Genomic DNA, 107,082 nt, shown 5'->3' on the forward strand with positions numbered 1-107,082 from the left:
TTTGTAGCAAAGCAGGCGACGTCATGTAATTTGTGAGACATTCATTAGGGTTAAAAGTTGGTATTCTTTCAGAAAAGGACAATAATTGCAGGATCTGTGCAAACCTTGCTCCAGGAGGAAGTTCGGAGGGTTCACACAAAGGAGCAGCTCGGCAGAAATGACTCCGCACTTCACAGAAAATGACCAGGCAGTGGTTCCTTTTCCTCAATCAACTTCACATAAATTGGTTATTGACTGCCCAACACATCCTATGAACTATCCGGGAGCATGGCGTTATGGGTTTAAGATAGACTGTGAAAGGGCAATTTGACAACGCTCTATTCCTCCTCTCTCCCTGCCTCACACCGTCTCTCCTTTCTCCCATGCTGCCGTTACAATGAGTCTCCCTCAGGATACAGCCCAGTAATGTGGCCCACATTTCACTACATTATGGTTCAGTTAAAGGACCCAGCTGCCTCGACGTTTGTCTAAGCATTTTAAGACACGCCGTAACAAGAGCGTGACACCAAACCTTCCTTTTTGGATGGATTATTTGATGTTTAAATAAAAACAAATAGGTAGTCAGAGATTGATAGGCTACATCTGTGGATAATACAATCTGCACATTACAGCAATACTCCTCTGGCATTGACCTGTATGTCTGCTGCCAATCAGACAGTTGCTGCTCAGCAGAACATCTTCAGGAGACGACTCTGCTTTTATTTACTTATCACATGAATTTATTAATCACGCAATCGTTAGTCAACAATGATGGTATGTCCATAAAGGGTCTCTGTCTCCCCCTAGTGTAAAGCCCACTCTGTCATCAAATTACATGCAATCAAAGTCAAGGTGTGATTCCTGCTTCTGTCAAACATGACACACAAGTCTCACACCACCAAGTGCGTGCAGAGCCTTGCAAAAGCATCGAAACACCTGCAACATTTCTTACTGTTTGTCCCGTCTCCCAAACTTTTTTGTGTTTTATTTGGATGGGCAAAAAATGAGCAGAATGGAAGTGGAAAGAACATTCTACGTGGATTTATACATACAATCTGAAAGGTGGGCTGTCGGCATGCATTAAATCTCATCTACGCTGATGCTCCTTGATAAAGCCCAGCACAACCGTCAGAAGACAATCTGTAAACAGTTAACTTCACAGAGTGCTGATCGTCCATCGTCAAAGTGGAAAGTCATTTCTGTCCATCCAACCTGGGATGGAGGCAATGAGAGCATTACTCAGAGAAGCAGTGAAGACCTCCATAGTAGCACTGGAGGAGCTGCAGAGATCCACAACCCAGGTGGGAGGGCCTGTCAAGAAACAATAAGATCTGCTCCCCCTACTGATCTTCAGACGATACAACAGCACAAACGCAAGTAAATTACAAATAAAATATCATACATGCAGCAGAGAAAACCTCTGTTGGAGCAACATTTAGTGTATTGTCCATTTACTCCACAAACAAACTGGGCTTTATAAAAGCAGCAAGTAATTTTATTTATTTATTTAATTCATTTTTACCTGATAATTGAAAGTTAGTCTTAAGATGTTCTTTCCAAACTTTTCATAAGCCAGCTATTTTACTAGAGCTTAAAATTAATATTCCTGGAGTGCATGCAAAACAATGTTAGTTGTGAAAAAAAAGTATAAAGAAAAACATGTGAATCTATTTTCATTTTCCTGTGATTTGTTAGTCTATTTCATGAGATCCCCATAAAATACGTAGAACTTGTAAAATTATTGCAACGTGACAAATTCTGAAAGGGTTTCAAAGTTACGAATGCTTTAACAAAGCTGTGTAATTACCTTGACAGTAGCTGCATTTCCAACATAAAATTGTGTAAATTGAAAGTACAAAAATAAATTGATCAGTTTCAAACAACTCACGTTTTTTGATAATTTTTTGCTCTGTGATGAAAATATATATTTTGTGAAAACGTCAAAGAAGATAGCAGGAAGTAGCGGGAGGAGAATCGTTTGTTGCAGATTTTTATTTTTTTGGACAAAGTGCAGCTGGATCCACCTGAGCTCTAAAAGCATCACACAGTTCACAAAAAGCTGTGTGTCATTCGAACACGTCAAATCCATAACTCTTCTATAAAATCGCCATCTATAATTTCCACAAAATCCTCCACACATAGCCACTAGTTTTATTTATTTATTTTTTTTAAATGGAAACACCACATATGTGAAATTGTGTTTTCTTGACATTAGCAGAATATCGATAAATATTCGTTCATATTTGTAATGAAAACAGAGCTACAGTTGAGCTTTAAGTGTAAGTTACTGATTGCAGCACTTTGTTCCTTTTGGTAGCAGTGGACCTTCGCTCCATAAATATTTTAAGACAGTATGTTTTGATAACAGATGCTTTGCGGCAGACTGAGGAAGATTAAGCATGCTCTATAATGATGTGAATCACAGCCAAATGGAAACCCAGCCTATCGATTAGTGATCAATAGCTGCTTTGCAGGATGTGAGGTTGGTCTGTTGGGCAATAAATTGTTTTGAAAGATGGGCTGATAATGAGCCAGTAAAGAGACAGATTTTCCTGCTCGGCTTTTCAGCTTCTTAACTGTGTTTCTTGTTTTCTCGCTTCTACTTCACGAAGTTCCTCTGTGCAGCACAGTATGAAGGGATTTTCAAAGCTTTGCACCACAGAGGGACGGAGCACAGCTAGAGGAGGGTGTTTCCATTGTAATTCTGCTGCCCAGCAGTTTCATTTTAATGGCTCAATACACAAATGTGAACATTTGAAAATGAGCGCAGAGAATCGGAATAATTTCCTAAGAGGAGCGTTTTCATTTTCCTACCCTGAGACAACCGACGACGCCCACTCATAATTATAAATCTTCACACATTTGATGCTTCTACAGGGAAGAGTTGTTGACTAGCCCCGCACAAGAATGCCCAGTCCACTTCTACAATGTGCAAGCTTCAACCAACTTGGTGATACACTTCAAGCCAAGGACAAATATTTTTAGATTGTGACGGGTCTTTCTTTTAGTTTACAAAAGCAGCAAACTGAATCCCTTGCGTGACTAAAGGCAGGCATTTCTATTCCGAATCAAGCTGTGCTGATAATATATCACCAATAATTAGACTCACCTTTAGAGAAAACAAATGATGTGAAGCAGAGAAAAGTAAATTGGGAAGTCAAACCAATTTTGAGGTAGAACGGATCATTGCACACTTCTTTTGTTAATTGATTAAGTTTAAATGCACCTGCAGATGTAAAACATTTAATGGAATAACGGTTTGCAGCATTCACTTCTGGCGTAAATCTGTACTTTGAAAACTTCAGTAAAAAAACAAAACAAAACACTAATTAAATACATCTGTTCAACTGCTTGTTAACAGAAATAGATAATCCGCCAATTATTTGGCAGCTTCTCAGCATATTTAAGAATCTAATTGTGATGGAGGTGACTTGCTACAAAAAGGAGTGAACATCCATCTCTGAACACACCTTGAAACAGATTACAATTTTAAAACAGTGCAGAAAATCATCATCAATGTTTACACAAATCTCCTTCTGTTCGCCGATTGACCCAGTAGAAAAAGTTACCTCAGGAATCCAAGTGAATGGGAGAAATCCTTGGACTGGCATAGGAAGGCGATGGCCAGGTTAATCTGTAATGGAAGTTCAGTTGAAAGCTGAAGCCTTTTCTTCCAAACAAAACATCCAAAGGATGTAGGAGGAGGCATCAGGAGTCGATTAACTACATTTTTGAACTCCAAGTTTTGGCACAGAGGCACTTTCAATCTTCAAAAGAACACCACATCCACACTATGGTGGCACCAGCCACATGGCCTTGAGTTGCTTTTGGAATTGAATTTAACATTCAAGCAAAAAAGATAACTTTACTGGAGTGATTTTTTTATTTTTTTTATTTTGCAAAATATTTGTGGGGTCAGCTGAAGAAGCCAGTGGATAATTTCAGATGACACGCTGAAAGACTCCTGCCAAAGACGACTACCAGCTGCCACTCAATAACTGTGCAGAATGTGTCACTTTGTAGGCGGAAAAAGTTTTAAAATTGTATTGTTTTGTGCTATGTGACTCTTCACATCTGAGTGTTACTCAAGTGCTTAACTTAACTCAGTTTTTGAATTTAAATTAGATACTTCGTTCAGAAGCTGCACTTTGCTTATTTGTTGGCGTCATGAACGTTGCCTCACTTTTAGATTAGAGACTTACCTTCAACTCCAGGCCCACATCATCTTCAAAGTCATTGGGTATTATGAAATCATAATTCAGACAGATTAACACATCATTCAGGCACTTATACAATCTTGATCAGCGGCTAAATTATACCTGGACAACTTTGAAATACCTAATTTCCACTTAGGTTTACCGTAATTAAACTTTAGGGAACTTATGTATGCCATACCAATGAATCCTGAGCCTTTATTGTATATGCTTATCAACCTTGCCTTTATAGAGATATTATTGTACCCTTGAGGAGTTCATTAGCATAAGGAGCAGGAAATACGTTAAAGTGTCTGACAAATGAAGAACTGCTTCAGACAGCTGAATGAGATGCTGATCTTCTCAGGAATATTAATCTACAGACATAAAAGCCTTCAAAACCTTTTTATTTTTTTATTTTTTTTGCGGTCGTGCATTGGCCGATGCTGGAAAACAACTGGGGTGGTAGGGGTGGTGGGGATCCACAGTCGTTTAAAGCTGAATCCATGTTTTAAACAGGCCTCTTTTCACTGTATACCTTCACAAGCCCTCCTCCCGATCCATCTCTGTTATCCGCTTTCCCGTCCCTCATTTCATTCAACTGCATTTCAAACAAGAGGCATCTTTGATTAGCAAGACAAAGAGCGCGCCTTAAATAAAAAGACCATTTACAAGTCAGACTCCAAAAACGACACGATGAGTAAGGGCCCCTGCTCTTTAATTCGCGATGAGAGGATGTGGCTGGCCTGAGCACAATGACGCAGCAGGGCCTATTGTTAGTAAAATGAACACCTGGCTGCCGGATAAGTGCTACATCACTGCCGTGCGTTCAGCCACACCTCGGGCTCGTCATAAAAAAACTGGCACAAAGCAGAACATTACATTGCAGGCTGCGTGGATTCAAATGTAGCGATACTCAAAAAAACAAACAACAACAACAACAAAAAACTCTAATCCATCAACTACATGTCAGTTCAAAATAACTTGTGTCTGTTGTGTTTTCCTCTATTAAAAGCTAAAACGTTATTTCCTCAGAGCAGAACTGCTGTCAATGAAACGTTATTAAATGCGGTTATACCAAACCTGAGCAGAGGGAGTTATGGCTGCGCATTTCCAGCAGCTTGCGTTGATGCTATTCTCTCAAAAGTTGATCAGGGAAAAGGGGATAGTCTTTGTCAAGGATAACTAGATCAATGAAAAGCCATCTGCTTTATTACCTTTTTGCTGCGGCTGACAGATACCCCACTGACGATCCAGCTCAGAGAAAGCCCCATCACGTTTGATAGATGATGTTTCAGCACGGAGACTCTTAAGCCAGTCGTCGGTGATAACAGACACGATTCGTCAAAAGCCGATCATTGGAAATATCGGGTCGTTCATCCAAGCAAGATAATATTCTCGGTGATGGAGCGAATAAAACCTATTTAATTAAACTCTCCAGTTCTCTTTCAGCCCAATGGACTTAAACTGTGGAGGATGAGGTTACGGAGGGGCTCTAGCAGAGATGAAAGCTGCTGTCCTCCGCAATCTGCTGTACAAAATAATTGCTGGACGGTGAACCCACCCAGTCGTGAGCCTTTACAAACTCTAACAGGCTTCCCTCCGTGAATCGAGCTCCATCCGTCTTCCTTCAGCTCTGCGCAGCTTTCGAGTCCCTGCCGAAGGAAAGCACCACGTGGTTCATTAACACAGTTTGACTGGTAGGATAACACAATGGAAGAGGCAGAGAAATACAACTAAAAGCAGATAAAATGACCTCGTCTGCTTGAAACGTTACACTCTCTAAAGCCATAAATTGCCATCTTGGGCAAAGAACCAAAAAAAAAAAAATGCAAAAGATGAGTTGTTAAAAAACTGATCCTTGCCTTGAAGTGAGAGCACCCATAATTGGAGCTAAGCTGAGATTATGTGAAGACCCTGAAGAAAGTGAACAGAGAACAATGGCTGCTGGCTAATCATGTCTTGTTCTGCTTAATGGCACGGTGGATGTAGTGAGGACCTCACCCCGAGCTCCGCCGCGCTCCAGCTCCACGTTTGCAGCCAGGCCTTTGTCGTGTTTTTGGTATTTGTTGGGTAATTAATTTACTAGAAAGACTAACTCACTGATCATATTTAGTAGAAGGAAAAAGAAACGGTTCCCGGGCTGTACAACTGAAAACAGAAAAACTTCATCCTGAGGACGTGAGGCAAAATATTTTGGTTGATGTTTGTGACTGTGTTCTGTGGTTTATACGCCATCAAACACATCATGTCAACCTGATGCGAAAGAGCTTGAAAGTCATCTCATCTGACCGCATCACTTCCTCCCGAGCCTTCTCTGAATTATTTAGATTTTAAGTCAGGCCTCTTGTCGGATACCTGCCAGTGAAGTAACGAGTACACCGATGGTTTAATTGGGTATTTCTTCACTCACAATCATAAGTAAAGGAAACTCAAATCATTGATGGAAAAGAGGGAAAATGGTAAAAGTAACCACAAATACTAAAATTTAACCTGAATACCCTTGATATCACTGTAGCACAAGGTTTCAGTAGAATAAGCAAAACTTTGGTTTTCTTCAGGCTTAACCACAACTTTTGGCTCAGCAGGAAGGAGAGGAAACGGGACGCCAAACCCCAGGTAACGTCACAGAAAAAAAAAAGTATAAAACATATAACAGGAATTTGATCCTGCAGTGGAATTATGTGAACTCCATATAAATGCTGAGGTGAAATAGAAAATTAAATTGACTTGATAAGGAAAGGATGTATTAATGTTTCTCGCTGCAGATACTTGCTGTTTTCTCGAAGCCGACAGCAAGATCAAATTTTCTCACTCCCAGTAAATCTGACCCTTGTTGTGCCTTAAAAATTGCTCAACTAAGTGGATGTGATACAGGCTAGATTGGCATCGTTTTATGCTGCTGTGGAAGCATACAGAGAAAAGGGGCATGATTGAATACAGCTCAATCAGGATATGACTGAAAAAAAAAGCATTCCTGATAAGGAAAGGGTAAACAAATTGAGTTTAGGCAACTACTCTGTAGTAATTAACCTTTAGACATTAAAATGCAAATATGCATTTTGCAGTTTCTCTGCAGAAAGAACATTATGTGAGTAAATTAAATACCTTTCACAAACAGCTTCAGTTTCAGGCTTTTTTTATTTTAAATTTTTTACTATTTATTTTTCTTGACAATCTAACAACTAGAAATGAAAGGAAAAAATGACATAGCTGGAAGAAAATTACAGAAAATGTTGAAGTGATGTGGGGCGCCTTCTGGAACCCTCATCCATTTAAAAATAAATTGTCTACAATACAGATGGTTGCTTTAGCCAGAACTTAAGAAGTTTTAAAACCTCTTATAAGTTTGTTACAGTTTCCTCAAAGGACATTATTCTGCTAAGTCTTTCATATTACTAGGTTTCACAATAAGACCTTTGTAGTGTGTAACCCTGAGTTAAATTCCTAAATAAATTAATGTCATGGAGTTTAGTGTGAAGCTTTCTGACAAACCTCAGTTCTAAGAAATCTATCGGAATAAAGACAGCTCTGCTAGGTAGGCAGTGGGACAGATGGTTTGAAGAAGAGGGCTCGGATGTTGGGAATTTGAAAATACTGCATTATTTTCATATGTTCTTAAAAATGAGAAATGATCATACTTTATATGAACCGACACTGTTAGGTAAATTGTATTATTATCAAATGTTAATTGTTTTATATACCTTTATAATGTTCTTGTCTCATATGCTTTCATTTGTTTAGTTACATCTTTCTTTAAATGTTCCTGTATTGTTAAATTACTCTGATTCCTTTCTCAGAAGGCCTCTCTGAAGAAGAGCAGTGACAACAGCTTTCTGCAGTAATCGTTCAGCAGAACGCGCTGCCTTTTGACCCGTTAGATAGCTGTAAAACCATCGCCGTGAAGACGTACGACTTGCTCTGTTTGACCCTGGGTCAGGAACTGGATAGTCTAGTGTGAGATAGATTGTGTTGTTAGTTAGTGATAATCATTGGCGCTGCAACTATGTGATGTGTTTTTTTTCCCCCCTTCCCTTTAGAGTTAGAGCGCTCTCTGTGATCAGGGATCCTAAAGACAATAAAAAGAGAGGGGCAGGCAAATGTGCTTTCAGAGCGGTAGGAGATTGTAACTGAAAGCACATCTCTGTCTGTTCTCCTCGCGAGTAAGAAAACGAATCTAACTCTCTTGTCTTTCCTGTGTTGTTTAATCTGTGTTAATAGGTGTCAACTCTGGCAGACGCCTAACAAAATAGATAAAATGAGGCACAAAATAATGCATCTAAGTTGGAAATTTAGTGAGCAAAAAATCTTATTGTTGTGCCTTTTATGCAAAGTAGCTGTTAATGGGAGGAGGGGCATTATCAGGCCATCACTTTTGAATTCAAACTTATAAAAAAAAGTGAAATAAAGAGACTGTGTACTTGTATTGAACGCACCATGCGTGTTTGTAGTGAAGGCATGTTTTAATGACAAATCACACATACAGACCCACTGAATTATCAGAATGTTACTTAAAAATCCATTTATTTCAAGAACTTTATTAGTAAGTGAGACACATTAGATAGGTTAATTACACACAGATGGAGGTTCGAAAGCCTGTATTTCTATGGAGATTGTCTGCTTACAGTTCATGAAAACATTATACTGAAAATTAGAACATTAAAACAGACCAATTTTCAGTTCAGAAACATATGCTTAATAAAGTTTGTTCTTGAGGTTATTGGCAAAAGGTGCTTTTAATCTGGCAACGAGCCTCATAGATAGATAGATAGATAGATAGATAGATAGAGATAGATAGATAGATAGATCTATGAGTATCAACCTTGTGTTTTTTAATGTGAAGTAACAGTTTGATCATAAAGACAAAACAAAAATGAAAACTATCATGTCATTTTGCTTGCTTTGTGGTAAAATGCTGCAAATAACTGTCTGTTGAGCAAACGGCTAGGAATGTCCAAAACTATAACTTATCAGTGGATATTGAAATCATTTACATCAAATTATTTGTAACCACAACTGAGCATATCCCTGTCCATCATCTCTAAGCTCCATGCTTTGTTTTACAGGCACAAGAGATTAATTAGTTGGCCAGTTTCAGTTGGAGCTTCATCCTCAGGCATAATTCAGTGGAATAAAACATCACACCTCTTAAGGTGCGGGCAGAGAATACGCTTCATAAAAAACTTTACCCATAAAAACTTACCCATAAAAAAAAAGTTCATTTCTTGGGAGTTAAATTATTGATCTACTGAATGTGTGAAAAGAATTCCATAGAAATATTTGCAGCAAAATTTAGAGTCCAAAAAAAAAACAAAACAACCATGGTAATAAAAAACACATGACCACATTATTTACTATGCACAATGTTAGAACCTTTATTGATCTAAATTAAAATCATGTGTGCTTTCAGACTAAACTTTAATCATATGGGTTAATAATGTATGTTCTTCAGATATAATTTATTATTAAACAAAACATATAAAGAGTGGAAATTTCAACATATAAAAATGTTTTAAAGCCTACACGCTCAGAGAGAGTTGATGTTACCCCTGTGCTAAGAACCGAAAGCTCACAACGATCAAACAGACAAAAGTAATACTAAGTAAAAATGTACTAAAAATGAACCCATGAAAGTTAGACAAGGGTAAAGACATGACTTTAGATTTCTCAGTATGACTGACTGTCTTGCAATATCGTCTGTTATTTTATAACCCTCTTTTACAAAGTTTAGATTAGTTTTTTTTCTCCCCTTCAACGTAATAAAGTGAAATGCAGAGAACTAATGCACATCATCCAGTACCACACCTCTGACCGCTGCGCTGTCCAGTTGGTTGCAGCTAAGTAAAAGGATTTAATAAGGCACACTGCCTTGCTTGAGTGGCTGAGTTAAATATGAGTCTTATGAGGCTGCTGTGTCTTCAGAGTAAATTGCATTATTTAATGTCTGCGTCTGAAAGATGGAAGCTGAAAAAGCAATTATGTCTCTGAATTTTATTCAAAAAAATATCAGTGTATTTATGAAAATACATCACAAAGGCGCCAGTGGTTCCTTAAAACAAAAGCACTTCCTGATTGATTGGAGCGTGGTCATTTCTTCCAGTTTGTTTAGAAGCTACATTTAATGATTTGAAAACAGATAAATATGTCAAATGTTCATGTGGGAATTCAGCAAAAAAAATTTAGTTATGTGAATGTATGTTTTAGGCAGACTAGATAGCATGCGTCTGATATGAAATGTTTAAATTTAGTCATGAATGTGTGCCTCAAAAATTCATTTGCCTGAGGACTTAAAAAAAACTTCAAATCAATCAAACATGTAGCATAAACAGATATTTAATAAATTAAGCCAACAATGTATCCCTAGAAAAGATTGCAGTTATCCACATTACTGGATATTCGTGGTTGATGTTATTTGCACATTTAAACACAGATTGTTTAATCTCTAACATATTTATTTTTGATGGTTTATTTGCTTTGATTCTTACAATAGACGAAAATAGAAGTAACAATGACTGTATATGTACTATTACAATTCATGAGAGCAGAAAATACCAACTGGACAGTTGTTCAAACCAGGAGCACTGAATCATTTTCCTCACAGTATTCTTCCTATCTGAAACAGTAAAGCCCCGTGCTATTATTTCAGGATCAAAAGGGCTACCTCAACACCAGACGCATAAAGTATATCAATAAAGAGGCAAAAAAGAAAAAAAAAAAAACTCCCAGAAAGGGATCTTAAAATGCAAACTTCCCTTATGTTGCCCTTGAAATCAATCTGCACATGTAACATCTCTGCCCACTTCTTTGGCTTTATTATAAGACGTTAATTAACCGTGATGGCTGTGAATACCCGGCCGAGTGCCGATAGCACATTACGTAGTGAGGACTTCTGTAAGCCACCACTCCACCAAATTTAGAGCAGTCTCAAGCAGGAGTACACTGACACGACCTGTTAGGATCTGGGGAAGGCTGGTTGGGGGGTCTCTAGTTTCTCCACCAGGGGGCATCCTGGGACCTTCTGGAGGGCGTGAACCTGGAGCTGCACACCTGCTGCCACTTACCATCGTTTGGAGGGGTTTATCAGGACGGAGCCGCCGACACTCCAGTGCCAGAGTGTTAGCCTGTGATGGTAATATCATTGTAGCTCACCTCCGACCATCTGTTCTCCGAGTAACCTCCTTTGTGCTGCCTTCTCCTAGGTTGTCGTTCTGTGAAGCCTTGAGTGTCTTCGAACCCCTACGAACCTGGTCAGATTACCTAAGATCCTCGAGACCCCGCGGAGTTTACCCGTTGGTGGCCACGTCCCCGAGACCAGCCCTCAGGTCTGTCGGCGGCAGATCCCTGGTCAAGCGGATCTCTTCCGGCACCTGTCTGAGATCTTCCTCCACTCACCTGTTCCGCCCTCTAGAGATACTCACGCCCTCGTTCCAGCCTGCCGTTCCGGATCCTAGCGGTTCGCCTCTCCGTGCTCAGACGAGCTCACCGGCAAGTAGGTCTCTGGCTGGACTGCAATCCCACCATCACTGCACCCCTCTTACCTGTCTTATCTCCACCCAGAGATCCAGTACCACGCAGACGAGCACCAGTTCCGGACCACCTGTTAGCACTGTATTAAATAAATCACCTTTACCATTACCTGTCTCCAGAGTGTGTTCTGCGCATGTGGGTTCGACAAATTGCTCTCAACATGACAGAACACTCTGGCCAACAACAAACCCCAGCAGACGCACTCCGAAGAAGCTTAGCGGAACAACATTCTCTAATTCAGAGCCACGATACTGCCTTACGAGAACTAAATAAACGCCAGATCGAGGCAAATAATCGTCTTGATGAAATCGCAAGCTTTTTACAGTCATCCCGTCAGCAGGCTCCAGAACCTGTACCAGTTCCCCCACCCAGTCCCAGTACCGCAGCAGCCGTAGTCCATTCCACGTCTTCAGAGTGTCGGCCACCCAACCCAGAAAGATTCTCAGGTGACGGGAGTAAGTTCAGAGGATTTCTTTTCCAGTGCACAATATTATTTAATCACTCCCCGCACTGTTTCTCCCATGACGGAGCCAAGATCTCATTCATTATTTCCCACTTAACAGGCCAGGCGTTAGACTGGGCAGAGTCGAGGTTTTCATCATCCACAACATATGATTGCACCTTTGAGGAATTCTTGACAGAATTTAAACAAGCGTTTAACCAAGACTCAGACAAGACTTTAAGTTCCCGAGATCTGCTAGAAATTAAACAGGGTCATCGAACCGTAGCTGAGTTCGCCATTGACTTCCGCATTAAAGCGGCGGCGTCTGGGTGGAACCCTCCGGCACTTAAAAGTGCTTTTTACAACGCCCTCCAAGATTACATAAAGGACTTACTAGCAACTTTAGACGAGCCCAAGACCCTGGAGGAGTTGATTAGTTTGGCTATCCGTTTGGATAACAGAACCCGCGCTCGGGCTAGAGGTAAAAGAAATCCATCTGTGAGAGTGGCTGTGGAGGGCTTGTCACCTAGCCTTTCTGCTGCAGTCGTTCCGCCGGCGGCAGAAGCGGAGCCCATGCAGATAGGACACACTCGCCTCTCCCCCGAAGAAAGGCAGAGACGAATTAATGCCAAACTCTGTTTGTATTGCGGCGCAGCGGGCCATTTCATCGCTTCCTGTCCAACAAGGGTAAAAGCCAGGGTCCGCTGGTAGATGCGAGGAGACTGGCGGACCATCAAATTAAAGAAAAATCTCCTCGTTTACTACTACCCGTCACTCTTTCTGTTCACGATCAATCCATAACGCTTTCAGCTCTAGTTGATTCCGGTTGTGAGCGCAATTTAATGGATTCCAGCCTCGCACAACAATTGTCCATTGAAACTGTTCCTTTAAAGGTCCCCTTGAAGGTTTCAGCTCTGGACGGCAGAGCACTCTACCAGATAACCCACCAAACTGTTCCGCTGAATCTTCTGATCTCTGGTAATCACCATGAAAAGATTTCATTTTTTATTTTTCCCGCAGCCAGTTCCGCTATCATCCTGGGCTTCGACTGGTTAGAATGTCATAATCCCCACATCGACTGGTCTGAACGACACATAATTTCCTGGTCCATTAACTGTCACTCGTCTTGTCTCCGCTCAGCCTTGCCGCCAGGTCCGTCACCGGAGGGCCAGCAGGAGGCAGACCCACCTGATCTCTCAGCTATTCCGGTGGAGTATAACGATTTAGCCGCGGTTTTCAGCAAGGTAAAAGCACTGTCACTCCCTCCGCACCGGCCGTACGATTGTGTGATAGACCTGTTACCCGGAGCTCCCCTGCCTAACAGTCGTTTGTACAATATTTCCCGGACAGAGAGAGAAACCATGGAAAAATATATCAAGGAGTCCCTAGATGCAGGAATTATCCGCACCTCGTCTTCCCCGTTAGGGGCGGGGTTTTTCTTTGTTGAAAAGAAAGATGGGTCTCTCAGACCATGCATTGATTACCGAGCTCTCAATCAAATCACAGTTAAAAATAAATATCCATTACCCCTCCTTTCCTCTGCGTTCGAGCCTGTTCAAGGAGCCACCATCTTTACTAAGCTGGATTTAAGAAATGCTTATCACCTCCTACGCATACGGGATGGGGATGAGTGGAAAACTGCATTTAAGACCCCATTAGGCCATTTCGAGTATTTGGTCATGCCTTTTGGTTTATCAAATGCCCCAGCCTGTTTTCAAGCCCTGATAAACGATGTTCTGAGGGATTTTCTGAACATTTTCGTTTTTGTCTACCTTGATGACATTCTAATTTATTCTAAAAGTCTTCCAGAACACCAGAAACATGTCCGCCTTGTTCTCCAGCGGCTACTGGAGAACCGGCTGTTTGTAAAAGCTGAGAAATGTGAGTTTCATCAACCATCTGTTACATTTCTTGGTTATGTCTTAGAGGGCGGACAGGTCAGACCATCGGAGGACAAGATCAGAGCAGTTCTGGAGTGGCCGGTTCCTGAAACCAGGAAACAGCTCCAAAGGTTCCTCGGGTTTGCAAATTTCTATAGGCGGTTTATCAGAAATTACAGTCAAACCGCCCTGCCGCTAACTGCTCTAACTTCACTCAAGACCACCTTCTCCTGGACTCCCGAAGCAGACGCCGCCTTTTCGAAGCTGAAATCGTTATTTGCTAATGCTCCCATACTCGTCCAACCTGACCCTACCAAACAGTTTGTTCTTGAGGTGGACGCCTCAGATTCTGGTGTAGGAGCCGTCCTTTCACAGTTTTCGGACTCTGACCATAAGACTCATCCCTGTGCCTTTTACTCCCGCAGATTGTCTCCAGCTGAAAGAAACTATGATGTGGGAGACCGTGAGCTGCTCGCCATCAAACTGGCTCTTGAAGAGTGGAGACATTGGCTGGAGGGCACAACGCACCCTGTACTGGTTTGGACCGATCACAAAAATCTTGCCTATTTGAAAACTGCTAGGCGTCTTAACCCCCGACAGTCACGATGGTCGTTATTTTTCTCCCGGTTTAACCTGTCCATTTCTTATCGCCCAGGCTCCAGAAATACTAAACCAGATGCGCTTTCCCGGTTGTACTCCCCTGACGACTCTGACAGGTCTCCGGCTCCCATTCTGCCCCCCAATTGCTCCATCGCTTCAGTCACTTGGGAGGTTGAAGATCTAATAAAACAGGCCCAATTATCTGAACCCGATCCTGGTACCGGTCCTCCCAATAAGGTTTATGTGCCCACTTCTGTCAGACCCAGACTCATCAACTGGATGCACTCCACCAAGTTCTCTGCCCACCCAGGGATCAGTAGAACTATTTCGCTCATATCCCGTCGATTCTGGTGGCCGTCGAGCTACAAGGACATTAAGGAGTATGTGTTAGCCTGCCCTGTCTGTGCTCGTAATAAACCATCCCATCAACTTCCGGCTGGTCAGCTCCAACCGCTTCCTACCCCTAAACGACCCTGGTCTCACATTGCTCTGGATTTCGTTACAGGACTACCCGTCTCGGGGGGTATGACCACCATCCTCACAGTTATTGACCGGTTCTCCAAGGCTTGCCATCTAATCTCTTTAAAGAAACTTCCTTCTGCCTTTCAGACGGCTCAGCTCCTGGTCAAGCACGTTTTTCGACTACACGGCATCCCGCAGGAGATACTGTCTGACCGGGGACCTCAGTTCGTAGCGCGGGTATGGAAACATTTTTGTGCAGCCTTGGGGGCTAAAGTTTCCTTGTCCTCTGGTTATCATCCACAGAGTAATGGCCAAACTGAACGCATGAACCAGGAGCTGGAGGCTATGCTCAGATGCCTCACATCGACCAACCCCACCGACTGGAACAAGTACCTTTCGTGGGTCGAGTATGCTCATAATTCTCACATCTCCTCCGCTACTGGTCTCTCCCCTTTTGAAATCTCATTAGGGTACCAACCTCCGTTGTTCCCTTCAGAAGAGAAGGTCATTGCTGTCACCTCGGTGCAACACCACATCCGCCGCTGCAGGGCTGTCTGGAAGACTGCAGTGTCCGCCCTTAATCGCACCCTGGAACTGAACCGCCGATTTGCTGACCGCAGACGTAAACCTGCACCTGTCTATACTCCCGGTCAACAGGTTTGGCTCTCAACCAAGGATATACTGCTAAAATCCATGTCTAAGAAGCTGTCACCCCGTTTTATTGGGCCGTACAAAGTCGAATCAGTTATCAGTCCATCAGCGGTCCGTCTGCAGCTACCCTCTTCACTCAGAGTTCATCCCACCTTTCACGTTTCCCAAATCAAGCCTGTTGTTTCCAGTTCCTTGCACTCGCCATCAGAACCCCCTCCGCCCGCCCGAGAGTTTGAAGGGGGCCCCGTTTACTCTGTCCGCCAGATTGTCGATTCCCGCAGGCGGGGTAGGGGTTGGCAATACTTAGTGGATTGGGAGGGTTACGGCCCTGAGCACCGTCAATGGGTTCCCGCCTCTTATATTGTTGACCCGTCTCTTATTTCGGACTACCGCTCCTCTCTCCCTTCTGGGTCTGCTGGACCGCCAGGTGGCGGTCATTGAGGGGGGGGTACTGTTAGGATCTGGGGAAGGCTGGTTGGGGGGTCTCTAGTTTCTCCACCAGGGGGCATCCTGGGACCTTCTGGAGGGCGTGAACCTGGAGCTGCACACCTGCTGCCACTTACCATCGTTTGGAGGGGTTTATCAGGACGGAGCCGCCGACACTCCAGTGCCAGAGTGTTAGCCTGTGATGGTAATATCATTGTAGCTCACCTCCGACCATCTGTTCTCCGAGTAACCTCCTTTGTGCTGCCTTCTCCTAGGTTGTCGTTCTGTGAAGCCTTGAGTGTCTTCGAACCCCTACGAACCTGGTCAGATTACCTAAGATCCTCGAGACCCCGCGGAGTTTACCCGTTGGTGGCCACGTCCCCGAGACCAGCCCTCAGGTCTGTCGGCGGCAGATCCCTGGTCAAGCGGATCTCTTCCGGCACCTGTCTGAGATCTTCCTCCACTCACCTGTTCCGCCCTCTAGAGATACTCACGCCCTCGTTCCAGCCTGCCGTTCCGGATCCTAGCGGTTCGCCTCTCCGTGCTCAGACGAGCTCACCGGCAAGTAGGTCTCTGGCTGGACTGCAATCCCACCATCACTGCACCCCTCTTACCTGTCTTATCTCCACCCAGAGATCCAGTACCACGCAGACGAGCACCAGTTCCGGACCACCTGTTAGCACTGTATTAAATAAATCACCTTTACCATTACCTGTCTCCAGAGTGTGTTCTGCGCATGTGGGTTCGACAAATTGCTCTCAACATGACACGACCGTGCCCAAACAGCTCTATCACAGAGGGTCAGCTTGAGCAAGCAATGCCACAGACACTTTGGATGTCGGGAGGTTTAATGCTAACAGTACCAACTCCTCCAGGCAATTCCTGCTTTACTGTTACACAACAGTAAATGTCTGAATTAAAAACAAATGTTTGTCTATTTCGGTCTTTATTGTAGCTTTTGAGGCAGCGATATTCTCATGGTCTTTTTATTGGGTGTTATTTCTTAACTATTCACGGCCTCCCTCCAGCCTCACTTGGCCCCCTGCCCATCCCATTGTCTCGTCTCCTGCTCCCTCTTCCCCTCCCAACTCCTTCAGTCCAATTTCTGCATCCTTTTCCCATCGTCTCCCATCTTAAAGCATTCATATGGCAGCAGACAGAGCTATGGCAACTGGGTCTGATAAAAAAACCAAAAAAAAAACCAACCCCCAATAAATTTTAATACCCAAGCTGCAGCCACATGCAAAAGTAGAAAAGGAATTGTCAGTGAAACTAAATTATGAGGAAAACAGCTCATTTTGAGTCTCCACTGAGAGATAGTCTAACGTAACTGTGGGGTTTTGTACAATGTAAAAACAAAAAGAGGAAAGAAGAGAGTCCTTACCAAGAAAATTATATTGGTGCAGACCAATATAATTATGACAGAGTGAGTATGCCATGATGGATAGAGACAAGAAGAAGAGATTCAAACAAAGAAAAGGAATGAGACAGCGTGACGGTTTTGAAGCTGACACGCTCCGTGGTTGAATGTAGGCCATTCACAGGTTGCCTCGGGACTCGGGTTTGGAGTCTAAGAAGCCAACCCTGGGGGATGTCAGCTCTCCCAGGGCAAGGAGACAGTCCTTCCTGGTTCACACTCCTTATGTAAATACAAATCACGGCGTCTGAGCGTTTTGAGATTAACTTAATCTAAAATGGAGATGTGATGCCTGCCTGACATTCAGTACATTCAAATGAGAATGGGAAAATGAGATGATAGCAATAGCTGTATAAATAATTTAAAAAATTCAGAAGTCTCAAATATGATTTTTAACAGTCCGGTTTAATAGACCTAAGCATTCTAGATTTTGAGTTGTGTTGAACAAATGCAACCCAGGCTCGTTAAAACATGTGAAATAGCACTTTGGTTTAGTTGCAGCCGGGATTTTTAAAGCAAATTAATCATTGTTAGTGACTAAAAGTTAGCTTGTTATGGTATTCTCTTGGAGTAAACAAATTGCTTCTGTGTTTTCTTTTTTTTTTTTTATTGAAATCCAAAACCTTTCCACCCAAGGGGTTTACAATGGTAGAGGATACATGGATGAAAATACTCATTTGGGTAGATGCACATCATTTGTCATATTCTTGCTATTGCCTAAAAAAAAAATCTCCACAGGTCAACATAGTAAACATCCAGGCTTCCAGCTAAAACTAACAACATTTAAAGCTTTTTACTGCCGTCTTTCAGTTGTATGTAGGCTGTGTTATTTCTTGCACCTCCGCCTGCAGCATGCACATCTGCGCATTTTTATCCATTTGCAAACTCAACCTACACAACTACTAAAAAAAAAAAAAAAAAGTAATGGATAACTTGGCAAACAAATGAGCAATTCCAGAAAGAGCGAGAAGGTCAAACATACTATAGCGTGTGCATGTAAAGCATTATGAAAATGTGTGAGAAGTTTTCATTTGAGGGACCGCGCTTCATTTGGACTCTGGGATCTTGCTGGAATAAGTTGGGTCTTTTGCTGCACAAATACTCTGGGTATGTTTGCCTTCTCCACCTTTCCTGTGTTTACCGATACATCCACAGAAGTTTATGTTCCCAAGAACAATAAACTTCTCTTCATTAGCAGAGTCAGCAGTAATGGGTGACCAGTAACAATGATCAATGTTGAATTATTCTTGTTTTTGGTCACACTTTCTAGCTTTGAAAACCGCAAAAATAAATTTAAATGTTTCCACTACAAGCACTCTCTACGCAGCGCTCAGCATGACCTTCACTACCAAATGAAACAGCCACGGCTGTAGCTGCGGATCTATTGAAACTAATTAGAGAAGAGCTCTGTAGTGGCCCAATCATAAAGGTCAAAGGCCTTTTATGGTAAATCTCTTGATAGTCAAGTTCTATAAGAATGCATGTGCTCTGGGATTGTTTTGTGCCTTAGCTACAAATGACAGAAATAGTTTAATGCAACAGAACCCTACATTTAGCACTGGAACTACTAAACAGGAATACCAATGTGTCGGGCCACAGATGGGAGCTGAGCAATTCTGAAGAATTAAAGCAGTTTGAAGCTCATCATTTTAATCATCGCTGCTGGGAGTTCAAACTGAAGTGGGTCATAATGTGTGAACTGTAATAAAAGACTCAACACATTTTTCTCCAGCATAATTCTCTCTTAGATTATGCAAATGAGGCCGTCTGGAAAACTGTCCATCCGCCGGTTGTTTGCTGTGGGCTGGTGAAGAGCCCCAATAAAGACTGGAGGTAAACAGTTTGATGGAAATAAAGTCTTAAAAGAAACAGATACACAATGCACAATGCAATACATTATCACAGGAGAAAATGAAACAGGTGTCAACGAAAAAGTGACTGCAGGACCTCACAAGATTCATCCATTTATTTACACCTAATTGATCCTCACAGTAGTAGGATCCAGACTAAAACCCAAACTGTTCTTCAAGTCGAGAAGTTGTCAAGTGCAATTTATTGTGCTCCTTTAATCAAGGATTGGGATTTCACTTGATTTTTAATCAAAGATTAAATGCAAACACAATGTCACGCTAATGTCCTATTTTTGCTCCTATTGTTTCTTTTGAGAAAAACATGAGCTATCATTAACTGCTTAGCAGAAGAAAAGATTGCAATGTGTTAGAGGGCGACGGGCGTTAAGGAAGACTGACAAAGGAATGAAATGTTTTGTGATTAATCAACATCTGCCGGGCAACAAGCCAATACAAAAACCTGAAAGGAAAACAATTTCTCTCTACAGTTAATACAAGGTTAAGGAGTGCAATAAATGCCACTGTACGTCTATAATTCACTTTTTTTTTTGTTAAATTGATCAAAGCAGAATTTATGACAAGACAGTATTTTTAAGGCTGAAGATGCAGCTTCTCATCCAAAACCTAAAATTTTTCAAATAAATTTCCACACTGTGGCCAACAACCAGCAGGAATCCCAGCCCTCGGTGTGAAAAACCCGAATAATAAAAAGGTCTTATGACAAGGCCTCATCCTGAAAGGCTGAAAAAGAACCAAAACTGTCAAAAGACGGAAGAGTTGCGAAAAAAATATCAGAAGTCGTTTTTTTATTTTCACATTTCCATAAAGTTCTGCTCATGAGACGCAGCCGTTGTGTTGCACTTTGAGAGAAAACTAGAAACCTCTAAAGGGAACAGATTGTTTTTTATACAAACAAAGAAACCCATTAGCAAGTCTGAAGATACACTCGATTCTTGTCTGAAAACAAGAAAAATGTACAAAGTAATTAAAAATGTCAAGAAGTTCACAAACAAAAAATAGACTTTAAGTAGCAGATTTGATATTTTCTTTTCTTTTTTTTTAAAACATAAAGATACATGTAGAGGTCATACTTATTTATTTTATAAATAAGTATGATTTATAAAATAAATCATACTTATTTTATAAGTATGATTTATATACTTATAAATCTAATACTTATAATTAGATTTATAATTATAAATTATAATTTATAATACTTCTCTAATACTTCTCATGAAGGCATTTATTGTTTTAATACAATGTGAAGGAACCACATTGTGTATCTTGAGAATTGCTTTAACAATCAACAGGTTTGGTTTCGTTTCCTGTAATGTACTTTTATTATCTTGCCGAAATCTTGATAAAAGTCAACATATTGTGTCACACTGAGTAAATTATGACATTATGACCTTTTTTTTTTTTTTTTTTTACATTTTGTGGAATCGCTGTGGCTCTTTTGGTTTCTATTCTGTAGGTCATTACATGTGGATCATGATGCTCCCTCTTCTTTCCTCTGGTATTAATTTACATTTAACACATTAAATTAGAAACTATAAATTAAAGTTTAGATTTCCCATAAAACTTTCTTTAAAAACAACTCTCTGAATTTTTAACATTTTTCTTAATCATAATCTTTCTTTGCCAAATTAAAAGGTACAATGAAAAGTATATTTCTTTAAGAATTACAATGAGGGCACTTCCACTGAAAATTATTGTAAAACAACCGAATGCTGCCTATAATGTTGTCTTTACTTCTGTTTTAGCTGGAACAGGCACATATCTTGACATGGGTGATGTTAAGATATTTTATAAAATGATGTTCTTATGTCTTCTTACTGTCTGTGAGCAGTAAGAGGAGGTGAAACAGCCATTGTGACTTTGAATTATTTAATGTAACATGACATGTATCCATGTCTACCACTGAGTCAAACCGGAGTTCATTAAGAATTATCAAAGCCAGCGGAGGAATACGTGTTCCAGTCTGCCGCCCAATATAGCATATGTGAGTCACATGCCAGAGCTTTGCTGTCATTAGTATCAGTATGGCAGACAAAAATGAGCTGGGTTTTTTTTTCTTTGCAGCTTTTTCAGCAATGTTTGCTGTATCTCCTGTAGATTTACCATCTACACCCAGGATTTTACAAAGAACTTTTGAGATCCACTTGTTCTTACCCTTGAATTTACAGCAGAAACTGCAAGCAGTGAAGGGATTCAAAAATAGGTAACAAACTCTCCCCCAAAAAACAAAAAAAAAAAAAACAGGAATTGGATTCAATCATCCCACAATCTGCTACTTTTCTACTCAGTCCCTGGCTTGTGCATGATCACTCCAAACTTACCAAGGGAGAAGCCCCTTTTCAATTTGGGATGCGACTGCAATCGTCTGCAAGCAGATGGAAAAAGGATACATGAAAGCATGTCAGGGAGACGGTCACGTCTCCGTTCAGTCATGGATGGCCAGCGGGATAACAAGCATGTATTTGAATGCAAAGAGAAACCCTGTTTGCTCCGTAGTACTGTCTGCGTGTGCTGTTTAGCTTGGCAGATCCAGCGGCGTGTGTGACCTTGAGCTCAAATTATAAGGCAGCTTTCTCTCCTCTGTGTTCTGCCTTACCTTTGACAGCTTGTTCTCCCCGTACCACACGATTCCCATTCTTCTTTTATGAGAAAAAAAAACAAAAAAAAACGCTGTGCATCGTAAAGGAAAAACCAGGCCTGATAATATTTAAGAATTTTCTGCCATAAATTATTTGCCACACAGCTTCTTCTCCATCTGTTTGTCTTCCCAGTGTAATTTCCACACCTGCTGTGCAGTGGTCTTTAAAAAAAAAAGCAATGAAACAAGGCAGACAGACAGACGGTTGTGGCTGCATTCAGATTTAATGTACAAGTTGCACGTCACACACACAAAACACCAGAATGAATCAAACACAGTTTATGCATGCATTTGAAATATGTTTGAAAGTTGATCCTGTCCACATAGGAAATCCATTTTGCTCTAAATTACCATAAAATCTAACAACCACAGTTTGACTTCAAGGCTTTTTCTGTTTCGTCTCCCCTCACTTCTTCTCTTCCAGCTTTATTCTATGAGACATAATGTTGCTGTCACATGATTTCTTCTGTTTTCTTGTTGTAATTCCACGCTGAGAAATGTCTGACTGAAATTGGTTGCCGTGAGGTGATTCAGCTGCATCACAAAATTAATGTTGCGAGGACTGAGAAAGCAGAACCAAGCAATCTTTTCGAGCTCCTCACGTTCTTATTAATGAAGAACACGCCTCGTCTCCGCAGCACTTTACAAAACTGGGTCACATTTTTCCATGGCAGAAACCACAATCCGAAATTTCTTCTATAGGGATTTTATATGAAAGACCGGCATGTGTCGGTGTGTAGAAGTGGATGAGGTGAATAAATGGCTTCCAAGCCTGTTCTGTCATGAGTTTTCAAACATTTCAACCAAAACCAAAAGGAGTCATAAAAATGAAAAATGTAGGAATAATTTCATCAGATTTTTTTCTTTTCAGTTCAATTCAGTTTAAAAAAAATACTCAAGTAACCTCAAAGACAAATTAAATAATATTTACATTTGTCATGCTGCCCAATTAATTAGCCTGGAATATCTAATGTAGCTAACAATAACAAAACATAAAACGGGTCTTTCACTTTGGGCCGTTTATAAAAATGACAATTCTGTACATTTTGGTGTCAAATGTTTTTGACACTTTAGTTGTAGTTCTTTTTGATCTACTCACAACAATAAGGAAAAGGATCTGGGTAACTCCATGTATTTTCTTCATCCAGTCATCTTCAAGCGTGGGAGACGAGTTCCTTCTTCAACTCCTGATTCAAATCGACTAATCTCTGCAGCTGATCTCAACATTTCTTTGGAACCTGCTCATTTAAATCAGGTGTGCTAAAACGGAGAAACATCAACATTATGATAATCTACTTATCTAATTAAGCAGTTAAATTTTCCAATGCTCAAGCTATGATGGAAGGTGGATAAATATAATAATTTTAAATTTGTGGTTTTTGAAACAAAAAAAAAGTAAGGACTATGGGTGATCGAGCATTTGCTGTGGCTGCTCCTCATCTTTGGAACTCTCTCCCGGACTATTTGAGAGCCCCGCAATCATTGTCCGATTTTAAAACTGGCTTGAAAACTTTCCTCTTTAGACAAGCCTTCTCCACTTTTATTTGACAGTCTTTTTTTAATTGTTTTTGATTGTTGATTTTATGTTTTTAGATGAACCATGTAGCACTTTGAGATTTTTATTAATGGAAAGTGCATTATAAATTAAATTTATTATTATTATTGTTATTATTATTATTATTATTATTATTATTATTATTATTATTATTATTATTATTATTATTATTATTATTAATAATAATAATAATAATAAATCAGACTGACGAATCTTGAGTTTGTGTTGTGTTTTCTTATGGTTTGGTTCCTATCTTGTCTATGATTAAGTTGATAACTTGAATTGACTTTCCTGTTGTTTTTATGTTGCGTTAGCTAATCCTAACACAGTGTTGGTGCTGCTGCATCTATGGCAACCATTGTTCCTGTTTTTGGTTCATTTCCACTGTAATAATTTTCATTTAAAGTCAGTACGCAAAGAGGCTTGAAGCATCATTTTAGCTATCTCTGCGCTTTGACATGGTGGGTGAACTCTGCTCTTAATTTTTAGTATTGCTAAAGGGAAACCAAATGCCTCTAATGTTACACGAACTGTAGCAATAGGGAATCACTAAATATTTATGCCTTAACAAATTGTAGTAGAGATGTCTTTGACAAAATGTATTATTCTGTCCAATAATCACTGCAATGTTAAAAATCCACACAAAATACATACAGAATGTTGCCCTGCAGTTGGGTTTAATCTTACGCTAAATACGAAACCAGAAAGTAACTTGAGTTGTGATGTTTTTCTTTCTTATTATTTACCATAGATGAACCAAAGCGCTTCACTGTGGTCTCACTCATCCATTCATGCGCACACTCACAAACTGTAATGCTACAGTAACCATGCAAAGTGCTGGCCTGCCTGCAGCTCCAGCATTTTATCCAAAGACAGCTTTGGCATGTGGAGGATTTGGAGGAATAAATCACAGAGCAGCACCTGAGCCGCGGTTTGCCACGACGCGTGGATGTGCTCCAGTTATGCGTTTGAAAAAGTGCAGCGGGTGACGTAGAGGATGATGGATGATGATGGAATTTCCCACAAAGAGAAATTTATGAAAATTAAAAAAAAAAAAAAAAAGGTCCTCTCTTGGATGAGAAAAGTGACGTAAGCCACAGCTGAACGTTCTTTCCCGTAGTTTTCCCTGGGAGTCTCACTCAAAAGTCCTTCTTGATTGTCACGGCTGTCCTCTTAAAACAGACGCTCATGCCAACACTCTCCTTGTCCTCACCTCTTCTTCTCCCCCGACTGCGCATCAGCTTACAGTACAAGCTCAAGCCAGGGAACACGCCAAAATTTCAAACTCAAGATGTCACAGAGCCATACTTGGTGCTAACCATTCGTGGTATTATAAATTCTTTATGTGATAAGGCCGGCTTTAGAGCGCTGACTGCTGGTGCGTAAAATGCGATTCACTTCCAGGACCACTGTCTGGAGTGTGTGTCTGCTTGTGTAAAAGAAGGAACTGTGAATTTTTTTTTTTGCAGTGAGGTCTGCTTTCATGTCAAGCCAGAAACCTCAAGACAGCCTCAGAGTGCAGGCAGCTCTACCTCTCTATGCATCGCTCTAGCTTGCACCTACAATCCCAGGTCGAACAGAGAACATCGAGATCGCATACAGATATGTGGATCATTTCTTGAATAAATAAGTACATTGGAGTGCAATGTTTTTTTGTTTTTTTTAGAGTCTGGAATTGGTTGTGCAGAACAGGACAAATTAAGTAGTAATACATTTTCTGTGACTTATTGGCAGCAACATAAAAACAATTACATTCTGTGACATTTAGCGGATGTATATGTTTGTGGCTCCCACGACTAGTTGTGCAGTTGCAGATATGCATTTCAGGATATGTTTGTGTACATCAGTCGTACGCAGGCACTGAGCTCTGGTCCTCTGTCTGAATTTCCCCCTACAGGAGCACTGAAGTGAGAAAAGCTGGTCCTCGTGAGACCTGCCTCCAGCAGAGGCAATTATCAGAGCTCCGCTTGTGTCTCTAATCTGATGTTTCATCAGGAGAAAAACGATCATTATGGTCCATCCGTCTCTTCGGTCTTCATTCTGTGGTTAATTTTTCCTTATGTTACACACGTGTCCTGTAATTTACAACTCGTCAGTTCTTTCTTACTGAAGACATTTCACAAACGGATCCTGATTCCCACCATTTTTCCAACAAGAATATTTGCTAATGCGACTGTGTTTGTTGGCGTGACACTCTGTGTTCAGTGGCATTAGCAAATATTGGCATACTTGGAAAAGACAAACAATGAGTCAGTGGCATAATCTTGTCACATTTATTTTGAAAAACAAAAACTACTTTTCATTTGAGAGCATTCATTTAGTGTGTATCAGGGAGACGGGGTCTGAACAATGCATGTTTACTTCCAGACGTCAGTAAAACTATACGTAGCGAGTTCTGGCCTTATAAGTTGGTAGTTGGGTAATAATCCAGAATATATGAACAAATCATCACAGAAACGCACAAAATCAACATTTTTTCATGCCCATGCAGGTGTGGATGCTATGGAAATGCTGTGGGGTGGACTAAATTACACACGAGACAAAGGTTGTGCAAAGAAGAATGGTCAAAGACTCCTCTCGCTGCATGCTCCAGCTTTCAAAGGTTATAGGAGAACACTAAGAGCTGTCCTGGTGGCACAATGGGGTCACACAGAGTAATCACAGCAAGGGCTTCAATTAATGTGGCTCTAACTGATATAAATATGTAAAAAAGGCACCCAAGATTAAGGCAAAATCTTTCTCAAATTTTTTAGATTATACTTCTGCAATAAAATATCAGTGTATTTAATTGTTTTTCAAACATCTATACAAGCAGAGCCAAAAACTGTGGAGCTTCACCCAGCAAATGGAAAGCAGGACCTTGGATGGGATGAAACCTGCCTGGGGCATAAAAAAGGAACATCAACACGTAGCAAAGCTGGTGTCTGTATCAAATTTGTCCTCAAATGCATGTATGATGTGATTATGAAAAACAAGTTTGTGTTGTTTTATTGGCTGGACTCGGACGACACAGCTGGTTTTCTCACGCTGCAGTCTGTCATTTACATTCGCAGTAACAAAGATTAACAGCCGAGTAACTGCGATGACCTTCCTCAAGCATTCACACCCCTCGAAAAGGCCGAACATATTGACGGTACGACAAACTTCATTAAGTTAATGAAGAACAGTAATACATGAAGACCATCATGAAGAATGAGGAATGTAATTAACAGGACAAAGCAGTCAGTGTTGGGTTACGAACCAATATCCAAGCTCTGAACATTTCACCGAGTGACATTTAATATCATTTTGTAAAAAGTACGGTACACTTGCAAACGTACGAAGACGTGACCGTCCACCTAAGCTGACACAAAGGCAAGGCGAGGAAAGGAACCATTAGCGACCACTGGTAACTTTGGAGGAGCTACAGAAAGCTAAGGTAGAGGAGCCTTTCAACAGGGTTTGGGAGAGTGACAAGAAGAATGTCATTGTTGAAAGAAAGACACAACAGGTTTGCCTTAAGTCGCAGTAAACGTGAAAGGAAGATGGTGAAAGCAAAAAACAACAAAAAAACAACAAAAAAACATGTTAGGGGTTGCAAATTATTTGTACCTTCAGACAAACTGTAAGAGCGACTGTGGAATCATTAAAATCAGATTCATGCACAATAACGGAGAAGTCAAAATCCAGACCTAATGTTATGAGTCTGTGAAAAGCTTTGAATCTAATCAAACATATATTTCAGTTTTGAAAATGTTTATTTTAGTGATTTGACAGTCTTCTTATATTAAATGCTGTTTTCATTTGATGTACATGGAAAATCCTCACAACAGGAATTTAGATTTGAAAATATGTAATTAATCTGTGCAGCTGAACTGCTGAAATAAATTAACTTTTCAAAAAAATATTTGAATATACTGGCCGAATATCCTTTTCTTGAGGACTTAGAAGTTGAGATACTGGCTGATCTGTCTTAATTGTGACCCTGATGAGGAGCTGCTCTCACACCGTCAGCACAAGTGTATTAAGAATCTATAAAAAAAAAAGAAAAAAAAAGAAAATGCTTTAAATACATGCTTGAATTTCCCATCTATGAGGAGTAAAAGCGGCGCACACTCCAGCTTGGAGAGTCTGAAACAAACATTAGGAACAGAGTCTCCCACGACGGTGACATTCACAGAAGCATGATTCCCCGCGGTGGATTAAACAGATGTAACCCCGCCTTGATTTTTTTTCCCACACTTCTTCACAGTCCCCGCGTCTCCCGCCTCCATCAGTACCGAAGGTAACTCCGCTGCGTGCGTAAAGCTCCTGGACACTCACGCATCGCGCTCACAGTTTCAACGTCTGCTCTACTTCTTCCGAGATTAAAGAAAAACAATCTTCGGTTGACATTAGACTTACGTAACAAAAAAAAAAGAAAAAAAAGAAAAAAAAAAGAGAGACCAATTTTCCAGCAATTTGAAAACATTGTCGGCAGAGCATTTTTTTTTTTTTTTTGGCACATTTTTGGATCAGCTTGAACTAAATGTATCGCACTCAAACTGACGCACTACCGATCCGGGTCGTTCAAGTTGAGAGTAAAAATGTGCAAAGCAAATAGAAGATACAGAGGGAGCTAACTGGACTTCTTTGGATTTATTTCTCGGTGCCTTTATAAAGGATTCGATCAAACTTATGGCGTGAAGGTAAGATAGTTTTCTTGTTTTTTCTTGTGCTCCAAACGTTGTTGTCGCTACAAAACTTAAAAAAACAAACATACATTTAACAAAGGCTGCTTTGATGAACCTTTCATCTTGCTCTTGCAAAATTCCGTTTTCTGTGAATGAGTGAGCGCACTGACGGTTCAGGTGGGAATTTGGATGAAAGTGCTGCTTCAAAGACAGACTCTTGCTGGATGCGATACCGAGAGGAAACATTTAGGTAATTTTCTGTGCTGATCCAGGACTTCGAGGGTTCTTCTTCTTCTTCTTCTTCTTCTTCTCCTAAGCCTGCCTCCCCACCCTTTGCTTGTTCCCAGCTGGCAATCAGAGCTGGACTCTTACTACAGGGGTAGCGGGTCCTTAGCACCGCAGAGACAGAGAGACTCTGCGGCGGGCAGGTGAGAGCTGCTCCGACTGCGCAACCTCCCCCCTGGTGCCCACTCTGAGCCGAGGGCAGGTTTTAACAGGCTGGAGGCAGAAGGCTACATAAATGAGAAGGAAATAAATTGATAGTTTAATTTTGCAGCTCCCTCAGAACAACTTGTGATTACTGTCAAGATTATATATATATATATATATATATATATATATATATATATATATATATATATATATATATATATATATATATTTTTTTTTTTTTTTTTTTTTTTTTAATTGATTTCATTTGAGTATGTTTAATTGCATGGAAACCTACATCCAGGTTCTTCTCTTAACAGTAAAATAGCTCTTATGTTAGATATTTTTCCATAATTATGCCATCCTCTTAAAGGCTCTAATCATACCCACATCACCTCCCCCTTCGCTCCTTAAAACTGGAATGTGCTTTTGAGCAGAATTTGTCCATTGCCAGTATTCTGGTCTGCACAGTTTAGGTTGCAGTAGAACCAGTTTGGGAAACTAGTGCAGATGCTGTAAGACTTTTCTTCCCCCAATAAATGACAAAACCCTAATTTCAATGCTTTCTGAACACAGGGAATTCATCTTCTAATCTCAGCGAAAGCATTTTCAGGTAAGTACCAGGGGATAAGCTGAGACTGGCTCCTTGCGCCCTGTGTGTGTGTGTGTGTGCGTGTATATGCGTGTGTGTGTGCGTGTGCGTGCGTGTGTTCGGTGTTTATCCGGTGACAGCGCCCAGACAAATATTGAATTCTACCCACTCCTGTCTCTTATCTGTTACTCTCCTTTGCGAACAAAACAGCTTCAACTGAGCAGCCTGATGCAGTTCTTGTCAAGACATGAATGCTTTCAAGAATTGCCCTCTTAGGAAGAAGAATTAAAGAGAGGGTAAAAATTCAGTTTCTGTTTGAGTTGTTAATTACTGCCCTTATAGAGGATTTACGTTTTCGACCCAGTGCTGATTACAAAAGTACTTTTAAACCATGTAAAATAACATTATAAAAGGTGCCCTGCTACACATTTATTCTGTTTTTGAACACAATTTAGTGTCTGAGGAGGGTAATAGGAAGCTAATGGAAAGTACAATTTTTAAATGATGATTAATTTCTTAAGTGAAACCAGCTCTCCGCACCGACTTGCCCTTCTGCAGAAAAAATAATTGCCTCCCTTGACAAATCATGAGGTAACTGCGATTAACCACATTGTTTGGCTTAATTTTAGGTCAGGCTTGATTACCTGTTAACAGGTGAAATCTCTAAGCCACTTAAACACAAAGTGTCAGATAGCGTGAAGTTCCCTTAAAATATTTTTAAAAAGCATCACATCACACCCTGTTTGAAAGAAATCGCAGAACAAATGAAAAACAAACGCATTGTCCTCTGAGATTCTGGAATGGGTTAGAAGGGCATTTCTAAAGCTTTGGGACTCCAGCAAACCACAGTGACAAGCTATTGTTCCTAAAAGTGGCCAGCTCATTGAAAAGAAAAAACAAAACACACACACACAAAAAAAAACTAGGTGTTTGCTCAAAGGGCTTTTGGTTTTTAACACAGCTTTAATATTTAAATTGACACATGAACAGCTTCATGTACATCACAAATGGACTTGGCAAACAGTTGTGTATGATAGAAATTGGGTCAGGTTTGTGCTGGTACAAGTAAAGCTTTTAAAGTTGAGACGTATAAGCCTTCGAGAATAAAATAGTCCAGAAAGCTTGCCTGGCATCACTAGACAATTCAAAATGAGCTTGGACGTCCTCTGTCTTAATTTTCAATTTCCAGCGGATGGTATCTGCTGCCGACTAAAACTCCTTTGGACAAAAATGAAAAGACCTGCAGCCAATCAGAGTAACAACGTGTGCGATGAAGCGCAGGATTATTCGCTTCAGCACTCCCTCAATGTACAGTGCTATCTTTTCAAGCCCCCCTCAAGTATTAGATAAACCGCCGTGATTGCTTGCCCAGCACAAAGCGGAAATCCGTTTGAACCGAGTGAGGGCCAGCTGCAGTCTGCCGGAGCAAATAAAATATGTACTCGGATTTGCCTGTTTTTCAAGCTAACAGAAAGCTGCCTAAGCCCGTTCTGTCACCAGTGACGCGACGTCACACTGTTTTGTTCAAACGTCTTTAGCTAAAAGATGTCTCACTGCAAAAACGCTTTACTAGTTAATGTTTCTTTGCAAGGCATGCCACTAAAGGTGGATATCTTTTGGTTTGCAGTTTTTTCATTCTCTTCTAACTATTGGATGATGGACTTCCTCGAAGTCTGCACAGTGGTGCAGCTGCTAGCACTACTGCATGTCTTTCAGAAGGTCCTTGGTTCAGATCCTGACCTGGTGTCTTCCTTCCTGAAGTTTGTATTGTGTGTTTGCTCCTGGGATTCTTTGCACAACACTTTGACAATGAATGGCTAGATTAAAAAGCCAGTGAACTTTCTATTATGAGCTTGTTGTGCTGCACATAACAGTTGTGTGGTGAGGAAAGTCGACTTTTATATTTTTATTACAAGTATCTTATGTTGCTCTTTTTAGTGTACAAAAACACCTTTGCCACCTCAGGAGTGTTCAGGATTGATTTTATGCTACTGTTAAGGTGCTTTTTGCTCTTATTCTTACATTTCTGCACTTTTTGTGGAGCATATGTTGCTAGATATAATTTATCACAACAGTTCCTCAGTGTGACACACATGTGTGAAACAGACTAACCATTAAAACAGATAAAAATAGCTTTTACCGCAACAGTGCGCTACCGAAGTGAAAAAACAACAACATAAACAGCCCATTTAAAATTCAGTTAAAACTGTAGGTGCTTATAATAACAATAGACCTGCCTACTCTCTATTGTAACAGTCCTCTGCTAAGGTGAACACTGGTATCCACCCAATTTTCTCATGAGAAGTGTGAAAATGTTTGACAGTCAAGTGTCTCTGTTGGTACACATCACAGCTTTTACTGCGATCATATTTGCACATGTGTGTTAAATGCAGAAACACAACGCCGACGGGCACAGGAAAGCTCAAAATGCCCTAATTGGCTGTAGACACGAAAGAGCTCCATATAAATTCAGAGGTGACGTCTTAAAAACTCGTCCGAGGTCACCACCGGGGGAACTGCTAATGAACAATCTGGACCAATAAAAAGGGACGCGTTGTTGTGGAAGTGTCGAGATGAGTATTAAGCAGAGGCGATGGGATGAGGATTAATAGCAAACCTAGAGAGAAGGAACAGAAATTCCCAGGAGAGTAAAAATCCTTCCCTGTTATCTTGCTGTTGGCTGTGAATGCCTTGAAACATGAAGACGTTGACCATTCAAGACTTTATCTGAATAGTTTAAAAACAATTTTACCAGCAGGTCCCCAACATCTGAAGTCCATAAGAGGTTTACCCAATACGTGATCCCTGTAAGCGGGTGTTTACAGGTAGAAATGACCACTCATTAGAAGTGTCACTTTACATACTCATGGTCATGAATAGTCGTCAGAAATTAGTTTTTAGCTTTCTGCTCTGTGTTGAATGATCATGACTGATTTAAAAAACAATAATGGAACGCACAAGTACAAATTAATTTAGCCTTTTCCATTCTTTACAAGGCCAAAGTTATTCATACAGGCTCACAGTACCACGAAGAAATGAATGGACCTTTATACATTTGTTTGGTTTTGCTTTTTCATTTCACATTTTAATGTTTCAGAGCATTAGGGAAGTTGTTATATCAATAACAAATAAACACAATGCATCTGTGTGGAGGAATTTTGGTTCAGGTTTTCTCACTGAAGTAGTTTTATTCAACCAAATTGTAAATGTTGGCAGTTGTTTCCATCAGGGATGAAAGAACCAGGCAATACCTTTAGGAGGCAATTACTTTGGCACATTGGGGCCATGTTGTTTGACATGGTCTCACTGTGATCATTAGAAAACTGTTTTTGTGTTTACTTAGGTCGCCTGGTATTAAAATAAGTTTGATAACCAGTTCAATTCAAATGTGAAAAAAGCATAAACAGTAAAAAAAGAAACACACATCTACAAGGTCAAAATACTTTCTGTAAATTCTGTTACATCTCCAACAATTTTTGATGAAAAGTTAACAGATGCTTTCTGCTGCCGCTAACAAGCTTTGGCATAATTCTGACTGCGTTTTGGACGTCCCTTTCTGGCTCTCTTGATAGAGTTACTTTAAAGTGTTTGGTTTCAGGAAAGTTAATAGTAATGTCAGCCGTTGAGCAGGAGATGGGCTACAAGCTGGACAGGCTGCCATCCATCACAGGGTGAAAATCAAATGATTAATTTAACCCTTTCATGCATGAATTATGATATTTTGTGTCAGGATTTTTTCCCCAATTTTTTTATTTTCTTAAGGCATAAAAAAAGTTAGGGAAAAAAATAGTAAAAAAAAATATATATAGATTTTATTTTTTTTAGGTCATCATTTGTATTTTTCTCCAAATACAAAGTTGTTATTTGAAAAACACATCAGTAGTATTGTTCTTTAGGGGTTATCTGATGTCACAATATACATATTTTTTTACCTGTAAGAATCGTCTACAGTAGAAGGAGGGACCGGGTCGGTTGGCACGCTTTTCTGTCTGTCGGCCATTTTGGATTTAACAAAAACAATTTCTTGCATCTGCAGCTGATGGCCAGAAGTTGATGGTGTATTTTGTGATGCATTAGTGTTCATGTCAGTGGTCTGTGTGCATTTATAACATAAAAATCCACAAGAAGCACAAGAAAATAGCTTTTAAACAGCTGTCCACTGAAGAGAAAGGGTTACGGAGGGTGGTCAAATAGTGACCACCCTCCTGGATGGTTATGTGTCAGATTTCATAGGAGCGTGTCAACAAACATGCATCACAATGAAAAATGTTCCCCTCTCAAAAGCACTGTGAAATAATAATAAAGAAAAAGGAAACAGCTCCTTCCGTGACATTTTCCCTAACCACCCATGACTGTCATGTCTTAAGAGCAATCCAAGATCCTTTATGACCTTTTGGTCCAAGCTTTAATAAATTATTGTCTCAACATATCCTTCTGTATCTGCTTCACTAATGTCTGAATATAGCCAAGCTTTTAACAGAACCACAATCAATCACAATCAGGAAAACCACATCCGATACATTTTATCAAGTCGATCAGTCCTGGTTACAGAAGTAGCTTCGACCTCTTTGAAAAATAACCAATCTTCTGCTTTCATGCTTGGCACAGCCTAACCGTATTGTTTTGTCTGTCTGGTATAGATTTCATGGTTGCTCGCCGAATTAGTGAGAGAGCAGAGAAAGAAGGGACACATGGCTGCTTCAGGAGACGAACAAACATCTAGATATTGTCTTCCAAACAATTAGAACTGTAATAACTATTTCAGTTTGCAAAAACTAGAAATATGCAAAGTTGGGCATTTTGCTGTAACATGTTTGTTAGCGGGTTGTTTCATTGTAGAGATAGAAAGATCCATTATGAACCGGAGTGGTTCATAAAAACATATATTTTTTAGCTTGCTGAGTGTAGTTTTATTCCTAAAATAGTTATCTCTGGTGGCTTTAGAGACAATGACAAATAAATTCTCAGGTGATCTTATTAGCCTGGCGACCAAAAACTGAGCTTTTCCTCGTGGTAGAGGTAATAAAATGGAGGTGGAAACAGCTGTTTTGGTTCATTGTTAGTTTATTTCTTGCAGGAATTAATTTTGTTAATTTTGTAGTGACAAACCCCCCCCCAAAACATTTGTGCATCTCAATAAGCTAGAGAGTAACCTAGCTTATTGAATATATTCCTGTAATTTATTCATATTCATCTAGTTCATTATATTTATTGGAGTCATCAAAGAGAGAGTGATTCATTTCAAACTTTGATTTTTATGTTTCTGAATGTGGCTTACAGCTAATGCATACCCAAAATTCAGTTTTATAGAAAGTTAGATGACCAATAATTAGAAATAAAGTGATTGTATATTATGGCCAGAATAATGGGGACAATGCTGATTTGATAGTTCTCCAGCAGACAGTCTCTGACACACAGATGTATCATAAACGGTTGTTAAGTTCTCCGTGTTTAGCTACTCCTGAGCTAGAAACAAGATCAGAAATGTTTAATATGCCATGTTAACAAAATTATTGAAATGATTATATTTTCCTGAAATTGTGCTACCCTGATGGGGTGCTGTGGTGGTGCAGGGGCAAAGCAAGACCCACATAAGGAGGCCTTAGTCCTCGTGGTGGTTGCAGGTTTGATTCCCGCCCTGGCGACATTTGCCGCATGTCTTCCCCCTTTCTCATTACCCTCTTTCCTGTCAGGCTACTTTCAAATACGAGAGCCATCACAATCTTTTAAAAAAATTGTGCTACGCTAATAGAATTGAAGCTGCTTGAGACCCAGAGTGAGGTTTCCACAATCAATAATTATTTGTGGAGCCATGTCAGCTGCTGGTGTTCGTCCACTGTGTTTCTTTCTTTTCCATGTCCAAAGTCACATAGTCGTCTATGTGACGGTGTTCACTTCATGGTTCCCCTGACAAGCCCTATGAAAATGATCACTTCAGTTTCCAGCAGGACTTGGTGTTGGCTAACACTGGCATGAGATCTGGATCAACGACCAGGATGGACGATGTGTCCCTAAGTTATTACTCTAAGATGGATCTTTCGTAACACTTTATTATGACAATTATTTTTAACATTTTTTTATGTACATCCTACTTGGTCAAACCAAATGGAAATGGACTCTTAAGTGACATGTGTTGGATTGTGACTCTTTACATCAAACTGTTTGTCAGTGGACTGATTCACTCAAAGCAACCTGAGGTTAATTATCCATGCTATGCTTCTTTCAAAGTGTAATTCTTCCAAAAGGATCCCCTAACACTAGGAGCATATGCTGTACAGTATATTCACATATATGCATTTCTGTATTTAATTATTTACAACAGGTTTGATGTAATACTCAGTTGTTCTGATTGATTTTGAATTTTTTTTAATTGGATTTAAGTCCAGAATCACTCAAATGAAGAGGAAAAAAAAAACATTTGAAAAAATAAAAATACACAAACTGACAAACAGGCAGACCCAAACCTATGCATCAGTCCCAGATTCTGTGACTCAATGCTTTGTATTTGAGAAACATTTATGTGTTTACCTCAACAAGCAATAGGATTCATTAAAAGACGTGTTGCTTGGTTTCACGAACCTTAAAGATATTATTATTATTATTTAAACCATTTCTCATCCACATCCCAGTTGTTGTTGCTCTATCTACTTTATGTCTGAGCTTTCTTGTTGTTGTAAGCTTGGATGGGCACATCTGTCTTACCTGCCCTCTTCGGCTCCTTGTCAACCATCATTGTGTCTGGCTGGTTTGCCCTCAGCTACTTGTCAGTCTGGAAGATGAACTCTCTTAGGGTTTTAAGCTCTGCTGTTGTCAGCTAATTTGTGGCGAGCTCCTATCGGGACTTGTGGGACTTCCAGGCCGTACGAGGCCCTCATATCCCTGCTACTTGGTTGTGCCTTGTCAGAGTGCACTATCTCGGTGTTTGTCTTACGCTTTACTACAGTGTGCTGGGTGATCTTTGCATGGCTCACGCCTTGGGCAATGTCTGCTGCAGTAAACCCTACATTGATAATATGGTTCTAAGGGTCTATTCCTTCTGCTGCTATGATAGTAGTCTTTGCACTGTCCTCCAGGTCTGCCACCTCTTATGAGTGTTAAGATTCCTCAGCCCACACCTTTTGCATCCCTAGTTCTAGCTGTTTCCCATGTGAGTAGTCGAAAAACATCCCAAATCAACCAGATTATTGTTTTTCTAATGCAACATAGTTTCACAATAGGAACACAATTTTAAAACAGAAGGTTATTTTATTATCATAGCTTAGCTCACAAAGTTATTGACTGGACAGTTGTCCAGAACATAATCAGAGACTCTTTGTATCATAAAAAACCGGAAGCTTTTCACCCTTGGTTACACAGTTCTTCATTCAAGAATCCTAATGGGTATGAAAGCAGTAAAGTGATCATAAAGCTGCTGGCATAGTTAGCAACAGTACTCAGGTAGGCTGTGGCATTGATTCAATGCTCATTTGGTAGTAAGGGGCACATGTTTTTTCTTAGACTTTACTTGCCCCCTTGAGAAAATTACCCAAAGTGTAGCTTTGTCCATTCCCACTGTATGCTACAAAATAAGCTAACAAGCAGCTAAAAGAGAACCTATCTCCTGTCGCCTTTTTCCCCTCATCTCATCATCTCCATTTTATAGATATTATAAAATTTTATAATTATAGATACAAATTCCAACCCACATACAATACCTGCCCAGAAACAGTTTCTATAAGACTGAGACGATCCCATCTGGTAGCAACAAACATGGCGAGTTCAGTCGCTTAAATCAGGAGTTTTCTACACAACGAGTCACTGCCTTGTGATCGATGGACTCATGGTATATATTGACAAGCAATTGAATAGGTTTTCCACAACAAAGTAATAGATGAGTGCATGAGTTTCACTATTTGAGTATATTTAATGACATAAATTCAGTTTTCTAAGATGTTTTATGTATACACTTAGTAGTGTTGACATGATGCAGATATCTGAGGGTTAGTAATGGCAGATCTCTATCTGATGCAGTAAAACCGTGCTAAATTTACTTAAAAGATTTCCCTTTCTAAACACCGACACAAATGTACTGAATTATAAATTTATTTGATAACTCTGCAGCAGTACAGCATACTTAAATGCACCAATAGCTTCATAAGCTAGGTCAAACGTAAAACCATCACAATTCTGATTTGGTTGTTATATTCCTAATTGCACTGACTGAACAATGTAAAGTTAAAAAAATGATAAAGAAACTGAAACTGACAGAAACAGTAGGTTGACTACCTTGGTCAAACGTAAAATTAAACTGCAACATACCTTCTTCTTTCAAATGGTTCAGAAAGTGCAATTATAAATTCTAAATATAATTTAAATAAATAATACAGTAGGACATTGGTCAGAGCACAAAGCATAGAACTGGAGTGAACAGATCTGCCCTTATGGATTGGGCACATTGACATCAACACCCAATATTGGGACTGATGCAGGTCAGACCATCTCCATTATGAAGTTTGTTAAACTACATTAAACTGAAATTATTTATGCATAAAATAACAAATTGTTGGTATACTGACAATTACTGAATCATATTAAATACAGAGAGGAAGTTTAATCACCTCTTTCTTGACATTTACTTAAGGTAAGTGTGATGTTTTTTCCTCCGTACATTTTATCCTGCCCCGATCAAGCTACGGCTGGGATTCTTGCAAGATTATAAACTGCCTGATTTGACTGTGAATGAAGTTGAGACACAGATAAAAAAAGCTTGAAGCCTACTTTTATTTACTTATTCTGTACACAAGACAGCCGCAGCCAAATAGATAGCGTGAGAGCTAAAGAAGCTTATGAGCCTCTTCTGAGTATTGAGGAAAAAGCAGAGGCAGAGCCACCGTGCATGCTGATTTACTTTTTCCACACACCTGCATCCATTGCTTGCCTGCACGTCTTTGTGGATCACAATGTGCAATGGAAAACTGGCAAGGGGTTTGTCTGAGTGGGTGTGTGAACATGTGTGTGTGTTTGCCTGTTTGTTTAGGTCCTGTGCACAAGAGACAAACCTCGTTGTTTAGTTGGAGATTCTCTAGAACCTAATGAGGTCAATGGAGGCTTGTTACCAACATCCCTGTCCTCTCCTTCCACTGGGTGAATGCCCAACAATTTATATCCTAATGGGTGGATGTTTTTATTGCAGCTGTTAAGGCCAGAGTCAGTCCTGATGCGGTCTTGATTCGAACTTTAAGTTAGACTTTTATTTTCTTTCATCCATTTCTTTTGTCTTCATGTGGGCTGTGGTTGGACGCAATTTAATCCCATTTGTTTTCACCATTTTCCATCTGCATTCCAATGTGACAGCTCCAATGTATGTGTGAAATGTGTTAAATGAAAATTCTGAGGTGCAGGTTTAGGAATATATTATGTATTTTCTTGGCACATAGTGCCATTTTATAGCACAGTCATGTTACCTTCAGTTGTTATAAAAGTGCTGCGTACATCAAAGACAAAAGAAATTTGATTTTGCAATTTTATGCCTTGAAGTTGGCCTCTGCCTCTTTGAGAAGTTCTTGGTCTTTTCCGATGCTGCGCCGTTAGCATGTCACCACTACAGTGTTCCTTCGTTATGCCGTTTGCAGCTGTTCTTAGGGGCGCTGGACTAAGAAGTGGTTTGTATGATAAGCTCAGCAGATTTACCAGGTTGCTGCTGCTAGTCTGGAGGAGCTGACTGGGAAAGCCCAGAGGAGCGGTTCTCCAGCTGGAGACTTCAGCTCTAGAAAGTAGCTTTGTGTGGTCAAGCGTTTACGCACCCCCAAATGTTTGCCATGCTATACAAACTACAGAAAGTGCATAAAATGTTAAGTTCTTTTACATATAATTAAGAACAGTACAAAAATATCTGAGAACCCTTGGTATTTTCTATGGTTCAGGACAAACAGCCTTTAGTTTTAAGTGCCAGATTTATAGTGAGAGATAGATTATAACAATAAAACATTATTGTGCAAAAACAGCAATACCTCTAGGGGTAAATGCTGTGACTCTTTTCTGCATAATGAAACTGTCCTGAAACTTTTTTAATTAGCAAGTTTCACATAGAGTGCTCTTTGAGAGAGCTTCACTTAGTTCGTCCTGATACAAAGCTATTCTATTAGGTTGAAAAAATACCCCCAAAATTTGACATACAAAGGAAATCATAAGATATAATAGCAACCAGCTCTCTGTAAAATCTGTAAATCAGTGGAGCATGCTGCCAGATAATGCCAAGAGATTGAGAAGTTTTATTGTTTCCGTAAAATCTAATCTGAAATGTCCACCAAAGATTGCTCCGCTCAGTGTTATGGTCAATGAGTCTCGAACATCCAGAAAAAAACATTGCAAATTGCATTCTTACCCTCGGTTGAAAATAATAAAACGTGGAATGCAACTCAAGAAAAGAAAGCGCAAAGTCAGTAAGCTCATTTTCCTCACCTGCTCTTTCTAATTTAACTTTAATATTGAACCAAGCCGTCCTATTGCTTTTGATTTGAGACGAAACATCGAGCTAACATTAACATTTTCAATTGCATTAATCTGGCTGTTTTCTATTATTCTGCCTGGCCCCAGAGAAAAGCAGCTGTTTGCCAAGCAAGTGAAGTGGGCTTTTAGAGTCGTTGATATGTTGGGGGCCGGTTAAAACAGAAAGTACTGACTGCATTGTTTGTAAACTAGCTCCTGATGCTGGAGTGGAAAAACTTCCTGTAAGGGAAATGTTTCTATGGAGTACAGCTCCTGGGAACAAGGAGATAAATTAAAGCTCTGTGGAGATCCAGTCTTTCACTATATCCTATCCTCTTGGTAGGTTTGCACATCCACAGACTGTAACTTGTTGAAGAGTATGTAAAAAATAAAGTTTAGAGTTCTGAACATAGATGGTAAATGACATATTTTTAAACACAAACCCACATCCTACAATAAAAAAATGTGATATGCCCTATTGTTAGGGAAAAAAAATATCTGAGCTAGAGCGATACATGTTTAGTTCTGTGAGATGTGTTTGCTAAATAAAAATAAAAAAAAATCTGTAAGAAATGTATAACTGTCCAGTTGATACAGAAAAGCACCACATTCCCACTGCTACAGAAATAATACACAACATTGATTACTGTAATTCTAATTTTGCTATTTCTAACATAGTTATAAGGAGACAGTTGGGTGCCTGGTCTGTGCATCGACCTCCTGCTTCTTCTAGCTGAAGAAGTCGTACCTCCCACTTTCACTTTAAACATTTCCCACACATTTCTCCCTTCCTGTCCCCCTTTTCCATCTCTGTGTCAATCACATTTCATCATTGTGCATTTCAGTACAACAAACCCAAAGCAAATTCTGAGAAATCCTCTCCTGTCTGTTCAGATAAAGACAAACATTCATATGCGAGCCACTGTCCACGAGTATCCATGAGGAATAATATCCCATTGATCTATTTAATAAAGATATTGCATAGGAAACACATAGTTATTTTATTTTATTTTATTTATTAATTTTTCATTTTATTTCCTAAGTGTGACATTTCCAGACCAGGCGATGATGGAAAATGTTACAATAAGTTCTAAAAAAAACCTGCAACTTAACAACAGTCTTTGGAGGCTCTTTTTAAAGTGAGTCACCCCCAAATCAACTTTTTCTTTTTGCTGATATAATGTCTAAATAAGTCATTTTGGTTATTATTTTTATCTTTCTGTGCAAATTTGGACATTTTTGTGTAATTCTTTTGGTTTGGCATTATTTTGCCTAAAACCATCTGTAGGAGCCATTTATCCTTTTTGGTGTTTATCGCCACCAGGGGGCGTATTTAATTTTGAGTTCTGAGTGTCTGATGGGGGGGGATGGGTTATTTAAGGTCAACCATCATTCTGTTCAGGTGTTGTTAATAGGCAGAGGCAAACAGTTTTCTACTGCTGTTTGGATGGATGTCGAATTTATGTGGATCTAAATGGAAACAGTAAGACAATGGACATCGCTACACCATCTCACTACAAGCCTCTTCGGTCAAATGGTTCTTAGGCAGCTGAATTTTCCTGTTGGTTGCAGTGACACAGCTTGGTACAACTTTGTCACTTTGGGTATAAAATTACCCTGACCATCCTACGGCGCGTCAGGAGTTGGCATAGTGAAGAGTGTTGTGGAGACTGGTGAGCATTAATTGCCGAAGAAGCTAATGGCGGCTAATGGCTGGCTGCTCGCTAAATCAGGCTGCCTGCACCCGAGCTGCAGAGCGCTGTTGCCATAAGAGTCGTTTGTTTTGTCATGAGTTGTTTTGAAAAAAAGTCACAAGAGGAATGTGAAAAATCGATAAATACAGCAACAAAGTGGAAAAGTTGACCACAGTGCTTCTTTTATCCTAATCACAGTCCCCCGCTCATCCTCGCACTCGGCCGTGTCGCTTGGCTCCGCCCACTTTGCTGGAATTTTGCAACATTTGCCGGAGGCATTGCTTCGCTTTCAGACGGAGGTTAATTGCACTTTAAAGGCAAAAACGTTGCTGTAAAATTACGTTATACCAGTTCCAAGGTATTTATATTCTTCCACATTGTTTACACTGTCAATTTTGGTTTCCAGTGGAGGAGAAGCTTTTGTTTTCTGCAGTGATTAAGTATACTAGGCTTCATCACACCATTTGATAAAGTCCCCCACCACAGATCAGTGCTTGTCCTCATTACCATTCAGCAGACTAACAATAACTGCATCATCTGCAAATTTAAGGACTTAGTCTTAAATTTGCAGAGGCCTGTAGTCATGGAAACTCCTGCAGCGATCAGTGTAAAGGATGTACAACAAGGATGACAGAAAATATCCTTAGGGAGCGACAGTGGGCCTGGAGTTCATCATCAAAATACCAGTTAAAACATGCAAAAACCTGCATGGCTTGGTTTCAAAACTACTACTGTGTTTTATGATTGTTTTGAAAAACAGATTTCTTATTTCCTGTCAGAAAAAAAAAACAATCTTCTTGGTTCAACAGAAATAATTTTGGAGCTTAATCTGGCAGGGTTATGAATTATTTTGTCTCAACTGTGCATTTGTAATAACTTGTAGCTCAATGCCATTTTATCTCTCTCTCACACACACACGCACACACACGCACACACACACACACACGCACACACACACACACACACTCTCTGAGACTTCCTCCGCTGCCAGCTCAGTGATGCACTAGTGTTAGATCACTTAACCCTCTTCATTCCATCTTAGTTATATCAAACAATACTCTAAAGCCGTTTTTTCAGGCCAGTTTTAAAATTCATCCAACCCACAGGAAACATTGTTTTTTTTTAGATAAAATCTGGTTGTAGCTCATTTTAGACATTTTTTGTGAGAGAAAAGTAGTAAAATGAACAGATAGTTTCCTAACTCAAAAACAAGCTGCTTTGCATTTTCAGAATCAGCACTGCACATTTTAAATATTTTACAATCATATAGTTTTTAATAAATTTATCTCAAAAACAGTCAAATAAAACTGTGATCGTTGCATGTCCCTTTCAAACAAAAGAAAAAAAAATCATCACTTTGAAAATATAATTAACAGGGATTCATCTTCCATTTAAAGCTAAATGCACCTTTATGGGTTTTACTTGGGGGGGGGGCACCTTCATGATGTTGAGTGCAGAGAAAAAGCACCCATAATTGCAGTGGCAGGATAATGACACAGTAATTGGTACACTGAATGAGCAGGTTTATTTTCAGCTCTGTAAAAGTCATAGCAGCCACCTCCTACACAGCCAGCCAGCAGACAGGGACTTTACACTTTTACATTGATTTTTGTCTGGTTCTCCAGGAACACAGAACCATGTCTCTGTGACAGACGCTTGGACACAGGACAGTCATTGACTTTGACCAAAATCAGTCATTCTTACCTGAGATTCTGACTGATAGTATAACAGATGAGCGAAAAGGCTGTCGTGCTGTCATAGGGTAAAATAAAATATTATTGACTCAATTATATCAGTGTCAGACACAGTGTACTTCAGCTCTTTAATGCTATCATTGAACATGTTTTACAAAAAGCGAAACTTCTCCAAAACGTCTAGTGGTCTTCTGATTAAGCATCACGTTCTGAATGACGGGGGATTTTTCACAACTTACATTCAGAAGAAACATGTTGGTAAAATTAGAATATTACTTTCAACCTAAAGCTGCCAAAAGTATGAAAAAGACATTTATATAAATATATTAATCTCTAGTCGTACAACTACTTGTGCTTTAGAAAAGGAAATTCTACCTGAAATAAGGTCACACTTGAAGGCCAATCTGTTAATTGTGGGTTTTTTTTATTGTAATGTGGTTTAACAAGCTGACAAAGAACTGTCATCTGTAGTCTGGAGCAAACAGACACATTGGTAATTGGTTTTCTCTGACTTTTATCAGTTTGCGACTCAAATGTGCTGAATCGGACGGTGCTTTAACTGGTAAATCGATCAAAGAAGAGATTAATCAAAATTTGCGTTAATCTCCTCGCCATAATCTGGCTCAATTTAACAAAAGATAACTATGAAATCATATTTTTTGTTGTTTTTTTAGTTAAAATGTACACTGGCGTTAATTAGTTGAGCTCCAGAGAAAACAAAACATCTTTATTTTCCAAGAGCGGATTATGAAGTGATTAAGGCTGATGTGTTTAGATAATGGATAGTTATAATTGCTGGGTAAATTAATACCCGTTTTGAACCACTGTAGCAGAATAATTGCACCTTGTAATTGTTTTTTAAGTGCCCCACTAATTTTATTAAAGTCTCTTTTGGTTACGATCTCACACAGTAACTTGGGAGTTATTTCAGGTGATAGAGCAAAGTTCCCACTCTACAAGACATGCCACAATTATACATAAAGCAAAAATGCTATTTTTAATGTAAATATTTTTTAAACTGCCTCTCATCCAGCGTAGCTTGATAATACCCCCCTTGCTCTCGTAGATCAGTGCTGGGGTCGACCGGTAATAAAAATACGCAGTAAGATGTGAGAGCAGGATTTTAGGAAGGAGGAGCACTCAAGCTATTTAAGGATTTCATCCAGGAGAGGTCAACTGCTCATGATCCAGGGGTCATCGGCTGGGGTATTGTGCCATTTAACCTGTTTAATGATGAGAGGTGGATACGCTGTGGCTGCTGCTCTGTGAGCCACATCTTTAATAACGTAAAGCTGCTCTACAATTATTATTATGTAGGAGGAATGTCTCCTGGTTGAACATCTCTTTGGTTGTAATATGAAATCTTTGCAGGTCTCTGTGGACGGTAGCTGAGAGGAAGGAAACAAAAGGACATTTTCAAAATGCCGGTGCTTGCTTTGGATATCAATTTAAAGGGTTTGAAGCAATTCCATTAAAATAGACAATAGTGAGGATCCAGCCTTAACCATTTCTTTATCCTTATTCCAGTCTTTTAGCTACGTTATGCCAAGCATCTTTTCACTCTCACACAATGTTCTTCCTTGGGCTTCTTTGGTGCAGTTTGTTAAATGCTAAGCAAGAGCATGAATTCTACATTGCAGAGTGAGTCTGTGGTCGTTTAAGGAGGCAAACCTATACGGGCGGGTGGTCCATTTTCATCCCATTGTGCTCACATGGCACAGATTCGAAAGCAATGCAGAATTTGGCTGCAAAATGGTTTTTGAACAGCTGTGCATCTTTTCAGCATTTGCAGACTCCAAACTGACTGTTTTAAGGGGTTAGAGCCCACTCATCGATCTGCTGATTCAGGCTCCGTGGTCCTGTGTTGCTGCAGGTGATACTTTTGGCTCAATTTACTCCTGAAATGAAAGGAATACAGCCCTCTTCCATGGACACTTGTGTTTAAAATCCAGCACATGGGCACGCACACTACTTCTGCAAACACTGGAAGAACGGGTTGGTCTCAGGAGCTCAGTAAATACCAATGGGCAACCGGAATTGGATGCAGCTGGTTCAATGTCCACAGCTAAACTTTTCTTGCTGCCAAACATACCACAATCAGTTGTTAGTTGGGGATCTGTGCTTCCATTCCACTTCATTATAAAACCCAGTACAAGGGGTAACTTTAAGCATGCAGATTGTGATTCCCGTTGGATCTTTGGTAGCTTTCTATATTATTGTTTATTTGGCATTTATCATAAGTCAGTAATATAAATAAATACATTTAAAAATGTTAATGATTATAGTCAGAAATGTAAAAAAAAAATATAACCCTGGATCATAGGAAGCAATTTTTCAGCATGTGCTTCCTTGGTCAGGATAATTAATAATAATAATAATAAGTCTAGCTATGTTTCCAACAAAATGCAACAAAGAAAGAAAAAAAAAACAAGTAAATTAGGAGTGTTTTCATTAGTTGAATTGGAGTAAAAGTCCAAAAGTAGCCACTGTGTCATAGAACAAAGTTTGGAGTGACACTATTGAAACCCTGTAATAGGTTTTAATCGATTTATTATTTATGGTAATTGAAAGAAGATTATTTTCACTCATGAACAAACCCTTGTGCATACTTAATCCAGGGAGAAAATATATGTGTTGCTGACCACTGCCAGGAAGGAAGTTTATGTATATGGCCTGTAGGTAAGAATTTATGGGAAATGACAGAAAATTGTATCATACATTGATACCTAATGAAGTTTGTGTAGCAAACAGCAGTAATAAAAGGAACTGAGTGAATTCTAACTGGATGAAAGTCCAAAAAGTTTGCCTAATCAATTTAGGTAAACTTAGCACTGTTCACTGCGAAGGAAGGAGAGCAATAACCCAATAAGCCAACAAATGACTGGAGGGCTGGAGACGCATGAGGGTGTGGAGGAAACACCGGATTTGTGCTGGCAGAGATTAGCACAGGTGAGGCAGGGAGACAATTAGACATGGCACAGGTGGGCTGAATGAGGCTGATTAGAGCAGAGGGATTTGGCAGAAATATGCATGGGAAAAACATGTGAATCATTATAGAGAAAATACATTCAAGTTTAAGGTTATAACAAAGCCAAAGGTGGAAAGGTGAGGGACTTTACACTTTTACATGCAAATCTAAAAAGTTCAAAGTGTGCATTTTTATAGGCCTATTTTAAAGTCCCAATATCTTACAGTTAAAGATACTGAACACTTTATAAGTCAGATAGTAATAACTTACATAACTGGTGCAACAGTTTCGTATAATTCCATCAACAATGCTCCACTGGGTTTCATCATAGCTTTCACATTTAGTTTGCTAAAATAAATGTGAAACTTTATTTGCTGGTTGCTAGGTTTGCATAGACGAAGATGGAAAATACCCCCAGGCTACTTCAGTTTTTATCAGGGAAGTTATAGTTGTACCCTGGTCACTCTTAGTTTATGTGTGTTTTCCTACCAAAAACCATGTTTACTATTTTAGTTATTTATGCTCTCCAAATACCCAGCAGCTCCTGAGATGAGGGGAGAAAAAAAACACAATACAGAGGACTGTAATACCCATAATGGGTGTCTTCTGCTGCCTGCTGTGCCCTCAAATGGGCAGGATAAAAAAAAATGCATTTAAGTGTCAAATAAGAGAAGCAAAAAGGTGGTAATTGCTGCTGCACCTCAAAGGATTAAATATCATAAAAGCTGCCAAAAATAATGGTCCGTGACAAGGTTAGCTGATTTTGAAACCTCCATTTTCTTTGTTTGAGAATCACAACGTCATTGTTGTTGAAAGGAAACAGGAAAAAAATAAAAAAAAGAAAGATGTTGTGCAAGCAGGAAATGAAAATAATTACAGAGAAACTGGTATCGATTAGACACATATGAGATAGGAGAACGTCTGTTTGTTAGAACTCTGACAATATTGCTTTAATTTGTAAGCTACACTAATAACAGTAATAATGTAATTTTTTTCAGTTTATTGTTTGTGTGACTTAAATATAACAGAAACATTAGTAATGTCTGAATCAATGTTCAACCAGGAGGAAAGGTATAATTCAACATGTAATACCTTTCATTGCTTTTGTTTATAGTAAATGTTCTGTTTCAGAATTAAATGTACTTTGCATTTATGTATTTATTTTTAGACCTATTTGACTACTGATCTGCCAAGTTGACTTGTTTCTTAATTAAGAATAAATTGCAAGTAAAATTTGATTTAGTTCAATTTAATTTGTATCCTTAGGGATTCCGATAATTACAGCACTGGCAATCAGACTTTTTTTTTTTTTCTAGCCTTGGATAATTCCCTCCCCCATAAAATGAATGTGCAGATATTTACTAGTGCCATAAATATTACTCTTATTTTAAGGCGTGCCTTTACTACGAGTGTCAATAAATGTTTAGTGCACTGCATAAATAAAAAGATTACCGCAGACAAAGTCCAGGTGGCAGCCTGGTGTTAAGATGCAGAATGTAATCTGGTTCTTTTCACACAGCATGCTGCTCAATGCCATTTCAATTACACAGTGGCCAACAGTAAATCTGAATTGCATTACATCTTCTTAGAAAATACGTTTGCATTGATTAAAAGTATTTAATAAACAACTTTGCCATTTTACTTAATGCTTGAGCTGTGCGGCTTGAAAACTTTGGCTCCCAAGTTGAAGGTGTAAGCTCTCCAGCTTGTCGTCGTCTGTCCGTTAGAGAAATGCAGCACAAAGTTGAGAAAGTTTACAGAGATGGCAGGTATATCTTAAATCTGTCACCAAGCGCTTAGTTGTTTGCACAGCAGTCCCGAGTACTTTAATTCCTTCAGTAAATTCAGAGGAACTGCAGCGCTTGTCCGAATGTTTGACGTCTGGCTGAAATCCAGAGCCCAATACTCTGGATTTCAGAGGTCACTTGGAGGGTCACTGTGGCTGACTTGGAGCATTATATGCTAGTCGGAAAATCAAAGCTTTAGATTGCTTGTAACCACAGTCCATACGGTGAAGTGGCGTTTTAAGGAAGATGTATAACCCAATATTATCTGGAGTACTGCATTTATAGATGGAAAAAGAAATGCATTTGAGTGGGAAAAAGTGACTGTGGAAGACAAAATAGATGTAGAAAAGAGAAGAAAATGATTTTCCTTCTATGTTCAGTTCAAGGAATTTTAGTTATGACATTAATCTGAGTAAAAAAGCCTCTTAATCTCACCAGTAAAAACAAAGCCAAGACTACTGGCATTTAAAAAAGAGCATTGAAAGATCAGTCTTTGTGTTCAACACGCATGTTAGAAACTGTGCGTGCGAAAAAGGTTTTTCCCATTTAGATGACTTAGCCTGACCTCTGATTTGTCCCTCAGATTGGTCTGGCCCTGATGCAAGTCTTCAAAGACAATAAATAAGGAAGGAGAAAGTCAAAGAAAATAACAATCTGTCTGTTTTAAGGCACAAAATTACATGATTTTTAACAGGTTCAGAAATGATTTACATCCGTCTTCAACCAGACAAAACAGATTTTGCCATGCTATAATTTTATCATATAAAGAAGAAAATGGGGCATAACATTAGGACCACCTGCTTGACTCTAAGCTCATTGTTTTGCGTCTCAAATCCTGTCAGAACCATTTTTTGCTGAAAGAGGCCATGGGAGTCAGGAAATATTATTCTTAGAGAAATGGCGTACCAGGAGAGCTACAACGCTCAGGGTAGTGGTATGCGTAACATCCACATGAATGACTGGCGCCCAAGGTTTCTCAGTAGAATATTTCCTAACAAAATCAATGCACAGCCTCTCCCCACTAGCCTTTTATCCTTTAGTTCTTTCAGTAAGTCAGGCACATTTGGTAGACTATCCTTGTCATGTGAGAGAAAGCGCGAGTCATGTCACATACATCTCTGCTCTGAGCAGTTTTAGTGGACAGTGATCAGCATTAGCATCCTAACTGGTCTGCAGCAGTTTGATCGGTAACACTTTATTTGAAGGGGGGTGAATAAGACTGACATGACACCGTCATAAACCTGACATAACACCTGTCATGAACATGAATAAGCCTTCATGAATATTTATGACTGTTGTCATAAAGCGTCATTCGGTAAATTATGACACTTTTAATACAAAGTGTAATATAAACTGTATTGTAAATGTTGATAAATCTAAAATAGACTTCCATAAATAAATATTCCAAAAAAAGTAACACATTCTGTAGTTTTCTTCTGCAACCGACTGGTGAATACATGCAGAATTAATCCACTGTTCATAAGGTCTGCAGTGAATGGCAAGCTTGCCTATTTTTCCTGCTTCATCTACTATTAGAACAAAGTATAATTGTTTTTTTTTTACCTTATTAATACCACCAATTAGTGGAGCAGTGAAGAGATATTCAGTGTTCTTCCCTTCGCTCATCAGTGGTAGTAGTAGTACTTAAAATCCTAGAAATTAGGGAGTGTTCTGTCTTTCCTTTTGCTGCACTCTGCAGAGATTCAAGACATTAGAAAGAAGCCAATGCTGTTTGCTCAGGAAAGCACTACCTACCAGGTCAGCAGCGAGAGATATTTCAAATATTGCAACGAAGGAAGTAGATTGAGCAAACAAATAAGATTAGACAGCGCAGAGCATCTGCAGGGCACACACACACAGGCAGCTGCCTCAGAGCATTGCTTACCTGTCCTAACGGGAACATGCTTTTCCCCTACTCCAATTCCCTTTCCTTCTTCTACTGCCCCTCACTTAATCCTTCTTCGTCCTCCCGAGGCTTTTTTTAACCTTCCAAAGCAGCTCCTGCATGGAGCTAAATAATTAGTTCTCAAAGAGAGTTGGTTGAATAAATGAACTTTTAACTCTAACATAGTTTTCCTTAATTCATCAGTTATATTCAAGGCCAAACACATCATAATAGCCTCTCAAAAATGTGAGTAATCTCATCGGCTCTGTGACATTAAAGTCTGCTGTGGATTAGATGTACCAGACACTATTCGGAACTGTCTGTCCTTTGCAATGCTGTGATCAGTAGGGATTTTCAAGGACCTTAAAAATAAAAACAAAGGGTGCTTGTATTATGGCTGCAAAGGTCACACAAGAATACATAAAGTTCTGGCCTTTACAAGTCAATGGTTCACAGCAATGCAGCTTAGGTCAGTTACCAATCTCCCTACAACTCACAAGAGAATTCAGAGAAGTGAAATGAATAAAATATGTTTAGCAACGACACCGTAAACACATAGAACTGAGTTTTTGTTGTTTTTTTGTGCAAGTCTCTGGGCATTGAGGCTGTAAACCCCCTTGTGGCGATTTAAGAACATTACAACCTCAACAAAAGCAGTATTGATGAGAAACCATGTCCTCTTCTGACTCATCTGTTTGCACTTACCCTAATGTAAATAGTACATTACAGCAAATTGCTTCATGCATTTCAGATGCAAGTAGTTTGAAATGCTCTTCAATTGTTGTGGGATAGCTTATGCTTTGTTTATTGTATTTTGCAACAACTTTGTACATAATTATTGAAGTAAGTATGTCCAATTTTTGGTGTTGTTGTCCCAAAGACTAGAGCTTTAGCTTTAACGTTTGGTAGCCACCGTGATATAAGTTTCTATGCTAGCGAGTTTTTTGCTGCTGTGAGACTCTACAGCAGGGGTCCCCAAACTTTTTCCTGCGAGGGCCACATAACTGTTCCCTCTTCTGGTCGGGGGCCGGTCTTAGTTTTTTGAGAAAGAAACCTTAGAAAACTTTTGTTGGGGGGGGGGGGGGGCTGGATTGCTGCCGACGACATATTCGCGTTTGTAGATAGATTTTTACCCAGAATGCAAATGGAAAAAAACCGTGAGCGATACGGTGACTGGTACTGACTAGTATATATTCCATTGAGGGAAACTAAGTTTCATATCTGCTCAAGAGCCCCCCTGGTGGTTGAAGAAAAGTCCACATATATATGAAAAAAAACACTGAATGCTCTCTGGTATTGTTCAGGGGGCCGGACCAAATGAGGAGGCGGGCCAGATCTGGCCCACAGGCTGTAGCTTGGGGACCCCTGCTCTACAGCGATAGTGTTGGGCCTGTTAAGAGAAATGCAAAGTAGGTATCATTATAGTTTTTTCTGTTGAACGTTGGTTCTGAATTGGCAGATGACAATGCGGTAAAATCCATCACTGCATTTTGCTTTTTTATTATTCTAACAGCCACTATAACATCGATGCTCCCTTAAAATCTGTTTTATATTCCCCGAAATAAATATTTTTTTGAAATTGGAGTATTGTGTATTTGCCGGTCACATTTAGCTATTCATTTTATAGCAAAATTAATATAGTAACTATGTTACCTTCAGGTGTTACGAAATGTTGTATATATCAAAAACAGCTTAAACAAAGTTTGACTTTGCATCATAGCCTTATCAGCAGTGTTGTATAAAGTACTGAAATCTCAGAGTCAAGTAAAAGTATAGGTACCTCTCCAAAATATGACTTTGGTAAAAGTCCAAGTCACTGACTGAAATGTCACTTGAGTTAAAGTCTTAAAGTATCTGAAATGTCTTGTACTTAAGTATGGAAATTACTATAAAAATGGATGTACTCAAGTAATGTAATGAAAAGTATAAGTAAAAAGTAAAACAAGGCAAATGCAGTTTGAATGACTTTTTATATTTTGGTAGCAAAATTAAACCTGCTAATAGATATACCTGCAGGCATCATTTAGTTAAGAAAATTAGGTGCTTTAACTTAATTAATTAATATGCTCAACGTTTAGAAGAGATAGATTTCTAATTAGAATGATCATGAATTATGTAAAAACACACATTGTGAAAACAGAACTTTAATTTACTAAGCCAAATATATCCTGCTATTTGCTACCTTTACAGGGAAAATGAATGCAACTATCTATAACAGTTATGACTTGCCATATTGAAACTGCAGGAACACTTTCACAAGTAATACAATTATTTTTTTTAGCTATGAAATAATTTAAATTTGCTAAGCTAAAATGGCTTGGCTCAAGTTGAGGATGGAAAATCATTTTGATTCTGCCTCGGCGTCAGACTGCAAATCTGTTTTTCCAATCAAAGTGCAGATAAAAGGTGAAGAACAGATTTAGCTGAAAGAGCGGAGCATGTCATAAAGCCATGCACAGACACAAGGGGAGTTTATGACTCTTTATTTTCATTCAAGTTTATTACAAAACAATGTCATACATCTTTGATAGACTTGCGGGGAAAGGAGTGTTCTATGCTTCATGTATCACATTTTTATCAAGCAGCAGTGTCACTTTGATCCAGAAAAAAAAAAAAAAAGCAAAGCACACATCAAGGTAAACTGACTGTTTCTATAGCCCATAACCATCTGGTATGTGTCACATCCCAGACAGTGCACAAGCAGTAAAGCAGTTTTGTTTACATCAAAAGCTCAGAAAATCTGTCCCAGGGAAAAATAAGATAAGAAAACAGAAGTGATTGTCATGAGGTTATTCTTGGGGGCTCTGAGATTGTGCATGCAAAGGCTGGGTTTTGATACACAGCGTAGGCACCAAGGCATATATTGTACAACTATTATCTTCTTCAGAATACTGTGGTGTTGAATGTTTAAGATTGCTTTTGTTTTAAGTAAGAGCTAAATCTAATTTGGTGTTAGTTATGGACGGAATCTTATTGTCACACATCGACTTTAGCAATATCATCCATTTTCCACGGTTCTTAAAATATTGCAATTAATTCAGCAGCTGTGTTTAACTAACCCATTAATTTATATTTTCATGTGTTACAGTTTCAAAGTAATCGTGACTTTGTGTTGCTTGTTGCTTAGAGCCGGCAGAGGAAAACCGAAGGCCACCTCTTGATTGTTGTTGCTATATTTAATGTGTGGGATGCACTGATGCCTGGCTGTTTAGTTTACACACGGACCATTAAGGCAAAAACATCCTGCAGACATGCACTGATGTGATATGAGCAGTCAGTCAATATAAACTGATCAGCCTCGGCGTTAAAACTACCAACAGGGAAAATGACAAGTATTGACAATGTCATTGAAATGTTCTGCTCTGCCGGGAAACCTCGTGTCTTCAGGCATGCTTCAGGCTCTCCAGCAGGCTACTGTGGCTTTTATTTGTCTGCAAACATGCTTTAAAATGATCAAGCCTCAATCGCTCGTAGCAGGCATCTGATTCATTCAGGGGGAAAAATATCAAGAGGGCAGCAGAAAACCTGCACATGAATAGTAGAGGCAGAACAAAAGCGAGCTCAACCTGCATGGGAGTCGTGTTCATCCAAACAGCTGTGCTGTTAGGTGCATTTGAATAGCTGCAGACGTCCAAGAGGTGACGTGATTGGTCATTGGTTTAACCACATTCTGTGTGTCCAGTTGTGTAATTCTACATGTAACTTATTAAAAAAAAAAAAAACTATCACTATGTTATAATATGCAACAGATAATCTGTGAAAAAAAAATCGAGCTCCTTTCCCTTCTCCCTATGACTCTGCTGCCATCTATACAGAAAAAACCCCATCAGAGTCAGAGGGAGGGTCTTAGTGCTGTCAATCGTCACACTTTCAATATTTTTTTACTGTCATGATGTACAGCTGAGCACCAGAAAGTAGTGCATATAAGGAAATATTTTAGTGGTTGTTGTTTGTTTCACATGCTGTGTAAATATACACATGAACATATGAGTGTAGTCCAACTACTAATATTCCTTTATGTCACATTTTCCTGTGAGGAATGAAAACTTTTGCTCAAAGCCACATCTATAATCTCTGAATCTTCTGCTTTGTTGTTGCTTTAACTTTATCGAACCTGTCATGGTTTTGATTCCAATCTCCATCACAATTTGAAATCAAGTCCTATCCCATCACCAGGCCCAGCAGGGTTTAAAAGATCAATCGAGAAGCTGCTTTTGTTCCGCAATTACTAAAGGATTAAAGATTATCCGGGGACTATCTTCCTGTTTGCAAACAATTCACTGAATTCAACATTGAAATACTGTCTCACCTGTCTTGCAGGGCCACTCCCTGGCCTCCATCACTCACAGCTAATGGATGTCTTTGGCCAGTATGCCTACAATGACAGTTTCAACGATAACGGAACGTGGCACTTCAACGAAACAGAGCAAGAACAGAGGCATCCTTACAACTACTATGCCATGCTCCTCACGCTGCTCATCTTTGTCATTGTCTTTGGCAACATTCTGGTGTGCATGGCTGTGTCGAGGGAAAAGGCTCTGCAGACCACTACCAACTACCTGATCGTCAGCCTGGCTGTTGCTGATCTTCTGGTGGCCACCCTGGTTATGCCCTGGGTTGTCTACCTGGAGGTAGGATGATAGAAATGCACAAACACACACACAGCCACAAAAAAACAAAACAAAACACATTTCACCCATATTTCTTTGTAATGAGATATAAAACTTGACATTTCTTAGCCCAGAGACATGCTCTCTCTCTCTTCTCTGTTCATTTTATACTTTCTCTCTGTGTATTACATCTGTAAAATAAATAAATAAAAACAAACAAACACAAGATTAAAAAGAGTAATGGTTAGAAAACTAAGGCATCTGCAGCAGAGCAATATCCCTGCAACAACTGTGTTTATTTCCAGTATTATGAGTGACTGGAACGTTTGGACAGCACTGAAATGACGAAGATCCAAACACAACGCTTAATTTAAAAGACAAAATTCACAACTGGAGGGTAAAACATGTCAGGGCAGATAATGCTTTTAGATTAAACGTAGTTCTGGTGAAACACTGGCGGAAAAAGGCTTCGATAAAGCTCGCTGCGGCTGTATCGTCGGGTCGCAGGGACAAGGTAAAACAAGAGTGAAGGTTAACATGTTCACATCAGTCTTGTAAACAGGAGCCATGCAGTGGTCAGAGGCCTGTGATTTAGCAGATATGTGACAACAGCAAAATGTCAGACCAACCATTTTTATTAGAGGTCATTGGTTTATGAATAAATTTTCCTGGATGCCTTTAATCCAGTGTAGCTCAATTGAGATTTTTTGATCTTTTTTTTTTTAGGATTCCTAAAAGCCCACAAAAAAATGTTTGCTCTAGCGTAAAATTGTCTAATCAGTGATCAGTGGGAGGTTACGTTGTTTGAAAACCTCTGTGTGTGTTTTGTACTCGGTTGTTTTTCTAAGTAAATCCAAACGCAGTTGTGTGAAAATGTGAAGCTTAAATTCTTATAATAGAATAATACAAATTTCTATGTTTCAAAAATGTTGGAGCCCCTCCAAATTAACATGAAAAACCCAGTCAAGTTTCTAGAAAGTGAGGAAAATAATTATTCGAGAAAATATGCTTGCATTTTCCCTGGTACTGTATAAATAAAAATAAAATAATAAATAACTTAACCATAAATCTTCTTATTACCCCATATTTAGACAATTCTGTGTCATCTTTGCAATCCGTCAAAACGTTGACATTATATCCCACACTCCTCTGGTTTTGATTTCCATTTTTATTATTTGAGATCTGTCTTTGCTCACCAGCCTACATTGACATTGGAAAACAACAATTTTTAACTTGAGTATTGCTTGTTTTTTTTTTTTTTCTATATTAGTTTATTCATCTCTGTTCTTTATTGCGGTAAGATTTCACCTAATTAGTTAATTCCTTGTCTTTTAAAATTTTGTTCTGTTTATGCATTTAGTTTATATTTCTTGTGTTAGTGTTAGACATGTTTCCCTTTGTGTCTATTTTAGCTCCCTCCATCTTACCTGTGTTTATTATTGTTAGTCTCTCTCTCTCTCTCTCTCTCTCTCTCTCTCTCTATATATATATATATATATATATATATATATATATTTCTATTTCCCTGCCAAATACTCTCCCACAGCTGTTCGACTTCCCCTGATTAGACTCACTTGGTTCCCATTTTCCAGCTGGTTTCTTCAACATACATGTGACCTGGTTCTCTCCTCCTCGTCCCTGAATATTTCGTCTGCACTCTGCTCCAGCTGCAACCTTTGAACTTATAACAGACATAGGGATTAGAGGAATCAGACGAGATGAGATTTTTTAATTAATTAATTTATTTTGACGAAATACATTATGAGCCTGATTAAAAAAAAACAACTTGACAAAAAATTGGCAAACTTATTATTTTAGTTTTTCCCAAGCTATGACACCCCTGTAGTAGGAGCAGTGACCTTTCCAGCAGATACGATTTACTTAAACCGCACAGTTTTGTAAACCACCATAGAAAAGACACAGAACTGATGTCCAAGATAAAACAGAGGTCTCCAGGAAATTAAGCTCTGTGGGGGGGGGATGTTTTGAGTCACATAGTTAGGATTTTACCGTGGCATAGACAACATTCGGAACACACCTATCAGACTCTATTTTTTTTTTTTTTTTTTTGTTCTCCATGATCCATTAGAACAGCTCTTAACTACCTTTTAGTGATTGCTGTGAGCCGTAATACAGGGCAGAGTGTTCACACTGTGTTTTTATCAAAGTTATTTACGTCTTTCTCTGTTGTTGTGGGCAGCTAGCCTCTCACAGAGGGGGGCACATCAAAGCATGCCATAAAAGTTGGAGCTGATTTGCTGCCAGACGCATTTCAAAGCACCAAATTACACCATAACACTTTCTCAATAGAAAATTGTACTTGATGGCATACCAAAGACTCAAAGGAGAGTCTTTGAAGGTGTACAGTGGTTTAATTGCACATAGGTGTTTGTTTAAGGATGGCACTTTGTGTGTGCTGAAAGCAATCACTTTGAAATATTTATCAAATACAAGGAACAGCAAGCTTTGGCTATAGGTTTGACAAGCGTAATTCCTACATAGACTGCATCAAATTACAGGAATGCTCGATATATCCTCAAGGTTTCTGTCCTTTTTGTGCCAATTTTGTTTCTCTGCTGGCAGGATCATAAAAACTTTGTTATGCCAGTTTAATAAAACTTGAAGAGCTGGAGTATGTGTAGGGGGAGATAAGGGAGTGCTCATTAAAAATTAAATATCTGCAGCCCAAAACAGTTCTCATAGTGGGTCAGAGTTGTCCTTTTGACTTCACTTTAAGCATATTGCCTGTCTTTACAGCTTCTCAATTCACAACTATCCAGTCCGTAGTTGTTCCCTTGGTCACTACATGAAGGGCCCGGCTAAATGTTTTTCCGTCTATTTTCAGGACGCAGCCAATTAACCAGACAAGATGGATAGCAGTGCTACCACCCAAAACAAACACATAAGAGCAAAAGTTTGAAAAATTTTCAAGAGTAATTCAAGTTGCAGCTAACAAGATATGATAAAATGCGAACATAATACTTAATTTTTTAAGTATTAAAAAATGCTCTGCCTTTTTAGCACGATATAACGATGTATACCGTTACAGCCAGAGAGGGTAAAGGCTGTCAGGTTGACTGGCGGAGGCTCAGTGTCTAAAAAAGGAGACTTGGCAAGAAACGTAAGTGAAAGTAAATTTGTTAAAGAACTGCAGGTCACATTTGCACCAACACCATTACACTTTTGTTTTTTTTTTGGTTCTGCATTTGATACGATCAAACAGAGACATTTTATTTTTGAGAATACAGCTTCCTTTCCCAGCTCCTCTCTGCTGTACCAGAATGAAGACTTACAGTCAACAGTGGAAACTAGGGATGAGACATTTTGCGCTTTTCAAAGATTTTGCTTTGGCTCCGTTAGAAAAGTTAAGAGTTTTGAAATGGTTCTTTATTCTGTATCATTCCCACTGGCTTGTAAGTGCTATGAGGGTTTTTTTTTTGTGCTAGTTGATTTTTTTTATTGCATCTTTTGTTTAAAAAAAACAACAACCTTGAAATACTTTATACTATTGAACATTTTAATTAAACTATTCATCAGAAAACTGAAGAGAGAAACATGATCTACTTTGTTGCTGATCCTACCCTGATGTATAGTTTAATAATTTAATAATCTGCTCTCAGTTTTACTGCCTTCAGTGTCAGTGAAATCCATCCTAATGCTACCACTTTTTCAGGAGTTTTTCTCAGCTTTCAGATGCTACCGTCTAAATCCATCTATCTATTGTTCTATTGCTCTTTGCTCCTGGCCTCCAACACCACGCTCTTCCACGTCCCGTTTCTTTTTTTCACGTCACGGTTTGCCTATCGATGGGGTGGCGTACTTAATTTGAAGGTGAGACAGAGACAAGCACTCTCCACACAAAGCCAACAACACACAGCCCGGCCAGCCTCAAGTATTTATTCAACTACAGTTCAACGAGAGTGTTTACCTCCCTGGATATCTCTTTGCCTTTTTTGTCACATTTAAATGTTTCAAATTACTTATGACTTCTTAACCCACCTTAGGCTGACAGATTTTACTAGTTTATTTTCATTTGTTCTTGTGGTAATTTTGATTAAAGAATAATGTTTTACTTTTTAAATCTTTTTAACGTACTTTGTTTAACAAGACTGATTCTGTTTTCTTGAACCTAACAGAATGACAAGATCAAAAAATGTATTTAATTACAGCTAGCCTTTTTTTTTATTACATATGGTCAGGTTGTTTTGGATAACTCTTTTTCTTTAACAAATACAATTACATTTTCAGAACAGTTTACATTAACTTTTGTTTTCGTTAGTATGTTTTGGATAGAATATAATTTTATGTGAATGTATGGAAGATAGAAAAGAAAGACAAAATGGAAAAGGGAAACTGTGTATAGAGCTCTACATGTGTCATATAGAGGTAAACAGTTCATCTGCAAAAAACAAAAACAACAACAAAGACAGACACTGTGTTGGTAGATGGTCAAGATCTACCAACACCACACCTTCCTCCAGTAAATGTTTTTGATTTCTTCAGTCTCTTATTGTTGGAGCTTAATGTATTTGACATTAAGCTCAAATTTCTTAGAGTATCTTGGTAACTCCTGGATCATAGACCAGATTTCTTTTATCATTCGCCTGCATTTTTTTTCATCCTGGTGTCCATGTCTGTGACCAAGGCTCTCGTGTTAATAATGTTTTAGCATAACTTAGTCACAGAAGGTGGGCAGAGCATTCAACTTGCCCTTTATTATTAAATGCTAGATTTGCATTAATTACCACAGTTTTTGCTTTTTTTTTTCCATGTGTGACGGATTTTTGGAGCCCATGGAAGGAAAATTATGCGTGATCTGAATTAGTGGAAAGACACTTAGAATAAATGTCAATTATCATCTGCTACAGCACACAGTGGTGCAGCTTTTTATGTAAGTTCCTGGAGAAAGTAAAAACTAATTTACATTCACATTTCTATTTGGATTCATTATATCTTATTATCAGAGGGAAATGATCATTTTGGTTGCTCCTCTTGTCTTGGATAAACTTACTTTCGTATCAGTGTTGACTTTTTTGAGATGTATTATTTTTGAGTTCAGAGCAGCTTTATGATTGCAATTTAGAAAACATCATTACATTGTTTGAACTCGGAGTGATATTAATTCACACTCTATGAATTAATATAGCATGATCAGCTGTAACTTGCCGCGTGTCCAATTGGCAAGGATCTACGTAAAATGGTGAATTTATATGTTTACACTTTTAAATCAAATGGGATAATGAATGACAAATGATTCTTAGAATAACTTGCCCTATATCTTATATGAACGTTCTTTGCCCTATATGTAAAAATTAAACTTGTACTAGCGATGACAGCATTGTAACAAAACACTCTAAACATATTTTTTATTGCTGTAATATTCATGAACATAGCAGCAGGATGTGTTTATATCCAGAGCCATCAATCTGCTCTATCAATCACCTCCCAATTGCAAATTGAAATTCTAATTGCATATCAATCCTGGATACTGACAGCAATAGCTATAGCCCTGAAGTGACCATGTCATGAATCACCTTAGAAACCAGCAGCAAACTTCCCTTTTTCACGTCTGAGAAAATGACCAGAGACAGCAAAACAACCAGTTCTTACTTTAGTTTTGTTTGTTTTTTGTTTCGTTCTCTCTTGCCACATTCTTTGTCCTGAATGTCGCAAATGGTATTTTGGTATTGTGTCTGAATTCACATTGTTCGTTGTTAATGTGAAAGCAGGAGATTGCACTTTTCTGTCCTCTCTCACAAGTGTTTGTGCAAAGGTTGTAATCCCAGATGTGCTTTGTAGTGTGAGGGAAACAGAAGAGCTGGATTTGGCCCGCTGCCTAATCTTTCCTCTCAGGCCTTATGTTGTAAAACAAGAAAGTTCTTACGTTTCCCCATAGATCAAAAGTTATGCCTTATAAAGCATATTGTATTACAAGAGACACATCTGACTGCAAGCAGGATTTTATTTTATTTTTTTAAACATGGAAGTTTATGATCCTTAAATCCAAGAAAAGCCTGCAGCCTTGTTAGTTTTGTGTGGCGAAATGCAATATGAAGTCGACAGGCAGAGTTTAGGGTGGACAACAAACGGTGTGGATGTGCGGTGGACTGTAACATCTAAGGCTTAACTCAAACCCAAAACAGTTTTTCTGGCTTTAGAGCCTCGCAAGCAATTTTTATACAAGTGAGAAACCACCATCTTTACCCACCAGCTTCTAAAGTAAAGAAAAACTCTCCACATATATATAATTTCCTTCCTTCATGCATATTTGAATAACGTTTTGAAATTAGTGTTCAAAGACAGAGAACTACAGTGACGGTTTGCTTAAAAGCAGCCTGCCGTACATCACAAGTATGGACGACTTTGAATAGATTTCCTTTTAAAGTCTCATTAACATGTCTCTTTCTGCCAGCTGGCTAGCTGAACAAGCAGTTGGGCAAACATTTGCAAAGAAAAAGTGCACTGCTAATGTCAGTCTGAATTCACAAAACCTAATCAGTAAACTTACTGAAGAGGGTGAAATCTTTTATTCTACCAATGATATCGAAGCAACTAGCTTCGATATCATAGTAATGCACAAACATTACTAATCATCAAGGTGACTAAGTCAAAAATTTTGACTTTCTCTTTTTGTTTTGTTTTTTTTCCTTTTATGATCAGAGAGTAAATCCAAAAAACTGAGAAATAAATAACTTTCAGGATTGTACAGTAAATGTATTTAAAATTTAAAAGATTATTTTTTGCCAACTTAGACTTCTAATTTTGGTCAAATTCATTTACAGCACTCTCCACATTTATTGATAAGGATGTGTGCGTATTTTGAAGAATGGTTAACAAAATTAGGCTTCCAATCAAAAGAAATTGGAAAACAATCCTGACACAAAGGATCATAATTCATGAATGAAAGGGTTAATAAACTTTAACCATTATGAGAGAGTTACTTCTTTCATCCAGCTCCAACGTGGACAGACATTATTTATAAATGACATTTCTTTTAAGTTCTAGACCTCACTTTATGACTTTTCTCTCAGACATAACATTGTTGGCCAGATCATTATTTAAATGTCATTTTCTCAATGGGTTTGCATAAGGATTTCCCTTTCATTTTGCTTTAGATTGTTCAATTTTATTTATCAAAGTGATACACTTCGTAGAGATTAAACATCAATTGTGTCAGCTTTACTGGAGCTGGCATGTCTAAAAACACAGTTGACATTTAATTTACTGACAAATATCTATGATGAAATTTTTTGCCTTGCCAACCTCCCTGTTATGTAGCAGGCAGAGCCTTTTTACCACTGCAGTGATGGTATTTTACCATCATCCATAACCACATATGGTAATCTTGTTTTTTTATTTACTTGCATGTTCAAAATCAGCGAATCCAGAAGACCTTGACAACTTCCCAACCATCTTTACACAAGAGTTTTGATATACCAATGCACTTTTAAAATTAAATAAAAACTGATAAACTTAGATCAATTTCTACTTATCAAAAAATATGTTTCCCTGGAAAAGCAACATCATCGTCTGCCATTTTAGCTACTTTTTTTTTTAGCAATTACGTTGTAAAATGCCACTTAATTTTAAAATATACCTTTCTAAACCACCCTGAATGCTCTTCTGAACTTCTTCGACTTTAAATATCCATATTGTTTTGTGCTCCAGGACTACTGAGAATTCAAGATTAAACAGCTGCGTTGTAGGGGTTTTGAGAGAAGTGTGTCCTGATATATATCTGCTTGCTGCTGTTCCAGAGTAGGAAACCAGGTGACGACAGAAAAGTGCACACTCTCAATCAATGCAGAGGGCATTATAATTGTTTTGAGATGCAGAGGACGCAAATGTCAAGTGCAGACGGCTTGTCTGATGTTAGAGCATAAAAGAGCCTTTGAGAAGTGAGGCAGTCAAGGCTTCGTTGGACGGTTCTCCGTAGTGTAATCCCACCCGCATCAACGTGCAGCTTTTATTTAAAAGCTGATCTGAAAACAGATCATTGAGACAAAGATTAATTTTCAGCAGAGAGGCAGGAGGTGCCCCGTGACACTTGCATCCCCCTTACCCTTTACGCAGCTGTGGGAGGAAGCAGGTAGGATCTTGTGCCAGCTGGGGTGGGCGTAATCCGAGCTGTCAGCGCATCACCGGTGATGTGGGTTTCATCATTTGACCAAACCATGGCGACCAACTCTGGTGTAGATATAAATAGGTTGCAATGTTGTTCATGAGAGAAGGCTGTACAAACTGTAATGTATGTTGTAGGATTTTTATCTCACGGACATTTAAGCCATGCAAGAGTTTGTTACAAGGGAGTTCTTTAACCCCCCCAAAAAAATAAAATAAAATTGTTTCAAAATTAGATGATTTTGATAGAGTGACTTTGAAATACTCTAAGACTCTAGAATTGTCCACACCAAAATGATCTCAAGGGGCCAAAGGCTTTACTTTAGTCAACCCTGCTTTATAATTCTCCTCTTTTTGTGACTTCTTTGCTTTTTTTCAAGAAACTATGCTTGGGTTGTACTTCAGCAGAAATAAAAATACAAAGTGTTAACTGTTCACCAATAGTTGATTTTGGTCCTTTTCCACTTACCAGGGAGGAAATAATACATCAAAAATATGTACAAATGTTTAACAATTGCTTTTCTGAAAATAAAGAGGGTGTAATATTTGCGTTAGATTTGTGCGGATGTATTTTGCTGACATTCAGTAAACTGCGAATGCTTCATGTCTTTTTTTCCACTAGGTAGTGGGAGAGTGGCGCTTCAGCAAGATCCACTGTGACATATTTGTCACCCTTGATGTGATGATGTGTACAGCAAGCATCCTCAATCTATGTGCCATCAGCATCGATCGGTAAGTTTGACGTTGTAGATGTGCCAAGTGTGGTCACTCATAATTGCAGGATGGAAATCAATGGAAATATTTAGCTTCTTTCTGCATAATAAAAAAATAAATCCCTACCTCTGGGCGCATGACTCGCCAGGCCGTTGTGTCTATTTACAGAGTAAATGGCCTTTTCAGACATGAATTTCACTCTGCACACAATCTGAAAATGAAACATTTGTTTTTAATTAGGGACCACCAGATTTCCCACAGATATAACATGAATAGACCTTTTTTTAAAAAAAGAAAAAAGAAAAAAAGTTTTTTCAACTATGAAGACAGCATAAGCCAGTGAAAATGTCAGGTATCACAGAGTATCTACCAGTAAATTTAAAAACATTTTTTACAAAAACGATCTTATATTGTAGACAAAATCATGTGAAGGAGTTCAAACTTCGGGAAAGAGAAAAAATATTAATACACGATTTTTAGTTCAGCTGTGTTTTCAGTTTGAAACTTTATTGTCAGCCAATCACAACAATCAAAACCTAAACCATAATCTTTTGGTATTGAAATCAAAAGTCACACCAGGAGCTTTAGAAAACAATACATTAACTAAAACATAGATTATAATACAAAATGTTTTTTTTTTTTTCAAGCAGAGCTGTAATCTAGGGCTTATAAAACAAAATCTAACCGAAATAGCAGCAAACAATCTAGATAGCTGCAAACCAGCAACATAACAAGTAAAAGCCGAATTAAAAGACCCTTAATCTAAAACCCGGGTCACTTTAAAGCTACCCAGCCGACAAACAAAACGCAGCAGAACAAATACAGGCTATAAAATGCCACGTCAAGTCAAAGCTACCTGGCACATTAAAGCCTTGCTTTCTTCTCCTTTATTTTGACATGAACACTGCTCTGATTGCCTCATGTAGAAACGCTATAATTAAATGTATTTCTGGTGTACGCCCTTTTCTGTGCTAAATTTCAGATGCATTAGTTCACTGGTACAGTATACTGCCCATTTTATGGTAGTGTTTAAGATTTCATTGCTTGATTTGACAAGACTTTTAAATTCAAGGGCAGCTCTTTACATGACTGAACTTTCAAAGTCCCACATTCTCACCAGAACACAGTGGATGAAAAATCTATTTCTATTGATTTTTGTGGATTCAGACTGAAAGGTAGAGGTGACAAATCCTTTCTGTGGTGGCCTTTAATCTGAGGAACTGTCTTGCCTTTTTAACGAGAGCTGGTCAGACCATTTAAAACCAATTTCTTCTCTCTGCCATTTAATCCTAGCAGAGCAGAGTCGTGTAGGCTTTTATTGTGCATGTTCATTGTTTTTTTGCTTTGTTTATTGCAGTTATGTGTTTTCACTGATTTGGAATTTGTCAATAGTAAATTTCACACAGCGAAGCATGTTGTGTTTGGCTGCAGCTGCTTTAAAATTTGATTTTGAAACCCTCTTTTATGCGGTCGATCAATAATTATTTGTAGTAAACAAAAGGTAAGTGCTTCAGGGTGTGAACAGCTGGCACGGTTTTGTGTAATTTTATGCTAAATTTACACTTTTTGTACATGGCAGAGCTTTAGCCAGATGGTCTTAAAAAGTCATTAAATTGTCTGGTCCTGCTCAACTGTTCCATGCAAGTTGCATCAACAATTGCATCAGTACACATTCTGTGATTTCCAATTGCCTCATCGCAGAGCGTACATCTCTTTTACATTTTCAAAATCTAAGGAAAAGACACGAAATGAAACTGAATGTATTTTCCTTTTTGCTGAATTCTACCGTAGGGATGCAGATTAAAAACATAATATGGCATACAACAACTTAATACTTTGAAGCCATCATGCAGACTCATTCAATAAATTAGAATATTACTGAAAAGCCTGTTTAGCTTAGGAACTTTATCACTAAGTGAAACACATTATATAGATTAATTACACACAAACGAATGTTGGAAACCCATATATATGTTAATAATGATAATTTTACACTTAAACGGAAACGTGACATTTAAAATTAGAATATTACATCAGACCATTAAAAAGACATACTTAATACAGAAATGTGGGGTTAATGCAGTTAAACAAGCAAAGTATGTTTAATACTAGATGTTAAGCATATTTTTAAATTAATAAGTATGTGCAATAGCAACCTCAAAGGTTATTATTTTCAAAAGGTCCTTTTAGTATGACATTCTGTATGTCAATAAAACTAAGAAAAGCCTCCTTATTGATTATGTTAGACTTAATATAATTCTTCATTGTGAAATTTCCAAACAGCATGGGCTATTTTCTTCAGGATCAATCTGAGACAGCAAGTTTCTAAATGTGGATAAGAAGGACGTCTTAGAAACTTGCTTTGTTTGCATGTTAAAGGATGTAGCCTGGTCAAAAACAACTACAGTGTTCCCTTACAGTGACTCCAGACGATTATATCAGTCATTATCAGTAGCATGATATACCACCTATCCTCTTAATTAATATTATTCAACTAATCATCTTAAACTACTCAAAATTTGTATTATTTGCTTAAAAAATACGGTACATGGTTCTGAAGTAAACAAAATAACTGATGACATTTCACTCTTATTCACTGTAGGCACATTGAAATTGTGTCACTGACTTGGAGAGAGTATTTTGATTCTTCTCCTTAGTCATAATAAAGTGTAGTACTAAAAATAAATATATGAACCATTTCCTTCAGCCCCAGTAAAGCATCAACTGTGTTATGGTTTTTAATTCTTAAAATCTGAGAATTCATCCAGGAACTCAGATGAAGACCTGAGTGGATGCTCAAAAGTGTTTTTTTTCCCCCCTGTTTTATTTGAATAAGACAAACTAAGAGAAACTCTCAACTATTGGTTGCAATTCTCCTGAGATAGTGGTTCAAGATAGCTCAAAACCAGGTTGACACGACCAGGTTTGTGTAAGGAAGAGCATCAGAAATATAATGGCGAATTTCTAGTGATTAGTAAATTACATTAAATATTCTTTTTCTCTTCAAGTAGAAGAAAAACAATTTAATAATATCATAATTTTCTCCTGTTGTGCTGATTTTGGATTCATTTATCCTAAGCTGTCGGAGATCAGATCTGGTCTCAGTGGGTTTTTTTGTTTTGGGTTTTTTTAATGGATGGCAGGAATGAAGAAACAGCAGAGATGTGTGTGAGATTAAGACTTTTTCTCAGTTTTAACGCTTGGTTGACATCCTTCAGAGAAGTACTAGGATATATACAAAGTAGTGGGAAGATCACAAACGTGGAACTCGCATCACAGTCACATGTGGTTTATTAAAAACAATGATTTATTGCAGTAGCTTGGTTCAGCAATTCAAACATGATATGGATTAATTACACAGAGACCAATGTTTTCAAGCAGTTCTTTCTGCTAAAGATGCAGATGTCCTGCTTTTGGGGTGATGAAGCCAAGACAGGTTTATTTGTGTAGCACGTTTACTCGACAGGGTACTTCAAAATACTTTACATGATGAAAACAAAGGAGGTCAGACAAACATTACTTCGGAGAGGCATAATAGAGAAAAGCAGTAGAAAATTGGAATACAGAAAAAAACAACATAGTGAAGAATATCAAGCTCAAGGCAAAACCCCAAGTTTAAATCTAAAATATAATAGTACTAAAATAAAAAAAAAAGTGTGCTCTTTGAAATAAGGAATATGGTGGCACACCAATTTGTGGTTAGGCTGCTGCTGTTCCAAATCCCTTCCCCTTCGTCGTAATATCACTAAAACTAACACACAGTTAGTTGTGAGAAGATTGAACAACTGGATTTGTTGCACAGGAGGAAACTCACCGCAGCACCATTCACTGAGCTCCGGAGAGTGATCCATTCTTTCACAAATATTTGCATAAGCAGCATGTCAAGGTGCTGGATTTCATACCCCTGTAGACATGGAGGTAGTGTGTAAACCTGATTTCCATTTAGATGTTCAACTGTGAATATTAACGAACTGATTCTGGCCTGGGTGAATTAAATTTAGAGCTTGAACAATACTGATTATAGCAGTTCTTAAAGTACATTTTCTACCTTGGGTAACGGTGACACTGTACTTTAAGTCCTAACCTTGTCAATACAAGTGAAAAGAAAAGCAAGATCCTGTACCTCAGAGCTCATGAGCTCTTTTGAGATTTTGGACTAAAGATCTTGGTCTCAGTTTAGATTTTTTGTGCTGTTGCCACTTACCAAATTTCATACTGCGATGTAAGATATTTATATCTAAACCAGAAGTGTCTGAGGACGTAACCGAAACACATCGTAACATAAGTGGGAAGATTATTTTGTCCTTTTTTGATTGTCTATGCTGAAACAGGGAAATATTGCTCCACGTACCAACATGTCCATTTCATTTTCTGAACTGGATTCAGGCTGATTGGTAAAGGCTCGTCCGGCTGCCGAGGGAGTAGCGATAGTTGCCATGGCTTTGTCTCGACGTGCAGACTTATTGTCTCTGAAAAATTAGCAGTTGCAGTTGTTAAACATCTCTGGCTGGATGTGTTTTAATATAACGGTCGTCTGAAACAACAGCCTCGAAGCCATTAAAAAAACGGTGTGTGTGTGTGTGTGTGTGTGCGTGTGTGTGCGTGTGTGTGTGTGTGTGTGTGTGTGCGGTCCTTGAATTCTGTTCGGCAAAGATACCCAATGTGTTGTTGCAAATTATCCAATTTAATTAAGTAGTGCCAGTAAATTAAAGCAGATCACGAGCAGCAGGAGCCTGCTCGTTTCAAGTTGGACTTTTTAGGAATAAATTTGCGTTGTCCTTTTTGCTAAGTTAACTTCCAGAATATGTATTACAATTCCAAGTGCAAGACATCCCCCATATTTTCTTTTTATAGATTTCCACCCTGCTTAATTTTGCATTATTTTCTGCTTGGCTGCATGTTTGGAGTCCACATGGCAAATAAAAAGTCTAGCACGGTCACACATGGAGACGATTCCGGCTCTTACTGAAAGCAGTGAATAAGAATGAAGGATGACTCCCGCATTTGGAGGAAGATCTGGTTGATCTGAATAATATCATGGTTGATTCCTGTTTGTGCATATTGCAAGCTAACATGTAGGAGGACAATGGCTTCAGTATTTACATGTTGGCCGTTTTCCACTGAACTGCGTAAGCTTGCTGCATATTTGTGAATATACACAGAAGAAGAGGGTTGAGTGTGAGTTGATCTAAGGTTTCCTCTCCTTGCTTCCGTGTATTTCTGTTTCCACCCATAGGAGACTGATTTGTGAAAGCCCAGATAATAGCTCGGGATAAATAGGTGTGCTTTTATCAGTTTAGCGGCTCTGGGAAGCAATGAAACTTGTTCGCCGAAACACTGTTTGCTGCTAAATCTTCTGTGAATGCAATCATAAAAAGGATGAGGACATTAGTGGGGAATTGAGTCTTTGCTCTCTCTAACAATGACCAGTCACTTATTTAGAAACAGAAGAAAAAACTGTCTTAATGTAGGAGGTGATAAGAGGACACACACACACACACACACACGCACACACACACCCCCCCACACACACACACACACACACACACACACAGAAAGTATGATTCATGATAAGACTAATTAATTTCTTAGTGGTGTTTTTATCCTTTTTTCTGTTGCTACTATATAGATAGGACAAATTTATGACTTAATACTGAATGAAAGTTCAGTACAAGTTCATTTATAATTTTTTTAATTCTTTTTAAATTGTATACACACTCAAAAAATATTTTAAGAGGCATTCCGCCTTTCCTCCTTTACATTACCGGGACACATTTCTAATCTTGTTTGCTTTTAAAAACCTTGTACATATATTATATTAATATAAATGTACAAAAAGTCCCTTACTGTAGATGAAATGCTCTTTTTTCTTATCAGTCATAAATTTAATTAAAAAAAACAACCAGAAATTCCCAAATAGCGTGTGATCTTTAATTAAAGAATGTTATGTTATAAATGTATTTAAAAGACCTAGAAATATCTAAATTGGTGTGCAGTAATCAGTGGAGACAAGTATTTAATAGCCACAGCTACCAGGTAGCTGTGGCTACAGTGTAGTAGCGTGTGAATGTAAATGGTTGAACGACTGAATGTTGTGTAACGAGCTTTGGAGTCCTCTGGGCTAGATGAAGCGCTGTACAAATAGAGGACATGTGCCATTTTAACATTTAAGGGGAAGAGTGGGGTACGGGAATGTGTGCCAAAAGTATATAAGTTGATACAATGAAAGGCAATTACCAACAACAAAAAAGTACTTTAAAAACCATATCATGAAGCTTTCCTTCTCATGTCACCTTATATATGTTCAAAATAAACCTAATGTAGTTTTGATGTTGCACATAAGCATTTAATAACATTTTAGTCTTACTACAGGGGTCGGTAGCTTTTAAAAACCAAACAGAATTACCAAAAATCAGAGATTAAGGAACTATAATACATTTGTTAGCAATAACAACCCAACTTTATTGAGCCTAAATGTTTTTTTGTTTTTTACTTTAGATTTAATTCATTGCTATTCTAAGAGTGTATGCTTGTCAGTCTCGTGTTGTATAATTATTTTTTGCTAAATTGGATAAAATCTGTTCTTGCAAGTTCCATCCTTTACACCTCTAAATTTGGGAAGTGAATCAGATTTTTTTGAGGTGTCAGGGTTCCAGGTGGGTGTGTCTGCATGGGATTAGCGAAGACCCTGTCGTTTTTAGGAACTCCCACATGCTGTCAGGAAGGAGACGATATTGATGCTCTTAAAGCGTTCATATTCTTTAATATTTGAGTTAATAAATGATGGGTCTGAATCCGTTGGATAAATTAATTTACTGGACTTTTTTCTTTAACCATCTTTAAATGGATTGTAGCTGAGAAGTAATATTGAAGCTATATTTCTCCTTTCATTTTATTAAGTGTGCATAATCTTAAAATGTGTATTAATACCTTACTATATCATTTAGGGTAAGCAATTTATCAACTTTTTTTTATGTTTTATTTTGTTTTATTCAATTTCTAATGGTATTACCTATGAAACATTGTTATATTGTTCCATTTTTATTTAATTATGTAACTATGAAAGCAGGAGACATTTATGTATTTTATGCATCACATCAATGGTATTTAGTCTCCAAAAAGCCCAAACTAGTTGACTTTAAGCATGAAGACTCTTTATCTGGTCAACAAATCAGTGAATAACACAGTAAAATGCTGTTCATTTCCTGGTATTTACAGCAAGTGCACTAATAAGGTCAAATAACGGGGCAAGGTTAAATGATAAGGTCGTTCTTCTGACATGAAAAAAACAAATTTGTGCTTTACAGTTTCTCATTCTGATGTGAACTGAAGCCTGCAGCACCAGACTGTTTCCAAAGGGCCAGTCCAACATCCAAAAGGATCTGATCACAAATGACAGGCAACATTTCAAGTTTAGCCCACTTGCAGACTTCATGTTCTCTACTGCGCTTCGGGCAAAAAAAAAAAATCCCACCAAGTGAAAAAAAAACAAAAAACAAGCACAAGCAGGTAGCAGAAGGATGAACATATTAAAATAATGAAGAATTTCAGATTACGTGCACAAACAAGAAATTTAAATTTAGTTTCAGTTTTACCTTGGAGGACTTACAATAAAGGATAAGAGGAAGATTAAGGTCATGTATGTGTGTGTACAAGCATTTTATTTTTCTGTAAAGAAAATAAAAAAAGGGGGCTTGTTGTGGTAGTTCATATGCATACTTTATTTCGCAGCAAAGTAGCTGACTAACTTTCCCCACAGGCTATTAATGTTGTACTGAAAAAAGGTGTCTGGCTACATGATAATATGGTGTTATTTTTTTTCCCCTTTGCTTTCATCTTAGATACACAGCGGTGGCAATGCCGATGCTGTACAACACGCGCTACAGCTCCAGGAGACGAGTCACCGTAATGATCTCTGTTGTCTGGGTTCTCTCCTTTGCTATATCATGTCCCCTGCTGTTTGGCCTCAATAACACAGGTAAGAGGGAGTTGAATACAAATCTTCTCTACGGTCACTGTCGTGCATTCTGTGTATTTGTCTGACTTTTACGCAGGCAGCAATAGTTCCACGTGGCTTCAGGTGCCATTTATAGAGACACTAATGTCATTTTTTAATAAGCTTTTACTTGCAAGATTCACCTTATGTCGTCTGAGCCTTGGTCCTTCAGGTTGGTTAATATTTAGTTGCAGTCAGTCAAACCTTTGTTTCACCAGGCTAAACGTTGAGTTATTTACAATAAGTCTGAAAATGCTGAATATTTAGCACTTTTAGGCTCGCATGCATTAACTAACTATAGATACTTATGTAACTCCCATCTCCCAAGAAAAGAACAGAGAAAAGCCAATATAGGGCTTGTGTGTGTGTGTGTGTGTGTGTGTGTGTGTGTGTGTGTATGCTACTGTATTCAGTCAATAGAAACAATCAGGTCTAAGTCGTGGGTTCAATTGTATAACATATGGATTGGATTTTTTTTTTTAACATAATTTGATTCATTTGAAGCATATTTAGAACTCATGATCTTTACGGACAGATTTGAAGATTCCAGGATCAAATTTAAACAAAAGATTAGATTATTTCCTGGTTTTCATAAATTTTTTGGCCTTTTGACACCACCAGTTGGTCCAGCATGTTTAATTCTGTTCACGCATGCTGGACTCTTGGAACCTCTTTGCTGGCAAAACCCCGGACGACAGTGAAATTGGCAATTCAGCAGTGGCAGCAAGCTCTACGCAATACAAACCTAAAACCTACGTCCAGTTTTATGAGGAAAAAATTAGGGGAACAACCTGTCTATGTGCTTGGTCTGTCCATTGCTTTGAGCAAGCTGCAACAATTATAAGCTGCAGCATCTTTGCAGCGAGTGAGACAAGTGTTTAAAAAGTAATTTGATTTTCAAAACCAAAACACAACCCCCAGTTTAAGCAAATATGTCTTCCTCTCTTCAGGACATGCAGCCTGAAGTTTGTCATTCACCTTGAGCTTGTCTCCACAGCAACCCGCGATGCATCTCTCTGTGTCATCGCCAACCCTGCCTTCGTGGTGTACTCCTCCATCGTGTCCTTCTACGTACCCTTCATCATTACTCTGCTGGTTTATGTGCAAATTTACGTGGTCCTGAGGAAGCGCAGGAAACGTGTGAACACAAAGCCAAAGCGGCGTGTGTGTCAGCCTGCTGACACCGATGTAGCAACTTCACTGAGGGTGAGCGGCTTCGAAATTATGGCTCCTGTTTGCAGCTTGGCAGCTTTATTGATTCAATATGAATGAGTTACGCCTTTGTTACGCGAGAGCTCTTTATTTTTATGTGATATTTTACCGCTTTGAAGCAACAGTTTCTCCACACATTATTTAATGTAAACATGCGGGTACAGACAATATCCTGTACTTGAAGTTTACATGCCTCTGCAAATCAATAATCTTTTCAGCTCAATTACATCTGACAGTTTTAAAACAGGCTGTGTCTGCAATTGGCATTTAGCTAAATTGCAACAATTCACAAAAATAAAAACATGACGTGGGACCAGATTATTATTATTATTATTTACATCAAACTTAAATTTTCAGCAAAAGTTGTGATATATGTTATGCATATGAGGATGCAATGTTAAATGTGCTTTAGCTTTGTTAGTTATTAAAATGGATTAAATGTAATGTACCTTGTCATTTAGTGGCTATTGATTTTCTCAACATAAAGAAACTTGCAGAAACTCTTGTTTCGAAACAAACCTTTAATCTGATTCTCATTATGCGCTGCCAATCAAATATAGATAATATATATGAATATAAGATGTAATAAAATAAATTTATCACTTTTCTGTGAAGCTACATTTTTTCAAATCAATTGAAAGATCCTATTGTTGCGAAACAACACCCCCTCTTTCCCACTCACCCCACAAAAAAAACTAAAAAACTGTCATCATATCTGACCTCACGTCCACTATTATTTGCCTGTCTGTTCTTAGACAGCCCTTTAGTCGGGGTTTTGACATCGTACCCTCTCCTGGCCTCACACAGCTGTTTCTGTTGCAGGATAAGTGCACTCATCCAGAAGATGTAAGGTTGTGCACCATGATTGTGAAGTCCAATGGAAGCTTACCTGCCAACAAGAAAAAAGTGGTATCTTCTCTTTTTCTGTCACTTTTGTTTAAAATTGCTTGAGTCTCATTTCTGTTCAAGATTCTTCTTTTTGAAAAATCTCTAGACTTGCAACTAATGCTGTTGTGAGAGTCAATATGTTTCTAATTAGTCAGCATTTATTTTTTTTAATCCAACTCTTCTTTCTAAAGGCCTACCTGTTGTATGAAACATGTTTACATTTTTAATTTGCGTACCTGAAGACAACATTGTGCTAACAGCTTCCAGTGCATTGCAAACAATACCCATCAATAATTATCTGTGGTCAAAATCATTATTTATATGACACTTGTAGACCCAGTAGACACTGATAAAGTATGTTGACTATTATACAAAACTTTTTAAAATAACCTAAAAACCCAATTCTTTAGAGCTGCCTTTGATTCATAACATCATTTGTCTAAATTTAATGTTTGTTGCTTTTTTGCTGTTGTCAACATATTTGATTATTATATTTTGCTTTTATTGTGTGAAGCACTTTAAGTACCTCTCTCTGCTAAAACGTAATATGCATGTAAACTTGACTTGACTTAATATTTAAATCATCTCAAGCAGCATATTTTTCTTAACAAGATATGAAGAAATAAATCCCAGAAATCCAAACTTTTTCCTTAATTATTCCTTTTGACTAGCTATCTACTGTGGCCCTGGGCCAAGCACCTCAAGAAGCTCCATGAAATATTGCTCAAGGCTAATTTAATAATGTGACAAAGAAGGCTGGATTCTTGGACCCGAAATATGAAAAAAAAATGACACCACACCTTTGCACAAAGCAGTAGATATTTTTTATATCTTATTTTTAATGTTACCCTTTTCTTCTAATGATAAATGACATCCTGCTTTGTCTTGTCTTGAACTTCAGATTTTCATCAAAGAAGCTGCCACCGACGGGGATGACTTGGAGCTGGATGAGCTGAACAACAGCGGCAGCAGCCAGAGGCAAAGACATCAGACACACAGTGCCCTTGGAGACACTCCGGCCACTAGCCACCAGCAGCTAATGCCCAACAAGGCCAACGCTAGCCCCACCTCCACGCCACCCACACCCCCCGAGGACGGCCACAAAGCAGAAAAGAACGGCGAGCCCAAGGAGGCCCTGGCTGACCCAGCACCAGTTGTAGCCAAAGCCTTCCAGACACAGGCGCTACCTAATGGCAAGACTCAATCCTCTGTCAAAAACATGAGCAAGAGGAAGATCTCCCAACAGAAAGAGAAGAAAGCCACTCAGATGTTAGCCATTGTCCTCGGTACGCTTCATCGACTTCATGTTTGTTTTTGTTTTTTTTTGTTTGTTTTGGGCTAACGTTCTCAGTTTTTGTGTAGGGCTGTCAGAGTTTTTAAAGTTACTGAATCTAATGTTAAGCAGCCTTGCTGTCATGATCAGATGTTAATTAGATTAGATCCAACAAGCGTGTCATACTGTGTATGTGAGAAATCAGTTTGTACAGCCCTGCAGTTACGTAGATATTTCAAAACAAATCACTCTTCACCATTTTCTATTGGTGTTAATTAAGCGTAATTAGCATGGTTGAGCTTACCAACAATCGCCTCTGTGTACGGAGAATATTTAACTTTAACTGAGATTTCTGAAACACTGCCAGCATTTCTCACCACCAGAGAGTTTGGCTCAAAGGGATCAAACACATCTTGCAGTCTTGCATGCAGCTCCACAGGTGCCTTACCACCCAACTGTGTCAGTCTGAATGACAAGTCTTGTCAGAAATTCCCCCCTCCTATTTCATTTTTAATACCTCATGATACTAAATATAGCTAATTTTTATTCTTCCCATAATAATCTCTTCCACACTAAAGAGTAGTGGATTATTTGATTGGAAGACATTACATTTTTATGTTGCTAATCAACTTCTTGCTGCTCAAGTTCTTTCAGGCATAAAACTGTGAAGTTACAGAAATATATCTGTGTCTGTTGCCTGCGCAGTAGCTGAAGTGACCCAATTCTGATTTTTTTTTTTTTGTCAAATCAGATTTTTTTTTTGTCGTGACCGTTCACACTGCCAAACATATGCGACCTGTATGCGTTCTCCAGTGTGAACGAGCAAACGACCTGAAAGTGACCGGCCTGCGCACTAGAGGGCGCAATAGCGTCAGCGTTCTCAGTGTTCTGCCAACCGCCATAAAAAGAAGAAGTGCTCAGTGTTTGCTGCATAGACATAATATAAGGATAGACGCCTCATGGACCGCTCGTGCCTATTGTCGCTGACGAGATTTAGGGCGGCCATCTTGGAGCGGTACTCCACTCCACTCAGCGTTATGTGTTTAGCAGCACAATGACGTATCAGCGGATTTAATCGATCATAACACACTTTTTTGTTACTGTAAACCATATTCAAACATCTATCAAAGCTACATTTATAAATAATTGTATTTTTTAAGTATGTTTTTAATACATAGTTCATCATATTTAAATATGCTTAGTGGCTATAACAATAGAATAGGAATGGAATATTCTGATATCGATGTATGAAGAGCATATTACAAAGCACACAGCCGTTCATAATTTATTTAATAAATTATTTAGTAATATCAATATATATTTATATAACTATACAAACACTAATAAATAAAGATTAATAATGGCACCAATAAATAATGATTAATACTATAAACATGTGTATATATATATATAATATACATATATATATATATAGCCTATATATATATATATATATATATATACTCGTCAGCTGAAAAACACACAAACACACACGTGTGTGTGTATATGTGTGTGTGTGTGTGTGTGTGTTTCAGCTGACGAGTCCAAAATCCGATGTGAGATTCATCCGTGCTGCAGTGAATCCGTCTCTCTTTATAGATTTCTCCCTCTTCTTCCTCACATCGTGTCTTTAGGAAACCTTCAAAACAAAAACGGAAGATTTAGGATGTATCTTACTTTTGACAGAGTGAAAGAATATAAATAATAGTCTTTACCACCTGTGTAGACTTTGCCGGTGAATGTTATAACACATAATATAAGTTTTATATGTGTTATATTGTTTCATTTCTAATATAGGCCCTTGTGTCAGATAATCTAAGTCAATGTTAGAGAATAATTAATTTTTTTAGATTTACGGAATCTCAGTTAGCCTTCATAGCGGGGCTGAACCCGTATCACACCAAGCACTGTAGCTAATATTAGCTGGTATTCACCGGTGGACATAAATACAGTAAAGTAATATTCTAATCACAATATATACACAATAATATGTCCATCTTACTTGTGAAATGTTGTCTGTGGAGCCCTCGCATCAATAATCCATCGACCAGAACAACAATATCCCTCAGTGCTGAGGCATCTTCTGCTGCTTTGATTGAGCAAAGTAGGAGGGTATACCGCTCCAAGATGGCCGCCGTTTTTCCTGCGCCGGAGTGGTCCATGAGGCGTCTATGCTTATATTATGTCTATGGTTTGCTGAAGTTAACATGGAGGAGGCTAACGGTGGAGCTTAGCTTACACATTTGAAGTTGTTGTCCGACCGGAGCAACATATTAACAACTTAATCCTCATTATAGTTGAAAAAAAAATACCTAGTTGTTTTTCTCCCGCTTGCGCATATTATGACGCAGAATAGTGACATTTGTCGAGTATCAGTGACGTTCAGGTCGGATGAATGCGACCTGGACGTTAGGTCGCATTTGAACTGGATATGTATCGGATATGGGTCGGACTGTCATGAAAAGATCAGACACAGGTCGCATTACGTCAAAAAAAAAAAAAAATGGAATTGGGTCACTTTAGGCTGCAGTGTGAACGCATGAGCAGAAGTACAAACTTTCAGTAGCCAATATCTACAGACCTTGAAAACTCAGGTGACCTTCAGGCTGGAGAGAAATTGGACAAATCATAGCTGTCTGTCTGGCAATCCACTGGTCAGGTTTATTAGCTTTGGTAGATGCGCTGCCTCTTGTCTGAAAATTGGTGCAGGACGGGTTATATTGTGGAGCTTTTCTTGACATTCCTGACTCATTCCTGTAACATGTCTGCAAACAATGTACATAAAGACATGGATGTCCCAGTTTGGATTGCACTTAACTGGCCTTCACAAAGTCCTGACCACAACCTGATTGAACAACTTTGGTATGAAGTAGAGCAAAGGTTTAGCTTGGCTAAAAGTTTTAAAATGTCTTTAAACATCCTTTAAACTTTCTGGAAAGACTTCCTAGAAGAAATGTATTAATTAAACTAGATTTAGTACAAATTTGTTTGTTTAATTGAAATATTATATTTACTTGAATAAAAAAAAAAAAGCTTTATCAGTTATCTTAATGTATATATTCAATATGACTTTGACTAGGAGGTATCTTGTTAAACTTCATATTTAAGGTTGTGTAGTGATCTCTAAGCATAACATTGTTTTGATGAGTCGTCGTGATTTCAGTATTAAGCAAAAATAATGGTGACTAAATGTTTTTTTTTAGACTCAAGCAGTTCTAATCAAACCTCTTAGGGAACACAGCTTGAAACTGATAGCTAAATTGTTATTTAGGTTCTAATTAGCAACAGGACATTCTGTCACTGAGCTGTTCTACATTTTTGTCTAAGTCTCCAACATGTAGTTGGCTGCCTGTGTGAGCATGTTGTAGAATAATACAAAAAGAAAGAAAAAAAAAAAGAAATCAAACTGATGCAAGAAACGGTAATGATTTCTGTGCTCTGAGAGCAACTTTTGTTTGCAAACCCATATTCAGGTCTAATATACAGCAAGGCCTTGACTTTGTTTTCTCTCTCTCACTTACATTGTTTCTCTCTTATTATCTCCTCAGGTGTATTCATCATATGTTGGCTGCCATTTTTCATCACCCATATCTTGAACACCCACTGCACCAAATGCAAAGTTCCCGCTGAGATGTACAACGCTTTCACTTGGCTGGGCTACGTGAACAGTGCTGTAAATCCCATCATATACACCACCTTTAATATCGAGTTCAGGAAGGCGTTCATTAAAATCCTGCACTGCTAAGCTGCTGCATCCCTTACAGATCAGACTGAGGGAAAGGGCACAAAATAAAGGGTCTGGCAAATACCTCATCCTGTGAAAGGAAAATGCACCACATGGGGGGGGAACTGAAAAGTTACTAAAAAAACTGGCAGTGTCTTTTTGGAAGGTGCGTTGATTATGTGTGTGTGAGTTGTTTGTGGAGTCCTGTTCTCCAGATAACTGAATGTAAAACAAGAAAAGTCTGTAACAATGATCTGTTTATGGAGAAAAAAACAAACAAAAAAAAAACTAACACTATTCTCTAAAATCATTGTGTGTGCTATGTAAGGAGCCATCTGTGTATACCACACACATGCAAGTAGCATACTGCTATTTATTGTGTGCGTACTCCATGTTTCCACGACGGAAAAGCTACGACGTCAGTGTTCATCGCAGTGTTGATATCGATGCATCTGGTCTTACTCTTGGAATCTCTTACGGGTTGGGAATGTGTTGGGAAAAGGGAGGATTTACTTACTGTACAATGTGACGATGCCAATATTTGCAATTTTGCATTTTATAAATAACCTGATATTGTATCTTAACGAATCAGAATATCATTGAGAAATAAATTTCTTTAATTAATTCAGTTCTAAAAGTGAAACTTATAAATTCATTACATGCAGAGTGATATGTTGTATGTATTTATTTCTGATCATTTTAATTATTATGGTTTGCAACTGATAAAAACCTGAAATTCACTTTCTAAGAATTGTGGTTTACTAAAAAAGTAACGTCCACAATACTTTGTCTGAGCTACTACGCAGTTACTCTGTCAGGTTAAAGTCAATAACATAGAGGGATGCCATGTTCATTTTTACTAAAACACCAAGTGCTACACACTTTCTCCTTCTACACAACTTTCCCTCCGTTTGCTAGGATAGAATACTACATGGTCAATCTTAAATATTTTGTCGAACAAAATGTTATGTTTTTATTAGCTGTAAGCCATAATCATCTTAATTAGCAGAAATAAATGTTGGGGTTGTATTACTCTTTTCTGTAATGACTATAATTGAGTCTCACTTTTTGAATTTATATTTTGACAGAATTAATCTTTTGATAATATTTTATTTATTGAGATGCATGTATTATTATTACCATAAATATTATTTTCATTTTCTGTATTGTACATAGTTTTCATAACACATTACCTGTGAATATATGCCTGCAATGGAAAAGTGATGCATGCTACACTGCTCCTCTACTTGACTTTTCATGAAATGTATGTTACAAAACATAGCAAAAGATCTCCAATAAATGAAAATAAAATGCATAGTTAAGTGCCACGCAAATGTCGCTGTTTGCTGTATGTGTCAATACAAGCTAAATTATAATTTAAAACTGTCAATGTTTGGTAGTCTTTGTTTGATTAATGTAGCTGGCTTTGCGTTGCTGCAGCTGAGTTGTTTTATGGCAAACTAATGACCTGTATGTGGAGTTTGCAGCTCCCAGGTTTAATTATTTGGATGTGTGTAAACTCCAAAGTGGCCCCCCAGGGGCTCTGCAAGTGCGAAGAATGAGGTTAGGTCGATGCAACAGAAACAAAAGCTGCTGCAATAAATCACTGAATACTGTTTGGAGTGACACATTTTCAATGTATTCAGTACAGCCTTAAAGACATTATCAGTAAGAGCCAATGTGTATTTAAGCATCTCTGTGCTAAGAGAGGTGGCAGCATTTAAGATGATGTGATTTTACAGTATTTTGCACTGTATGAAAATTAGTTTTCCATTAAAAATTGTAAATGCCAATTTAATTTTCCTTTCTGATCAAGACCCAACTTCAAGAATTGATATAGAAACTATAGCTTCTCATAAAAATCCCAGAATACTTTCCCAAATATTATCTAGAATAACAAACGTATCAATGATCCTAGGTTAAATTATATTTTTAAGGAAAAACGGTATCTGCAATTTGAAACAATAATAGGAGTAGATACTAGAAAACTTCTGAAGAAATTTAAACAGGGCCTGCCAAAGTTGGAACCCAACGTTCTTATGCTAAAAATGGGCAATATAAAAATGCATATAAAATATTCTATTAAAAATGCTAAAAATATTTCAGTCTTTATGTTATAGAACATATAAAGCTAAAATTAACATATAAAGCTTAGTGCAGTGGTTTTAGTCTGTCATGCAGGGCTGGTGCAAGGTGGTATGCTTTGACTCAGAAGCAGAAAAATGACAGCCGTCTGCACAACTATCCACGATGCAGTTTCTGAGTGGCAAGTCGACAACAAACACTTGTCTTTTCCAGCAGCCATTGCACAGTGCATGCAGTGATTAAACCATCTAACCAACCGTGACATTATTATTTGGGATGTTTTCGAAACAGTTAATTTTACAGGGACCAAAAATATTAATTTATTGTCAGAAAACTATTAGATTTTCTTAGCATTTGCACCCGTTCAAGAAGCAGTGGAGACCCTAACGGAAGTACAAAGAACAATAGTACTAGTGTAACCATGTGAGTGATAACTAAAAGCAGTTTATACTGACAAAACCAGACAGACAACACATATATTGTATAGCCATATTCATTAAATTAGAAAATGCATTCTGTTGCATTAACAATACATTTTGAAAAGACTTTGATATAGTATTGCATTAAGCCAACCTTTTGTACTGGTCTGATGTAATACTGTAATTTTATATATTAAATCATTTTATTAGTGAAAAATTAACAAATGTAAAGACACTATGTGGATTTAATGTGTTTCATTTAGTGAACTGAGATAATGAAACAATAACATTTTTCAATAATATTCTAGTGTGTTGAATATAAATCTATATTAAGCGATTACTCTTTAAATCTTATTGAAGGTGTAATAGAAGTTCGATCATTTTCTGCTCATTTTTCTTCTGTCCATCAACAGCCTGGTTGTTGACGCCTCTGTTGTTGCTGCTGCCGCAGTGCTGGCCGTGATTCTGATTGAATTTCTGATCGTATTAGGGAAACGGTAGAACGTTGGCAATTCAGTTCCAGGCGTCAGTTCCCCTTAAGCCCTCAGGGCTCCAGTTAAAGGATTACTAAAGCTCCTTTCTTTGTGTTTTTAGCTACGGCACTCACACCTCCTCTTTCTGGACCCAACGTGCCCCAAATATAGTTTTAAATGCTGCATGCTGAAATGACACATGACCTGACTCTGATACTTCTCTCTACAACATTTATGATGTTGCACTCTGCATCGCCGGGTCTTCTGAGTAGAATATCAAAGACAGAGCGAAGAAACGAGGATGGAAGAGTTGTCAGTCTGCTGTGAACGAAGTAAGAGGCTGCAGCTTGAAACATGGGGTCCATATGAAAGCCTTTGTTATGTCAATCATCCGTTTTCCTTCTGCCTTTAGTCTCCAGTCAGTTTTTTTCCCCTCATCCCCACAGTACATTTCATACTGTGACACATCAAGAAAAACTGCTGAGAGTCTGAGCAGGATAAAGGCTTTTGTTAACTCTGTACATTTAGTTAAATAGTTATTTTATGCACTTTAAAAAAGGCTTACAGCTTTCAAAAAAATGTTCAGCACAGACTTATATGATGTTATAATGTTCACAGACTGCTCATTTCATAGGTATTGCAAAAGGTCTTGCTAATATTTTACATGATAAGAAAAGAGAAAATAATAGAAAAAAAGTGAAGTGCGTGTTTTGAGTCTTTACATCTTGATCTGGCAAAATGTAGTATCTCTTTGCCGTCATGTTTACTTATGTAATTGCAATCAATTGTGTTTATATCTGATCTGAATTTTTCTTCTTTATTTTTGTTCTGATCCAATAAGGAATAAATGCAATATGAGATTCAGATAAATTTATTCATATTAAAATACTCAGAAACAAACAATAAACTAAAGCAGCAAATCTTTATGATGTCTGAGAAACTAATTTAGGGAGCAGACAGATTTTAAGAAAGTAAAAGATGACAACAAGAGTAATTTTGAAAGGAAAATGCATCAGGGAACAGAAATATACTGACCACAGAGAGTGAGATTGTGAAAGAAGCCAAGAGCTCAAAAAATGCAAGACAAGTCATTTCTTGTGTAAAAAAAAAAAAAAAGGTAACAAATCAACTCAGCAATTTCATGACATCTGTATGGCACAAATGCATTCTCCTTTTGCGTGATATTTTTGCAGTACTTTGTAATAACTTTGCTTCTCATTAACTGTTTCCATTCACAAGATTTTTTTTTTTTATTATTATTATCCCAGCCAATGTCAAAAGCGTTTGCACTGGTCCATCCCCATTACATAACACAAGGCAAAAGGTCTGAAGCTGCACAGGAGGATAGAAAATGTGACACTTCAGAATAATGCTTTTAATACTCCTTTCGAAAAGGTCAGGCTCTAGCAGAAAACGACCAGAGGCTCAGAGAAGCACTTCTGGTCGGTAAGGTAGAGATGAGTGCAGCCTTATTGCTTGCAATGGAGCTGTGTTTATTTGTTTTAAATCTTTGTTCTTGAATTTCTCTACAGCAGAGTTGCTTTATTTGTTCTTTACTCTGGAGACAGAGAGCTTCAAAAGTGCTTACAGTCTGATGAAAATAGTATTTGCACCCTTTCAGTTGTCTTTTGCCCTTTTTTCTTCACAACTAGATATTTTTAGTCGTACTTATTCAAATAGTAGGCACAGATACACTCAGTAAACACAAATATCAGTTTTCAAACGGTGATTTCATTTAGTGAGAGACAAAATGAAATGACTGTAGTCAAGTGTTTAACTAATAACTAGGCAGGAATATCTTAATGTGTAAAAATATGTCCCTCTCCTCTTCATTGCGTTGCATAATATAACAAGCATAACTTGCATGGTATGCCATAAGGTCACCTTCAATAGTTTTAATGGTTCTATTAATGACAGGAAGTCATCAGAGCCCTAAAGGAGCCTAACAGCATCATGATAACACTGGCTTGTCATGTAATCAGTTTAATGTTTTTTTTTTTATTATTATTAAATGTTGTGTGATTTAATCCCAGATATTGTAGGAGACACACTGCTCCTATTAAAGAGTTTTATTTTTGATCTAATGTGCCCTCAAAACTTTTCCCAAAACGTCCAGATGTTGCTTGTGAGGCGCATCTTTAATCATTATGCAACAATTTGCTGATTTTATTCACAGCAAGAGTGAATAATTGTTCGTCTGATACATTTATAATAAACAGCAACTCTTTCTAAATGACATTTTCCATATTGTTGAGAAAAGTTAAAAATAAATTCTATTAAGGATGAATCAGCTTCACCCGTCATTCGTAACGTCTGTGAAGAATCAGACATGCTAAAAGCAAGTTAAAAGTGTCAAACATCTCAGTAATGCTTTCAGACTTTCTCAAAAAAGTGTCTGAGAAAGGAAACATCGTAAGACAAGAAATAAAGTGCAGCAAACCTGATTGATTTAACGCATTTCGCGCCTTGCAAATTCTCCGACTCCAGAGCTGAACTTGACAACAAGAGGCTCACAGAAAACCACAAAGATGTTAAACTTCTTTTCCAGTACTCGATTCTTTCCTGCTAAAGAGCAGAAGCACAGGAAGAGGCCCACGACATTGGTAATTATTTATTCCCCAAGGTAGAGTATCAATCCAAATCTTAGCACAATCCATCAGGTCAGAAGCCTGAGGACGGTGTTTGAGCAGCGGGGTGGGCTCCTAATTGGGCTCAGAGTGAAACTGGGAGACTGAAGAAGGGCTCTCAAGTAGCAGAGCAGAGTTCTAATCACATTCTTGGAGAAATTGGCCATCTCTTCTCTCTGTATTCACTTTTCACTTCTATTTAATGTGCTCCATTTTTTCCCCCTGCTTTTCCCAGTTCCCAGGGGAGACATTACAGCATCGCACCAGAAACGGACAGGATTTTGTAAAAAAAAAAAAAAAAGTTACATCTGGCAGCTTTTAGTTAGTTATGCATCTTGATATCAGAGAAAGTTTGTTGATACAGAACATAGACTGTAGCTGTCTCTAGTTACTAAATCAAACATTTCTCTGTTTCCTAAATGAAATGTTTTGGCCTCTGCCAAAACATTTGTTGCATTCCTTACTAATGTGCAAAAGATGGAGGAGGTGAGAAAACAGATTGAACTGTGGCGCAAAATCCTAAATTAGATTTATTCTGAGTTGATGGTGATAAGAGTGAATTCGGATAGATGGCCCTGTCTCCAAAAAGTTTTATCACCAAAAGCTTTTTTCTTCTAGTATTTCAGCCAGCAGAATGATACAGTAACAATCACAGGTTCAGAAATACATAAAGTGCTTCAAGTGTTTTCTCCGCTTTCCAGACTCTCCAGTTTTTACCGTTTTATTATGCTAGCATGTTTCAGATGATCAACCAACTTTAAAAATCAGAGACCACCTGAATGTATGTAAAAAAATAAAACAATGTCAAACAATTGATTTATTTAATAAGTAAAGAATCTTAATAAGTAAAGAATCTTAATAAGTAAAGAATAAATGATAAGTCTCTATGCTGGTACATAGAGACCAGCATGTCTCTATGTATAAAACGTAATTATTTTATAAACCTAGTCACTGGTTTTGCCAGTTTTAGTGGCAGGAACTCCAAACAAGTAAAAGCTGAGGTAACTTTTACATCACTGTTGAGGGATTTTGTCCCGATCGTCTTTGCAGAAGAGTTTTATTTCAACCACACCGTAGAACCAATTTAAGATCATAGCATAGCATTCCAAAAGGATTTAAGCCTAATTTGTATACTTTCTGATTAGCATTTCAGAGGTGAACATGCTAGTAAGATTACGACGTTTAATGACCGACTGAAGTCGATGACCTGACATTGCAGATATGCTTCCTTCACAGTGAGCCCTGGCGATAGGGCAGAAATTCTGTACACAAGCGCTTAGTGATCAGTAGTGATTTGAAAGGAGGGAAATGCTTTTTTTCTGTTTTTTGCTTACGCAGTTTTCGGTTTTTTGGCGCTATACACCTTCAGAGTAGATCCTACGCAACATTTATAAATCAGACCGCAGAAGTGTTTGGGTGTTTCAGTGTACGTAAAGTGAAAGTCATGACCACAGTTTCAAAATGACACTTTAGGATTTTGTCATGGCGCTCCAGCTTCTTAGACACACTATGAGAGTGTTTGGTCTGTTGTCAGCTAGCTATTGACCCATGAGACCACATCAACGTCCTTGCAGCCAAGCCTTCACAGAAAAAGCCTGACACTTATTAAGGATGTGGGATTTACCGAGACATAAATGTCACCTAGTTATGTGAGCAAGTGACATCTTGATACAAAAGAGAGATAAAGACAATATAGAAGCACATATTGTCTTAGGACTTCCTAGGGACAATGTTTAAACTCTCCAATAAAGTATGGATGGACTGCTATGTCGCCACAGATTTTCTCTTTAAATCTGTGTATCAAATGAAGTTGTGATCTTACATGTTTCCCTTCTCCTCTTCAGCCTGGAGCCCTTTAAGACAATCCTGGAGTTTCATTTTGACTGGCGCTTTGCAAATAAACTGAGTAGAAATAAACTTTGTCGTGGGATATTTAAATAATCACTGAGAAGAGACAGTAAGCTCACAGTATTTCAATGTTAATTAAACTTTTCCTTACCGTAAAATCTTGGTGTTTGTGCTTTTTACGTTTCATCAAGCATATCAAAAGTGAGACTAACTCCAGAGTTTAAAACACAAGAAATGTTTGGGTTAGTAACCGCAATAGCCTCATTTATCCAGCTGCTTAGGTTTATGATCTGGTTTATGGTCAGTGATATGTGTGAGCTCAGAAGCCAGAAAATCCATTCTTAAACTTTTAGCATCGTGCGTCAGGCAGTGTTGGGGTGAATTAAAATAACTACTATAAAGCCATATGTTTCTCAAATGGTTTAATGTGGTTTACAATTTTTTTTTTTATCATCTAAATGTGATTTCTTGCCCCCACAACATCGAGCCGAAGCACATTTTATGCAAATTAGTAGTTTTTTCCCCCCCAATAATCAGACGAGCACTATATCTCCTGATGGCAGAGGCAACACTGTTTCAGTCCCCCTGAACAGCGCTTAAGTGTTAAAAACGAGCAGAGTCCTAACATGTCTGCTTTTAAAAGCGACAAGCTTAATCAACCCAGCAAGCCTTGGCAAGAATGTTATGAAAGCTGTCCTAATCTATCATGAAGAGGAGTGAGAGCACAACGCGAGATGCTGAACAGCAACCGTGTCAGCAACATTTTTTTTTTTGTCATGAAGATTGAAAAAAATTGCTTAGTAAATTTGTAGCAAGAAATGAACAAGCTGGTCAGAAAAAAATTGTAATTAAGTTTTAAAGTGAGACCTGTTCAGTAAAATATTACTAACCAGATTCACAAGGCCTGTGAATACAGAGTGATGTGAAAGAAAGTGCTTTCATTTGTTTTTTATCTGTTTAAATCAGTAACTTAAATGGAAAAATGACATGATGGACTTTGAATAATTAGATGTGATTTTCAATGAGCTTTTAAAAAAGGCTTAGTTTTAATTTTAAAAAAAAATTGATTACTACTGATGGGAGGCTAAAACCCTGACTGTCCCTTCTGCTCATGAAATAAGAAAATGAATCAGTCCTTAAATAAAGCTGCAAAATACTAAGTAGTCATCAGTTTACTAAAAGTTTTTTAGTATTTTATCTAAATCTAAAGTCTCACATTTATGTCCAGTTAATGGTGGAAATACATAATGCAGGAGTCTATTTCTGAATGTTAAAATATTCCATCTTAATACACTAACCTCTGAACCTTTTCTGTTCAAAACTATATCAAAACAAAACCGAGGACGTTTTTTTATTAGCAAAGTATTTTTTTCAAACCTAACCTCTTGCCTTGATATTAGGAATCTGCTGTAACTTCCAAATGCACAAAATCCTGAATCTGGTCTTAAAATATTTTATGTTTTCCCTCATATGCACAAGCTAAGCAAAGCCAGCACACCTACTCTGTCAAAGCCCATTCAGAAAAAAAGTTATATCATCGATACATACACTTTATAGCGATTCAGTCCAGGGTTAACAATCCCATCAAGAACACCAGGAAAATTGCAGATTTATTTTTTATCTTAGTGCACTTTTCTCCCATTTTCCTTTCAACTTGCTGTTGGTGCTCCTTACTTACCCCACTGTAGGATAATATACTATTCTGTTTATCACTGTAGTATTTAATCCCAATTTTACATTGCTATTTTTTAAACATTCACTTTGAACAGTGCCCATTTCTTCAAAGTTATGCATTTTAAACATTAGTTCAAGCTCACGGCTGTCAGAAACACGTCCACACAGTCTACCGTCTGGCAGAACAACACTTTGGCATCCTGGGGCGTTTTCTCCATTTTGAACAACTTCACGTTACATGCGCCGACAGACAAATGAATCCTTCTAATAATCCAACTACACTCAAAAGTGCGGGCAAAGAGTTTTCATTTAAATGCTAAACAAGCAGTTAGATAAAGTACCTTAGATTCAATAGAATAAACAAAAATCGCTGCTGCAGCAGATAAACGATAAAAGATAAACTTAAGATAAACGATAAAAATGAGGCAATAAATAACCCTAAGAAGGCAAAACAAAGTTAAATAAGAAAGTGACAAAAGTTTGTTTGAATTGTTTTTTGGGGAAAAAGTGACAGGAATGGCAAGAACAACAAAAACAGGTAAAAACACATGAGCAGGAGCGAAGAACTGAAACAAAGAGATGAAACAGATCTGAGTCGATCGATGTGATGTGGCTCCTCTCCTCCAGCAGCTTGTCAAAGCAGACGTTTGTATATTACTGTATTATGTTTCCCTGCCATTTGTTCAACAGTTGCAATACGTCTAAATGATGCAGTATCATTAGCAGTGTTTATAAAATGCTTCATTCAAACTGATATATTCCTCCATGACTGCTCTCTTCTCGTTTCTGTCATTTAGGTGATCATTGTTTTTGTTTTTTTGTTTTTTTGTTTGTTTGTTTTGCAAAAGTCTTTAGCACCAAAGCAATTGCTCATTTTATGCCATGGAATTACAAACAACTGCTTTATAAACTGAAATAAAATTAGCATGGCAAAAAAGTTTATGCACTAAAAGTGTACAGGTTTTCTGAAGTGTCAAATCATGTTTCATTTAATCAATTTATGCATTGAGTGTTGTATTTAAGTGGGAGGAAAAATGACTTTGATTTTCAACGTTTGTCACCAATCATTCAATAAACAGATTTTTCTTTTTTTTATTAAATACTTTGGCAGATTTCAGTTTTTGCCATTCCTTTGCGATTACGGTTCTCTGTCCTTGCCTTTCAGAAACGTGTTAGAATATGCTGACTTTTCTTTAAATGTACACAGACCTCGTCATTTTCTTGTCCTTCGCCTTGAAAATCCAGCATTAATTGTTAACATCTTTCCCTCTGCCCTTATGGTATGTAAATGCAAAGTGGAAGCATTGTGAACTCAACTGACCTGAACGAGGGGAATAGTTAAAGGCAATTGCGGATACAAATAGAATGTTTAAAAAAAAAAACGACATAAACCACCATCGCAGTGTCCTTCTGTCAGATTGACAGATTCCTCCCGTCTCTTTTATTGTTCTTGTGCTGCTACGGAGTAACTAAACGCTCTTACGTATTTCCTCGTCTGTCTTTTCATAATTTTCTTCATGTGTCCATGTATGCCTTTTCAACTACACACCTGAGTTGTTTCCCCCCCTTCGTAATCATATTTTTCAATTTCACAAAGCCTCTATTTTCTTGTTATGCCAAACACTTTTACCTTTGGACTTGTTACTCTTTTGTTCTTTTGAGACAGCTTTGTCTCCACAGTTTGATTGCACTGTTTTCCTATTTTCAAGTGGATTAAATGGATAGCTAGATTTTCTTTTTTTTTTTTTTAAGTGGTTTTCTGTGAAGTACTTATCTGTACTCAGCACCTCACCCGTTTTAGACTGATGCTTTATCAAAGTTGGGAAAGATGGGGGAATTCTTTTGCAGGAGAAATGCTAATGACGTGTCAGTCTGACAACAGGAGACTAAACTCAAATGTTTTTAAGTCTACACTAGCCCATATTAATGAATTTCATTCACTTTTGTATGAAACTGTTGAATACAGAGCTGCTGGAATTTGTAATTCTCAGGAATTTGAATTTGTATTTACGCATGGGGAATGAAAGACGATCATTCAACAAACGAGAATATTATGATAAAGAAATCTCGTCATGCTGGCTGACGGCTATAATAAAACATTTCCATTTAATTTAAAGTGGAGCAAGATGGCAACTTCCTCCACTTTCTACTTTATTCAGCTAATAGGTGTTTGATCTCTTTGAGCATTTTTATTTCATTCCCAGTTGATCAAGTCAAAATTAAATGTGACAATTGATTTTTTTTTAAATTAAACAAATCAGTAATATCACAGTACATACTTACTATACGCCATAGGGTCGAATCGAAATGGAAAAACAAGACATGTCAGGGCTTGATGTGTAATAAAATGCATTAATTTCTTCACATTTAGAACCATGTGTGAATAGAAACAAACTAGTCAATTATCATGAAGAATTTTAAAATAAAAACGTAACATTTTCTGATACAATTTTAATGAAATATGTAAATATTTTAAGGCCTGTACCACATGGCCTGTGCATGCATACACATAACAATAACATCCAACAATGTGATGCGTTGCTTTTTTTCTTTTTTTTTTTACACTTTAGCAAGTAATGGTTACCAATATATGAAATTGCTTAATTTTAACTTTACGTGTTTTTTTCTTCCCCCATTTGTTTATTTCTGCTTAATGCTGAATTCATAAAAGTGTAAATAGGTTTCGTCTCAGCCGTCCTTTCAATCTTATAACAACATACAGAGTCATTTCTTTTGTCCTGCTGATGACATGTCAGGAAGTCTGCTTAGTTTTTGACGTAAATTGCATTCTAAAGTGCTCCTTCTTGCACTTTAAAAACTAGATTACAGGAATACAAATAATGCTTTTAAATGGCTTTGCTGTGACAGAATATCTCCTCGGGGGGGATATATTAGGAAGCAGGAATAATGACTCAGCCAGCTTTGCTGAGCCAAATTTTTACAAGGGTGTTACTTTTTAACCTGGTTAGATCGCAGAGGTGGAACACACTGAACCTATTACCTGATTTAGAGCAGTTTATGTTGAGTAATCTTTCATAAGGCTCACTGATGTGCCTCGAAACAAAAAACAGAAACGTTTAGATTTATAAGTAAAATTGTAGCCGGAATGGCAAAATCAGTCCAGAGGAACAGAGCAAGCCCTGATTAACTGAGAGAAATTCAGGAATTAGGATGTTATCTAGAAAGTCAGCCAGCAAATGACTTTTCTTATGTTTTTATTTCTATTAAAGATTGTCCACTATCAGTTATTATTCTTATCTGAACTTATTTGTGGAGTTTTTCATAAAAATATTAGCAGAACCACATTTTCTTTTTCAAAATTAACACTCCTGTTAAATTGCCCAAATTATCTCTTTTTTTTTTGTTTGTTTTGTAGAGAAAAGGGATTCATTTGAAATTAGAAAATAACACAGATTGCTTGAAAAATTATCTTTAATCTAAAACCTTGACGCTTAACTGTCTCTCCTCCAACCTCGCATGATTAACACAAATAATATTCATTAACTAGACTTTGTTTGTCTCTGAATGACACACACCTCCTCAGAGTAAAAAGTTATTTTCAAAATATACTTAGCTTGAAGTCTAAACTTTTGCATTTTCTCTTGTTGCTGTTCCCTGAATCTCCATCCGAGCACATGGACCATGTTTCTTCCATTATTCATACGTTCATCATTTTCAATAAAAACATTGTTGTTATTCACATCAACACCTTTGTTCATCTACTATTCTTGCATCAGACTCTAAGCAAAACAAATAAATATTACAGACATTTGGAGATCTGCTTATCTTATTTATTTATTTTTTTTATTCTGATCAGGTTCAAACTTCGTTTTTGATTTGACAACATGCTTCCTACGCTTTGTTCTGTTTTTAATCCTCCCTGCAGTCTGGAAAGATTTTGAATCACAGATGATTGTGCAGCAAACAAGGAGCTGCACATTTCATATTGAACAGTTATACTTGTTTTTATTTTTTGTACAAGCCCTTTTAAACAGTTAATTAAATCTATTTATCACACGGAGCGTTGTGGACTCATTTAAATGTGTTCTGAAGAAGAAAGAAACAAAAGAGTGGCTAAAAGCATCCATTGAATTTACTCTAATTTGCACAAATTGAAAAGACAGTTCCGAAGGCTAGTCTTCATTTTTTTTAAATAAATTTATTGAAGTATTTAACCCTCTAACATAAATAACATATCTGTTACCTTTCAAAAACATTCATGTTCTACAAACTGTTTAACATTGTTTCAGGTTACCAGCTCACCTTTGCGTATTTCTTTTGGATTATTTGTCATAGTCCAGCATAATGTTATGCACATTCACAAAGTGAGAGGAAAGTAATAAATGGTATGCAAATGTATTCAGTCCAGATTAAACCCCTGAATTTTTCTGCAGACATCCCAACATTTAATTGTGTATTTCATGAATCTGGTCTTTATGCAAAATAGGCAATACAAATGGCAAACTACAGCAAACTCTGCATACACTGTGCCATAAGGTGACATGGCTAACATGTGGAGAAAATAAGGGGGAGGGGGGGACACCATGAACACAAAAACAGGGTGAATGTTTTATTTCAGCAGATGTAGTGGTATGACCTGAAGACTGTTGTGTGATACAGATAAAAAAATTTAATCTGGAAAGTACAGAAAGACAACGAATTAGCACGATCAAGGAAACAGGAACCATAAACAGCTTCAGGTTAGAGAAGCATTCTGGTCAGACAGCAGCACGCTGTGGCTTGATTCTACACAGAAAGGATTAACATCAACTGACAAGGGATCATCCAGCAGCTTCTTAAAACCCCAGCAGGTGATTAGATAATCACAGTCAGGTGTAGCAGCTGCAGCAGGTTAACCACGCCCTGCAGCACAGATCCTCTGTTCAGAGGTCTCACCAGCACTCAAAAACACAAACCAAGAACCCGACAGAGCTACAATGATTGATCTGGAGCAGGAGTCTCCAACCAAATTCCCAGAGAGATACTGTATGTTCTTCAGGTTTTAGATGCATCCTGCTCCAACACACCTGAATCAAAGGAATAGCACTTTACCAGGCCTTTGCCAAACTTGACAGCACGTTGAAGAGCTAATTCAATGATTTCATTCTGCTGTATTGGAGAACCAGGAGGTTCTACAAAGCTCTGGACGGTTTTGTGTTGGTCTGTCTGATGAAATCCAAATAAAATCCTGTACTTTTGGATGTTTTCTGCTGCTCACATAAAACATGGAAAAGTCCAACTAGCATTAATCCTCATTCAAGGCCACGTATTTTTAGTACAGAGCTTTGGGCAAAACCAATGCCATTCATTTACTCGAAAGGGTCGGCAAGATCATTTCCTGCCTGACAGACAAAACGGCGTGAGCTCAGTTCTCCAACAAACCTGATCTGTGGGTGGAAGATGATGCTCTGCAACAAACTGTCTATAGAGTATTGAAATAGTGCATAGTAAATGAGTGTTGGAGAGTTTCTGTTCTGTGTTAGATAGCAGCGTGATCCGCCATTAATCATCTTACAACTGCATGACAACACCAAGGAGAGGAAGCTGAAAGAATAATAAGAATGCACAAGGGAACAGAGGGCCAATAGTTCAGTAGTTACGGAGCAGTTTTTCTTCTTTAAGTAAGTCACTTATTCAAAGTCTTTATGTGACTAGAAAGTAATTAACAACACAATTCACTGAGCTAACAAAAAAAACTTCTGGTCTGAATGGCTCAGTGGAAATTGCAGAGCCATCATCAGCCCTGTGGGGACGAAGAGAGACTGGCCCTGCTGTTTGCTCTCTGTTATAGAGAAGAGTGATAGATCACCAAAATATTTCCCATGTCATGAAATCCTCCCCCCAGGAGCCAGAAGGGATCACTCAGTCAATTATAGTGGCCATGACAGGAGTCTTCTTACCTCGATACTTGCTTGGAGCCGCGGAGGCTGCACACCTGGACCAAAAGTATCAGCTGCGTCAGTCGCTGCTGCAGCTGCTCAACAGCACTGAGCTTCATGATGTGTGTGTTACGAGGGGGGCCTTGCGAGAGTCTCTCTTCTGAGATGCTAAACAACCTGATTACATCCTTTCCATCACAGAGTGGTGTGGATATCAGAGAGCCCCTCTGCATCTTCTGGATCTTCATGCCTGTGCATGATGACTTAAATGAGATGCAAGGAATATAATTGAGCTGTGGGTGGCAAACGCAAACTGCAATGCTGACTTCTAGGTGACAATATGTTGTTTTTATGTTATCAGAATGTTGCTGAAAAATCATCCGTAGCTATTTATGTAACCCTGTAGGATCTAAATGGCATTTTTACACATAATCAAACTTCACTGCAAGTTTAGCAATTTAGTTGTAAAAAATATATATTTGCTCTTAGGAAGAGAAGTGTCAGGCAGTCATTTAAAGCAATGCAAGTCACCGATGCCAACCAGGTCTGTAAGCACACAAAGAAGAGCTATGAGGTTATTTGTTGGCTTTAGTAAACATTATGCAACTTCTGTCAGATTCTGACATGGACTGCAAATCATTTGTTACATATTCTGATGGACGTTTTGAAAATCCTGTCAGACAGACGTAGTGTTCCAGCAGCAAGGGATTCAGCCTTATAGATTTGAGCCAGAAGTTGAATTTGCCGATTTACTTATGCTGATGTTAGCGATCATTTTCAGAACCTGCAGAAATATATTTAAGTCACAATTCAACTTTTTTATTTGATTCATTTCCATATCTGTTTGTTGTTGATGACCCAGTTGTTTGCTAGCATCACCCCGTCTGGTTCTGTGACATTCCAGTGCAGTAGATTATTGTGACTGCGCACAAGTGAATCAGAATCTACGTTTGCTACAACCCACCTCATCCTTCATGGCATAATTAATATTGCACCATAGGTCATGTTCAATGGTCAAACAAAAAAAAAGATCTTTTGGTAACTTCTTCCCACTGTTGCTGGCAGGAACGGGTGGAAGCGTGGCGGTGCTAACTTGTCCAACTGGATCCGTCGTCGTGCTTTCTCCTTACCATTTTTGGAAGTCATTGCACACGACGCAGCAATTTGCAAATCCTGGCAGAGTATGTCGTTGGACCTTGAAAGTCAAACGAGCCTGTTCAGGTTGTTCTGGGCGTCTTTATAAACTGCTGCCACACATTTCTGCTGCCAAATCATCTTCAAACATGTGCAGTGTTTTCACACGGCTCGGGAGCTTTGCTGCAGCCTTAGAGAATGTCAACAAATACCTCAGAAGGCTAAACGTGAATGAAATCATTGATGGCAGAACAAATAGTCAGACTTTGAGTTCAAACATGCACAAAACGTCATTATGCTACTAAAACCTTCGTCGACGTCTCAGAGTAACGCATTCTGGATACAGAGGTTTGTTTGTTGAAGAGGTCAGTTTTTATGCAGTTAAATAAGGATTTATAATGACTTAGAAAAATAAAGCAAAAACTTACTTTAGCGAAAGTTTAACTTTGTAGCTTAGTGATGTTGTTTAGGGTTCTTGATACATTTTCATGATATAAACCCTGCAATCCAGGGGCATCAAACTAATTTTCATTTGGGGTCACATCAAGATCATGATGTCAAACGGCTGGTTGTGTATAGAATATATAAAAAACCGCATTTTGACAAACTGTTAAAATTTCTACATATTCAATTTGTAATTCTTAACATGTAAAAAAAAAAGGCATCTTTTCACATTGATGTAATTTGGTCCTATAAAAATGAAAATTGATTTGACTGATAAAATAACATTTAACCACAACTTAAGGTTAACAGTTGTGACCTGAAACAAGTATTAGGACCGTAAGTATTTATGTGACCCTGTAGAATCTAGATGGCCAGAAAAATAGTTATGGGGGGCCGGATTTGGCCCCTAGACCTCGAGTTGTAATCAAAAACAACCCAGAATGAGGAACAAAAAGAGGTTCAGTGGTTTACCCAAGGATTATTCGAGGGCAAACTAGAACCAACTATATACTACTATAACTCCAGAAATACAGGTCTGGTAAAATTATCATTCTAAATATAATAAGTAAAGTCAAGACTATTTCATTAAGAAAGAATATAGCAGAATACCATGAGCATTAAATTTAAAGGCCACTGGTTTGCAGTGCCCCTGTCTTTGTTTTGCTTTGTTTGTTTGTGGTAACAACAACTTACATGACATTATCCTCTTCCTGCTTGTCTCCCTATTAGGAAATAAAATTAGTTTAGGTCCCTGAAAACCCAATTACTGGCCGAGATAGAACCTATCCGATGTGTCGTTGCATGTCTGCGTAAAAAGGTTGAGGCAAAACCATTGATTTAAGTGGCTCTGATTGGACATAGGTGGGAAAGTCAGTGTATTGTTTATTTCCTGGAGCTGCTTCAACAGCTTTGGTATGAGGAAAAACAAAAGATGGGTTTCATCGGTAAAAAAAAAAAATGTTGTTAGACCGATCGCGCAGTGACACAGCAGTGCGTTTCACAGAAACGTGTCATCAGATAACAAAAAAAAAAACTCAGATAAAAACTGGTTTGGTTCCAGTCTTTAGGTGACATAGCTCAGCAGTAGGATGGGAGCAGTGAGTCATACCATGTGGCTCTAAGCTAAGCTTATGCCTCTGCATGTTACACTGAAAACAACCACACACAACTCTCCCAAAACAACTAAAATAGGTGATTAATGTACAACTAAAGTTAAGTTGTATGCGTTATGAGGAATTTTTAGTACCATAAATAGATTTAAAAGATGTTATGACAGTAACATGTCTGCTCATACATTATCTGACCTGGAGGATTAATAAGACCCAACTCTGGCTCCTAGGTCTTCTCCATGTTATTTAAAGTCGGATACATATTTACTCTAGGGTCGTACAATACAAGTTGAATAAGATTTTTATTGCAACAAATTTGCCGCATCCCAATTAGGTGATATTTCAAAACAATACGTACTATGTAGTAAACTGTATTCATAAAATCAAATTAATTTATTTGCTTTTGGTACCCAAATGGTGGGGGAGAGGGTGGACGGGATCTGTAACTGGTACATGATTAATCACATTTAAGACATGAAATGGAGCAGCACAGTGGTACAGTTGGTAGCACTGTTGTCTTGCAGCAGGAAGGCTCTGGGTTCAATTCTCAGCCTGGGGTCTTTCTGCATGGAGTTTGCATGTTCTCCCTGTGCATGGTGGGTTCTCTCTGGGTACTCCAGCTTCCTCCCACAGTCCAAAAACATCAAACTATATAAGTTTGATTTCATTAAGATGGAAAAATGAAACCATGTGGCTTCTCTATTGATCAAGGTTATGGGAAATGTTTTATAATGTTGCATTTAATGTGATAACCAACACTTTGGTTTGATACGAAATGTATTGTTTATATAATACAAATGTATTAAGGGATTACAAATGGGGCAGGTAATCGATATTCAATTACTTTCCTACCAAAACAGTAGAAAGAGGCTTAATGATTTCATGTTATTTTGTTTTGTTTTTTTTGTTCTTTCAGTCACAATCATTCAAAACTGCGTGAAAGAGTAATCAACCAACCTAAATTACATGGAGGTCAATCACAGTGAAGAGGTGGGAAACATTATTGTCTTCTGAAATCTCATGCTTAACACATCACTGTTACTTTGGCACCGCAGGATAAAAAATCTTACCCCAGTTTATGGCTATTTATAGTCATGTGGTTAGTTTGAACTCTTGGTTCTCCATCCAGACGTTTGAGTCTTCCGGTTGCAGGATGAGTCCTGTGAAAGCATAGTGTAGGTCACTGATGCTCCCGAATACAGGCATTTCATTTCATTTTAATAAGATGTCACTCTGAGCATGGCGCAAGCTGTGTAGCACTCCCATTGCTGTGTTGGAATTGGCTTATAATTATCTTATCCTATCATTAGGCACACAGTGGATTTTTTTTTTTTATGAAAAATACTGTCAATTTTTATTTAGTCAGATTTTTGACTGAAAATTTTGTCTACATTAAATAAGGGTGTGTAGAAGTTCTTACAGCCACTCTCCTTTTGTTTTGCTTTTCTCCCAGTGACAAGAATAATGCGCCTTGAATCCCATATTTAAACTCTCTGACATGTTTCACTGTACCGCTGATGTCAGATTTAACAAGCCTGAAAGCAGTTCTCTTAAATTTAGACACATTGCTTCGGGAATAGCGGCAGTACCATTTTAGACAGTGCTGTTTTATTTCTTCTTTTAGCTTGTCATTCGCATTGAGATAACAGGATTGTTTGACAAATGTAATAAAAACAGGTTTTCTCATGTAACCAAAGCAACATTTGAATATGGAAAACATCTATACTGGATGTTTGTGATACGGCTGACCACTCGGGTCACCACACCATGGTGAGGCGCCTGGTGATGCTCAGCAAACAAAATAAACACACAAGAAAAAAAAAACACTGCCCCACAACATGTGGTGTTGTTCACAGGCTTTGTTATGGTCGCATGTTTATTGGTTATGTAAATATGATCTGCTGGACAGCCAACTAGTTTCATCATGTGCTTGTAAAGAAAAAAACAGAGTAATCTGTGAAAAGCCAATCGTGAGACCGGGCCTATTTAGTTGCCTGAGCAAAATCTAAGTCGGTCTCGATTATATATTTATATATTTGTACTTGGATGTTGGACAAACCTAATGTTAAAAGTCTGTTTCTAATCCACTTTTTAAAAATATCCTTGTCATAACAAAAACGACAAAACTTATCAAAAACCTTCAGCATCCTGGAATAAAATGTCACACCAAAGTCAAAATGACCTGGTCAGCAATACTGCACTGTAGTCAATAATTATTATTATTTTTTTTAAATTTGATGTAATTTACAATTCACATTCGTTTTTCAGTAGCTCCACGATTTCCCATTTTTCACACCTCTGGGCTACATTCAGAGCTGTGGATCCAGACGAGTCCATCAGTGTCTTGTCTGCTCCATTTAGCAGCAGGCCTTTGACAATGGGCACGCAGCCATGTTGGCAAGCTAAGTGTAGAGGTGTTGCCTTTCCTGAGTTTAATGCATTGACGTCTGCTTGATGCGATATCAAGTGGAGGACACACGGAAAGCAAAGGCTGGCACAGGCGAGGTGCAGGGGTGTCCATCCGTCACTTTCCTCTTTGACGTTTGGGTCAGCTTTTGCTGCCAGAAGCTTCAGCACTACCTCCGATTCACTCTGGTGGCAGGCCAGGTGCAGTGGAGTCCATCCGTTCTGGCCTTTTGCGTTCACCGAACCGCCCTTATTCTCCAGAAGGACCACCACAGCCTCATGTCCTCTTAGGGCTGCCAGGTGCATGGGAGTCCACCCTTGATCGGTCTTGCAGTTCGGGTTGGCCCCGTTGGAAAGCAGCTGCCTGCAAATGCCAGCATGACCCTTCAGAGCAGCCAGATGAAGCGGCGTGGATCTCCTGATGTCGGAAATGTCAGTTTTGACCTCCTTAGTCAACAAGAGTCTGACTATACGGTTATGGCCTTGCTCGGCTGCCAGATGGAGAGCGGTGGAGAAAGAGTAGTCCGTAGCGTTCGGATCCACGCCGCGACCCATGAGAAGCTTGGCGATGTTGACATGGCCGTAGGAGCATGCAATGTGGAGCGGTGTTCTACCTTCCTCCTCCACCCGATTTACAATGGCGTCCTCTGACATCCGCGAAAGCAGCAGGCGCACGACCGTCTCGTGGCCGTTCTGGCACGCCAGGTGGAGCGGCATCCAACCGGCTTTTTCTTGCACGTCGGCCGCGGCTCCTTTTTCCAGCAGGAGGCGGATGGTTCTATCGTCACCATTCTGTGCAGCAAAATGCAGCGGCGTCCACTGGTCTTTGTCCCCCTGCGATGTAGATGCTCCATGGTCCAGCAGCAAACAGGTGATGTCATAAAACCTGTGAAAAAAGATATAATTTGATGCCATTATGTTCTGCTGTTTGTTGAGGAAGAATGTAAATCACTTCTTAATAGAACAGAAAAAAAGTTGCCACATCATAGTGATCATTTCTTCTTTTTTTTTCTTTTAAGGTCAATAAGCTAAATCCTTCTAAATATCTTGGCTTGTTAACCTTAAACTTAAAACACAATGACGGGTATATTAGGTCGGGCGTTGAAAGGCAACATTTATCTTAGCCTCACCCTTCTCAAAAATAATATTTTTTGTTTTCTTTAATCAGAAATAGACAAAGTCAGTAGGACAAAAAACCAGACAAAACAAAAAAATTAAATAAGTAGGATTAGGGATGTAGAATTTGCAGCTAGATAATTCACAGTAAAGCATAAAATTATTTGCATCCCTGGCAAGTTAAGATCTAAATTGATATAGATTCAACCAAGAATTTTAGTTCTGCCAGAAAATGAGAGCAACATCTTTCAGAGATAATAAAACAATGTATGCAGTTTTGGAAAAAAAATAAATGCAAACGGCATGTTGAAAATTACTGGTACTCTTCACAATGGATATCTTTATATCATTACAGGACTCAAACCTTTTTTATAATTGCTGACCAGCTTTTTAGATCGAAGCTTTTCCAGCATTATGCTCCCACACACACAATGTGCTGCACTTAGGGCAAGACGTTTTTCATGGTTTGCAGGAGCGATAATGGACAACATTGAATATAATATGAAACTGCTGGTGTTTTATAAAAATATAAGCTCAAAAAGGTCAATTTTACATAAAATCCCTCCTTCAGGAGGTACCTCCGTTGGTTCATCTGCAAAATTTTATTAAGAAGAATCACATTATGACTCTTCTTAATGTAATTGGGTGTGTATGGGCGCAAATGCTCAAAAAAGTACCAGTTCAGGTCAGAAAATGCAATGCGTTAACAGTCAGGCCTTAGTTTTCTACCTTGTTGTGACTAAAACGAGATTAAAATAGTGTGGTAGTCATTTCCTGCCCTAAATCTACCAATATCTCTGACAGCTTGCGCTTGATCCACCGTATGCCATAATTGGCCTGTGTTCTGAACAGGACCTCCACTGACACACGTCATTATGAATTTTAATGTTCTACGCTGTGAGAGAATCTCCTCTGTGAGCCTCTGTGAAAGCACGAACAGATAAGCTGGCCGGTGTCTTATCTGCTGAATGCTTGACCCAGCTGGGTGTGTTTATCTAAACCACCAACTCAGTAGATTCTTCACGTATTTCTTTCCTCTTAAACTGGAACTTAGAAAAGTATTCGTACCCCTGCGTTGGATCCCCGCCCTGCTGGAACGATCGTTCTCCTACCTCAACGATCAGTTTGTGTCCCGACGTTTCCCTTTTTGTTTCTTTTGGTCATAAGTAAGAATCTCTTCTACCGCTCACGTCTGAATAAGAGCGGCATTATTCTTCTCTCCGAGCTCCAAAGAGAACAAAATGTGTATCGCATGAAAAGTTCATCAGTGTTCTCCACAAAATGTTAATATATTCAAGCTCCAACAACAACAGCTCTCTGCCTTGCTCCACTCACAGAACACTTTGTGCCCAGACTTTCATACAGACCTTTGCAAAACAGCGATGATAAGGGGAGTGTAACCTCTGGCGGTTGTACAGTTCACTTCAGCACCCAGACTCAGGACATGCTTGACACTTTCTGCATCACCGCTGGCTACCGTGAAGTGAAGGAGGCTCTTATTGCCCGAAAACTGCATGCACACGTCATCTCCTTTCACAGACTGCCTGAAACTACTGAAGTCCTTTTTGGCCAGCATAGAGAGAATGCTGTTCTTGTCGTGTTGGTCATCTGCAAAAGGAAAACAAAGGACAGAAATGCTGATCACTCCATTGTAAAATTAAATTCTGAGTTTTTTTTTTGTTTTTTTTTCTTTATTAAAGACAACTTTTCTGTCGTTGTTACATAACTGCAGGCTTTGAAATGCTACAGGGTTTGTCTTTCTGCTGAACGGGGGAGCTAAAGGTCAGTCACCTTAAGGTGTGAAATGTTTGCATTTCGATTTTGAGACCATGCATGTTCATATGTACTTGTTTAACTTAGTCATGCAGAAACAAGTGAAATAGAACAACTCCTTTAATCAATACTAATGAAATCTTTTACAGCCTTTGCTAACAAGTGATGGTGATACATCCAGTCTGCAAATGTTTAGCACATTTTTAAGCTCAAACCTTTATGCATAAGCGTTTCTACGTCAGAGCAACTAGACTAATTTCTAACATGGACAACGTTAAGTGACCTTAACGTTGAAAAGTGTGGGATTGATTTATATCCAGCCTCCTTTACCTTGATACTCTTAAAATAAACTTTTTGGCTCTTAAAATAAACTTTTTGGCTTTCTGGAAATAAAAAAATTATAAAGAGGTGTCAGTGGCAGCATCAAGCTTTTCTTCAGCTGGACCAGAAAAGCAGCTCACCACAGTTAGCACAGTTTGTAACTAGCCAATTCAGTCGCACATTCCTCTTGACTGGAGTACACTATAACTACATGGTTTATTACGTCAAAATCTTACCCTTACTGTGCATTACTTTTTATTCTTTATTCTGTTTTATATATGTTATATTCTGACTTTGAGTGACTCTATTTGTTGTTATTGCCTGTCACTTTGCTGCTGTTGCACAGAGACGTCCCCATGTAGGACATTTCTATTCTATTCTATTCTATTCTATTCTATTCTATTCTATTCTATTCTATTCTATCCTATTCTATTCCTAAACAGCCAAAATCCAGTTGTGTCCCAGTTGTGTATGTGAATCCATCTACCTGGACTTACCTGAAAGTGTTTCAGGCATCTCAGGTAAACTGACCTAAAGGGGGAAAGACAAATAAAAAAAAAATACAGATTATTGTAAGCTTGAGGTCATGTTTATCTCATAACAAAGCCAACCAATGGGTGGTTATAGTTTTAAAAAGCTTAATAGGGCCTGTACCTTTTTAAGGCATTCAGTTATTCACACTGGTAACAAGATTTCTTATACACAGTGACTTTGTAAATTAAATTTTGCAATATTTTTCTAACAATCTGCACTGCATATAAAACAACATGCAGCTTCGTAGGCCAATTCTATATGGTCAAACAATTTATACGACTAGATTATCACAGTTATAATCGGAGGATGGAAAACAGGATTGAGAGCCATAGGTCAAGCAGGCATACAAAAGAAAAAAAACAAAACAAAAACCGAAATGAGAAAAGATGAGAAATCACAAATAAAGTCAAGAAAAGTTAATTAACAGCCACTGGGAAGTTTGAGGTGAGCACAATGCAACACTAACAGAGAAAAATACAGAAGAATACATTAGATGCAAAGCTCAGTGAGAGCGTCAGAGTGGACTAACTTTGTGTACTGGCGAGAACATCCAGGGATACTTTGATTCCTGCTCAGCGTTGTCTTTCCTCTGACCAGTTATTGTTCCTGGGATCTTCAGGACTTCGTTCAGAGTCTCTGTTTTCCTCACAGTGTCTGCAAACAAAAAGCAGGAAACCACTAAGACCATATTAAAGACAAACATCACGTCGAACAAATAAATTACTGTCGACAGCACAAAGGTGTTGACTGGATTGTAGCTCAAAAACCCAGTGGGATTGTCTAAAATTTGCTTTGGTATGGGACGTTCATGCATGACTTAGCACTAAATTCAGCCACAGATGTGGTAATATAAACAGTGATATGGGGGATAATTACAAATTGGCAGATGAGGTTTTTATAAATAGACATGACGGCGATTTGTGTTCACACAAAACAACTCCTGCAGATGCACTCATGTGCTTGCAAAAACCTTGTGGGAATGATTAAATCTAATTTTACCGGTGTAGTTTTCAGTCACACTCATGAGATGATTCTCGAAAGACCTATTCGTGTCTCGGTTTTCATACCGAGACGAAGTGTAAGCACATGCTGTTTTGATAAATGTACAAACAGACCAGCACAAGAGAGGTGTCACCTTCTTTATTTGTTGAAGCTCAACTGGCATGAATTGGAGAAAATGCACTTAAAACACAAGATCCTAAAACTGTTATTTATTTATTTTTATTATTTGATGTTGGAACCTGAGAATAGAGGCCTCTTCTGGGGGTTCTTGTCCCAGCACTGTTGCATGATGCAGATCAGCTCGTCACACTCCGGGGGCCTCTTCTCAGGAATCATCTCCAAGCAGGGCCTCTTCCCTTTTGATACCTGCAGCAGCACTTTGGTCACACTGCACCCTGCGACCACAAGATGTGTCTGTCAGTTCAGTTCGCTTCATCTGTTATACGCAGCCGTACTTCTCAGGTTGTTTTACATCATTTGAAACTGATTGGACCAAGACACATGAAACAGCTGCAGAGAAGTTCAAAAGCTTTTCATCTCCAGCAGTTCAATGTGTACGTCCTCACTGGACTAACTAAAGAAACTTAGTACAGCTTTTGTCTATTATCTTTGAATGTTATTTGTGCTTTAATTAAACTGTTTAGGACCTTGAATTTCATAGTTTATTAGTTTATGAGTGCCGTTGATTTCGACGGTCTCTAATCTTGTTCAGCTTAATGTGCAGTAATTTCCTCTAACCCTGTTTTTGGAGTGCATGAAGAGCCACTATTGTCTCACCTGAGCTGTGAAGTTTTTACAGTTCCCCCAGAGTAAATAAAAGCTTGTTGTCTGCTTCTCCTAAGTTGTGCTCTTCTTACCCAGCCTGTCAGTGTCACTACATGCTTTGGGGATGTCATAGTGATGGGGATTAAATACAAATGCACAATAACTTTTAGATTCTTCTCTGTAAAAGCATCAAAAAGAAGCGATCGTGTTTAAATTGTCTTCTGTTGGTGTCAGCATGACAAAATTATAAATGAAACTGACTTTCTATGAATACATGGAATAGGACCGACTTAACTTCAAATACAGCAGTGAGATCTTTGAAGCCTCAGTGAATTCTAGTCTAAGAAACACGTTTTGACCTTGTTAAATGTTACATGACTCTTTGCTAAAGTAAGAGTAATAAAACTGTTTGATGTGGAGATGGGATTCATTTCAAGTAATTCATTCCTACCTGTGTAGGGTTTCTGCTGTGTCAGTATCTCCCAAATCACTATCCCGAAGCTGCGGATCAAAGCATGAAAAGGATTTTCAATAATAGATGTATAATTTTACATTATGTGCATTCAGGAAACTTTGTGACTTATGCTCTTTCAAACAAAAAGGACACTGAGAACTTTTCCTGTCCTTCTTTCAGACATCCAATAAAATATTGAGGAAAAAAAAGAGGGGGGCAAGAGAGAGTGAGTCAGATGGGAGTAAAATATTTGGCTGGAAAACATCAGAAACATCCAGAATACAGAAGAGAACAAGGTTACGCTGTGTGAATTTTGGGTTGTGCACTGAATCCAAAAAAAGAAAAAGAATGAAATGCAGAGATTCTGATTGTGGACACTGAGAACAGCCGCTAGCTGGTCACCTGTAAACGTCGAAAGCAGTTCCCGGTGAATCGGAGCATTCGGTGAAGACCTCAGGAGGAATGTAGTTTATGTTCCCTCTTGCTGTCAGGCGCTCCATGAACGTCGCCTTGCACATGCCGTCCTCCCAGTGGACAAGACCAAAATCTGAAACCTTAACCAAGAAGGGTTGAAATAACTCATCGCTAATGAATGTCATCCGGAGAGGTGCTTCACTGACCTTGACATGGAGATGATCGTCCAGAAGGATGTTGGACGTCTTGAGGTTAAGATGAAGCAGCGGAGGTTTCGCGCTGTGAAGGAAATTCATGGCCATAGAAATCTCGTGGATCATCTGGAACTTCTTTTGCCACATGAAGCTGTGACTGGCTAGGAGGTTGTTTAGGGATCCGTTACTCATGTACTCCGTGACAACACCTGTAGCTTCGCTGCACACGCCGTAGATGGACAAAATGTATTTAAACTTCAGCTTGGCTATGATGGACAACGCATCTTTTGTTTTCCTGTGAAGTAAAATGAAAAAAAAAACAAACAAACAATAAAACAAAAAACAAAGAGGAAATATTTGTAGTTTTGACTTTATAAAGAATATTAAAATATATAGAGTGTGGTTAAAAAGTCTACATGCTTTCAAAAACAAAACAAGCTTGTAAAATAAAGACCTGGATGCATAAAGATAAAATTAGGTTGTCAGATTGATTTATTTGCCATATGCTGGTAAACACAAGTAAGCAATGCAGTGAGCATAGGATGAAAAGAACCGTCAATTGGTTACTGCAGAGGTAATAAGTAACACTGACCAGAGCTATAATGGTACAATAGTAGTATATAGGATACAGTCACATGGAGCAGCAATAGATATATTAAGTGTCATCAGTGTGGCTTAGTGCAGTGTTATTGTCAAGTCCTGCAAGTCCTGATCTTTCCAATTGAATAAAAGAGTTATTTTTGAAAAACCTTCCAGAGAGTTGAATGTATCTCATACCTGTAAAAGTTGTTGGCAGACGAGGTTGCGTCAAAGGTTTTCAGAGCACATTTTTCCCGCCAGAGCTTGACTTTGACTTGGTACACATGACCAAATCTACCTTCGGCCACCTTAATCCATTCGGCCTCAAAGTCGTCCCTCTTGAAGTCCCTGAAGTGTCCCGGTGACGTGTCACAGCAATCCATGAGTACAAGGATCCTCGGGCCGCCGTTATAGTCCAGTCCTAAACTGAAACACGCTTTTATCCTACAGATCCATCTCACCCAGCCGATCTACGGGAACTTGTGACTCATTCAGGTGAACAGGAAAGTTCACGGCAAACTCATAGAGTTTTGTCCTTTGTGGGCGGAGCTGAAGTACAGAGCTGGTTTGTGCTGTGGTTGTTGTTCAACCGGTTTTCCAACATTCACGGTTTCTTACGGGACAACGCTGTAATCTAAGCAATGCAATCTAAACGTATAATCTCTCCACTTTGATGGTTAGATAACATAAACTTTTAATTTAACAACAACAACAACAGAGTATCAATTATTCTGGCTGAAATCGGACCTACCACATCGTAATTCAAGTCGATATTTACAGTGACTTTACATCGCAATGAACGATTTATCTATCTCATTGTAGTTTAATAAGACATTTATTTAATCCCAGTTAGTCTCAGTGGAAGGATTCAGTGCTGTTTTTGAAATCAGGGAGATTACCATTGGAAATAGCAGAAATGCTCCCAGACAGTAATGGAAACTTACTTTAGGGCTCATTTCAAAATACGTCACGAAAATCTCAGTTTGTTTTCAAGATAAACTGAGACTTTATCTGTCTTCCTACCATAAACTACACCTGACACTGGGACATGAGTGACATCTGTCTTTGTGTGTAACAGGACTTTATTCTCAGCAGGACTTTATTCTCCCAGCTTCCTGAACCCTGTGTTTGCCATTACTCTATAACAGCTTTGTTTGTGGACCTCTTTTCGCAGATAGATCTCAGTATTCTCTTCACAAATTGAACAATAACCTCAAAGCCAGCTGTTTTCTTAGATTAGAGAAGCTGTCAAAGCTTTCCCCAACTGGAGTGCATTCAAAATGACTCTGTTATCACGCAAGGTTAGGTAAGGACGGGAAGCTGTTGTATCGTACCAGATATTTTTTCTTCTTATATATATATATATATATATATATATATATATATATATATATATATATATATATATATATATATATATATATATATATATATATATATATATTTATTTATTTTTATTTTTTTTCTGGTGGAAGACGTGTTTTAATA

The 107,082-nt window shown here is 38.4% G+C and overlaps 2 protein-coding genes across 2 annotated transcripts; one reads left to right on the forward strand and one right to left on the reverse strand.

Annotated features, from left to right (window-relative positions):
- Positions 1-26,568: 26,568 nt before the first annotated feature.
- Positions 26,569-80,137, forward strand: drd2a (dopamine receptor D2a). The gene is made up of 8 exons (XM_015007467.2): positions 26,569-28,305; positions 54,127-54,437; positions 63,160-63,269; positions 71,093-71,229; positions 72,245-72,453; positions 73,282-73,368; positions 74,249-74,633; positions 78,169-80,137. The coding sequence occupies exons 2-8, from the start codon at positions 54,159-54,161 to the stop codon at positions 78,363-78,365; spliced, it is 1,404 nt and encodes a 467-aa protein (XP_014862953.2). The 5' UTR covers positions 26,569-28,305; positions 54,127-54,158; the 3' UTR covers positions 78,366-80,137.
- A 17,740-nt stretch (positions 80,138-97,877) lies between these two features.
- On the reverse strand, positions 97,878-106,106 carry ankk1 (ankyrin repeat and kinase domain containing 1). The gene is made up of 9 exons (XM_015007458.2): positions 105,793-106,106; positions 105,028-105,310; positions 104,810-104,961; positions 104,405-104,454; positions 103,428-103,583; positions 102,716-102,840; positions 102,150-102,183; positions 100,926-101,166; positions 97,878-99,328 (listed from the first exon to the last, which is right to left on the reverse strand). Exons 1-9 carry the CDS (start codon positions 105,975-105,977, stop codon positions 98,281-98,283), a joined length of 2,274 nt encoding a protein of 757 aa, XP_014862944.2. The 5' UTR covers positions 105,978-106,106; the 3' UTR covers positions 97,878-98,280.
- Between the last annotated feature and the right edge of the window lie 976 nt (positions 106,107-107,082).

The sequence above is a fragment of the Poecilia mexicana genome, unplaced genomic scaffold (genome assembly GCF_051168715.1).
Source record: "Poecilia mexicana isolate PSO_F unplaced genomic scaffold, ASM5116871v1 scaffold_13, whole genome shotgun sequence".
NCBI lineage: Eukaryota > Metazoa > Chordata > Actinopteri > Cyprinodontiformes > Poeciliidae > Poecilia > Poecilia mexicana.

What these genes read in the sequence shown, in the direction of transcription:
- drd2a (XM_015007467.2), top strand. Translation starts at nt 54,159, where the DNA reads ATGGATGTCTTTGGCCAGTATGCCTACAATGACAGTTTCAACGATAAC. An exon ending in GTTTGGCCTCAATAACACAG is followed by an intron (nt 71,230 to 72,244) that starts GTAAGAGGGAGT and finishes TTGTCTCCACAG; the next exon opens with CAACCCGCGATGCATCTCTC. An exon ending in CTGCCAACAAGAAAAAAGTG is followed by an intron (nt 73,369 to 74,248) that starts GTATCTTCTCTT and finishes CTTGAACTTCAG; the next exon opens with ATTTTCATCAAAGAAGCTGC.
- ankk1 (XM_015007458.2), bottom strand. Translation starts at nt 105,977, where the DNA reads ATGGATTGCTGTGACACGTCACCGGGACACTTCAGGGACTTCAAGAGG. An exon ending in TCTGCCAACAACTTTTACAG is followed by an intron (nt 105,311 to 105,792) that starts GTATGAGATACA and finishes TTTACTTCACAG; the next exon opens with GAAAACAAAAGATGCGTTGT. An exon ending in ATCATCGCTGTTTTGCAAAG is followed by an intron (nt 99,329 to 100,925) that starts GTCTGTATGAAA and finishes CTTTTTTCACAG; the next exon opens with GTTTTATGACATCACCTGTT.